This window comes from Oncorhynchus gorbuscha, linkage group LG13 (genome assembly GCF_021184085.1).
Source record: "Oncorhynchus gorbuscha isolate QuinsamMale2020 ecotype Even-year linkage group LG13, OgorEven_v1.0, whole genome shotgun sequence".
In the NCBI taxonomy this organism is placed as follows: Eukaryota; Metazoa; Chordata; class Actinopteri; order Salmoniformes; family Salmonidae; genus Oncorhynchus; species Oncorhynchus gorbuscha.
The window spans coordinates 27,824,300-27,932,261 of NC_060185.1; the positions used below are offsets into that span (position 1 = coordinate 27,824,300).

A 107,962-nucleotide genomic window follows, 5' to 3' on the forward strand; every position below is an offset into this window, starting at 1 on the left:
TGGCTTAGGCCACTCCAGGACCTTGAGATGCTCCTTACGGAGCCACTCCTTAGTTGCCCTGGCTGTGTGTTTCGGGTCGTTGTCATGCTGGAAGACCCAGCCACGACCCATCTTCAATGCTCTTACTGAGGGAAGGAGGTTGTTGGCCAAGATCTCGTGATACATGGCCCCATCCATCCTCCCCTCAATACGGTGCAGTCGTCCTGTCCCCTTTGCAGAAAAGCATCCCCAAAGAATGATGTTTCCACCTCCATGCTTCACGGTTGGGATGGTGTTCTTGGGGTTGTACTCATCCTTCTTCTTCCTCCAAACACGGCGAGTGGAGTTTAGATCAAAAAGCTCTATTTTTGTCTCATCAGACCACATTAACTTCTCCCATTCATCCTCTGGATCATCCAGATGGTCATTGGCAAACTTCAGATGGGCCTGGACATGCGCTGGCTTGAGCAGGGGACCTTGCGTGCGCTGCAGGATTTTAATCCATGACGGCGCAGTGTGTTACTAATGTTTTTCTTTGAGACTGTGGTCCCAGCTCTCTTCAGGTCATTGACCAGGTCCTGCCGTGTAGTTCTGGGCTGATCCCTCACCTTCCTCATGATCATTGATGCCCCACAAGGTGAGATCTCGCATGGAGCCCCAGACCGAAGGTGATTGACCGTCATCTTGAACTTCTTCAATTTTCTAATAATTGCACCAACAGTTGTTGCCTTCTCACCAAGCTGCTTGCCTATTGTTCTGTAGCCCATCCCAGCCTTGTGCAGGTCTACAATTTTATCCCTGATGTCCTTACACAGCTCTCTGGTATTGGCCATTGTGGAGAGGTTTGAGTGTGTGGACAGGTATTTTATACAGTTAACGAGTTCAAACAGGTGCAGTTAATACAGGTAATGAGAGGAGAACAGGAGGGCTTCTTAAAGAAAAGCTAACAGGTCTGTGAGAGCTGGAATTCTTACTGGTTGGTAGGTGATCAAATACTTACATCATGCAATAAAATGCTAATTACTTAAAAATCATACAATGTGATTTTCTGGATTGTTTTAGATTCCGTCTCTCACAGTTGAAGTGTACCTATGATAAATATGACAGACCTCTACATGCTTTGTAAGTAGGAAACATTGCCGCTTTCGCAGGTTATCAAATAATTGTTCTCCCCACTTTATGTATTATATTAAGTTAAAATAAGTGTTCATTGTTCATTCAGTATTGTTGTAATTGTCACTATTACAAATATATATAAAAATTGTCCGATTTTAATCAATATCAGCTTTTTTTGGTCCTCCAATAATCTGTATTGGCGATAAAATCATAACCGGTCGACCTCCAGACCAGATGGAAGCCAATCCTCAGTAAAAGGCACATGACAGCCCGCTTGGAGTTTGCCAAAGGGCACCTAAAGGTCTCCGACCAAGAGAAACAAGATTCTTTGGTCTGATGAAACCAAGACTGAACTATTTGGCCTGAATGCCAAGCACCACGTCAGGAGGAAACCTGGCATCAGGCCATGAATCATGGTGGCAGTATCAAGCTGTGGGGATGTTTTTCAGTGGCAGGGACTGGGAGACTAGTCAGGATTGCGGGAAAGATGAATGGAGCATATAGAGATCCTTGATGAAAACCTGCTCCATAGTGCTCAGGACCTCAGACTAGAGCGAAGGTTCACCTTCCAACAGGACAGCGACCCTAAGCACACAGCCAAGTCAATGCATGAGTGGATTCGGGACAAGTTTCTGACTGTCCTTTAGTGGCCCAGCCAGAGCCCAGACTTGGACCCGATCGAACATCTCTGGAGAGACCTGGAAACAGCTGTGCAGCAACGCTTCCCATCCAACCTGACAGAGCTTGACAGGATCTGCAGAGAAGAATGGAAGAAACTCCACAAATACAGGTGTGCCAAGCTTGTAGCATCATACCCAAGAAGACTCGAGGCTGTAATTGCTGCCAAAGGTGCTTTAACAAAGTACTGAGTAAAGGGTCTGAATACTTATGTAATGTGATATTTCAGTTTTAAATTAATACATTTTCAAAAATGTCAACCTCTTTTTGCTTTGTCATTATGATGTATTGTGTGTAGATTCAGGGGGGAAATATATATTTAATCAATTTTAGAATAAGGCAGTAACCTAACAAAGTGGGAAAAAGTCAAGGGGTCTGAATACTTTCCTAATGCACTGCAGTTGATCAAGATTATCTTACAGATTAATCTACCATTATGCATTAGTCTTTACCTATGTTTAAATACGTGACTGACTTTTTAAAACATCCTATCTTGTTATTTCAGGTGGGGTTGTTCATGTGTGAACCCATAATCTGAATTAGTGTAATAACTTAACAAATATACAACTGTAATAGGTTTGTTTAGTGTCTCTTTCACAATGGTAGTCCTGGTTTATGTGGTGTTTTGCTGGATATTCACAAGGATAGACCTGGTTTATCAGGGTATTGGGACATACTATAGCCACAGGTGTAACCATGGTTTGTATGGGTATTTGGGCTGAGGTGCTGGGGTATTAGTTTGAGTTTTCAGACTTAGGCAACATTTAGACATGGCTTAGTTGACTAATTGGGTTCAAGCACAGGTGCAGACTTTGTAGGTATGTACATTGGAGGTGAATTACAGGTGTAGACCTGGTTTCTATGACAATTGGGACTGAAGTACAAGTATAGACCTGGTTTGTATAACCTGCAGTTATGAGTATACTCATAGATTTGCCTGGTTTACATTAGTGGTGTAGGGATACACAAGGTTAGTACAGGTAATAGGTCTGGATGGACGTCTATTGCCCATTCAAAACCTTTCTGACAAGTTTGTGGTATGAAAAAAGTGAATCGGTCCTGGGCACATTTGTTATACCACTGTACTATGGATTGACTTATGAAATTATTAGTGTAAACAGGTTAGAGGTCACATGACTAAGATATGCAAATAACAGTGTTGGAATTTGCAGCGAATAGCTAAATATAGGTTACTGTTGGTGACTTGGGGAATACAGGGCTAAGGAAAGTGTATGTGGGCTGAGATATGCAAGTACAGGGATGAGGTATATTGGCAAAGGAACTGGGGTCCTATAAGTAACAAATAGGTTATTTAATATAATAATAATAATAATAATATATGCCATTTAGCAGACGCTTTTATCCAAAGCGACTTACAGTCATGTATGCATACATTCTACGTATGGGTGGTCCCAGGGATCGAACCCACTACCCTGGCGTTACAAGCGCCATGCTCTACCAACTGAGCTACAGAAGGACCACTTAGATCTAGGATATGGGTGTATCGGTACTTGATTGTACAAATATTAGGGTGTGTGTGTGTGTGTGTGTGTGTGTGTGTGTGTGTGTGTGTGTGTGTGTGTGTGTGTGTGTGTGTGTGTGTGTGTGTAGTGTTAGGGCATGGGGTTAACAGAGCTGGGGTGTGTGGGTAATTGAGTTTTTAGGTGTGGGCTGAGGTTTATAGATATTTGGGCTGGGGTGTGTGGGTAATTGGGTTTAGGTGTGTGTGGGTAAGTGGGCTGAGGTATATACATAGCCTAGTGGGGCGGCAGGTGGTTAGCGCGTTGGACTAGTAATGGAAAGGTTGCAAGATTCAATCCCCGAGCCGTAAAAATCTGTTGTAACGCCCCTGAACAAGGCAGTTAACACACTGTTCCTAGGTCGTCATTGAAAATAAGAATTTGTTCTTAACTGACTTTAAATTAAGGTAAAATAAAATATTGGCGCTGGGGAGTAGGTGTACTTGTTTGTTCATTTTATTATATTATATTATACCCCAGCACACACCTAAACCCAATTACCCACACACCCCAGCCCAAATATCTATATACCCAGAGCAGACGTCAAAACATTAACATATATATTAAGCAATATGGATTACATGTTTGGGTTACTAATGTTATAAGATTTGCATAGTGGCATGACTGGGAAACAAATGGGTTAAGTGACATGTCCCATGGGGGCTTCACCAAGCCCCCTCCCTCTGGCTACCTGCAGGCCTGCTCTGCACGCCTTGCCTGACCCACAACATCCCAGACACATTTTCTGTTTACACCCTTTGCTTTTTATTTATTGTCTTATTCAGGTCAGGTGAATATCTTTTGCATCACTGTTTAGATTTAGCATAGGTTTTTGTGTAATGTGAAATAAGAACCTACGTTTAATTTGTTAGCATTTAAAGATCTGTCAATTCTGATCTCCAAATGACATTTTATGCAGCATCATGAAACGTGCACCTTATCAATGAAAATATCAGCTGGTGAGACCAGCAGAAAACACACACACTCCCTTATGTACGCTGTCCATTTATGGCATTGCATGGAGTGTAAATATATTCCTGGAAATAAGTGTGTTAAATGGTAGCATTTAACTCAATACGCAGTGTTTTTTGTGAACTCCGAGCACGTCAGAGAACATGAACAGTTCCAGACCCAGGAGTGAATCTCTTGATACAGCCTTTGACATTTGCTTAAAGAGAAGAACAGAACCTCAATGAAAATGTTGCATTGCAAAGCTAGTTGCTCTCAAACATCTATTTGTTTAAAATAATTTGGCTACCAATGGAAATACGGGGTTAGGAATATGCTTGCATAATATTGCAATGTCACTTTTTTTTCCAAAATCCCCCCAAATCATCATGCAATTCAGATGGATGATTTGAGCAAAGTAAAACTCCATGCTCTTGTCGACCAGCTCTTGATGTGGTAACACCCACCCACGCTATGAAGAGGTCAACTTCGTGTCTCTCCGTCTACCCGATACAGAAAGAGTTGAATAAGAATCCTAGAAAACAATGTAAAAATAAGTAGACTGTTTCATAACCATAAAAGCAGTGTTTTCCCTGCCCTGAGAATATTCATTCCAGCTCTTGGAGAGTAAAATAGATCCCATGGCTTTCTGAAATAATGTTGAGGACTTCTACAGTAGGTTTGTCAGTACTTGTTTACTGTATTGCTCCAAATAGTACTATGATTATTTGTCACAACTGTTGCATGCACTTCAGGCACTTAATTTCATGTGTTTGAGATTTATTTTACAACATTAAAATTGATGTATGTCTATCGATGCCACTGAAAACAGGGAGCTGATTGAAAACATGTACAGAATGCCTTCAACTCTGCAGTGTGGAACTGAATTGTATGTGATCCAAGCTTTCTTTTCAATGAGCCCTTAAGTGATATATGATGTCATTTGAATCAGTGGAGTTCAACTATGTATGGCCCCACTGACTGGCTCTCTCCCTCCCACTTAACTCCTCCCTAATGAGACGCTTGGCAGTAAATATGATTACATTAAGAGGCTTTGAGAAAAACATTTCGCCAAGCATGATTGAGGAACAGTGGTCAGCCTAAATGCACTCTGGGCTTGAAGAAGTAATACATGTTCTTCTGTGTGACTTATTCTTTCAGAATTAGACCATGTCTGACAGACCAAAATAGATTTCTCTATGTTCAATGGGGAAAAAGTGCTTCAATCAGCAAACGAGGTGGACCATGATTATCTGGCCTCATGACAAAGCTGCTCTGTAGCTGCAAAGGGCTCCCAGTGCAGACTGTCTGCTTTTATAGTGGACTGTGTGCTGCAGAGTCGGACAAGCAGGATCTATATATCTGAGCTTTATCTCCGAGCACCAAATTGAAGAATACCTTGAGCCAGCATATCTTTACATCTCAGTGTCCACAAAAAGAAACACTCCAGGCCACCAGAGTTCAAACCGGTGTCAAAGGCCGGCAAACAATAAATCCTGTTTCCTGGTGTCATCCAGTAAACACATTTTGGTTTCCACTACATGGTTAGAGGCAATACTCAGCTCAACTCATCTTGCAGTCATGATGTGAGCTTGTTTCAGGCTTATGCTTCACATGGAGCAAATAGCTGTAAGTATAAGTAACCAAATAGCTGTAAGTATAAGTAACCAAATAGCTGTAAGTATAAGTAACCAAATAGCTGTAAGTATAAGTCCATTTTCTTTTCAGTGTTCTAAGAATGTTTGTTCCAAAGGAACTGTCAAGCAACGTTCCCAGAACTCCAGGGGCCATTTCTTGATCTAATTATGACATGAATAAAAGCTTTTCCTTGGACTCTGATAATCTCTGAAAGGTTGTGCTTGACTGAGCATTTTAGGACAATCCTGGCAAACATTGCACTTTACACAAATGGGCGTCAGACAAAAGAAATTCCCTTGTATTCTAGCATCTGGTTAGCTGGACTTGCAGAGTTGCATGTGTCTACAAACAACTAACTGAAGTGCCACTTGTAGGTTTAAGCATATTGACACTAGTGATTCAAGCATTGTGTAATAACTGTATTCTGAGAAAAAGGAGCCAGAGCGATAGATTCTCAATAAGACTGTGACAGGCACCAGGCTGGTCTGTCAGGTGCTCATTTAGCCTCTTCTAACCCCAACCACTCTCCCCTTCAGCCATGTTGTGAAACTGAGAGAGCTGGATGTGTTCTGTGTGGTGACGTCCCAGAGGAGAGGGATAACCCTGGGGTACAGAGGCAGCCTGGGAGGAGCAGCTGGAGAGCAATTCTCCCGTGGCTCTTGTCCCAGTTAGCGTGGTCTCACACAGCACGCGTGCGGGAACACACAAGATTGAATAGCCTCTGGATCATATTTAGGCCTGTGGGGCCAGAATGACAGTTGCTGGAAAGAAAAGCATGAAAGCCTAGTTTGACATTTAGACAACTCTAGTAAATATCTAGCTCACAAACACATTTTTATTATCTCTGCCTTTAAAATGTTCCACCAATGAATTTATATTCTGTAGTGACATTTGATTCCTGTATCATCTTCCCCATTAGCATGCTGGTCTTTAGAAACCATTACATGATATAGCAAGGCATCAGGACAGGAGTTAAGACCAGGACACATCCCTGTGGTAGTGGACATGTTGGCACGAACCATCAAACAACCCTCCTTTCTGTGGTGACTCAGCTCCGGGTAGGTTCCATGTTCCTTGTCAATCATTGGCTTATTGGTGAAATCAGCAATCAGACAATATCTTTAAGTAAATCAATCAATCACACCTTTATTAATGCAATTGCAGACAGAAGTTGACAACGGGAACATAGCACCCATGTTTCCGAGTAAGTCCTGCAAAATAAAAAAAGGTCAAAGTTGCTTTAATATGCTTGCAGTCAACCACTAGTGATCTAACTGCCTACGTCAACACCTTCTACTCATGAGACCAAGCCCATGCATATACAGTTATGCAAACTTGCAGGAGAAAATAGTAGTCCAGTGTTTTCTAAGGGCTCAGCAGTAATTCAGCAGTAATTCTCAATTCCCGTGTGGTGTACAGTGGTATGTCTGACTTGTCTCATCTCTTTACTCCCCTGCAGGGTTCTATGTCTATGTATCTCTTTTCGCCTTGAGGCGCTTTCTCACAGACACCCTGTTTTGACTGCAATAACTCACACATCTCAGACTATTTCTTATAAGAGGAAGAGACTAGAAAAGAACTGTGGAACAATATTAAACCTTATAATGCATATATTGCTAATATGTGGTCCAGGACCCTATAAATGTAGTGGGGGAGGGTCTTATAGCCCTTCCCATTCTATTAATACAACATAAGCATAATCAATTATTATAATACATCAATCATTTGGGGCAGCCCCTATTATAACCCCATCACTTTCACTTGGCACTTCCCACTCAGACTGACAATCTGTATACAAGTGGTGTCCTAACAGTTTTTTTTTTTTACATCTCTGGCAGCAATGCAACAGTCTCTGTCCTGTGAAAAAAGCTGTACGAAGCCATAGATCAGCAGAATATTCGCCAGCCAATCTCCTTGGACCTGACCTCTTCTTGGCAGTGAAAGATGGTAAAGCAAAAACTGGGAATGAATTTTCATCTTCATTCCACACGGATTCCAACTGTGCCCGTTGCATCTCATTCACCCGCCCCTACGCCCCACTTTAATATTCCAGCTTCTCCTAGTATGCAGATTTCAAAGGAGGCTTACTGCGACTGGGAGGAACATTTAAAGGCTGCACAATTTTGAGTCCCAGTCTTGTTGTCTGAGCTTATTATACTGTCTCCACAGGTGACCGACAGCTGTTCTCTGGAGCTCTGCACCACTAAAAGGGATGATGGGAAAGTGATGCAGAGAGGGAGGCAGAAAAGGGTGGAAAGGAGGAAATGAGCAGCCATTAAAAGATGAAACATTGAAGATTAGGGATGGAAGGAAAGTGGAGACAGAGCTGTTAGACTGACTCCCTGTGGAGGGAGGAGGCCACAGAGGAGCCTCACTGCTGCAGCATGGATGAATATAGCCCAAGATTATGCTCAATTAGAACATTAACTGTAATTGTTTATGCAGTAACACTGCTAATTGTTTCCGACAACACTAACCTAATACGACTCTTGGTGGATCCATAGTACTACAGTTTATGGTAGTCAGTCAACCCCCGAACGTGAGTGTGAGCCAATAAACACTTCTAAATAAATTAGCAACTTGATATGTGTCTGGACATTGCTTTATTATTCATATTAAACATAAGGAATATTACATTAACCAATCAAAACTCCACCACAGGAACATATTAGGTGGTTTATTAGACCCTGGTCACACCCAATCAATGATAACAACCACAGGAGCAAATGAGATGGTTGCGCCAAGCGATCACAAGAGTTCAATCTAATAAAGTTTATTTATCAATCTACATATGTTGTTTATTGTCCAGAGATGGTAGGTTCGTTCAAACACTTATGGTTTCCCTTCCCTTTGTTGGAGCAAATTGAAGCTATAGTGTTGAGACATCGCCACATTTTCAAGTGTAAAACAAGGAGAGCCAATAGGCTCAGGTTCAGCTATTGATATTGTCATAGGGATTTAGCTCCCTTGATTGGCCTGTGGAAGAGAGGTGTCAGGAGGAGTGGATCTGATCGGACACTGAAGTGGTCCTGACTCCTGGGCCATGATGAGAACGGACGGGACAGAGTGGGGATCGGGGATGAGTTGACAGCACTTCTGTTTGCAAGGGGGTACTACGATGAATCTGAGCCAAGGGACCAATTGTCTGTGAAACAAGTCAGCAGTCACATAATGTGAAGGATGTGAGAGGGAATGGAATGTCTGGGAGCAGACACAGCAGACTGAGGTGGACTGTATTGAGGGCTCTTGGAATGGGACAAATGCTTTGCCACTGTGAGAGTTGCTGGTGTCAAGGCTCCTGGCCAGATGCCAGGGTACATCTTCTACAATGGCTGTGTCAGCAGTGGTTTCATACACATATCTTGGAGTGTTATCTTCTCCAGTTTATCTTCTCCAGTTTATGAAGAAACCAAATTAAATAAAAAATATGATTGGTAATTTGCAGAGTAAATAAATGTGTATTTAAGCACTACTCATCCAAAAACATAGGTGGTGCCTGTCAAATCCAGTTGATGTATGACAGTTGATGTATGTGGCACAATGTGTCCTAGTCACCAGGCTTCCACATGATCTCATACCCTGACATTAGGATTTTGTCATGCTGCAGATGGCTCGCTGTGCCTTGGCCTGGGGTAAGGTGCCCTGCATGCTTGGGAAAGAGAGCTAATATTAGTCATCAACAAGAGTTGGACTATATCAGGAAAACAACAGCATAACATGCACACATAATACATTTTATGTCTACCCCGGTGTCTTATTCTTTTGTTTCTGAAATTACATTTGTTCAAGTAAAGGCTCTATGGGACCATTCATTTTATAAAACACATATACTGCATTTCAGTTAACAGATATAAATGGCAAAAAATACTGCATACTGCGTTGAGCAGATTCAAGCAGTCATTACTGTCATCTGCGTAAATTAATCCAAATAGCTACAGTTCCAATTATTAAGATTTAAAAGAAAGCCACTGAAAACGATCCTGTCAAACATGAATGGACCGTAACAATGCAATGCTAAGCCCCTCTGCATATGGTTGCATAACTGAATACACACTCTCCATACATACTAGGTTAGGTCAGGACAGCACAGTACCAAAACATCCCAAGAGGGTCTGCCTCTGTCTTCCTCATGGAGCACAATTATACAAGTGCCTTGCTATATGTCTTGAGAGGCCTGGGTTTCAATTAGATGAGGCTACAGCACTATGTGTTAACAGAGCTTACCTTTCAAACCCAAGTCCATGTTAATCAGGCATCCAGTTTTGTCTGATCCTAGAGCATGTAGGCTAAACAATAGGATCACGACACAAGGGGAAGCTAAAGGTGAGTGGATGTGGGTGTTGTGTTGGAAGAATAAGACTTTAACAATGACAAAAGTTTATTAGCTATCACGCTTACATGCCCACTTCCCTGAGCTCACATATCAACGTTTTGCCAAAGTATGGTGGCCCTTCAGGATAACAATATGATGAGTCAAAGACCCACACAACAAACTCACAGGAGCTAAATAACAAACATAACATTTGGAAATATCTCCCAAGGATGAAACAGACTTGTGGAGGTCTACTTTTCTTTCTGAGGTCTTGGCTGGTTTCTTTTGATTTTCCTATGATGTCAAGCAAAGAGGCACTGAGTTTGAAGGTAGGCCTTGAAATACATCCACAGGCAGACCTCCAATTGATTCAAATGATGTCAATTGGCCTATCAGAAGCTTCTAAAGCCTTGACATCATTTTCTGGTATTTTCCAAGTTGTTTAAAAGCACAGTAAACTTAGTCTATGTAAACTTCTGACCCACTGGAATTGTGATACAGTGAATTGTAAGATAAATAATCTGTCTGTAAAAATTGTTAGAAAAATGCACAAATTAGATGTCCTAACCAACTTGCCAAATTTATAGTTTGTTAACGAGACATTTGTGGAGTGGTTGAAAAACAAGTTTTAATGACTCCAACATAAGTGTATGTTAACTTCTGACTTCAACTGTAGTATCAAAATCCTGAAAATGCCCAAGGGGTGCATGAATCCTGACATGTCTGGGCTCAGGAGAAGACAGAGCTGGCTGTTCAGGAGGCTGAGCAGGTTGCATGGCAACGGGAATGTCCTGCCTGACCACTGGAGCAGTGGCCACGTTTACTGTGTTCATGGGAGCAGGAACCCTGAGTAGACAGCTGGCACGCCAACGAGATCCATCTGCCAGTTGAAATGTCACTGGGACCAGTTGACGACTGACCTGACTTGGAGAGGACCAGAATGTGCTCAGTTTGTTGGCACGGTGTGGTTGACATGCTCGGACTCAGATACCTCGATGATTGGCGGCTGATCACTGGGCTTCTTGTCGAACCTGTGCTTCATGTCATGCTGATCCTTCCGCACTGAAGACCCAACTGGTGTGCGAGGTCTGGTGAGGGGTAGCACAAGCTCACACCCCAACATGAGTGAGGCGGGGGAGACTCCCGTAGTGGAATGACAATCTGCGCGGTAGTGGAGAAGGGTCTGGGAGAGTGCAGTCCCCAGAGAGCAACCTCTGGCCATGTGCATGTTCAGTCCATTTGTTAGGCACTGATTAAATCTATCCACCCCCTCTGTTTGCCTGTGGGTGATAGAAAGAAGTGTGGATGTGTGTGACACTTTGTTTGCTAGGTAAGAGGTGAAGTGGTTTCAACAAGAACATGGGTCCCTTGTCTGTGGTACTTGCCCGTGGCAGGCCCCACTGAGCGAAGAGCTGATCCAGAAATTTGACTATGGTCTCCACTGTGACTGTGCCCATTGGGGTGACTTTGGGCCATTTAGAGTGAAGGTCATACAGCACAATGTGGAACCTTTGATGGTGTGAGACATTGTGTAGCTCCCCACAGACGTTGAGCTGTAGGTGCCCAGACGGGTTGTCCGGGGCCTGTGGAGGGGAAGGAGCAGGGTGGCCAGTCTTCCCCCTGATGAGGCATGACGTGTAGAACCTGACGAGCTCTTCAAGGTCACAATCTATGCCAGGCCACCACACCATGTCACGACACCGATGTTTGAGTTTGACAATGCCGAGATGACCTTCGTGTGCCATTGTTATTTCGAGACCCCTGAGGACAGAAAGGATCACTGCACAGTAACCGCGTGCAATGCAGGCATCATCTCAGCATGACAGTTAATTTTCACATGTGAGAATACCTTCAGTTCTGATGGGTCATTGAAAGACCATCCATTTCCCGATGTTCTCAATTAGTGTGCCAAATGATGCTTCTGCAGTCGACGCGTCCTTAAGTTCCTGCAGGGACACCATGTTCTGTAGAGGAGAGTAGGCAAGATGCACCAACTCCTCTTTACCATCTGTCACCATCTGAGTAGATGAGCTCTGTGTGCTGATGGGGCGGGACAGGGAGTCTGCTACAATATTATTTTCCTGGAGTGAACTGTACTTGGAAAATGTACTGTTGTAGGCGATCTGACCACCTATGGAGACAGAGGGGCCTGTGTCCCCAGCCAGTGGTGGACATCAGGGCTGTGAGGCATGATGATCTGTTCGGCAGGTGAAGGAGCAACCATAAAGGTGGCAATGCCACCGTTCACAAGCCCAGATGCAAGCGAGAACCTCTATTGAGTACCTTTGCCCTGTCGGACTGAGAGTGCTGCTGAGGCGTCACAGGTCACCAGCATGGGGCAGATCAAGTGCAAATGAGCCAGGGTCGGAGATGTGGTGAGAAGGTGTTTTAGCTCCTTGATTGCTGCCTGACAGGCCAGAGTCCAGTTCCAAGGAGCGTCCTGCTTAAGAAGCTGTCACAGCAGTGATGTGATGGGGTATTCTGGTAGAAACCACAATAGTAGTTGGTGGTTATACCTAGGAATGACACCAAATGTGAAGCTGATGTGGGGGCGGCCACTTCGAAGATTGAATACACATTTGACTGCAGCGGAGAGATACCCTTGGATGACACCCGGAACCCCACAATGTCTATGGCTGATGCTGAGAACTCACACTTGTCAGTGTGAGGTATGAGGTGATGGCGGTTCAGGCTGGTGAACACCTGCCATAGGTGCTCATCATGAGTGGCAATGTGTGACCCATGCACCACAATGTCATCTAGGTAGACCACAACACCAGGGCAGCTGGCGAGGACAGTGGTCATGATCTTCTGAAAGCAACTTGGTGCTGAGCTCAGGCCAAAAGCCATGCACTTGTAGCGATACAGTCTGGTGTGAGTGATAAAGCCCGTTAAGTTCCTGCTCTCCAGATGAAGAGAAACCTGCATTTAGCCCTGTCGAAGGTTGAGCTTGGAGGAGACGTGGGAGCCATGGAAGTGTTTTGTGAGCTTCTCCGTTGTGGGTAGTGGATATCTGTCAGGCACTATTTCTTTGTTGGCTGCTCGCATGTTAACACAGGTTCTGATGCCCCCTGTTTTCTTCTGAACAATCACCAGGTTCAAAACCCAGGGAGAGGCGTCGATGGGTTCGATTAGATCCTCATCCATGATTTGAGATCCTCGTTGTTATCTTTGTGGAGGGCCAGGGGAATCCGACACAGCAGCGGTTGAATTACAGGAGGAACCCTGTGGGCCAAGAGTGTTTTCTGTGTGAATGCAGTCAGACATCCCAAACCACTAAACAGCTCTGGATACCATTGATGCCACGGAGAAGACACATGAAGTATCTTGACCCCACTGTTGTCCTGTAGAGAAAATCCGAGACTGACAAAAAGGTCCAGGCCTATGTTTTTTGCACCCTGGTATGTGATGTGAAACTGGAAGGAGTCTAAGGCCTTGGAACCATAACATACTGGGAGGTGGAGGAGGCCGACGACATCTATCTTGCTCTGACCGTAGCCACAAAGTGTGGTGGACAGAGGCAGCAGCGGTACATGCTGGAAGAACTGGTTGCATTTAGCAAAGACACCTTGGCACCGGAGTCAAGGAGAGTGGGAACAGCTCTCTTCCAGGGCACATTGTAAAGTTCTCTGAGTGGGGCCCCACTGTATGGATCACTGCCTGTGTGTTGTGGCTGTCGTAGGCACGTTGTTGCGCTGATGCTTTCTCGGGAGTGGAGCGGCCACTTTCCAAAATGGTTCAACTTTTGACAATATCTGCATGTCTGGCCAGTAGCTGGGCAATCTGGAGACCTTGAAGTGTGACGGGTAGATCCACAAAATATTACTATTTGTAGAGCAAGTGTGTGAATTAGCAAGGGTTCAATTAGCATCTTCAAGTGACAGTCTTTCTTGTACCCAGAGGTTGGAAGTTTTTCAAATTTCCTGATCTCTTATCAATTGTCTTGTATTGCTCCGAAATTACGACTGTGTTCGAGCTTTCAAATTAGCTACAAACTGGCCAGCTGACTTACCAGCTCACTGACGTCGTTGTTTGAACAGAAGCCGTCTCAGGAGAACATTTTGAAACTTTAAAAAATGCCTGTTAAGAGCTGCTATTGTTTCTTAGTATGAGACTACTAAGAAACAATAGTGCTGAAAATGCGGTGCCCCTCTTCTCCGTGGCAGTGTAGGAGGATAGCACGTTTCCTGGCACCGGCAAAAGTATCCAGTCCTATGGCTAGAAGGTACGTTTCAAGCAAGCCTTTCCATTGCTCCCAGGGAATGACAGGATCAGAAATGGGTCCGGAGGAGGCAGAGAAATGGTGGAGATGATGGGTGCGGTATCAGCCATCCTCGTCGCCAAGGTTGTGTTGAAGAACAAGACTTTATCAATGACATACGTTTATTAGCTCTCACTCTTACATGCCCACATCCCTGAGCTCGCATAACAACAACATTTTGCCAAAGTATGCTGGCATTCAGGATAACAGTACGATGAGTCAAAATACCCACAAAACAAACTCACAGGAGCTAAATAACGAGCATAACAGTGAGGATAAGACTGTGGACTCGGCAAGGACCAGTGGAAGCTATCACTAACATAAATGCATTCCAGTAGCAAGGTGCTCATTACCATGACCGAAAGGGCTAAATATAGTCTTAATCCAATGCCGAAGGGTAGACAAACCAATCACAGTGCACAGCGCAGTTAAAGATGCACTTACACGTACAACGTTTAATTATTACTAATAAAACTATCGACATTAAATCCAAGACATTTATTTTTTTATATGAAAATATATTTTTTTTTTTGGGGGTATCCAAGGCGTTTCTTTCACTTAACATATGACTCTGTGAGAAGTGTTCAGTATGCTGCAGTGAGGCTGAGGAGAGAGCTGTCTGAGAACTATGGCTGCAGGCTGGAGGATGTCAGGGGAATCTGCGGAAAGGTCACAAGCATGTACTTTCTCTGTTTGAGAGAAACAGCAATGAGGAAGAAACTCACGTTATAGAACGATAAAGTGTGGTTGAGACTGAGGCTTGCAAACTCTTTTGTTTAGTTGTATAGAGCAGTGACAATTGTGTGAGTAATTTGTCTTTCATCTTAGCTTTGTATGTGTAAGTACAATGCACTATACTATTGCTGACGATTGAAGGGTGACTCATCCAGCGGGATCTTGCAGCATGCTTCTATACAAGAGTGTTTATGCAAAGGCATAGGCAGTACACATACAGTGTACTGTCAGTACAGTACATACGTACAGTAAATCTATAAATTGCAGAGGCTAAGGAAAATGATGGTTCTGGTTGTTATGAATTTGTTCCTTGTCATCCGGCGCTTCCCTCATAATCCAAATGCAATTTACAGCCAAAGGTTCACAGCCAGAGGGGTCAGCCAGGGTTTACTCACCGAGGATTTCAATTGGATCACATGAGTAATCACTGAATGTTCACTAGAGTTTTTCCCCCTTGGCCACACATTTTTTTTAAATCTATCTTTAATACACTTTACCGTGGCCTGACTTAACCCACCAAATGTTCCAGAAGTCAATATACCCTTCAACTACAGTATGTATGGTATGAAACTCCATTGAACATAAAGGGACAATTTTAGTCCTATAGTTGTCAGAGTCTGCGAACTTGTTCAGAATATCTGTAACCCTAAATGCTAAGAAAAATAACGCAGGAGTATGGATATGTGCCCCAATACAGCGTTGTAAGTAGACAAGATATTCCGCGTAATAAAATAACTAATGGGGTGTGTTTTGCCTTGCGCGGAATCTATCAAACTTAATGTTGCATTTTAAATTAAATATATTCTATTTATGAGGGACGATAGGTGTTGTTTTGTACAGGTGAGCAGAAAAGTGTGTAATGTTAAACTCCTGCAGTAGTGAGGAGTGTGAGTCAGTAGGAGGAAAAACTGTTTAGTCATCCAGTTATGCTGTAGTGAGAGTGAGGACAGAATACTGCTTGTGTTCTACACTGTGTTTTAGTGTGTAGGTGGATGTGGGGAACACATAGTCAAGGTGAAGAACTCTAGTAAACAAATAATAGAAGAAAGAAAATGTGGCTCAAATGTAATTTGGTCCCTACAGTTATTCAATACCAATAAGTAGCAAATTGCAAAGTAGGCAGTCCATATTATTTTATCTTTAAAACTGGCCAAGAAAATGGTACCTCAGGGCATACCAGCTGGGCAAACACTGGTTGAATCAATGTTGTTTCCACGTCTTTTCAATGAAATTACGTTGAACCAACATGGGAGATGTTGAATTGACATCTGTGCCTAGTTGGTATTTTGTCAGCCAGTTATTCAAGTGTTCTTGAATAGTTATTCACAACCATTTTGGACACAGTGGACATTATTCTACTGTAGAGGCCATACTACAGGTAGTTCTACTGGCTCAGTCGTACTGTATACGGTAGGTGGTGGTGGGGGGGGGGGGTCTGATGTTTATGAATCACATCTTAAATAGCCCAGAACCATTTGTCGGCCTTTTGAAGTCTGTATATCAGATTCGGCTGAACAAGGAGGCTGCATCCTAGTTTTAATATTGGTATAGAAAACTGTCTATGCGCAGAATCAAGCCCTGAAGAAGCTCAGAACTTTGTTACAACAAAGTATCTTTTGACGATAGAACTTCAAGACACAACTAACTGAGGCCTCCACTTGTAGCCATTGTTTGGACCTATTGATTTACCATTGATGTAGGTTTTCTCTCTTTGAACAGAACCCTCTCTCCCTCTTGAATCACCAGAGGCCTAAATGAATGCTAGAACATTGGTCGCCAGGATTAGGTACAGTATTTGTATCTACCCTCTTAATAATTGCATAATGGTGCAAGTTAGACACATGTTCATTATAGTAATACTGAGAGGTGATGTATGGCTCGCTACCTTGACTCGATCTTCCAGAGACGCACAGGGCCTGTTGCATTTATTCACATAATAATATAGTCAGATTGATGAATGTAGTTTATTATTATATTCAATATAATTCTACACAACTACAAATGTACACAAATCAAAACCGGAAAGAAAGCAGCAGCTCCTGTTTTATTTTCCATAGTTTTAATGCAAATCAAAATGGGAAAGAAAGCAGCAGCTCCTGTTTTATTTTCCATAGTTTTAATGCAAATCAAAATGGGAAAGAAAGCAGCAGCTCCTGTTTTATTTTCCATAGTTTTAATGCAAATCAAAAAGGGAAAGAAAGCAGCAGCTCCTGTTTTATTTTCCATAGTTTTAATGCAAATCAAAATGGGAAAGAAAGCAGCAGCTCCTGTTTTATTTTCCATAGTTTTAATGCAAATCAAAATGGGAAAGAAAGCAGCAGCTCCTGTTTTATTTTCCCTAGTTTTAATGCAAATCAAAACCGGAAAGTAAGCAGCAGCTCCTGTTTTATTTTCCCTAGTTTTAATGCAGATCAAAAGTGTAGCTGAACTAGTCCATTGACTACAAGAACAAACAAAAAAAGTCAACTTTTCATTTTTTTTGTTTTATCCTCATTTGAATGTTCCTTCACTAAAGATGTCCAAATCATTAGGGAGATGTAATAATTTCTCCCATAACCATCTGGATGCCCTTTTCCTTAACTGCATGTTATGAGACTGAAAAGCTCCAAGAGAGAAGGTACCATCAGACGGCTCTTTATTGTTTCCTGTCTAAGGAACACAAATAGTCAGCGAAAGGATCACTCAAACTCTGCAGACATAAACTACATACATTATGATTCAAAATGTAATTATTTGTGTTCAAGGCAGAATGGGACGCATTTCACTACCCATAAGCACCTCATATATCTTCTAGTGTAGTTAGTAATGCCTAGCTAATGTAAGTCCCAACCACATCAATAATGTTCCAGACTCAAGATTAATCTAAATAAACTCATAATCTGTCTTTCAGAGTTTGAGCTCATGCTCAGTAAAGCACTATAAAAGCCCCAGAGCCCAAGAAAAGTTTGCTGTTTATGATAAATATCCTCCATCGCCCCAAAATGTATCTAATTCTCAAGTCTGAGTCAGAAAATGAAACACCACCCGCACCAAAAAGATGTCAACCCTGTCATTAGGATTATATTCCCACCGAAACAGAACAAGAAGTCCTTCTCGCATGAAAAACATCATCTCACATCGCCTTTGACCTCAGTGGCCGATATCCCTACCTGTGGGTTGACTGTAGAGCTTGTTGTTCCAAATATAATCTTGTTCCTGGGGATGTGCAGTCATGTAGCACAGCAGGTGACCCTCACCTCTCAAAAACTCTGTAGGAGATGGTTCCCGCTGCTAGGAGAAGGGGGCTGTGTCATCCCATCAAATCCCATAGCCCTGACGCATAAAAGAGTCTCTCGCGTCTCTGGCCCCGAGGTGAAGTCAAAGGCCTGTCTGATGGAAAGATGATCACATAACACCAGTGTATGTGATCATCTCTCCATCAGATGCACCTCAACACTTGGAGGAGAACAAAGAAACCAGGGGCTCAAAGCGTCAAATCAAACACATTCACGTGACATCTACACAGCCTTTACATCAGCCAGATCTGTGAGGGCAGTTGGAGGAAGGGAATGATCTGATTGCTATGGGTGGATGCAGTGACCTAAAGTGATTCAAGCTTTGTGATGCTCTTGTCTCTGGTTTTGGTCTAAATAAAACAAGCCTCATTGTAGGAGGTTATGTGGATGACTGTAGATATTTATACTGAACAAAAAAATAATTGCAACATGTAAAGTGTTGGTCCCATGTTTCATGAGCTAAAATAAAAGATTCCAGAAATGTTCCCTACGCACAGGCTTTATTTCTCCCAAATCTTTTGCACAAATTTGTTTACATACCTGCTAGTAAGCATTTCTCCTTTGCCAAGATAATCAATGCACCTGACAGGTGTGGCATACCAAGTAGCTGATTAAACAGCACGATCATTACACAGGTGCACCTTGTGCTGGGGACAATAAAAGGCCACTCTAAAATACCCAATTTTGTCACACAACACAATGCCACAGATGTCTCAAGTTTTGAGGCAAATGGCATGCTGACTGCAGGAATGTTCATCAGAGCTGTTGCCAGAGAATTTAATGTTCATTTCTCTACCATAAGCCACCTCCAATGTGGTTTTAGAGAAATTGGCAGTACGTCCAACCGGCCTCACAACCGCAGACCACTTGTGCCAGCCTAGGACCTCCACACCCAGAGAAATTACTAACCTAAGGAGTATTTCTGTCTGTAAAAACAGCCCTTTTGTGGGGAAAAACTTATTCTGATTGGCTTGGCCTGGCTCCGCAGTGGGTGGGCCTATGCCCGCCCAACCCACCCATGGCTATGCACCTGCACACTCATGTGAAATCCATTGATTAGGCCCTTATGACATTATTTAAATTGACTGATTTCTTTATATGAACTGTAACTCAGTAAAATAATTGAAATTGTTTCATGTCGCGTTTATATTTTTGTTCAGTATAGTTCAGAGAAAAAATAACACAAGACAGTATGTCTACTAATTCAAAATAAATACATTTACAGGTACATGCTATCTCTAAAAGTGGAGTGTGTGTGTGTTCAGTAGTGCGTGGGTGTTGTTCAGTAGGGTCAGAGATAGAGTGGGCTCAGTTCATTGTTTTGGAACAAATGCCAAGTGAATTCCTCCCACTTGCTTTTCCCTAAGTTAAAATATCTTGCTTAAACAGGATGTTCTGTTCTGGTTACTTTTATTTATTTTCTTATTTTTTGGGGCGGGGCTTACACATGATTTCTAAAACTATTGCTCCTTTTCTCTAGACTCTACACACAAAACCCCAAAACACGTGCACAACATGCAAAACGTCGCACATCTCTTGCAAAACCAAACACTTCATTCAAACCTATTTTAACTCTTCTCAAAATTGTGTTTTTACATCAAAACTCTGCACACAAACAAACACCAACTACACACAGATGTGACAAATCTAAAACACTAACACTATCTAAAATACTATCTTGTGTCTTTTGCATGTGCAGTGTGTAGTGGAGTCCATGGCAGTTGCCATAGCACTCACACGTATAGCCCTGGCATGCCCCCTCGTCTATGTCACCACAGACTTCCTCCTTGTCCTTGTCCCCCTCTTGCTCACTCCTCTTCCTCTAACTCTCTCTCCAAAATTGGCCTCCATTGTTGTCCAAACCAAGAAAGCCAACCTGAAGCCTATTTATAGTGCTCAAGCTCTGATTTCTAAGTGAAGAAATGAGCTATAAGTGTTTTGACACGTGAGCACTGGGTGTAGGTAATCACTGGGTGTAGGTACTCACTGGGTGTAGGTAATCACTGGGTGTAGGTAATCACTGGGTGTAGGTAATCAGTAAATGAGAGTGGCATTTGGTATGGCAGTGTTTTCCAAACGAAAAACAAGACCTGTTAGTTTTGAAAAATGTATCTAATGTAGAGAACTGTGTTTAGTGTTTTGCAAAAAGTGTGTTTTACAATTGCAAACTGAGTGTAAAGCAGATAATGTGCTTGCAGTTTTGCAGACTTGGTCTGAAGATGAGGTACATGAGTTAATGGGTATGAGTATGCCTCAAGTACCACTTTTATTGTGTAAGCGATTGTAAAAAAAAACTATAATACTGCAGATAGATTGTAGCTTACATCAATGTACAGTGCCTTGCGAAAGTATTCGGCCCCCTTGAAATTTGCGACCTTTTGCCACATTTCAGGCTTCAAACATAAAGATATAAAACTGTATTTTTTTGTGAAGAATCAACAACAAGTGGGACACAATTATAAAGTGGAACGACATTTATTGGATATTTCAAACTTTTTTAACAAATCAAAAACTGAAAAATTGGCAAAATTATTCAGCCCCCTTAAGTTAATACTTTGTAGTGACACCTTTTGCTGTGATTACAGCTGTAAGTCGCTTGGGGTATGTCTCTATCAGTTTTGCACATCGAGAGACTGAAATATTTTCCCATTCCTCCTTGCAAAACAGGTCACTGAGGTTGGATGGAGAGCATTTGTGAACGCAGTTTTCAGTTCTTTCCACAGATTCTCGATTGGATTCAGGTCTGGACTTTGACTTGGCCATTCTAACACCTGGATGTGTTTCTTTTTTAACCATTCCATTGTAGATTTTGCTTTATGTTTTGGATCATTGTCTTGTTGGAAGACAAATCTCCATCCCAGTCTCAGGTCTTTTGCAGATTCCATCAGGTTTTCTTCCAGAATGGTCCTGTATTTGGCTCCATCCATCTTCCCATCAATTTGAACCATCTTCCCTGTCCCTGCTGAAGAAAAGCAGGCCCAAACCATGATGCTGCCACCACAATGTTTGACAGTGGGGATGGTGTGTTCAGGGTGATGAGCTGTGTTGCTTTTACGCCAAACATAACGTTTTGCATTGTTGCCAAAAAGTTCAATTTTGGTTTCATCTGACCAGAGCACCTTCTTCCACATGTTTGGTGTGTCTCCCAGGTGGCTTGTGGCAAACTTTAAACAACACTTTTTATGGATATCTTTAAGAAATGGCTTTTGTCTTGCCACTCTTCCATAAAGGCCAGATTTGTGCAATATACGACTGATTGTTGTCCTATGGACAGAGTCTCCCACCTCAGCTGTAGATCTCTGCATTTCATCCAGAGTGATCATTATTATTATTTGACCATGCTGGTCATTTATGAACATTTGAACATCTTGGTCATGTTCTGTTATAATCTCTACCCGGCACAGCCAGAAGAGGACTGGCCACCCCACATAGCCCGGTTCCTCTCTAGGTTTCTTCCTAGGTTTTGGCCTTTCTAGGGAGTTTTTCCTAGCCACCGTGCTTTTACACCTGCATTGTTTGCTGTTTGGGGTTTTAGGCTGGGTTTCTGTACAGCACTTTGAGATATCAGCTGATGTACGAAGGGCTATATAAATAAATTTGATTTGATTTGATTTGATCATGGGCCTCTTGGCTGCATCTCTGATCAGTCTTCTCCTTGTATGAGCTGAAAGTTTAGAGGGACGGCCAGGTCTTGGTAGATTTGCAGTGGTCTGATACTCCATCCATTTCAATATTATCGCTTGCACAGTGCTCCTTGGGATGTTTAAAGCTTGGGAAATCTTTTTGTATCCAAATCCGGCTTTAAACTTCTTCACAACAGTATCTCGGACCTGCCTGGTGTGTTCCTTGATCTTCATGATGCTCTCTGCGCTTTTAACGGACCTCTGAGACTATCACAGTGCAGGTGCATTTATACGGAGACTTGATTACACACAGGTGGATTGTATTTATCATCATTAGTCATTTAGGTCAACATTGGATCATTCAGAGATCCTCACTGAACTTCTGGAGAGAGTTTGCTGCACTGAAAGTAAAGGGGCTGAATAATTTTGCACGCCCAATTTTTCAGTTTTTGATTTGTTAAAAAAGTTTGAAATATCCAATAAATGTCGTTCCACTTCATGATTATGTCCCACTTGTTGTTGATTCTTCACAAAAAAATACAGTTTTATATCTTTATGTTTGAAGCCTGAAATGTGGCAAAAGGTCACAAAGTTCAAGGGGGCCGAATACTTTCGCAAGGCACTGTAATTGTCGGCATAATTTCCAATACACCATATATATTTTTGTAAATATATACGTATTTATATGTGTATATATATATATATACACACATATCTTTAAAAAATATATTTTCCTTCATTACTTTGGCTACATGTTTGTTAATGGACATTGCACTTATATTCTTAATGAGCATGCGTCATTGAAAGGTAAGAGATTCTCCATTGCCATGGATGGCCCTGGTAAGAACAGTAGCCCTTTAGTCCACGTAATGTATACTAACTGTACTGTATAGGCACATTCATCAGTCCTAGAGAGTTTTGCCTTTTTTCTACAGTGAGTGTGTCCACAAGCACACACACGCAGGCACACATGCTCGCATGCATGCATGCACATATGCAGACCATCTGGCTGGTGGTTTTACAGACATATTCAATCAATCCCTATCCCAAATTGCTGTCCCCACACACTTCAAGAAGGCCACCATTGTTTCTGTTCCCAAGAAAGCTAAGGTAACTGAACTAAATGACTATCGCCCCTTGTCACTCACTTCTATCATCATGAAGTGCTTTGAGAGACTAGTCAAGGATCATATCACCTCCACCCTGCCGGTTACCCTACACCCACTCCAATTTACTTACTGCCCCAATAGGTCCACAGATGATGCAATCTACATCACACTACACACTTCCCTATCCCATCTGGACAAGAGGAATACCTATGTAAGAATGCTGTTCAAATCAAATCAAATCAATCAAATCAAATCAAATTTTATTTGTCACATACACATGGTTAGCAGATGTTAATGCGAGTGTAGCGAAATGCTTGTGCTTCTAGTTCCGACAATGCAGTGATAACCAACAAGTAATCTAACTAACAATTCCAAAAAAAACTACTGTCTTATACACAGTGTAAGGGGATAAGGAACATGTACATAAGGATATATGAATGAGTGATGGTACAGAGCAGCATACAGTAGATGGTATCGAGTACAGTATATACATATGAGATGAGTGTGTAGACAAAGTAAACAAAGTGGCATAGTTAAAGTGGCTAGTGATACATGTGTTACATAAGGATGCAGTCGATGTTGTAGAGTACAGTATATACATATGCATATGAGATGAATAATGTAGGGTAAGTAACATTATATAAGGTAGCATTGTTTAAAGTGGCTAGTGATATATTTACATCATTTCCATCAATTCCCATTATTAAAATGGCTGGAGTTGGGTCAGTGTCAATGACAGTGTGTTGGCAGCAGCCACTCAATGTTAGTGGTGGCTTTTTAACAGTCTGATGGCCTTGAGATAGAAGCTGTTTTTCAGTCTCTCGGTCCCAGCTTTGATGCACCTGTACTGACCTCGCCTTCTGGATGATAGCGGGGTGAACAGGCAGTGGTTCGGGTGGTTGATGTCCTTGATGATCTTTATGGCCTTCCTGTAACAACGGGTGGTGTAGGTGTCCTGGAGGGCAGGTAGTTTGCCCCCGGTGATGCGTTGTGCAGTCCTCACTACCCTCTGGAGTGCCTTACGGTTGAGGGCGGAGCAGTTGCCGTACCAGGCGGTGATACAGCCCGCCAGGATGCTCTCGATTGTGCATCTGTAGAAGTTTGTGAGTGCTTTTGGTGACAAGCCGAATTTTTTCAGCCTCCTGAGGTTGAATAGGCGCTGCTGCGCCTTCTTCACGACGCTGTCAGTGTGAGTGGACCAATTCAGTTTGTCTGTGATGTGTGATGTGTATGTGATTGACTACAGCTCAGCATTCAACACCATAGTAACCTCCTAACTCATCATTAAGCTTGAGACCCCGGGTCCGACCCCGCGCTGTGCAAATGGGTCCTGGACTTCCTGACGGGCCGCCCCCAGGTGGTGAAGGTAGGAAACAACATCTCCACTACGCTGATCCTCAACACAAGTGTGCGTTCTCAGCCCTCTCCTGTACTCCCTGTTCACCCACTACTGCGTAGCCATGCACGTCTCTAACTCAATCATCAAGTTTGCAGACGACACTACAGTGGTAGGCTTGATTACCAACAACAATGAGAAAGCCTTCAGGGAGGATGTGAGGGCCCTCAGAGTGTGGTGTCAGGAAAATAACCTCTCACTCAATGTCAGCAAAACAAAATAGATGATCGTGGATTTCAGGACAGCAGTGGAGAAGGTGGACATTTTTAATTCCTCTGTGTACATTTCACCGACAAACTGAAAACGGTCCATGCACACAGACAGTGTGGTGAAGAAGCCGCAACAGTGCCTCTTCAATCTCAAGAGGCTGAAAAAATGTGGCTTGTCACCGAAAACTCTCACTAACTTTTACAGGTGCACAATTGAGAGCTTCCTGTCGGGCTGGTATGGCAACTGCACCACCCACTACCACAGGACTCTCCAGAGGGTGGTGCGATCTGCACAACGCATCACCGAGGGCAAACCACCTCCCCTCCAGGACACCTACAACACCCGATGTCACAGGGAGGCAAAAAAGATAATCAAGGACAATAACCACCCGATCCACTACCTGTTCACCCTACTTCCATCTGGGAGGCGAGGTCAGCACAGGTGCATCAGAGCTGGGACAGAGAGATTGAAAACAGCTTCTAGAGGCGGCTGCCTACCTACAGACTTGATATCATTGGCCACTTTAATACAGGGAACACTAGTCACTTTAATAAGGCCACTTTAAGAATGGTTACATATCTCACATTACTCATCTCATATTTATATACTGTATCCTTCACTATCTTTTGCATTTTAACCGCTCTGTCACTGCTCATCCATATATTTTATACTTATATATTCTCATCCCATTCCTTTACTAGATTGTGTGTATTAGGGTTTTGTTGTGGAATGTATTAGATATTAGGTTTTGTTGTGGAATTGTAAGATATTGCCTGTTAGATACTGCTGCACTGTCAGATCTACAAGCACATTTAGCTACACTAGAAATAACATCTGCTAACCATGTGTATGTGACCAATAAAATTTTATTTTATTTTAATTGATGAACACTCATGAATTTTCAGGACTTTTTGGGGAGTAAAAATGATTTCCAATTCAAAATCCTATTTTCCTTAACCCCAAACCCCAAACCCCTAAACCAAACCCTAACTCCTAACCTTAACCCCAAACCCCAAACCCCTAAACCTAACCCTAACCCTAACTCCTAACCCCTAAACCTAACCCTAACTCCTAACCTTAACCCCAAACCCCTAAACCTAATTCTAACTCCTAACCTTAACCCCAAACCCCTAAACCTAATCCTAACTCCTAACCTTAACCCCAAACCCCTAAACTTAACCCCAACTCCTAACCTTAACCCCAAACCCTAAAAAAAAGTATTGTTTTCCGGCCTTGTCAGGACTCTGAAAATGGAAAACACGCACACGCACACGCACGCACGCACGCACGCACGCACACACACACACACACACACACACACACACACACACACACACACACACACACACACACACACACACACACACACACACACACACACACACACACACACACACACACACACACACACACACACACACACACACACACACACACACACACACACAGTTTCATATAAATAGTAATTCATAATTTCATGAAACCTTTATTTCTGTCATCATTTCAGGCTATTTATAGTCATATTGGAGCCAGTAGATATTTGATGTTCAGGGTTCTGATTTAAAAACCCATGAACGGCCTTGGCAATGAACTGTCACGTTTTTCTATGGCACCCAAGTCTCAACCACAACTGCATTTTTCCAAACTCAAACACACACTTTGAGGTGGCAGGTACAGTAGTCTAGAGAGGTTAGAGCGTGGGACTTGTGACTGAAAGGTTGCCCCCCCCCTTAAAAGATTTAGATGCACTATTGTAAAGTGACTGTTCCACTGGATGTCATAAGGTGAATGCACCAATTTGTAAGTCGCTCTGGATAAGAGCGTCTGCTAAATGACTTAAATGTAAATGTATGTAAATGCATAACATTCTCTATGCGGATGTTTGCTATTGCTGGAAGCTTGATCTGATTGTGCTAGCCTTTGCTTTGAACCCAAGCAGAAAGATGATTATGGCAGTGACTTTTGTGGCGGGTTATTTCTCTGTTCCCGGTTAATAGCTGCGACATCTTCATAATCGTTTGGCAGGCTGTTTCAGGGGGAACCACATCCAAATGAATCTCCTTACGAATCTCCTAATACACTGAGGAAGCTGACTCAGAGATGGTGTTTTGCTGCTGGGTGGTGAGTATAGCTATTAATGTTACCGGGGATTCTTACTCATAAATCATTTGGATAGGCAGCAGTGAAAAGCTGGAAATCATATAGCCAGGATTTGGCTCCTTTCCCTGGTAACCTATGACATTATGTTTTTGGTCAATACCGATTTGCACAGGAAAACTGAATCACCCACACAGTTCTTGGTAGTCATCCAAGGAATTGTGGTTTAATACACGCTGTATGTACAGTACAGCCTTGGATCTCTATTTCTTGTTTGTATCAGTATTCCCTACCAGCTGCCTGTGCTGAGTAGTGTGTTTGTGCCCAGAGCTTCTGTGCAAGATGAGATTGTTCCACACCAATGTGGTGTGCCAAATGGTTGCTTATGTCTGTTACTCATGATTCGATGCACCTCTAATCCAGTTGTCAGGTAGCATGTGTAAAACTGTTTTGCAGAGCCTTGGGTGAAACCAGGCCTTGCTCAAGCAGAACCTTCATTTAAACTTTTGCAAGGCACTGTAGTGTTCCTCCCCCGTGGTGTTTTACCCAATTTTGTTGCATTACAACCTGTAATTTAAATGGATTTTTATTTGTATTTCATGCAATGGATATACACAAAATAATGCAAATTGGTGAAGTGAAATGAAAAAAAGAACTTGTTTTAGAAAAAAAAAGAAGAAAAAAAATGAAAAGTGGTGTGTGCATATGTATTCACCCCCTTTTCTATGAAACCCCTAAATAACATCTGGTGCATCCAATTACCTTCAGAAGTCACATAATTAGTTAAATAAAGTCCACTTCTGTCCAATCTAAGTGTCACATGATCTCAGTATGTACACACCTGTTCTGAAAGTCCCCATTGTCTGCAACACCACTAAGCAAGGGGAACCACCAAGCAAGTGGCACCATGAAGACCAAGGAGCTCTCCAAACAGGGCAGGGACAAAGTTGTGAAGAAGTACAGATCAGGGTTGAGTTATAAAAAAAATACCCCATCAAGCACCATTAAATCCATTATTAAAAAATGGAAAGAATATGGCACCACAACAAACCTGCCAGGAGTGGGCTGCCCACCAAAACTCACGGACCAGGTAAGGAGGGAATTCATCAGAGAGGCAACAAAGAGACCAAAGATAACCCTGAAGGAACTGCAAAGCTCCACAGTGGAGATTGGAGTATCTGTCCATAGGACCACTATAAGCCGTACATTCCACAGAGTTGGGCTTTACGGAAGAGTGGCCAGAAAAAAAGCCATTGCTTAAAGAAAAAAATAAGCAAACACTTTTGGTGTTCGCCAAAAGGCATGTACGAGACTCACCAAACATATGGAAGAAGGTACTCTGGTCAGATGAGACTAGAATTGAGCTTTTTAGCCATCAAGGAAAATGCTATGTGTGGCACAAACTCAACACCTCTGATCACCCTGAGAATACCATCCCTGTGGGGATGTTTTTCATCGGCAGGGACTGGGAAATTGGTCCGAATTGAAGGAATGATGGATGGCGCTAAATACAGGGCACTTCTTGAGGGAAACCTATTTCAGTCTTCCAGAGATTTGAGACTGGGATGGAGGTTCACCTTCCAGCAGGACAATGACCCTAAGCCTACTGCTAAAGCAACACTTGAGTGGTTTAAGAGGAAACATTTAAATGTCTTGGAATGGCCTAGTCCAAGCCCAGACCTCAATCCAATTGAGAATCTGTGGTATGACTTAAAGATTGCTGTACACCAGCAGAACCCATCCAACTTGAAGGAGCTGGAGCAGTCTTGCTTTGAAGAATGGACAAAAATCCAAGTGGCTAAATGTGCCAAGCTTATAGAGACATACCCCAAGAGACTTGCAGCTGTAATTGCTGCATAAGGTGGTTCTACAAAGTATTGGCTTTGTGAATAGTTATGCACACTCAAGTTCATATTTTTTGTCTTATTTCTTGTTTGTTTCACAATAAAAAAACATGTTGCATCTTCAAAGTGGTAGGCATATTGTGTAAATCAAATGATACAACCCCCCCCACAAAAAAAATACATTTTAATTGCAGGTTGTAAGGCATCAAAATAGGAAAAATGCCAAGGTAGCTCAGTTGGTAGAGCATGGCGCTTGTAACGCCAGGGTAGTGGGTTCAATCCCCGGGACCACCCATATGTAGAATGTATGCACACATGACTGTAAGTCGCTTTGGATAAAAGCGTCTCCTAAAGCCTTACATATATTATTATTATTATATTATGAATAGTTTCACAAGCCACTGTAGCGCTCTCTCTCTGTGAGGGGAATAACTCCTAACCACACATACTTAATGAGGACTAAATTAACACACTAACAAACGCACACACACGTGTGCACGGACAGGGACACAGATACCCACATAAACATGCACACAAGCATGCAAACACACACACATGGTTCTCTAACAGAAACATACTGTAATGTGCTTTTGGCCATATTAGGTTTATTCCCATGAGAACACACAGAAAACAGATGACATTCCAGCTATGGGAGCAGTTTTTTTCTCTAATGATAAATGATCTTTATGTAAATGGCATAAATATGATGCTACAATGTCACAGTGAAATAAAATACATTGTTGGGACAAGTGTCCAGAAAAATGCAAATAAATGTTATAGAAGGGGGAGAAGGGTTAACGTTTAAGAGATTTGTCATCTTAGCTATCATCAACGTATTGGTTGTCAATATCTGTAAAAAAAAATGTTAATTGTAGTTTGCATGCCTAGAAAATACCCTGTATTATTAGCAGTGTATTAAACTTGCTATGTCGAGGGGACAGTTCATTATCATGCAAGCTCTGTCACACACATCCTCAAAATACAACTGTAAAAAATGTGACACACAGTACAAGTGACAGGGTTATACACTCTCTCAAGCCGAGACAACAGGAGCTAGCTGGGTCCAGACCAGGACTATGGGTAGGATAGTCTGGACATCTGCAAAAGTTGTGTACTCTAATAATAGTTTTATTGTTTTTGGATATAAAGAGAACTAACCAAAGGTTAAAGAAGAGGAATAGCACTAATAGCTTGTATTATGTCACAGTGCAGGGAAGAAACACTCATGAGCGTAGACATCATTATAAACCTGCTTGTATCATCAGAAGCCTATACATAACACCACGCACTAAAATATGCACCAGGAGGGGGGACAGGGATGGAGGAAAGGGGGGCATATCAGGGTCACAGGACTTGTGCTTATGTATCATGAGTATCAAAATGAGGTACTGCCCGTTCCTCTGGTTCCAATACTGAGAAAATCTCTGGGCCCTGTGTTTTGCTCTAATATATTCCTCACACGTAATGTGATTAATCATGACAGTGGAAACGCAAGGGTGATTGGACAAAATGCGAAACAGAGTTGACCGTACCCAATACAAAGAGAGAGCTTGATCTATAGCTACGAGCTGCACTGAGCTGAGCTCCACTTCCTGCCTACAGGAATGAAGGAGGGTTAAAGCGCGGCTGTGTACATATTGCCTTCAATTAAGAGTTTCCGTAGTGGAGTAATAACAAAGCGTGATGGGATTGAAGATAATGATCTGGTCGGCACATATTCTGTCATTGTGTTAGGAGCAGCAGGGAGCAACATGGGGAGATATTAGCCAAGAGATGGAATCAATACTCGATCAGCAGAATCAACAACCTCTAAAATTAGGTTATTGGATCATTTGTAAGATGTGATATTCATTCATCATGGCTACCTGTTCCACACCAGGTTACAGTATATCACTTGAGCTATTACTAGTGTAATGGAAATATATGTGGTCGCCTCAAATATATAAAGACAATACGACCAATCTGGAGTAAGTATGTGTGTGTGTGTGTCTGTGTGTATTTGTGTCTACAAAACAAATATATACTATATATACTATAGACACTAGAGAAGTATTGCATGGGGCGGGGGATCTTTGATCTCCAAGCAATGCAATGGATCAAGCTGGCCATTGACTAAATTAAGCATAGTCTTTAGTAACTTTGTCTCTGGTTTGGCTTATCTGAAGTAGTCAGTCCAGTCCGGGCTGGTCTTTCAGAGCTGCAGCTGAGCCGTTGATCTCCCCCTTCTCCCCCTCCTCCCCCTTGTCCACCTCTTTGGAGAGAGGGTTGTGGGTGGATATGGGCTCCAGGGTGTAGGGTTTGGGGAGCTCGGGCGTCAGCAGAGAGAGCGTGGGGAGCAGTTGGCCCTCTCGTAGCGTAGCGGCTAGCTCTTTAGCACTGCACGACGGTGTGTTGGTCTCGTAGATGTCGTGGAAGCTGTTGTAGTCCACCTCATAGAAGCCCTTCTCCAGAGAAAGGACTGGGGTGAAACGCCAGCCCCACAACACCTCTTTGTCCAGATAAGAGCTCCGTGCCTGGCAGGTCATCCCTGTTAACACACACACACACACACACACACACACACACACACACACACACACACACACACACACACACACACACACACACACACACACACACACACACACACACACACACACACACACACACACACACACACACACACACACACACACACACACACACACACACACACACACACACACACACACACACACACAGAGAGAGAGAGAGAAGATGAGAGCCAGAAGGAGGGAGGAATAGTAAATTATTCACAAAGAAGGCTCAACTTCAGAGTCAATAACGGTCTGAGGTCATAGAGCATCAGTGACAATAAGGTTCGAGGAGCATCAGTAGTGAGAGGTCCAAGAAGATGTACTCCATCTGGGATTCTCTGTGTGTCTACACCAATGTCCATGCCTCTGGATCCTCTGTCTCATAACCTGAATCCAAAGTGTGCTCTACAAAGTATTATAAATTAGATGTCACTAACCATACAGCCCTCGCTGTAGTGTCCAACATAATAAATGGGGAATATCTATCCACATTGAGTATTCAGTTTCAGTTCACATTTCTTGTTTTGTAGATTGTTCATTGTTCATCTTTATTAAAGATTTTTACAAGTAACCACGCTGCGTTTTGGTCCGCCTCTCTTTCCCCTGAAGAAAACTGTTACAAATGCAGGAACTGACGTTTAGGGTCAAAGGCCATGTCAGAGGTCAGGGTCAATATGAATAAAACAATTACCTGTTAGTAAGACAACAAATAACCACATTTACAGTGATCTAACTACAACTCATTTGGTTTGACAATAAAAGCCATTCTTCTCAGTTCCGGTCAATTAGTTGCTCTTTTGCTTGGTAGAGCAGAATACTGGAGGGTCCTCATTGTAATTGACAGCACCCAGCATCCTTGATACATAATCAATTGATCTGCGATGCCAACTGCTTCTTTTGGTAACTAGCATAGGATTTTTATTTATTGGTGAATCACTGAATAAACATCCTTTGGTTTGTTGGCGGAAAACAAAGACCCGCCTATCTGCTGTGATCTACAGCTAAATAACAGCATCTACAGCAGCCTGCTACTCTCCTGCTGTGATTACATCAGGGCATAGTAAATCAATTACTCTGGGTGGGAAGAAGACACAAACACTATCTATTATATGGGAAGAGAGAGAAAGATGTGGTATGATCCTTTTGACTCAGCCTGGTCTCATAGACTAGGCGTAACATAGTAAACATAAACCGGGATACCAAATGAGTACAAATCTGGGACACCAAATTAGTATGATATGTTACGCTTGGTATGGTTCCATAAGACAGATGGCTACTTAAGACAAAAATAAAAGCAGGGTGGTTGGTCGGGGGGGGATTGGTGGGCGTACTACATGAATGTCTAGCAACTCAAAGGTTGCTAACGTTAGCCACCTAGCCACCTAGCTAGAATTCTTAACATAACGTACGTTTTGCAAAATCGTAACATATTGCACGTTTAGTAAATTCATAACATACTATATGTTTAGTAAATTCGTAAGATATAATACGAATTGTGAAATATCATATGAAATGGGTGATGGACAGCCACAAATTAATACATACCATCCAAAAGTAACATATCATACTAAATGGATATCTCGGATTTACTGACAGAATAATATGAAATATTCTGAGACGTGGTTGGTTGACTGCACCCAGTGTTTGTTCATGTTTGAAATTAAGCAACAAATCCACTTTATAATGTACAATATATGTTTTCTATACAATACCAACATCTAGGTTAACATATGCATTACATGTGGGCTCAGTGTGCATTATACAAATGTATTCAGGCTACAGTATATGTGGTTAGATTATCATATAAATGTTACATTTTGTTACATAATACAAAACAGGATTCTATATTTAACACATTCATGAATCAGTTAGTCATTCTGTTTTATGTTTGACACGCTCTTCTTTGAAATCACACAGTGAGCAAGAGGGATATTGGAGAAGAATGTTCAGTAAACAGACAAAATGTATTTATCTCTCTCCCTACCATCCTTCCCTATCATTATACATAGGACTAAGTTTATTCTCTCATTTAAATAAATATTTAAAGGGAAGCATACCCAAGGACATCTTTATATAGATTTCAGCGTTTACACAACAACAAAACTGTCAGTAAATGGAATGAAACAGGAATATTTGGTCTATAAATAAGGTGAAACTGTCTCATCCCCCAACTCTTCAGAGAACATTAAAAACAACAGCAGTGCATATAGGCAACAAGAAACACTGCAGGAAGTTATTTTATGACTCGGGTCTTTGGGCGTAGTAACTCCAAAAGCTACTAATACACAAAAAGAAAACCAGTGCTTATACAGTGGCTTGCAGAAGTATTCACCCCCCATGGCAACCTGGAATTAGGCCAAACTGTTCCAGCTCCTTCAAGTTGGATGGGTTCGGCTGGTGTAAGCAATCTTTATGTCGATACCACAGATTCTCAATTGGATGGGCTTTGACTAGACTTTTTCAAGACATTTAAATGTTTCCCCTTAAACCACTCAAGTGTTGCTTTAGCAGTATGCTTATGGTCATTGTCCTGCTGGAAGGTGAACCTCCATACCAGTCTCAAAACTCTGGAAGACTGAAACAGGTTTCCCTCAAGAAGTGCCCTGTATTTAGCGCCATCAATCATTCCTTCAATTCTGACCAGTTTCCCAGTCCCTGCCGATGAAAAACATCCCCACAGCATGATGCTGCCACCACCATGCTTCACTGTGGGGAGAGTATTCTCTGGGTGATGAGAGGTGTTGGGTTTGCGCCAGACATAGAGTATCTTCTTCCATATGTTTGGGGAGTCTCGCACATGCCTTTTGGAGAACACCAAACGTGTTTGCTTATTTTTTTCTTTAAGCAATTACTTTTTTTCCGGACACTCTTCCGTAAAGCCCAGCTCTGTGGAGTGTACGGCTTAAAGTGGTCCCATGAACAGATACACAAATCTTCGCTGTGGAGCATTGCAGCGCGTTCAGGGTTATCTTTGGTCTCTTTGTTGCCTCTCTGATTAATTCCCTCCTTGCCTGAATTTTGGTGAGCGCGGCCCTCTTTGGCAGGTTTGTTCTGGTGCTATATTCTTTCCACTTTTTAATAATGGATTTAATGGTGCTCGATGGGGTGTTTTTTTATAACCCAACCCTGATCTGTACTTCTCCACATCTTTGTCCTTGACCTGTTTGGAGAGCTCATTGGTCTTCATGGTGCCACTTGCTTGGTTGTACCCCTTGCTTAGTGGTGTTGCAGAATCTGGGGCCTTTCAGAACAGGTGTATATATACTGAGATCATGTGACAGATCATGTGACACTTAGATTGCACACAGGTGGACTTTATTTAACCAAGTATGTGTCTTCTGAATGTAATTGGTTGCACCAGATATTATTTAGGGTTTTCGTAGCAAAGGGGGTGAATACATATGCACACACCACTTTTCAGTTTTAATTTTTTATTTTGTGTATGTCCATTACATTAAATCCAAATAAAAATCAATTTAAATGACAGGTTGTAATGCAACAAAATAGGAAAAACACCAAGGGGGAAGAACACTTTTGCAAGGCTCTGTCGCATGTTGTTCACCACAATTTCTCTACAGCTCTTCTCAAAGTTGGGATTGGAATAATCCATGGGCTTTTATAACACTACGCCACGGTGGTCTCTACCCACCCCTCCATCCCCATCCACAGTCACTTCTCAGGGCCGTCAAACTTGACGAGGCATGTGTGGGAGAGAGATGTCACCTCTCTGCAGCATTCATTTAGCATCCAGCAGCAGCACAACAGAGCCTATTCACTCACATACGGGACCTGGATCCCTCTTAATCCTGTGAGTCAATAGAACACCGGAACGTGTTTCTGGCCCCTTAAGAACACCAGCCAGCACCTCAACATCAGGGTTTCGCTGGCTATTTCTATCTAGAGAGCTGTGTGTGTGCTGCCTGACAGTGAGTTCAACTGACACAATGGAACGCTCGTACGCATGCCCGCACACACACCACTAGGTAATACAGTTTAGTTTCTCTGGACCCCCGCAAAGTCTAGTAATGCCAAAGAATACATTCAGTCCATCCTCAAAACCCTAGCTTAGAAGGGGTTGTTTCATTATGCAGTGTACTATCTATATCTATATATCGTAATCAGTTGCTGCTTATAAACTTTTTTTTTAAAATTACACATCAATTAGCCTAACAGTGTGGAAAAAAGTAGTCGGCTTGAGGATAAATTTAGCCACTATTTACTGTTGAACTCTGTGAGTTTCTCTGGCTTATAGCCTACACCAGTGGTTCCCAAACTTTTTATAATCCCGTACCCCTTCAAACATTCAACCTCCAGCTGCGTACCCCCTCTAGCACCAGGGTCAGCACACTCTCAAATGTTGTTTTTTGCCATCATTGTAAGCCCGCCGCACACACAATTTACGCTACATTTATTAAACATAAGAATGAGTGTGAGTTTTTGTCACAACCCGCCTCATGGGAAGTGACAAAGAGCTCTTATAGGACAAGGAAACAAATAATAAAATTAATAATAATCAATAATTTTGCAGTTTTCAGCTGTGCTAACATAACTGCAAAAGGGTTTTCTAATGATCAATTAGCCTTTAAAGGGATAAACTTGGATTAGCTAACACAACGTGCCATTGGAACACAGGAGTGACGGTTGCTGATGATGGGCCTCTGTATTCCTATGTAGATATTCCATTAAAAATCAGCCATTTCCAGCTACAATAGTCATTTACAACATTAACAATGAAACAATTACCATTCCACTATGTCTCCCTGTCATGGCTTTTGCGCCATCAGTACAGATACCAACACATCTTGACCACCAAAGTCCATTTGATGTCACAAAGCAGTTCAGTACTTTAAAATGATCCTCTCCTGTTGTCCTGGTTTCCAGTGGTTTGCAGAAGAGGATGTCTTCCTTATTTGACCCCCCATGAACGTAACGGACATATACCAGGAGCTGTGCCAGGCCCGCCACGTCTATTGACTCATCCAGCTTTAACGCATAGAATTCACTGGCTTGTATGCATAGCAGTAATTGTTTCAAAACATCTCTTGCCATGTCACTGATGCATTGTGAAACAATGTTGTTTAATTAAGTCATTATAAGTCTGTATAGTTTTATGGGACTTTTCCTCCAGCATTGTCCCAGCCATATCCGCGCCAGCAGGAAGAATTAAGTTCTCCACAATAGTATGGGGTTGCCTGTCCTAGCCACTCGGTAGCTCACCATATAAGACACTTCTAGTCCCTTCTTATTAATGGTATCTGCTGCTTTTATACATGTCTTACTACTCAAAAGTCATTTTAATTCTCGCTCAAAAATCTCCTGTGGCTTATTTTCAAATTGGCATGTTTTCTTTCTAAATGTCTGCGCAATGGTGAAGGTTTCATTGATATGTGAGATAGTACTTTTGCACATATAACACACTGGGGTTGAGGAATGGCACTACTCCCAATATAAGTGAACCCCAAATCAATGTAGTTCTCATCATATTTGCGCCTCTTCGATGGTCCAACATCCCTGTCTGTTGTTCGGTGCTTTCCCGGGTAAGGGGGCAGTAGCTCATCGGCTGCATCAGATTCACTAATGTCAGTGTCCATGCTTGCTGGGCTAACAACAAATGTAGAGTTACTGATGCTAGCATTGGATGTGCTCTTGGAAGCAGTACAACTTGTGTCATCGACAGGTGCAGGTGTAGTACTACCAGTAGTAGCAATACTACCAGTAGAGCTGGTATGTGTCTCTACGGACGCGGGCCTTACTTTTTTTGAACAATTAATACATTTTTTAGCAAACGGAATAACCAACAGCTACGTTTGTCCGCATACGGACCGTTAGTGGAATTCGCGCGAGGGAGTAACAGTGAATGTGATTGGATGTTAATTATTTGACTAGGTTACCTGTATTTGACATTGTGTTGTTATCTCACAGAACACTAGATGGTTGATTTTGTGGGGGGCAGGGAAACGAGGCTAGTCAGGCGAGAAATAAACCTCACCCAAATGTAGAGCCCCATAGATAAATATAAATGGACTGTTTGAAAATGTGAAGATTAAAAATAAAATAAACATTTATCACATTTTTATTTGGCGTACCCCCGACGGCACTGGGGTACGCATACCCCAGTTTGGGAATACCTAGCCTACACAAATGGACTGCAATATTCAAGGCATTCAAGGCATTAAATTAAATTGAATCCCACTTGAGAGACTCCCTTGGTCTCCCTATGTCCTGCTTTTTTTATGTGAAAATGTTTTGAATTCACAAACCGCTTTTTTGTGTTCAAGTCCTAAATAACTGTTGTCTGCTAAATATGATAATCTGTTTTCATCTGCTAATTTATCAGCTGTCAAGTCCAGACAACCTGTCCCAGGAGCTTCCTATACAGTTAATCTCTTTCCGGAACATATTGAGACCAGCAATTAAGGCGAATGTGAGACTCAATTAAAGATGTTGTAGAACTGCTGTATTTGAAGCTCTCTTCTGCCCAGTTTCCCTGATGTTGCTACGGCAGTCAAGCTGTTTTTATCATCCCTGTAACTTCTGTGGAGAGATTGTTATCTAAACTAAAACTTGTAAAGAACTACCTAAGAATCATTAGGCTCTTGGTCTGATATGCACTTTTGAACACCTGAGTAAGCTCCACTCATTGCACTGGAGCTGTGCTAGCCTTAGCCAATGGCATTTGTTCACCGACAGAGCTTGCTGGGGTGTCCGGAACACCAGTGGCACACACACACACGCAATCACGCACACACACGCACGCACACACACACACACACACACACACACACACACACACACACACACACACACACACACACACACACACACACACACACACACACACACACACACACACACACACACACACACACACACACACACACACACACACACACACACACACACACACACACACACACACACACACACACACACACAGGATGACAGCTGGTAACACAATGCAGACTGTATGGGGACACAGAACACCTTGTTTTCTCTTGTGCATTGCAAAACTTGCTGACGTGTGTTTTCTGTTCAGTTTGTCAGGGAGGATTAAAATGGTTATTAGCTTAGTTTGGCTTGAATTTTAAATGTAGAGGGTCTCATAAGATGTTCATTTGTGATATTGCATTTGAAGCAGGTTCTAATAAATAGTGTATGGACATTTTAATAATACATGTGCTTTGAGAATGATAATCAGAGTATCGTACAAGACTATTTGATGTATTCACTTTATATCTGTTACTGTTGCAATGACAAAGACATTGACATAATATTCTTTGACATTGATTAATGTTTTCTAATTATCTGAAATGCTCAAGGTGAGCGAGAAATTAAAGTTGCCAGTGATATAAGCTGCTGACTCGGTGTTTATGTCCAATCTACAGGGTGGTAAGGTCATTAGCATGAAATTGAAGCTGCTCCAATCCCTCATCTCCTCTTAATATGTTGTCTCTGTCAGAATTCAGAATGCTGTACCATTCTATCTGCAGGCGGCTCATACCTTATAGATTATGTGTATGAGTGTTTATATGATAGGCTCTGTTGACAGCAGCAGCAAACGTCAGATTTTATTTTTGTCAATGAGATTATGTTTATGCAATCAGATGCTTGTTGAAGGGCTATAAATGTCCACACGGCAAAAAATGTACACAAAAAGTGCAGTTTACTGTACTTCAAGAGATTGAGATGTGTTTTGCATTGGTGGCTGTTTAGCAAATCATCTGCTTGGCTATATCAAATCAAATTCAAATCAAATGTATTTATATAGCCCTTCGTACATCAGCTGATATCTCAAAGTGCTGTACAGACACCCAGCATAAAACCCCAAACAGCAAGCAATGCAGGTGTAGAAGCACTATAGGAATGGATCCCACTAACCATCCAGATGATTCCACTATTAGTCTGAAAATCCTTACTGTCTGTCAACAGCACGTTAACTACCGTACAAGCCTCGTAATTTATCACTACAGCAGATGATGTACCCCATATAAAATATGTCTAGCCATAACAAAGTAGGCTAACAAACCTTTGTAATGACATCAATTCAAAAGTTGCTGCACCAATGAGGTTACTGTAATGGTGTCTTTGACCTTATAATAAATCCACTGGTTGTTAACTCTGAGTAATGCAAAAAAAAGTGAGCCATCAATACCCAATTTAGGTACTGTGGGCTTCGATCCAACAGTAAGAGTTGTAGACCTATGCTTTCTCTGGTGTTAGCCAATACCAAGATGACTGATCACTTGGGCCGTTTGTCAGATGCAGTACAGATGCAATTTACACAAAGTCCACAAAATCAATGTCATTAGCAAGAGCCGACCATATCCCCCCGTAGCTTTGATTTCCTCTCCTGCAGATTAACAACATGTAATGCAAAATGGTTGAAGGCCACAATTCCCAGGTCAGGAGATGTCCTTCTGTTAATTCCTGTGAGAAAAGCGTGTGATTGCTAAAAAAAACTTTAGTATCATGACGTCACCCAGTTATTTATAGAGCCATGCTATCGTGTAATGCTCTGTCACCAGAGGTTACTCAGGCAAAAAGCAAGCTTATCTTAAAAAAAACAGATTAAAAAGACATCTTGTATCACAGATCCTCTCCTCTTTCTAAAGATTGAATTTAACTGTACTACATATAGGAATATTAATATGTGTATATATGAATAGTGTCTAAATAGTATTTTGGTTTTCTCTTGGTCTCTTATAAATAACTGGGTGACGCATTAAATCTGGTCAAAATCATTTTAGAAAGGGTAGTTGCTGCATGTGCAGTAGTCCCAGTCGGTATTTGATAGAACGTCGTGGACCCGTTCGCCTGTGGGGAAAACAACCTGTGGTTACCTAGGTTACCCAATTGCCTCACAGCTAAAACATTCAATTTTTCAAACAAAATTTTCTTGGTGTCTACTTGTTTTAGAATATTATAAAAATCCATTAAAGAAAAGTAAAACAGGTCTAAATATTACTTTTCAGGGTTGCCTGCTCTCAAGTGTTCTCTGGACTTAGAAAAACCTAATATTATAGAGCTTCTCTCATGTCCCTTTCCATGACGGCGCTAGCAGCCACGTGGGTGAGTGCTAGTTAGCTACCGACTGGAACAATAAGCTTGCCAAAACCAACAACTCAAACAAACAGACTATACCGCTACAAGTAGTAAGTGGAGTTACAAACAGACTATTCTAAACAATTTCCCACCAATATGCTAGGGTTGCTAATGCTACTTCCTGACATTGCGTACAGTATTCAGGGCAATCAACAGACTGCTGCAACCTGATTGGCTGAGCCACTCCAGTATGGTGGTGAAAAAAGGTGATGAAGTATGCATATTTTCTCCGTTTTTTTCCCACCTTCTCGCCATTAAATCGAGTTAAGGAGGAAATTGACGTATTTGCTGCCTGAATGGAGAATGTTTTATGTACGAACCGGTCCACGGGGATACGAGTGTATAGCAGGCTGCATACATTCCCTTTGGACTGTAAGATGAAGCGCCTCAATATCGCCATCTGCCTGCCTTTGGGCTAGGCCTTCATCAAGGAGCACAAAGAAATAATTGCATCATTGTATCTTTGTACTCCCTGATGAAGGCCATGCAGCCGAAATGCATCACTTAAATTCGTTTTTCATTATTTGTTCCATTGAACATGCCATACAAATAAAGGCATTGTAATTACATGAAGAGTGCCTTGTTTCTCCTTTCTTTTTAAAAACATTAATATTCACTAGGAAGAAGAAAAATCATGACCCTACCGAATGAAGTATGTAAGTGACATGTATAATGCATTGTATTTAGATTAGTGCATTATAATCTGTCCTTGAACAAAGGCCGATACACAATGTGTAAGGCTTGCACATACAGTGTTTACCTGAGTGGACTAATTCACCACAGGAACATATTAGGAGCAAATAAGGAATTAGCAGTGGAGTGTGGCCAGGGCTGTACAAGTGTCGTCATTCCCTCTGTTACTGTGATAAATAAGTAGATTTCCTCATTCAATAATCAATACAAAGTCTTCCAAGGCTACCAGGAAACTAGCTGGGGATCTCTTGAGTGCAAATAGTTCAAGTCTCTGGGATGCAACTCACTAGGCATGGGACAGTTTTTTTATAGTTTGAATTTAAATGTTTAAAAAAAGTTGAATCTCCCTTTCCTTCCCTGGCTATTTTACAGATGTGTATAAAAAGGTGCTTCTGTGTTTTTGGTGGTAACATCCCAGAGAAGAGTATATGTTAGCCAGGCCAGTACTGTCTTCAACAACCTGTTTCTTTCATTACCGCAACACCGCTCCCTATACACAGACCAGCGTGGGAGGCTAACACTCCTTCCTTTAACAAACAAACATCTCAAAGAGGCCTCCCTGATGCACCAACATAGGGGAGATGCGGGCCTCAGTATGGATGTGGAAACATTTGCCTACCTGCAACAGCCTTCCAAATAAAGACCCTGCCCACTGTTCATTTTTTGGGTCATTTGTCTTTGTGGAAAATGACAGTTGGTCATGGTAACAGGAAATAACCTATGCTCTCAAAAAGCTATATTTTTAATTTTTAAATGGTCTCTTATGAAACTAGAACAGCCATATTTACCTGAGTTGGTAAATATATTTATTACTGTATATGCAGATCCAAACCATATGGTACCTTTAGAAATTGTGTTTGTCTGGGTTGGAAATTGTCTGGTTTGTTGAATGAAAGACATGACATTATCAATGAATATGAAGAACCACAATGGATTTACTGAACAGACAAGAGTTGAAATGGGACTGACCAAGGCCCTATTCAGAAACAACACTTATCTGTCCCCTACCCCCAATGCACTAGTGTAGATACAAAATTATTGGTCAATTCCACCAACCCTATCAGAAGACAACGTGGCGCTACTACCATATTGCTACCATATTATATAACTATCTAATTGTTTCAGGTCTTCGTGAGGGGTCTATGGGCTAGGGGTCCAATACACTAGTGAACTTCACTCAGGTGACCACTAACCTGGTGCCCTATACTCTGGTGACCTATTAGCCTTGGTTCAAGAGGACGTACCCGTAGCTTCGACCATGCCCTCCAGGATGACCACGATCTCAAACTCCTCCTTATCCATCTGTGCCTGGGACAGCTCCCAGAAGGGGCTCTTCTCGTTGATCTCGTGGGAGATTATGAGTGGGGAGACCAGGAAGAGCCGGTCGTCTCCTGTGTCGAAGCCAATGTTGATGTCCGTCTGGTTGAGAGGGATGAACTCCCCCTCCTTGGTCTGCTGTGAGCGGATAAGCTTGGCCCGGATGGAGGCCTCCACGATGTGAGAGTTGCGCAGGTCCCCGACTCTGAACATGAGACACAGCTTGTTGTCCCGCACAGAAATCACTGCCTTGTGGGAGAACATGAGCGTCTCAGCGCGGTTTTTGGGCTGGGAGATCTTCACGAACATGCAGCCCACCATCATGGCATTGACGATGGAGCCCAGGATGGCCTGGATCAGCAGCAGGATGATGCCCTCAGGGCACTTCTCTGTGATGACGCGGTAGCCGTAGCCAATGGTGGTCTCCGTCTCGATGGAGAAGAGGAAGGCCGAAACGAAGCTGTTGAGGTTCTCAACGCAAGGGGTCCAGCCCTCCTCGTCGCTGTGCCACAGGTCCCCTCGGATCAGGGCGATGATGTACCACAGCAGGCCGAAGAACAGCCAGTTGACCACGTACACCAGAGTGAAGATGAAGAGGCTGAAGCGCCAGCGCAGGTCGACCAGGGTGGTGAACAGGTCGCTAAGGTAACGGTAGGTCTCCTGCACGTTACCGTGGTGAACGTTGCACTTGCCGTCTTTCTGCACATAGCGTTGCCGGGGCTTCTTGACTGGGTCGGCGATGAGGTGGGTGTGCTCGGTGGAGATCTGGGCCTCCCGCATGTGTTTGGGAAGCTTTTGCACCTGGAGAGACAGAGAGGAAGAGAGACAGTTCTGCTGAGACATTGGTCACAATATCATTGTTTTCAGTATTTAATGTGTGGAGCCAGGAGTGACCTGTTCAGGAAAAACACTGGGCTCTCGTTACAGTCTATCGCTTGAGACCATTGTTTTTCCTGGTCAGGTCAAAAGGTCAGCAAAAAAGTCTGCCTCTATTCATGTGAAACATCCTCATCCCTTTTTGCTACAATGTGTGAAACATCCTCATATTACCATTCTTGCTACAATGTGTGAAATGTCCTATTACCCTTGTTTCTAAAATGTGTGAAATGTCTTCATATGTCTGTGTGAAATGTCTGTGTGGAATTTCCTCATATTGCTCTTGTTGCTACAATGTGTGAATTGCAGTGCTGTCACACTGTCATGTTATATGAGAAAATACACATTCTCAACCTTTGAAGTAATTGCTTTGACTTCATCCTCAACCACCTTCAACTGCCACCCTCATTGGGGTACGTGATTCACATTTAATGGTGCTATACATTTGGGTAAGGTTTTTTTCTTGCCTGAGTAGCCTTGTTTCACTGGAAAAAATTTAATTAAACCATCTAGTGTTCAGCGAGATAACAACACAATGTCAAATACAGGTAGCCAAGTCAAATAATTAACATCCAATCACATTAACCGGAATTCCACTAACGGTCCGTATGTAGCCAAACATAGCTTCTGCTCAAGTTGGTATCTGTACTGATGGAGCAAAAGCCATGACAGGTAGACATAGTGGAGTGGTAACGTGCATGCAAGCAGTTGCTCCCGACGCCACTTTGGTACACTGAGGCTCTTGCTACCAAGGGAATGCTTGACAGCTTGAAAGACGTTTTGGACACTACAGTGAAAATAGTTTACTTTGATAAAGCAAGGCTCCTGAACTCTTGTGTATTTTCTGCACTATGCAATGATATGGGCAGCGACCATGTAACGCTTTTACAACATGCTGCACTGGTTATCAAGGGACAAAGTATTGACACGTTTCTTTGAATTGAGAGACCATCATTTTCACTTGTCTGACCGCTTGCATGATGACGAGTTTCTCACATGACTGGCCTCTCTGGGTGATGTTTTTCCTCGCCTGAATGATCTGAATCTAGGATGTGCGGGAAAAAATGAAGGCTATGATTAAGAAGTCTGAATGCTTCTCTGTCTACATTAACAAGGACAACACACAGGTCTTTCCATCATTGTATGATCTTTTTGTGCAAATGAACTTAAGCTTACGGACAATGTCAGATGTGATATAGCGAAGCACCTGAGTGAGTTGGGTGTGCAATTACGCAGGTACTTTCCCGAAACGGATGACACAAACAACTGGATTCGTTATCCCTTTCATGCCCTGTCTCCAGTCCACTTACAGATATCTGAACAAGAGAGCCTCATCGAAATTGCAACAAGCGGTTCTGTGAAAATGTAACTTAATCAGAAGCCACTGCCAGATTTCTGGATTGGGCTGCACTCAGAGTATCCTGCCTTGGCATATTGAGCTGTTAAGACACTGATGCCCTTTTCAACCACGTACCTATGTGAGAGTGGATTCTTGGCCCTCACTAGCATGAAAAGTAAATACAGGCAGAGACTATGTGTGGAAAATGATTTAAGACTGAGATTCTCTCCAATACAACTCAACATTGAGTTATGTGCATCCTTTCAAGCACACCCTTCTCATTCATCTGTGTTGATTTATTCACAATTTTCGATTAACAAATAAGGTTTTCGATATAAGATGGTTAAATAAAGCAAAATTATTGATTATTATCATATTATTATTTGTGCTCTGGTCTTATAAGAACTCTTTGTCACTTACCATGAGCAGGGTTGTGACAAAAACTCACACTCATTCTTATGTTTAATAAATGTATCCTATAGTGTGTGTGTGGCAGGCTTACAATGATGGCAAAAAAACAACTTTTGAGAGTGCGCAGACCATGGTGTTAGAGGGGTACACAGCTGGAGGTTGAATGTTTGAAGGGGTATGGGACTATAAAAGGTTTGGGAACCGCTGCCCTGGCTAATTGAAGTGAAGGCTCCTGATACTGTAGCTGCACTGCTCCCATAACATTGTGTGAGAGAATGTCTCTCCAAGCACATGGTGCGTCATGACTGTGGGAGGGAGAAGAGAGAGAGACCACAAGGGTATGGGGCCTTCATTCCTCACTGTTGGCCCAGCTCCAGACAGGCGATCTGTTTCCACAGCTGCACCTCTCCTGTACCTCACTCCCTATGGGACACTGGCAGGCCTGGATAGGAACATAGGAGGCTGCTAATCTAGTCTTTTTTTATAATTCAGATCCAGCTCCAAAACTGAAATAATGGCTCCCGATGTTCAATTGAAGGAATTTAAATGAAAGACATGCCCTTGAAAATACATGCAATAGTACTGCAAATTATTTAAATATAGATCTGAATACTGTAAGCAGGTTCCCATTGACCCAGGTTTATTTGACAAAAGCCCAAAATAAATCAATTGTGATACTTAATGGAAATAGCAGCGATAGGAGGAACATTTTTATCTATTCGACAGGGGTCGAGCAATAAACTTTATATATTGCGACAAATTATGATGGAAAAAGGGGTTTTCGAATAAATGCTTGCCGAATAATTTTGAAAGTACACAGGGCATGTGATGTCAACAGGTAACGATGAAGCACCACTCCACATTTAATCCGAAATGCCTACTGCCTATTAAATCTATCTTTGCAGGATCCTTGTCCTGACTTTCAAATATGGCTTATTTGCTTTGACTTTTGTGGTTGGTTGAATGCATGTTTCACCATTGAATTATTTCAGATCTACAGGTGTGCAAGTTTCACCATGGCACAGACCGCGGCGATTCATTGACACAAGAATTATTAGAATATGGTAAATATGATTAAATTCTTGCGTTTCCATGCTGGCTTTTGTGGGCTACCTGGGACATGAAACCGATAAGTGGGAGGGCATACAGCCTGTCACCAATTTATTCATCGGCAATTTGCCTAAATAGGTCATGGAAATACATCAAGCACTTCATTTGTAATCAACACTGTAGATTATTTTTAGCTGTGACGTCATTTTGGCCAGCTGTTTTTATTGACACAAGACAGTTAAATGGAAACGCACCATAGCAGACAATTGTCAAATCTATTTTCTATGAACAATTGATAAATGTCGACAAAAATAATCACTGGACAAGTTAATGGAAACATAGCTACTGTTTGAAATTCTAGCTAGGGACTCTTCATTGTAGTTCTATAAAGACACACACATTTGGAGAGTATTCCATGTATCAGATGTTGCTTTATTGATATATTATACAGTAATGAAAGGTTTGACAGTGAAGTGAAAGACAACACCTATTGATCAATACAGCAATTAGTCACTCAATGACATTGGGATCCTGTGACATGTGTTTGGGAGAAAATAGGGGTTACTTGAAAATGTAATGTCTTTAATTTGAGCCATTTTTTCTACAGCAGGAATTTAATCATATAGCAACAGGAAATGTGAATTATTATGTGGATTAGAATGGACATTTTTGTGGGGGTTGCTATATTTTTAAAAAATTTCAAAGTGGAAATTACAAACTTCAGAATCCTTTTTAAACCTTGACTACACTACACTACACAGTTTACATTTCCTGCATTGCAATTTATCCTCCAACAGGGTGAACAAATTAAGATCCTACATCTGTACCTGTTCAGTCCTAAATCAAAGACAATGGACCTATTTGTTTCCATTTGAGAGTGTTAAAGAAATTCCTAATTGAGTGATTGATGAAGCCATCACAGACAGTCCTACAGTAGTGCAGCCAGCCCAGAGTCAATGACGTCCCCAGGGCAGATACTCCATATACAAATGAATTAGCAGTTGCTGTGTGCTGGTGTTTTTCCACAGTTGGTTTGCCTCACTACAATCAGGAAGAATAAATTAAATCGCCTCTGGAATAAAGACAAATAACCTGGACTATTTCACCATCCATTATCAGGACATGCGAGTCGTTTTCTCACAATCATCCTCTCTTTCCCTCTCCATGGTAGTGAGCTGAACCATCCATCATCTTCCGCAGACAGTCAGGCACACACACATGATCACCCTTCTTATAGGAAACTCATGATCCACAATGTTTCCCCCTCGTCCCCTTATATGTTTCCCCCTCTTCCCCAGACACTTCCATCTTTCACCACCCCCTCTTTCTTTCCCTCTTCCTCGCTCTCTCTCTACCTCCCAGCAGTGTCACACAGGACAATTGGGGGAGGTAACATGTATCCAAAATGGCGTAACAGTGGCGTAACAGTGCAGATGTGTTTTGTTCGTCTCTTCTCCATTTTAGTTCAATTATACCTTCCGGTAACCTGCCTCACCCAATGTGATACGGAACCGCTATTATTTGTCATTTATAGACCTGATAGCAAGAACCCCAGACATCACAAGCTAACCAGATAATTAACTACAAGCTATTTAGTAATTGTTAGCCACTGCTAGCGACCTTTACCTTCTGCACAGGTACCAGCCCTTTTTTAAAAATATATATATTTTTTAGCCTGGATAATACTCGCCAGCCTACCAGTAACGGACTGTTTCTCAACTACAACACAGGATTCCTGCAGTAATCCCTGGTCCATTCTCCTCATCTTCACAGCTATGTAGCACCCACCAAGTTACCCAGTACCGAAGCTATCCCTGAGGCCCACCTCCCGGCCTTCTCAGTTGTTCACCCGGACTCCACCCAAACACGGCTAGAACACTCTACTCCACCCGATCCTTGCCGTAAGCTCTGGACCTTGGCACCGGATCACCGCTGATAGCGAGTGGCTAAAGTGGCTAACGCCTCTGCCCCGAAGCTAGCACCAGTTAGCCGTGAGCCAGGCGCATCTGCCGGATAGAAGACTAAATTACTACAACTACAATACCTCTTTTGCCACATGGCTTGAATTCTTAGTCGACACGGCGCCCGCCGCACCACCACGACAGGTCTGCTGACGAATACTCCATCCGCTGTGCCTTCAACCGGCCTCCATCGGAGCAGACGCTTCTACTAGCCCCGGGCTACTAACTTTAAACGCAGCGTCACCTGCGTGCTAGCGTAGTAACGACTACTCTGCGGCCTCCCTGTTCATCTATTGCTGCCAACTGGACCCTATGATCACTTGGCTACATAGCTGATGCCTGCTGGACTGCCCATTAATCATGGTACTCCATTCTGTTTATATATTTATTTTGTTTGTTTGTTTATCTCCGGCCCCAGCCGGAGAGGCTCTGTGTGTAGTTAACCGACTCTCAGCACATTCATCGCCATTTTACCTGTTGTTGTCTTAGCTAGCTCTCCAAATCCACACCTGTGATTACTTTACGCCTCGCTGTATGTCTCTCTCATATGTCAATATGCCTTGTATACTGTTGTTTAGGTTAGTTATCATTGTTTTAGTTTACAATGGAGCCCCTAGTTCCACTCATTATACCTCTGATACCTCCTTTGTCCCACCTCCCACACATGTGATGATCTCACCCATTATAACCAGCTTATCCAGAGATACAAGCTCTCTTATCATCACAAAACATTTTCCGTCAAGATAGACAGCCAAAGGGGGAGGAGTTGCAATCTACTGCAGAGAGAGCCTGCAAAGTTCTGTCATACTTTCCAGGTCTATACCCAAACAGTTTGAACTTCCAATTAAAAAAATTAACCTCTCCAGAGATGTCTCTCACTGTTGCCGCTTGCTATCAACCCCCCTCCGCTCCCAGCTGTGCCATGGACACCATTTGTGAATTGATCTCCCCCATCTAGTTTCAGTGTTCAGTCGGTTAGGTGACCTAAACTGGGATATGCTTAACACCCCGGCAGTCCTACAATCTAAGCTAGATGCCCTCAATCTCACACAAATCATCAAGGAACCTACCAGGTACAACCCTAAATCTGTAAACATGGGCACCCTCATAGACATTATCCTGACCAACTTGCCCTCCAAATACACCTCCGCTGTTTTTTCAATCAGGATCTCAGCGATCATTGCCTCATTGCCTGTATCCGCTATGAGTCCGCGGTCAAACGACCCCTGCTCATCACTGTCAAACGCTCCCTAAAACACTTCTGCGAGCAGGTCTTTCTAATAGACAGGGTATCCTGGAAGGATATTGACCTCATTCCGTCAGTCGAGGATGCCTGGTCATTCTTTAAAAGTAATTTCCTCACCATCTTAAGATAAGCACGCCCCGTTCAAAAAATTCAGAACTAAGAACAGATATAGCCCTTGGTTCACTCCAGACCTGACTGCCCTTGACCAGCACAAAAACATCCTGTGGCGGACTGCCATAGCATCAAATAGTCCCCACGATATGCAACTGTTCAGGGAAGTCAGGAACCAATACACGCAGTCAGTCAGGAAAGCAAAGGCTAGCTTTTTCAAGCAGATATTTGCATCCTGTAGCTCTAACTCCAAAACGTTTTGGGACACTGTAAAGTCCAAGGAGAACAAGAGCATCTCCTCCCAGCTGCCCACTGCACTGAGGCTAGGTAACATAGTCACCACTGAGAAGTCCATGATAATCGAAAATTTCAATAAGCATTTCTCAACGGCTGGCCATGTCTTCCTCCTGGCTACTCCATCCCCGGCCAACAGCTCCGCCCCCCCACAGCTACTCGCCCAAGCCTCACCAGCTTCTCCTTCACCCATATCCAGACAGCAGATGTTCTGAAAGAACTGCAAAACCTGGACCAGTGCAAATCAGCTGGGCTAGACAATCTGGATCCTCTCTTTCTAAAACTATCCGCCGCCATTGTTGCAACCCCTATTACCAACCTGTTCAACCTCTCTTTCGTATCCCTAAAGATTGGAAATCTGCCGCAGTCATCACCCCTCTTCAAAGGGTATGACACCCTAGACCCAAACTGTTACAGACCTATGTCCATCCTGCCCTGCCTATCTAAAGTCTTCGAAAGCCAAGTTAACAAACAGATCACTGACCATTTCGAATCCCACCGTAGCTTCTCCGCTGTGCAATCCGGCTTCCGAGCCGGTCACGGGTGTACCTCAGCCACGCTCAAGGTACTAAATGATGTCATAACCGCCATCGATAAAAGACAGTACTGTGCAGCCGTCTTCATCGACCTGGCCAAGGCTTTCGACTCTGTCAATCACTGTATTCTTATCGGCAGACTCAATAGCCTTGGTTTTTCTGACGACTGCCTCGCCTGGTTCACCAACTACTTTTCAGACAGAGTTTAGTGTATCAAATCTGAGGCCATGTTGTCCGGACCTCTGGCAGTCTCTATGGGGGTACCACAGGGTTCAATTCTCGGGCCGACTCTTTTCTCTGTATATATCAATGATGTCGCTCTTGCTGCGGGCGATTCCCTGATCCACCTCTACGCAGACGATACCATTCTGTATACTCCTGGCCCTTCCTTGGACACTGTGCACTGTAGCGTCCAACTGCTCTTAAACGATAGTAAAACCAAATGCATGCTTTTCAACCGTTCGCTGCCCGCACCCGCCCGACTAGCATCACCACCCTGGACGGTTACGACCTAGAATATGTGGACAACTATAAATACCTAGGTGTCTGGCTAGACAGTAAACTCTCCTTCCAGACTCATATTAAACATCTCCAATCCAAAATCAAATCTAAACTAGTCTTTCTATTTCGCAACAAAGCATCCTTCTCTCACGCCGCCAAACTTACCCTAGTAAAACTGACTATTCTACTGATCCTCGACTTCGGCGAAGTCATCTACAAAATAGCTTCCAACACTCTACTCAGCAAACTGGATGCAGTCTATCACAGTGCCATCCGTTTTGTTACCAAATCACCTTATTCCACCCACCACTGCGACCTGTATGCTCTAGTCGGCTGGCCTTCGCTACATATTCGTCGCCAGACCCACTGGCTCCAGGACATCTATATGTCTATGCTAGGTAAAGCTCCACCTTATCTCAGTTCACTGGTCATGATAACAACACCCACCCGGAGCACACGTTCCAGCAGGTATATCTCACTGATCATCCCCAAAGCCAACACCTCATTTGGCTGCCTTTCCTTCCGGTTCTTTGCTGCCAGTGACTGGAACGAATTGCAAAAATCGCTGAAGTTGGAGACTTTCATTTCCCTCACCAACTTTAAACATCAACTATCTGAGCAGTTAACCGATCACTGCAGCTGTACATAGTCCATCTGTAAATAGCACACCCAATCTACCTACCTCATCCCCGTACTATTTTTATTTTATTTACCTTTCTGCTCTTTTGCACACCAGTATCTCTACTTGCACATCATCATCTGCTCATTTATCACTCCAGTGTTAATTAGCTAAATTGTAATTATTCTCTCCTATGGCCTATTTATTGCCTACCTCCTCATGCCTTTTGCACACACTGTATATAGACTTTATTTTCTCTGCTGTGTCATTGACTTGTTTGTGTTATTGGCTTGTTTATTGTTTACTCCATGTGTAACTCTGTGTTGTTGTCTGAGTCACACTACTTTGCTTTATCTTGGACAGGTTGCAGTTGCAAATGAGAACTTGTTCTCAACTAGCCTACCTGGTTAAATAAAGGTGAAATAAAAAAAATGTTCTTACTGCTGTGGGTGTGACTCCTATCTCCATGTCGTGGACTCGAGAATCTCCTGCCATCCTCAGGTGGAGCTCAACACCTGTGGGGAGAGAGGGAGATGGAGATTCAACTAGCTTTGAATATCCAATGAATTCAGCATTACACTTTCATTAATACACAGAATTATGCATCAATCAAATCTCAACAATAGATTGTTTTTCACAACATATCCCCTAAAATCAATCAGGAAAAATCAAGGATTAGGAAAAATTCTGCATAGTCAATACTGCATTGACTGATAACCCTGAAAAAAAGTTTTCTACACATATCATGTCAATCACTTGAACGAAATCAATACTAATATGCCAGCCATCTGTTTGAATAGGAGCCACTACTAACAGCGAGCCTGAATCTTAACAATGCATGCTCAGGTCTTCATTTTCATGTCAAATCTAGGCCACTGTTATGCTCCAACAACCATACTAGCATTCCATTAAGAATGCAAATCCAGTACATTATTTCATTCATTAGTTAATGCTACAGTTGGTGGCATGTGAGGACAGTGAAGTCAGTGGTGAGGACATTAGAACAGAGCCTCAGTTCATCATAATAAGACAGACCCTTTTCACCAACACAGAATGCTAATGTGTGGATTAACTCTGGACTCACATGAGAAATTGGACTCACTCTGTTAGCTCATTTGTAATCTCTGAATGAAGCAGTCTCAGCTGTCTGTAACTACCGTGTTCAACCTTTGTTATCCCCCTGAGGAGGAGAGGAGAACACATCACTGCCAGTACGCTGCCTGGGCTGAACACCAACCCAACTGTTAAAAGCCCTGATGCTGCACGGACAAGCTGACCACTACTTGAATCACAATAATCACCAGCCTGGACCCTTCACAATCTGTCCACAGCAGATTTCTTTGTTTAAACTTCCCATGTGCCTACAATAACAGCTCTTTCGCTGTTATCAAATGTGATTTGATGTAGTTTCGAAGACTTCTTTTCAAACAGTAAATGTGGTTTCTTTGTTTTTGTTTTAGGTCTATTGGTGTAATACATTGATCTAATGACAGACTGCAGTGTCTGTGCTCTGATTTTAATGTGCTAGAAATTGTATTTTTAAACATCAATTGCATACTCAAACCGACAGAGGGAAAAAAATTAATGAATAATATTTTTTGGCAATGGGATTAAATTACATACGGGAAGTCAGCACTACAGATATGAGATGGGGAGAGGGCAAATCTATAGGGACTAATATTAGCTGCAATTTCACAACACCATTTCAGTTATATAAAAGTGGAACAACTGATAGGGTCACTGGTGTTTAAAAATAATCCAATATAGTGACAGAGTATGAACTATGTGTTCCATAATCACCAATCAGCAGAGGTGTGGACTCAAGGCACATGACTTGGACTCGAGTGAGACTCGAGTCACAAATTTGATGACTTGAGACTCGACTTGATAGAAAATCAAATTTGAAACTTGACATGGACTTGGAGCCTCAAGACTTGGGACTCGTCTTTAACTGCCTAGAAGGCCAGCATCCTGGAATCGCCTCTTCACTGTTGACGTTGAGACTGGTGTTTTGCGGGTACTATTTAATGAAGCTGCCAGTTGAGGACTTGTGAGGCATCTAGGGTCACATGTGTAGACTTTACAGTGAAAGGCTTACTTACAGGCCCTTAACCAACAGTGCAGTTCAAGAAGAAGAAAATATTTACCAAGTAGGCTAAAATAAAAAGTAATAATAAAAAGTAACACAATAAGAATAACAATAATGAGGCTATATACAGGGGGTACCAGTACCGAGTCAGTGTGCAGCGGTACGAGTAGCAGCAGTGTACAAGAGGGGGGGGTCAATGTAAATTGTCCGGTGGCAATTTTTATGAACTGTTCAGCAGTCTGATGGCTTGGGGGTAGAAGCTGTCGAAGAGTCTTTTGATCCTAGACTTGGTGCTCCGGTACCGCTTGCTGGGCGGCAGCAGAGAAAACAGTCTATAACTGGAGTCTCTGACAATTTTATGGGCTTTCCTCTGACACTGCCTCTTATATAGGTCATGGATAGCAGGAAGCATGGCCCCAGTGATGTACTGCACTACAGCCCCGTCAATGTTATTGAGGGCCTGTTTGGCCTGCCTTTTCCTGTAGTCCACGATCCGCTCCTTTGTCTTGCTCACATTGAGGGAGAGGTTGCTGTCCTGGCATCACACTGCCAGTTCTCTGACATCCTCCCTATAGGCTGTCTCATCGTTGTCGGTGATCAGGCCTAACACTGTTGTGTCGTCAGCAAACTTAATGATGGTGTTGGAGTTGTGTTTGGCCACGCAGTCGTGGGTGAACAGGGAATACAGGAGGGGACTAAGTACACACCCCTGACGTGTTAAGGATCAGCGTGGCAGATGTATTGTTGCCTACTCTTACCACCTGGGGTGGCCCATCAGGAAGTCCAGGATCCAGTTGCATAGGGAGGTGTTTAGTCCCAGAGTCCTTAGCTTAGTGATGAGCTTCATGGGCACTATGGTGTTGAACAATGAGCTGTAGTTGATGAAAAGCATTCTCACATAGGTGTTCCTTTTGTCTAGGTGAGAAAGGGCAGTGTGGAGTGTGATTGAGATCGCGTAATCTGTGGATCTGTTGGGGCGGTATTCGAATTGGAGTGGGTCTAGTGTGTCCAGGAGGATGCTGTTGATGTGAGCCATGAACAGCCATTCAAACCACTTCATGGCTACCGACATGAGTGCCATGGGTCTGTAATCAAATAGGAATGTTACCTTCGCTTCCTTGGGCACAGGGACTATGGCGGTCTGATTGAAACATGTAGGTATTACAGACTCTGTCAGGGAGAGATTGAAAATGTCAGTGAAGACACTTGACAATTGGTAATCTGTCTGGCCCAGCAGCTTCGTGAATGTTGACCTGTTAAAGGTTTTGTCCACATAGGCTACTGGGAGCGTTATCACACAGTCATCCAGAACAGCTGGCGCTCTCGTGCATGCTTCAGTGTTGCTTGCCTTTAATAGAGCATAAAAGGCATTTAGCTCGTCTGGTAGACTCGTGTCACTGGGCAGCTCACGTCTGGGTTTCACTTTGTATTCCGTAATAGTTTTCAAGCCCTGCCACATCCGACGAGAGTCGGTGTAGTAGGATTCAATCTTAATTATGTATTGACGCTTTGCTTGTTTGATGGTTCGTCTGAGGGCGTAGCTGGATTTCCTATAAGCGTCCAGATTAGTCTCCCACTCCTTGAAAGTGGCAGCTCTAGCCTTTAGCTTGATGCGGATTCTGATTGGGATATTTACGTACAGTCACTGTGAAGACGACGTCCTCGATGCACTTATTGATGAAGCCAATGACTGAGGTGGTGTATTCCTCAATGCCATTGAATGAATCCCCAAACATATTCCAGTCTGTGCTAGCAAAACAGTCCTGTAGTGTAGCTTCCACGTCATCTGACCAGCTCCGTATTGAGCGAGTCACTTGTACTTCCTGCTTGAGCTTCTTCTTGAAGTCAGGAATCAGGAGGATATGATTGTGGTCAGATTTACCAAATTGAGGACGGGGGAGAGCTTTTTATGCATCTCTGTGTGTGGAGTAAATGTGTTCTAGGATTCTTTCCCACCTGGTTGCACATGTGACATGCTGGTAAAAATTTGGTAAAACTGATTTAAGTTTGCCTGCTCCCCGGCCACTAGGTGTGCCACGTCTGGGTAAGCATTTTCTTATGGCCTTATAGAGTTGGTTGAGAGCAGTCTTGGTGACAGCTTCACTTTGTGGTGGTAAATAGATGGCTACGAATAATACAGATGAGAACTCTCTTGGTAGATAGTGTGGTCGACAACTTTTCTTAAGGTACTCTACCTCAGGCGAGCAATACCTCGAGACTTCTTTAATATTAGACATCGCGCACCAGCTGTTATTGACAAAAAGACACACACCCCCCACACCTCGTCTTACCAGACGTAGCGTCTCTGTTCTGCCGGTACATGGAAAATCCTGCCAGCTCTATATTATCCTTTTCTTCGTTCAGCCACATCTCAGTGAATCATAGGATGTTACAGTTTTTAATGTGCCTTTGGTAGGATAATCTTAATAATAGGTAATCAATTTTATTTTCTAACGATTTCACGTTAGCAAGGAGGATGGAGTTGGGAGTTTACTCGCTCGCCTCCGGCTTCTCAGAAGGATTCCCAATCTGCGTCCCCTTTTCCAGCGTCTTTTCTTTACGCAAAAGGCGTGGATCTGTGCCTGTTCCTGTGAAAGCAGGATATACTTCGTCGGACTCGTTAAAGGAAAACATTTCTTCCAGTCCGTGTTGAGTGATAGCTTTTTTGATGTCCAGAAGTTATTTTCGGTCATAAGAGACGATAGCAGTAACATTATGCACACAATAAGTTAAAACATTCTGAAAGTTTGGGTGGTTACTGGCTATATGTCTAAAGACAGATGTAACATCTCACTGCCTTCTGTATTGTGGGATGAAGATATATTCTGGTGAATTAATAACAGTATTTGTGAAGAAGAAACGAGCTACCTAGTTGACAAGCATTCTGCGGGCAGGCAGCCCTCCAAAGTGATAGTGTTTTGTGCAGACAGACCATGCTTTCCATCTGATCCTGCAACCTCCTGTGTACAGGTAGTTAGGCCGTATGATTCTTCTTGCTTAGAGAAGTGACGGCATGATATCCCTACTTTGCAAACATGAATCACTTTCAGCTCAAAATGCAGGTGTAAAAAATAGTTTATTTCTGTATCTTAAGTTTAGAAAATGCATTGCCATTTCTGGCTGTATTGACAGGCTACATTTGCGCAGCCATTGTGTGCGCATTCATGTGTGTGCGCGGGGCTCGCAAGCGTTGAGCCACTACTTTTTGGGGAATGGGGGTAAAAAACATTGAGAATCACTCAGCTAGCCAACAGATTTCTGATTTGCTATACACCTATAGGATCGGGTGCAACACAAACATCAGATTGTAAGGAGAGCATCGCCATACATAAATATGCAGCTCCAAAAAATGTGTGATCAGGAATATCAACTGTTTACTTTGCAAACTCACCAGCAATGGACCCTCAACCAACAATTACTAGCATAGGTCTACTGGTCTTTAGGTACAGTATTTCAAAATTGCTTGAAATGCATAATTTACTTATGAAGCTTGCATTTATAATTTGTTGTTAAAATGAATTATTACATAATTAAAATATGTTGTAGACAAAATAATGAAAAGTGCTGTCTGGTAATTTCAATAAATAGACAACTCATTGCATGTATAGCTTATTTCTTATACTTGAGACTTGCCTTGAAAAAACATATGATTTGACTCGACTTGCTCTTAGAATGCACAACTTGGACCTGACTCGAGATTCGACCCATTCTACTTGGGACTCGACTTGAGACTCAAACCTTGTGACTCGAATAATAGTGTATTGATTCCACCTCCGCATCAGAAAGCAATCACCAGATTGCTTCTACCTGAGAATAACAACACCATCTGATTTATCTCTGTCGTCATGCTCTGACATTGCTCCATTTTGATCAGTGATAGATGCAAGACAAGGCATCATGGAGAGGAAATGCAAAGTGGGGTGGAGGAGCGAGGGCCCACGTCACACATGAGATCCACACAGGAATACAGTGTTGACATAGACGGGTCTAAAGTAAAGGGAAGAGCGACGTGACAGACAGACAGACAGACAGACAGACAGACAGACAGACAGACAGACAGACAGACAGACAGACAGACAGACAGACAGACAGACAGACAGACAGACAGACAGACAGACAGACAGACAGACAGACAGACAGACAGACAGACAGACAGACAGACAGACAGACATGAATACAAGACACACAAGGCCCAGAATAGTGAATGCGTTATAGTGTCGCCAGGTCCTGCTTTCCAAGTCAGTTCAGGATCATGTCGTGTCTTTGGCTATGCCGGATTAAGTGATATGACATGCTATTCTATAAAATGATTTATCCGTAATTAATATTACCTGATTGAGCTAATCATGTAAATGTAATTAACTAGAGAGTCGGGGCACCATGGAATAATATTTATAGAGCTGTTATCTTCCGAATAAACTCTTTAAGACCTAGTAGAAGTCAATATTAATCGTCACCTTAATTCAGTCTCATCTGAAAGTTTTTAATTCTTGGTTATCTGCACGAACCCTGGCTAACAAGTTGAATCAGCAATACAAAATTGGGTTTAATTATTTATTTACTAAATACCTAACTAATCACACATACACATAATTAATGATAACTTGATTACAAATTACGTCATAAAGGAAAACGTCCCTGGCGGGTGGAACAGCTATGACAGCTTGTTACACAAAAGGGTCTGGGTTTGAGTGAAAGAGCGGGAAGACTGAGGAACAATGGGCGAAGCTGTGCTATCGTAAATACAGCATCTTATGCATTCTAAATTACAGCCAATTTGGAAAAGAAAAATGCAATAAATATTTACTCTGAGCTGCGCTTCAGTAGGTTGGTGGTAGAGGGAAGGCCATGTTGCCAAACCGAGTCCTTTGTCCTTTGAAGAATGTCTCTGGTTGTCAATTGGATACGTTGTAGTAACGTCTTTGTGTGGTAGACGGGATACTCTGTCTGTTCCTGCCTAACCTGCGTTTGCAGCTGCTGTTGCTAACTCAACGGCTAGGAGGTATCACTTCTGTAGTGAATAAGAGTTCAAAGTTCATACCATTCGCAACCAAAGCTCACGCTGATGTTGGCTTCGTTCTGTAGTTATTATCTGAAACATTCTGACATCGGACCGTCGTCCTCACATCCTCGGAACAGGAGTTTACATTGTTGTCAAGGCTTTATATAGGAAGGGAGAGGAGGGCGTGTTTGAAAGTTTTATAGCCCATGTCCCTTCACAGGGGCAGGCCACTGATTGAGCAGAGACCTACCTTATGAAAACCCAAATCTCACATTTTAGAAACTAAAATCACATTTCATCCCATCACAAATAATTTCATATTCAAACATTTATATTGATTAACAATTCCATGTGAATCCGATAACTCTGATGTGTAGACTTTCCACTGTAGAGTTTATGTCATCTTATCATTGATGAGAATGTCTCAGATGACAACCGAGCTGACATCATATTCATTAAATACCACCACATATGTTCAATTCTTCGGATTACCAGAATATAGTTCATTTCCCCCACCTTCTGATGTTCCTAGAATGTCTATGTTAACCAAGGGTTTTGCAAATGTAACAGAGAGGAAAAAGGGGGGGAAGAGGTATTTATGACTGTCATAAACCTACGCCCAGGCCAACGTCATGACACGTTCATGCATTAAACATCTCCCCAGTGACTGGTGAACCCAGGACCTGTGTGCATACTCTGCCTGTGTTTGATTGCTGCTCTGCTCTCGCTGCAGACTCACCAGCAGTTGTGCAAACACAGATTCCAGCTCAGCATTTTATCTTTAAGAGGGTAACAAGCATTCATCTTGTTACTTGGAGAGCGACAGGATGCTTTGGGTGAATTGGGTTTAGGCTCTGATAGAGTGAGCGGTCATCTGTTGGTGGCGGAGAAGTAAACCTGCAGTTGTGCTCTCTCTCTCTCTCTCTCTCTCTCTCTCTCTCTCTCTCTCTCTCTCTCTCTCTCTCTCTCTCTCTCTCTCTCTCTCTCTCAGCTGTTTCAGGCTGCTGTAATGTTTCCACCTGTACACTTTCACATTATGTTTGTTGAGGACAGTCCAAGTCTTTGTTTGAGTTACACAAACAGCTATTGTAAGGTTTAATTATCTTCATTAGAGGCTCTTTAAAATGTTGTCGATGTCAGCCCTCTGTGCAGTTAGGAAATGTGAGGGCTAGTTGTGAGGAGTTAGGTGGCCAGGACAAGGCTTGTATCAATATTAAATACTGCTCCAATAACACGGCGTCGGCCAACAGAGTTAACTGGCCTCTGGAGGACCGTAATAAAGAGGACTTAGACTAGCCCCTAGTCATTACTCTGCCTGAGAAGACAAAAAACTTGATCAACAAGATAACTGGGTTTGGAGCACTTCATTTTCTCGATTAGCATACATAATTTGTAGGTAATCAAAGCTCTTTAAAAGAGCAAATTTGGGGACTCAATCAAACACATTTCCTGTCTGAAAATATCCAAGACGTGCATGTTTTGCAAATGGTTAAAAGCTAGATATCTGAACAAGCTACAGTATACCACGCTACTGTCCATTCCTCAGAGAATGATGAGTGCAGTGAGAAACTGCTAATTCTGCAGTAACCCTTTGGTTTACAATACAAATTCTGCTATTTGGGGGCACTGATCCATATATTCTGAGGTCATACAGAAGCTTTCTATTTTCCACAGGAAATTCAATTCTGAGGAGTCATCAAAACAAAGCATAGGTCTGACAGAGGTGAGGAAAGAGAGAGAGAGAGCTGAGTCTTCAATAATATCTGCAATGGGAGGATCTGCACAATTAGTGCAGAAGATATATATCTTCTCTAGTGGAATAAGATGCTCCAATGTCTCTGTCATTTCTGTAGCCCAGCATTGGGAGCCTACTGGAACTTCCCCTCCCCTCCCCTCCCCTGCTCCTCTCTCCCCCTCCCCTGCTTCCCTCTTCCCAGAGCCAACTCTCAGCAGCAGCATCATGGTTACCAGGCTCTCATTCATGAGTTAGTCGCAGGCTAATGCCTCGATCACACCAAGAGTATCATTGCGCAAAATGGTATGCAGCATAATCTTGATATGTGTGCAACAAAAGTTCAACATTCCCCCTCTGCTACCATTTCTGTCAAGCCGTCTACACACACAGTTTGATGCATACGTTTGATCATTCCAACGTATGCACCACACAGAATGCACTGCAACTGCCTCTGCAACGCAATGCTGCAAGGCAAACAAAGTGTTCCATTGGAAATTCATGTATTTCTGGTGTGCCAAAATGTAAGGACACTGTGTGATCGAGGCATAAGACAAGAGGCTCACAGTGCAGCTCTTCATCCCTATCTTTGCTCACTTATGACACTTTGAGGTCGGTCAGAGCAAATGACTAAAAATGTCTCCAAAGCCAATGGATGCCAGCCAGCTTGGCTTCAGGCCCAGACTCATTTTTCCCCTCCTCATGGCTGATAGCCGGCCTTGAGCATATACAGTATAGTACTTGTATCATCTCTCACGGATCACCTTCTCCTGAGCAATGGACACCGCCTCAGCTAGACGTCCTGCCCACACTGGAGACTATTAGTCTAATGAAATGACAACGGACCAAAAAACTAAACACCACACAGCCACAGCCAGGAATAACTGCTGCTTACTCGAATCTCATCCTCTCGCGCCCCTGTGCCAAGGGTATGTGTATTTATAAATGATGCCCCAAACTCCCCAACACTGTTGAGTGATGCTAGACGGACTGAGCACCAGGCCAAGCCAACAATACCCAGTCCACTGGACCAGAGTAGTCCTATAGGACATGAATGTGGCAGGAGCGGAGGATGGGGGTTAAGGAGAGGACAGGAGCTCCAACACCCTGCAACACCATGTCCCGTATTTATCAGGTGGCTCGTCAGCCTCCTATCGTGATTTACAGGCCAGAGCCCACATTCACAGGAGTGAGAGAGTGACTGGTGGATGGACAAGAGGAGGTAGAAAGCAGGAGAGGAAGAGAGGAGGGGGGTGCTGAGCGCATGCAGAAAGAGCCAAAGGTCACACGGACCTAATTAGAATTCTTGCGGCACCTCGCTCTGTCCCTGCACCAGTCCTTTGAGGAGGCCGCTCCTTCTCGCCACCACATACCATGTCAGAACATCCATGGTGTGACCCAATAAGCCTTAAGCCCGTTATGCTGAACATAAAACTACTCACCCTGGATGATGGATGCTCACACTTGGCTCCATAGATAGATGTGTACGCAAAGGAAAATCCGTCTGGAGATGGTTAAGTAAACATGATGTTAATTTATTTCACCTAATGATAGCAAGGGATCTAATTATGATTCTCCAGGATAGACACCACTACTGCTTCAAATTATAGAACAAATAATACATGAATATTGCATATGAAAGGGTTCTACTAACCTAACATATGGAATTGTTTTAAGACGGTCATACCGTGGATCATTTAACTATTTTAATTCAAATTTTGGGATTTTAAAAAATGTATTAAAAAACATATTTATATTGGCTTTTACTACTGTAGCCCATTGAAACACATTGAATAACACATTCATTAATGGCAAAAAAAGAAATGAACATACAGATATTGAACGCATTTAATGAGAGCTTAAAAGGTGTGCAACGTGAAAATACTGTCTCATTTACATTGTGTCATTTATTGACATGACCGACCCACAGATAGAATATCCAAAGTCAAACCAATTTTGCTACTGTCACACCAGCCAGCTGAAGCCAATTGGCAAAATAATGTGGCTAACTCTTCCCACCTGCAAACACACAGGAGATACCCACATCAAACCACACCACGAAACCAACTCACTTTTGAATTCAGTCATGGCCTCTAGCATTTCTTAACGAACCAAATCTAAAACTAGGCCAAATCAGGAAGTTCAGCCGCCCTTTAACAATGGAGCTCCAGTCCGTATGACCTGCAGCATCTTAATCCCCATAATGCCCTTCATGATAAAGGACATCACTGCTTTTGCAAGGAGCTCTGTCTCTAAAACCTCAATGTCATCCCACATTGTTCTCCTGTTGGTGACACTGGACAGATTAGAGCACGGGCAAGTATCACTCTCCTCCCACTTCCACCTCCACCTCGGTAATGGCCAATTAACCTGGACAAGAAATGCTCTCCCATTCTGCCTAGCTGAGTGGCTTTACAGGGCTGCAGTAGCCTTCTTTTCAAATCATACAGACACACAGTTTCCATAGCACTTAATACAAAGAATTGTTCACGCTTGGCTAAGCTCCTGACACAGATGCATTGCTGCAATACAAGCGGGGATGGGCTGATTTTTATCACAGCCATGCCTACCACCTTACCCAGAGACCCGGTTTTCACAAAATAAATTCACACAATTAATTATTCAAACACACAGTAATCTCATCTCAATGTCTCATTAGATTTGGGCTAGCGTTCTGGGCTGAATCAAACCTCAGTCCACAACATGAGAGAGACTGAGTTGGTTTCACATAGCATGAGACCTATCGGCTGCCTTCGATACTGTGAACCATCAGATCCTCCTCTCCACCCTCTCCGAGTTGGGCATCTCCGGCGCGGCCCACGCTTGGATTGCGTCCTACCTGACAGGTCGCTCCTACCAGGTGGCGTGGCGAGAATCTGTCTCATCACCACGCGCTCTCACCACTGGTGTCCCCCAGGGCTCTGTTCTAGGCCCTCTCCTATTCTCGCTATACACCAAGTCACTTGGCTCTGTCATAACCTCACATGGTCTCTCCTATCATTGCTATGCAGACGACACACAATTAATCTTCTCCTTTCCCCCTTCTGATGACCAGGTGGCGAATCGCATCTCTGCATGTCTGGCAGACATATCAGTGTGGATGACGGATCACCACCTCAAGCTGAACTTCGGCAAGACGGAGCTGCTCTTCCTCCCGGGAAGGACTGCCCGTTCCATGATCTCGCCATCACGGTTGACAACTCCATTGTGTCCTCCTCCCAGAGCGCTAAGAACCTTGGCGTGATCCTGGACAACAAACTGTCGTTCTCAACTAACATCAAGGCGGTGGCCCGTTCCTGTAGGTTCATGCTCTACAACATCCGCAGAGTACGACCCTGCCTCACACAGGAAGCGGCGCAGGTCCTAATCCAGGCACTTGTCATCTCCCGTCTGGATTACTGCAACTCGCTGTTGGCTGGGCTCCCTGCCTGTGCCATTAAACCCCTACAACTCATCCAGAACGCCGCAGCCCGTCTAGTGTTCAACCTTCCCAAGTTCTCTCACGTCACCCCGCTCCTCCGCTCTCTCCACTGGCTTCCAGTTGAAGCTCGCATCCGCTACAAGACCATGGTGCTTGCCTACGGAGCTGTGAGGGGAACGGCACCTCAGTACCTCCAGGCTCTGATCAGGCCCTACACCCAAATAAGGGCACTGCGTTCATCCACCTCTGGCCTGCTCGCCTCCCTACCACTGAGGAAGTACAGTTCCCGCTCAGCTCAGTCAAAACTGTTCGCTGCTCTGGCTCCCCAATGGTGGAACAAACTCCCTCACGACGCCAGGACAGCGGAGTCAATCACCACCTTCCGGAGACACTTGAAACCCCACCTCTTTAAGGAATACCTAGGATAGGATAAAGTAATCCTTCTCACCCCCCCTCACCCCCCTTAAAATATTTAGATGCACTATTGTAAAGTGGTTGTTCCACTGGATGTCATAAGGTGAATGCACCAATTTGTAAGTCGCTCTGGATAAGAGCGTCTGCTAAATGACTTAAATGTAAATGTTTCAGTGGTTGACTGAGGTGATGCACAGAGGCTGGCTGATAATTATGGCTTTACAAAAGGAGTTACAGCATAACTCTAATGCAGTTTACAAGGTCAAAGGGTCAAAATCACTTACGGTGCTACAACTTTCACCCCGCGCAACAATCAAAATGGCTGCACCATTTCATCAATGGTTCATGTCAGATGGAAGTGATACCTATACCAATGGACTGGTTACACACACACACACATATACACAAACTTAATCAAAAGGTTAAAAAGGTGAGCATAGAATAAAATATGTGCTGTATACTACTGTTCTGCACCATCCTTCTCCTATAGCATTTCCCTGTTAGCATTACCTTTACACTGCTCAATGGGAAATGTTTGAAAAAATAATGATCACATACTGAACACTTTTAAACCACCTCTGCATTCCCTGCTGAGGACATTCCCAGGAACATTGCGTCGGAAAAACATGCCCATTGGACATGGCCACAGACCCCATTGTCATGAAAGTTTTACAGGGAAAACTCAAGATATTTTGTGCAGAGTGCACTCAACCAGGACAGCCTATAAGAGCAGACAATAGCACATCACAGCCCTGAAACTAGCCTCTCTAATCCTCGGCTCAGAGAGGACTGAGTGCTCCAACGGAATCAATGCAAATGATTTGCTCTAAATTCTTTACTAGTCTCCGATATTCCAGTGAAAAGCTACTGCAGACCGATAATGGCCTCTCTCTCTCTCTCTCTCTCTCTCTCTCTCTCTCTCTCTCTCTCTCTCTCTCTCTCTCTCTCTCTCTCTCTCTCTCTCTCTCTCTCACCACCTTCTTTCATTGAATGTGTGGAATCGAAAACACAACACAACACACAGTGCTGTGTGTAAAACCCCCACACTGTTGGCTGCTGCACTCGTAAAACTCCTGCATTCCACTATAGGAGAATTTAAGCATCCTCTAGCATCAGTCAACTAGGCAGTAGCCTCAGCAGCATCTCACAGTGGTCTGACAGGGCTGGAAACCCATTGTGTTTTGATTACCTAGCCCTCAGAATGAGAGCAAACAAATGCACTGCAGTGACATTAGTGATATAGAACACAAGCAGGCTGTGATGGAAAAGAGGTCGCAGGCAGTGCAGGCTGGAGGTATATGAGGTATCTCTCTCTTAGGGAGCATAGCAACCATACTATATGGTTTTAATTCACGTACACACTTTGATCTGACACGCGGCTAAATGGATGATGACGAGGTGATGAATTACGGAATGTAATGACAGCATGGCATCGCATTCAAAGGCAGATCGAACAGCTCAGCTGCAGCCCAAGTGTACCCTATAACCACAGCGTTATGCTTGCATCAGAGCTATACTTTCTCTCCCTCCTTCTCTTTGCTCCGGTCGTGTCTCCCTACTTTTTCTCAGTCTAGCATGAGTCTTACCTTCAGGTGGCCACAGGAGCAGCTGGCAGGCTCCCGATGAGGCATTTCACGGCTCGAGGCATTTCACGGCTGCTACTCTCCCATGGACTCCCCTCTCCTTCCCTTGCTTTGTTCAGCAGCCCTCCTGCCTCCCAGCTCTTCTCTTCTCCTTTTCACCGCTCTAGTCCTATATGCTTGAGTGTGTGAGTGTTTCCTCCCCCGATCACCCCCTCACCCTCTTGCTCTTCTCTTACTTCCTCACCCTCCTCTTACTTCCACGCAGAGCTCTTGTCTCTTAGGATTTATCCTTTACGAGTGTGTGTGTGTGTCTGTGCCACATGGCACGTTTCACTCTGCAGTCAAAGAGGAATGAGCTGGGAAGAGAAGAACACTGTGAGAGGCAGAGAATAGGGAGGTACCTAGTCAGTTGTCCAACTGAATGTATTCAACTGAAATGTGTCTTGCACATTTAACCCAACTCCTCTGAATCAGAGAGGTGTGGGGGGCTGCCTTAATCAAAATCCATGGCGCCCAGAGAACAGTTGGTTAACTGCATTGCTCAGGGGCAGAACAACAGATTTTTACCATGTCAGCTTCAGGGATTGGATCCAGCAATCTTCTGACTACTGGTCCAATGCTCTAGCCACTTGCCGCCCAGTGAGTATAGAGAGAGAGAGTATAGGGAGAGAAAGAGAGAGAGTGAGTGAGGTAGAGAGAGAGTATAGGGAGAGAGAGAGCGAGTGAGGTAGAGAGAGAGCGAGTGAGGTAGAAAGAGAGAGTGAGGTAGAGAGAGAGTGGGGTAGAGAGAGAGTATAGGGAGCTAGAGAGAGATGATAGGGAGAGAGAGCGAGAGAGAGAGAAGAGAGAGAGAGAGAGAGAGAGAGAGAGAGAGAGAGACGTTTCTGGCTGCTTGTCTACTTCGCGGGGTAACTCCCTCCTGCCTATCCCAGACCGAGAGAGAGAGAGAGAGAGAGAGAGAGAGAGAGAGAGGTAGAAAGAGAGGTAGAGAGAGATTATAGGGAGAGAGAGTAACATGGAGAGAGAGTGATGGAAAGAGAGAGTGAGGAAGAGAGAGAGAGGTAGAGAGAACGTAATGACCACTGAATGAAATTAAAAAGGTACTAACCACATTTGGCTAAAACTTAACGAAGGTACAATCTATTGTGACAATGATGTTTACGTATGTGCAGCTTATGCTCCTCCTTCAGATTCATCATACTTTGATGATCAGTTTTTTGACAATCTCCATACAGAAATCATTCAATTTCAGGCAGAGGGTAAAGTGCTTCTTTGTGGAGATTTCAATGCAAGAACAGGTTCTGAGCCTGACTACACTGATGCGGGAGGTAACCACCACATATTTGGACACCCCTCCTTGTACTGTAGCCCTATTATAAATAATAGAAACAGTCCTGACCAAATACTGAACAAAAAATGGGAAGGAGTTAGTGCATCTCTGTCGAGCCTTAGATGCTTAATATTATAATCAGAGGGGACTCTTTAGGTCGCTTTACTTACTGCTCAGCTCTTGGGACAAGTGTAGTCGATTATGCCATCACTGATATTGACCCCTCCGCCATTAGTGCATTCACTGTCAGACCACAGACACCATTGTCAGATCAACGTGTTTCTGAAGAAATTAACCAGCAATATTCAATTTAAAAAACTGCCCAATAAACTCTAAAACATAAACCAATCGTACAGATGGGCTAAAAACAGTGCAGAAAGATTAATTGAAACACTAAACTCAAATGAAATGATGAACTCTATACAGCTCTTCAATAACTCACAATACCAAGACAATAAAAAAAGGTGTCAATTCGGCTACTCAACACATCAATTGCATATTCCAAAAAAATTGCATCAAAAGCACATTTCAGAAAACCAAAGAAATGCAACATCAGAAACAAAAACCAAAATGTTTCTGAAAAATGGTTTGATAACAAATGTAAAACCATTAGAAAGCACCTAAGACAAATATCAAATGAAAAATATAAGCAGCAAAACAACCTAGAGCTACGATATGAATACTTTGAAACACTGAAACAGTATAAACAAACACTGAAACGCAAGAAATTGAATTATACCAACAAGACACTTGATGAAATTTAAAACACAATTGACCAAAATCCGTTCTGGGACATGTGGAACAATTCAAGCACGACAAAGCCACAAGAATTAACCATACCAGATGAAGGAATTTGGAAAACATATTTTGATCATCTATACAAAAACATCCCACATACAGACTTGGAACAGAAATGTAAAAAAAATTGAGCATCCTTGAATCAGTCATCAAAAACAACCAAAATCCATTAGATGACCCAATAATCCAACACGAACTAAATGAAAAGCTCAAATCCATCAAATCAAAGAAGGCTTGTGGTCTAGATAACATCAGAAATGAAATGCTGAAATACAGTGCACCTGAGTAGCAAAATGCTGTAATTAAATTGTTCAACATGGATATAACTTATGGCTGCTGCCCTGATGTCTGGAACCAGGGGCTCATTTCCCCTATCCACAAAAGTGGAGACAAATCAGACCCCAAAAATTACAGGGGAATTTGTGTAAACAGCAACTTGGGAAAGGTTTTCTGTAGCATTTTGAATTCAGGAATTCAAACCATTCTTCAAGAAGAAAATGTAAAAAGAAAATGTCAAATGTACTTTCTCTCCAACAACCAACCACCACTGACCATACAGTGGGGCAAAAAAGTATTTAGTCAGCTACCAATTGTGAAAGTTCTCCCACTTAAAAAGATGAGATAGGCCTGTCATTTTCATCATAGGTACACTTCAACTATGACAGACAAAATGATAAAAAAAATCCAGAAAATCACATTGTAGGATTTTTAATGAATTTATTTGCAAATTATGGTGGAAAATGATGTAATGGTGAAGATGACAGTGATGTAATTATAAGTTAGTTATAGTTTCATTTTCCATGTATAGCTTTTTATATTTATTACATTTGTTACCATATTATTATTGATATTTGTATTTAATATTGTATTATTATTTAATACAATTTTATGTTATTATTTGTTATTCTTAATAATTGTATTACAATGTATATTGTATACATTGTTGTTTTGGCAATATTGACACAATGGTTTTCATGCCAATAAAGCGGTTGAATTTTAATTTGAGTATAGGGAGAGAGAGAGTGGGAGAGAGAGGATAGGGAGAGAGAGAGGATAGGGAGAGAGAGAGGATAGGGAGAGAGTGGGTGAGGTAGAGAGAGAGTGAGGTAGAGAGTGAGTGAGGTAGAGAGTGAGTGAGGTAGAGAGTGAGTGAGGTAGAGAGTGAGTGGGGTAGAGTGAGTGAGGTAGAGAGAGAGCAAGGGGGAGAGAGAGGATAGGGAGAGAGAGAATAGATAGATAGAGAGAGTGAGGTAGAGATAGAGTGAGGTAGAGAGAGGTAGAGAGAGAGTAGAGAGAGAGAGAGAGAGAGAGAGAGAGAGAGAGAGAGAGAGAGAGAGAGAGAGAGAGAGAGAGAGAGAGAGAAGTAGACGTAGAGAGAGAGGTAGAGATAGAGGTAGAGATAGGTAGAGAGAGAGTGAGATAGAGAGAGAGTGGTAGAGGGAGAGTGGTAGAGGGAGGGTGGTAGAGCGAGAGAGGTAGAGAGCGGTAGAGGTAGAGAGAGAGGTAGAGGTAGATAGAGAGGTAGAGGGAGAGGTAGAGAGAGGTAGAGGTAGAGAGATAGAGAGAGGTAGAGAGGTAGAGAGAGGTAGAGAGTGGTAGAGAGAGGTAGAGAGAGGTAGAGAGAGGGAGATAGAGGTAGAGAGAGGGAGATAGAGGTAGAGGTAGAGAGAGGTAGAGGTAGAGGTAGAGGTAGAGAGAGGTAGAGGTAGAGAGAGGTGGAGGTAGAGAGAGAGGTAGAGAGAGGTAGAGGTAGAGAGAGGTGGAGGTAGAGAGAGAGGTAGAGAGAGGTAGAGGTAGAGAGAGGTGGAGGTAGAGAGAGAGGTAGAGAGAGGTGGAGGTAGAGAGAGAGGTAGAGGTAGAGAGAGGTAGAGGTAGAGAGAGGTAGAGGAAGAGAGAGAGAGGTAGAGAGAGAGAGGTAGAGAGAGAGAGGGAGAGAGAGAGAGGTAGAGAGAGAGAGGTAGAGAGAGAGAGAGAGAGGTAGAGAGAGAGAGAGGTAGAGAGAGGTGGAGGTAGAGAGAGAGGTAGAGAGAGGTAGAGGTAGAGAGAGGTGGAGGTAGAGATAGAGTGAGGTAGAGAGAGGTAGAGAGAGAGTAGAGAGAGAGAGAGAGAGAGAGAGAGAGAGAGAGAGAGAGAGAGAGAGAGAGAGAGAGAGAGAGAGAGAGAGAGAGAGAGAGAGAAGTAGACGAGAGAGAGAGGTAGAGAGAGAGGTAGAGATAGAGGTAGAGATAGGTAGAGAGAGAGAGTGAGATAGAGAGAGAGTGGTAGAGGGAGAGTGGTAGAGGGAGAGTGGTAGAGCGAGAGAGGTAGAGAGCGGTAGAGGTAGAGAGAGAGGTAGAGGTAGATAGAGAGGTAGAGGGAGAGGTAGAGAGAGGTAGAGGTAGAGAGATAGAGAGAGGTAGAGAGGTAGAGAGAGGTAGAGAGTGGTAGAGAGAGGTAGAGAGAGGTAGAGAGAGGTAGAGGTAGAGAGAGGGAGAGGTAGAGGTAGAGAGAGGTGGAGGTAGAGAGAGAGGTAGAGAGAGGTAGAGGTAGAGAGAGGTGGAGGTAGAGAGAGAGGTAGAGAGAGGTGGAGGGGTAGAGAGAGAGAGGTAGAGAGAGAGGTAGAGAGAGAGTGGTAGAGAGAGAGAGGGAGAGAGAGAGAGGTAGAGAGAGGTAGAGAGAGAGGTAGAGAGAGAGAGGTAGAGAGAGAGAAATATATCTAATATATCTCATCAAAAACACAGAGAACCAGACAACAAAAGTATACGCCTTCAATATGGGGAAACACTGAAGCAATACAAACACACCCTAAGAACATAAAAGGAACAGCACATTAGAAATCAGCTCGATGGAATTGAGGAATCCATATAATCAAACCACTTCTGGGAGAATTTGAATAAATTAAACAAACTCATCATGAGGAATTGGCTATCCAAAATGGGGATATGTGGAGAAATCATTTTGCAAACCTCTACAGCAATATAACAAAGAGCCCAGAACAAAAAGATATACAAGAAAAATTACAAATCCTTGAATTAGCAGTCAAAGACTGTGGATACCCCAATTACAGAAGAAGAATTATTGGAAAAACTATGCACTCTCCAACCCAAAAAGTCCTGTGGTGCTGATGGTATTTTAAATGAAATGATCAAATATACAGACCACAAATTCAAATTGGCTATACTCAAACTCTTCAACATTATCCTCACTGCAGGTATTCTCCCTGATATTTGGAACCAGGGATTGATCACACCAATCTATAAAAATGGAGACAAATTTGACCCAAATAATTACAGAGGAATTTGCGTTAACAGCAACTTGGTGAAAATTCTTTGCAGTATTATAAATAGCAGACTCCACCATTTCCTTGATGAACACAACGTCCTGAGCAGAAGCCAGATTGGATTTCTAAAAAAGTATCGTACAACAGACCACATTTACACCCTCCACACTCTAATTGATAAACAAGTAAAACAAAAATAAAGGCAAAATCTACTTGTGTTTTGTAGATTTCAAGAAAGCATTTGATTCAATTTGGCACAAATGTGTTTTTTATAAACTAATAGAAAGTGGTATTGGAGGGAAAACATATGATTTTACTAAATCAATGTACACTAAAAACAAATGTGCGGTTAAAATTGGCAACAACCAAACAGACTTCTTCTCTCAGGGAAGGGGAGTGAAACAGGGCTGCCCGATAAGTCCAACACTATTTAATATCTACATTAATAAATTGGCAAAAACATTAGAATAATCGGCAGCACCTGGTATCACCCTACACAACACTGAAATCAAATGTCTGCTGTACGCAGATGACCTGGTGCTGCTGTCTCCCACTAAAGAGGGGTTGCAGCAGCACCTAGATCATCTTCACAGGTTCTGTCAGACCTGGGCTCTGACCGTTAACCTAAAAAAACAAATATAATGATATTCCAAAAAGGTCCGGATATAAGGATGACAAATATAAATTCAATTTGGACACAGTTCTATTAGAACACACCAAAAACTACACATATCTAGGACTAAATATCAGCAACACAGGTAGCTTTCACATGGCTTTGAATGAGCTGAGAGACATTAAAATTAACATCAAAATCGAAATTCCAATTAGAATCTGGCTCAAAAACGTTCAATCAGTTACAGAACCATTTGCTCTATATGGCAGTGAAGTATGGGGTCCAATCTCTAATAATGAATTTACCAAATGGGACGAACATCCAATTGAAATACTGCATGCAGAGTTTTGCAAGACTGTATTGCAAGTGCAAAGAAAAACTCCCAATAACGCATATAGAGCAGAATTGGGCCAATACCCCCTCCTCATTCGAGTAGAAAAAAGAGCCATCAAATTTTACAACCATCTAAAAACAAGTGACCCCAAAACATTCCATCACACAGCTCTACAATGTCAAGAGATGAAACAAGAGAAGAGTCCCCTCAGCCAACACCACATAAAAATAAAAATAAACTTCAATGCTATTTGGCTCTAAACAGACAGTTCATGATGGCAGACTATCTGACCACTGTGACTGATAGAAAACTGAGGAAAACATTGACTAGGTATAGACTCAGTGAGCACAGTCTGGCTATAGAGACCGGTCGTCAAAGACAAACCTGGCTGCCCAGAGAGGAAAGGCTGTGCTCACTCTGATCCAGGGGAGAGGTAGAGACAGAGCTGCATTTCCTATTACACTGTGACAAATACTCAGACCTAAGAGAATATTTCTTTCCCAAAATTATAATTCAATGTTTTGTTTTGTCTTTACCTTCTCTTCTCAGTCATGTCGACACTGGTCTACTACCATTGCTTAAATGTATTGTTGTTCTTATTAATATTGTTGTTGTAGTTGTTGTTAATGGTAATCCCATGTCCACTACTACTATTATTATTGTTATTATATATAAATATATATATATTTTTTTGGTATGTATACTTTGACAATGTAATTAATACTGAACTTGCCATGTCAATAAAGTCAATTGAATTTAATTGAATTGAGAGAGAGAAGTAGAGAGAGAAGTAAAGAGAGAGGGAGGTAGAGAGAGAGAGGGAGAGAGAGAGGTCGAGAGAGAGGGAGAGGGAGATAGAAGGTGATGTGGAGAGAGTGAGGGAGAGAGAGAGAGAGATTATGTGAGGAGAGATAGGTAGAGAGAGAGAGATTATGTGGAGAGAGAGAGATTATGTGGAGAGAGGTAGAGAGAGAGGTAGAGAGAGAGGTAGAGAGAGAGGTAGAGAGAGAGGTAGAGAGAGAGAGAGAGAGAGAGAGAGAGAGAGAGAGAGAGAGAGAGGTAGAGAGAGAGAGAGAGAGAGAGAGAGAGAGAGAGAGAGAGAGAGAGAGAGAAGAGAGAGAGAGAGAGAGAGAGAGAGTGACTTGGAGAGAGAAAGGTAGAGAGAGAGTGAGGGAGAGAAAGAGTAGGAGAGAAAGAGAGGTAGAGAGTGAGGTAGAGAGATGGAGAGGGGGAGAGAGAGAAGTGTGTAGGGAGAGAGTGAGGTAGAGAGAAGTAGAGAGAGAGAGTTTATATGGAGAGAAATAATATAGGGAGAGAGAGAGTGAGGGAGAGAAAGAGTGGGAGGGAGAGATACAGAGAGAGGTAGAGAGTGAGGTAGAGAGATGGAGAGAGAAGTATAGGGAGAGATAGAGGTAGAGAGAGAGTGAAGTAGAGAGAGTGTGAGGTAGAGAGAGTGAGTGTGTGGTAGAGAGAGAAAGAGTATAGAAAGAGAGAAAGAGTATAGGGAGCGAGAGAGAGAGAGAGAGAGAGAGAGATTATGTGGAGAGAGAGAGAGGGGGAGAGATTTCGTGGAGAGAGAGATTATGTGGAGAGAGAGATAGGTAGAGAGATTGATTATGTGGAGAGAGAGAGAGATTGTGAGAGAGAGAGAGAGAGAGAGAGAGAGAGAGAGAGAGAGAGAGAGAGAGAGAGAGAGAGAGAGAGAGATTATGTGGAAAGAGAGATAGGTAGAGAGAGAGAGATTATGTGGAGAGAGAGATAGGTAGAGATTATTTGGAGAGAGAGATTACAGGGAGATAAAGGATAGGGAGAGAGAGAGAGAGAGAGAGAGAGAGAGAGAGAGAGAGAGAGAGAGAGAGAGAGAGAGAGAGAGAGAGAGAGAGAGAGAGAGAGAGAGAGATAATAGGGAGAGAGTAGGCAGAGAGAGAGATTATATGGAGATAGAGGATAGGTAGAGAGAGAGGTAACGAGAACGAGAGAGTATAGGGAGATAGAGTATAGGGAGAGAGATATAGTGGAGAGAGAGGATAGGGAGAGAGATATAGTGGAGAGAGAGGATAGGGAGAGAGATATAGTGGAGAGAGAGGATAGGGAGAGAGATATAGTGGAGAGAGAGGATAGGGATAGGGAGAGAGATATAGTGGAGAGAGAGGATAGGGAGAGAGATATAGTGGAGAGAGAGGATAGGGAGAGAGATATAGTGGAGAGAGAGGATAGGGAGAGAGATATAGTGGAGAGAGAGGATAGGGAGAGAGATATAGTGGAGAGAGAGGATAGGGAGAGAGATATAGTGGAGAGAGAGGATAGGGAGAGAGATATAGTGGAGAGAGAGGATAGGGAGAGAGATATAGTGGAGAGAGAGGATAGGGAGAGAGATATAGTGGAGAGAGAGGATAGGGAGAGAGATATAGTGGAGAGAGAGGATAGGGAGAGAGATATAGTGGAGAGAGAGGATAGGGAGAGAGATATAGTGGAGAGAGAGGATAGGGAGAGAGATATAGTGGAGAGAGAGGATAGGGAGAGAGATATAGTGGAGAGAGAGGATAGGGAGAGAGATATAGTGGAGAGAGAGGATAGGGAGAGAGATATAGTGGAGAGAGAGGATAGGGAGAGAGATATAGTGGAGAGAGAGGATATATAGTGGAGAGAGAGGATAGGGAGAGAGATATAGTGGAGAGAGAGGATAGGGAGAGAGATATAGTGGAGAGAGAGGATAGGGAGAGAGATATAGTGGAGAGAGAGGATAGGAGAGAGATATAGTGAGAGAGAGAGGATAGGGGAGAGAGATATAGTGGAGAGAGAGGATAGGAGAGAGATATAGTGGAGAGAGAGGATAGGGAGAGAGATATAGTGGAGAGAGAGGATAGGGAGAGAGATATAGTGGAGAGAGAGGATAGGGAGAGAGATATAGTGGAGAGAGAGGATAGGGAGAGAGATATAGTGGAGAGAGAGGATAGGGAGAGAGATATAGTGGAGAGAGAGAGAGGATAGGGAGAGAGATATAGTGGAGATAGAGGATAGGGAGAGAGATATAGTGGAGAGAGAGGATAGGGAGAGAGATATAGTGGAGAGAGAGGATAGGGAGAGAGATATAGTGGAGAGAGAGGATAGGGAGAGAGATATAGTGGAGAGAGAGGATAGGGAGAGAGATATAGTGGAGAGAGAGGATAGGGAGAGAGATATAGTGGAGAGAGAGGATAGGGAGAGAGAGGATAGGGAGAGAGATATAGTGGAGAGAGAGGATAGGGAGAGAGATATAGTGGAGAGAGAGGATAGGGAGAGAGATATAGTGGAGAGAGAGGATAGGGAGAGAGATATAGTGGAGAGAGAGGATAGGGAGAGAGATATAGTGGAGAGAGAGGATAGGGAGAGAGATATAGTGGAGAGAGAGGATAGGGAGAGAGATATAGTGGAGAGAGAGGATAGGGAGAGAGATATAGTGGAGAGAGAGAGAGGATAGTGGAGAGAGATATAGTGAGAGAGAGAGGATAGGGAGAGAGATATAGTGGAGAGAGAGGATAGGGAGAGAGATATAGTGGAGATAGAGGATAGGGAGAGAGATATAGTGGAGAGAGAGGATAGGGAGAGAGATATAGTGGAGAGAGAGGATAGGGAGAGAGATATAGTGGAGAGAGAGGATAGGGAGAGAGATATAGTGGAGAGAGAGGATAGGGAGAGAGATATAGTGGAGAGAGAGGATAGGGAGAGAGATATAGTGGAGAGAGAGGATAGGGAGAGAGAGGATAGGGAGAGAGAGGATAGGGAGAGAGATATAGTGGAGAGAGAGGATAGGGAGAGAGGATAGGGAGAGAGATATAGTGGAGAGAGAGGATAGTGAGAGAGAGGATAGGGAGAGAGATATAGTGGAGAGAGAGGATAGGGAGAGAGATATAGGGAGAGAGAGGATAGGGAGAGAGATATAGTGGAGAGAGAGGATAGGGGAGAGAGATATAGGGAGAGAGAGGATAGGGAGAGAGATATAGTGGAGAGAGAGGATAGGGAGAGAGAGTGGAGAGAGAGGGAGAGAGATATAGTGGAGAGAGAGGATAGGAGAGAGAGGATAGTGGAGAGAGAGGATAGGGAGAGAGATATAGTGGAGAGAGAGGATAGGGAGAGAGAGGATAGGGAGAGAGAGGATAGGGAGAGAGATATAGTGGAGAGAGAGGATAGAGAGATATAGTGGAGAGAGAGGATAGGGAGAGAGATATAGTGGAGAGAGAGGATAGGGAGAGAGAGGATAGGGAGAGAGATATAGTGGAGAGAGAGGATAGGGAGAGAGATATAGTGGAGAGAGAGGATAGGGAGAGAGATATAGTGGAGAGAGAGGATAGGGAGAGAGATATAGTGGAGAGAGAGGATAGGGAGAGAGATATAGTGGAGAGAGAGGATAGGGAGAGAGATATAGTGGAGAGAGAGGATAGGGAGAGAGATATAGTGGAGAGAGAGGATAGGGAGAGAGATATAGTGGAGAGAGAGGATAGGGAGAGAGATATAGTGGAGAGAGAGGATAGGGAGAGAGATATAGTGGAGAGAGAGGATAGGGAGAGAGATATAGTGGAGAGAGAGGATAGGGAGAGAGATATAGTGGAGAGAGAGGATAGGGAGAGAGATATAGTGGAGAGAGAGGATAGGGAGAGAGATATAGTGGAGAGAGAGGATAGGGAGAGAGATATAGTGGAGAGAGAGGATAGGGAGAGAGATATAGTGGAGATAGAGGATAGGGAGAGAGATATAGTGGAGAGAGAGGATAGGGAGAGAGATATAGTGGAGAGAGAGGATAGGGAGAGAGATATAGTGGAGAGAGAGGATAGGGAGAGAGATATAGTGGAGAGAGAGGATAGGGAGAGAGATATAGTGGAGAGAGAGGATAGGGAGAGAGATATAGTGGAGAGAGAGGATAGGGAGAGAGATATAGTGGAGAGAGAGGATAGGGAGAGAGATATAGTGGAGAGAGAGGATAGGGAGAGAGATATAGTGGAGAGAGAGGATAGGGAGAGAGATATAGTGGAGAGAGAGGATAGGGAGAGAGATATAGTGGAGAGAGAGGATAGGGAGAGAGATATAGTGGAGAGAGAGGATAGGGAGAGAGATATAGTGGAGAGAGAGGATAGGGAGAGAGATATAGTGGAGAGAGAGGATAGGGAGAGAGATATAGTGGAGAGAGAGGATAGGGAGAGAGATATAGTGGAGAGAGAGGATAGGGAGAGAGATATAGTGAGAGAGAGGATAGGGAGAGAGAGGATAGGGAGAGAGATATAGTGGAGAGAGAGGATAGGGAGAGAGAGGATAGGGAGAGAGATATAGTGGAGAGAGAGGATAGGGAGAGAGAGGATAGGGAGAGAGAGGATAGGGAGAGAGATATAGTGGAGAGAGAGGATAGGGAGAGAGAGGATAGGGAGAGAGAGGATAGGGAGAGAGATATAGTGGAGAGAGAGGATAGGGAGAGAGGATAGGGAGAGAGATATAGTGGAGAGAGAGGATAGGGAGAGAGGATAGGGAGAGAGATATAGTGGAGAGAGAGGATAGGGAGAGAGAGGATAGGAGAGAGAGGATAGGGAGAGAGATATAGTGGAGAGAGAGGATAGGGAGAGAGAGGATAGTGGAGAGAGAGGATAGGGAGAGAGATATAGTGGAGAGAGAGGATAGGAGAGAGGATAGAGAGGATAGGGAGAGAGATATAGTGGAGAGAGAGGATAGGGAGAGAGAGGATAGTGGAGAGAGAGGATAGGGAGAGAGATATAGTGGAGAGAGAGGATAGGGAGAGAGAGGATAGGGAGAGAGAGGATAGGGAGAGAGATATAGTGGAGAGAGAGGATAGGGAGAGAGGATAGGGAGAGAGATATAGTGGAGAGAGAGGATAGGGAGAGAGAGGATAGGGAGAGAGATATAGTGGAGAGAGAGGATAGGGAGAGAGAGAGAAGTAGAGAGAAAGGTAGAGAGAGATCACAGTATACTTGAACAGAGCAATACTCAATCATGAGGCATCAAAGCAAAGGATCTAGGTAATATTAAGAAATGCTATAGATGGAAGGAATGTAGTTTGGAAACCTACTAAATAACAATTAGGCAACAACAAATTCAATCCCTTTCAGACAACTTCCTGGACAAAAAGTTCCACTGTAATCGGGAAGGTGTAAACTTGGAAGTAGAAAATCTTGAGTATATTTGACCTCTCAGCTTCCCTATCAAATCTAAAAATCTCAAATAGAAAACCGAAGAAAATGGACAACAATGACAAATGGTTTGATGAAGAATGCAAAAATCTAAGAAAGAAATTGAGAAACCTGTCCAACCAAAAACATAGAGACCTGGAAAGTCTACACCTTCACTATTGTGAATCAATAAAACAACACAGAAATACACAACACAGAAATACACTATGTAAAAAGAAGGAACAGCGTGTCAGAAAACAGCTCAATGTAATGGAAGAATCCAGAGACTCTAACCACTTCTGGGAAAATGGGAAAATACTAAACAAACAACAACACAAAGAGTTATCTATCCAAAATGGAGATGTATGGGTAAACCACTTCTCCAATCGTTTTGGCTTTATAACAAAGAACAACGAACAAAAACATATACATGATCTTCATACAAATCTTAGAATGAACTATTAAAGACTACCAGAACCCACTGGATTCTCTAATGACCTTGAATGAACTACAGGACAAATAAAAACCCTCCAACCCAGAAAGGCCTGTGGTGTTGATGGTATCCTCAATGAAATGATCAAATATACAGACAACAAATTCCAATTGGCTATACTAAAACTCTTTTACATCATCCTTAGCTCTGGCATCTTCCCCAATATTTGGAACCAAGGACTGATCACCCCAATCCACAAAAGTGGAGACAAATTTGACCCCAATAACTACTGTGGGATATGCGTCAACAGCAACTATGGGAAAATCCTCTGCATTATCATTAACAGCAGTCTCTTACATTCCCTCAGTGAAAACAATGTACTGAGGAAATGTCAAATTGGCTATTACCAAATTATCTTATGACAGACCACATATTCACCCTGCACAGCCTAATTGACAAACAAACAAACAAAAACAAAGGCAAAGTCTTCTTATGCTTTGTTGATTTAAAAAAAAGCCCTCGACTCAATTTGGCATGAGTGTCTACTATACAAATTGATGGAAAGTGGTGTTGGGGGATAAACATTATAAAATCCATGCACACAAACAACAAGTGTGCGGTTAAAATAGGCAAAAAACACACACATTTCTTCCGACTGGGCCGTGGGCTGAGACCGGGATCTAGTTTAAGTCCCACCCTCTTCATCATATATATCGATGAATTGGCGAGGTCACGAGAATAGTCTGCAGCACCTGGCCTCACCCTACTAGAATCTGAAGTCAAATGTCTTCTGTTTGCTGATGTCCTGGTTCTTCTGTCCCCAACCAAGGAGGGCCTACAGCAGCACCTAGATCTTTTGCACAGATTCTGTCAGACCGGGGCCCTGACAGTAAACCTCAGCAAGACAAAAATAAAGGTGTTGCAAGAAGGTCCAGTCGCCAGGACCACAAATACAAATTCCATCTAGACACCATTGCCCTAGAGCACACAAAAAACGATACATACCTCGACCTAAACATCAGCGCCACAGGTAGCTTCCACAAAGCTGTGAATGATAGAAATCAAAGCAAGAAGGTCCTTCTATGCCATCAAAAGGAACATAAAATTCAACATACCAATTAGGATCTGGATAAAAATACTTCAATAAGTTATAGAAATCATTGCCCTTCATGGTTGTGAGTTCTGGGGTCCACTCATCAACCAATAATTCACAACAAGGGACAAACACCAAATTAAAACTCTGCATTCAGAATTCTGCAAAAATATCCTCAGTGTACAATGTTGAACACCAAATAATGCATGCAGAGCAGATTTAGACCGATACCCCCCTAATTATCAAAATCCAAGAAAAGAGCTGTTAAATTCTACAATTTCTACAAAAGGAAGCGATTCCCACATGTTCCATAATAAAGCCATCATTTACAGAGCAATTAACTTAAAGAAGTTCCCCCTAAGCAAGCTGGTCCTGGGGCTCTGTTCACTAACACAAACAGACCCCACAGAGCCCCAGGTCATCAACACAATCAAATCATGAGATTACTTGACACATTGGAAATATATGTTTTTTAAAACCGAGCACACTAGAGTACTATTTGGCCCTAACAGAGACTACACAGTGGCAGAATACCTGACCACTGTGACTGACCCAAAATTAAATATTTGGCTATGTAAAGACTCGATGAGCCTAGCCTGCTATTGAGAGAGGCCACCGAAGGCAGACCTGGTGCAGTGCACACGGGCCGGGCACAGTGCACGCTAACCAAGGTTGCCAGGTGCACGGTGTTTCCTCCGACACATTGGTGCGGCTGGCTTCTGGGTTGGATGCACGCTGTGTTAAGAAGCAGTTCGGCTTGGTTGGGTTGTGTTTCGGAGGACGCATGACTTTCAACCCTCGTCTCTCCCGAGCCCGTACGGGAGTTGTAGTGTAATGTTTGCTGTTAATTTTGAATTGTTTATTTCACTGTTGTTTATTATCTATTTCACTTGCTTTGAAAATAAAGTCAATAAAATAAAATGTTATTGAATTTAAGGGCTTTATGTCAAGGTCATTAGAGCCATCAGCGCATCTCTCCTGTAAAGCTCCCATTGGGGGAGAGGGAGAGGAGAGAGGGAGAGTGGATGGGATCTGGGTGCATGGGGAGTTTATATTAGCATGGTGTCAAGGGAGAAACATGTTGTACAGCATTTTTAAGTTTCAAGCTTGAAGACAATAGTTTATTTCCAGAACCATAGTATTATGTAAATGTGTTCTGGGAGACTTTTTATTCATTAATTCAGCCATTTCCATACCCATGAGTAGACATGTGATAAACTGTATTTACAATGGAGTTGCGCTATTTTTGTGAGCTACATTGGATCCCAATAGTAAATAGGAAAACTGTGTTTACTGTGCACACAACCCTAACCCTAACCCACTCTATAAGTGCATGATGGGATACTGTGAATGGAATGAAAATACATGACATATTCTAACTAATTAATTTAGCCATGTACACTGAACAAAAATATAAGCACCACATGTAAAAGTGTTGGTCCAATGTTTCATGAGCTGAAATAAAAGATCACAGAAACGTTCCATATGCACAAAAAATGTATTTCTCCAAAATGTTGTGCTCAAATTTGTTTACATCCCAGTTAGTGAGCACTTGTTCTTTGCCAAGATAATCCATCCATGTGACAGGTGTGGCATATCAAGAAGATGATTAAACAGCATGATCATTACACAGGTGCACCTTGTGCTGGGGACAAGAAAAGGCCACTCTAAAATGTGCAGTTTTGTCACACAACACAATGCCACAGATATCTAAAGTTTTGAGGGAGCATGCAATTGGCATGCTGACTGTAGGAATGTCCACCAGAGCTGTTGCCAGAGAATGTAATGTTAATTTCTCTACCATAAGCCGACCGACCTCATAACCGCAGACCACATGTAACCAAGCCAGCCCAGGACCTCCACATCCAGCTTCTTCACCTGTGGGATCGTGTAAGACCAGCCACCTGGACAGCTGATGAAACTGTGGGTTTGCACAACCAAATAATTTCTGCACAAATTGTCAGAAGCAGTCTCACGGAAGCTCATCTGCATGCTCGTCATCCTCATCAGGGTCTTGACCTGATTACAGTTTGGTGTCGTAACCAACTTCAGTGAGCAAATGCTCACCTTCGATGGCCATTGGCACGCTGGTGAAGTGTGCTCTTCTAAGATTAATTGCCGTTTCATGTAAATTATATTCCATAATCACGCTGCTCTGCTGGCTGACTAAACAGTGCAGACAGCTTGTATGGCGTTGTGTGAGCGAGTGGTTTGCTGATGTCAACGTTGTGAAGAGAGTGCCCCCATGATGGCGGTGAGGTCATGGTATGGGCAGACATAAGCTACGGACAATGAACGCAATTGCATTTTATCGATGTTAATTTTAATGCACAGAGATACTGTGACGAGATCCTGAGGCCCATTGTTGTGCCATTCATCCGCCACCATTACCTCATGTTTCAGCATGATAATGCATGGCCCCATGTTGCAAGGATTTGTATACAATTCCTGGAAGCTGAACATGTCCCAGTTCTTCCATGGCCTGTATACCCACCAATTGAACACATTTGGGATGCTCTGGATCGACATGTAGCACAGTGTGTTCCATTTCCCGAGAATATCCAGCAACTTCGCATAGCCATTGAAGAGATGTGTCGCACTGCATGAGGCAAATGGTGGTCACACCAGATGCTGACTGGTTCTCTAATCCACACCCCTTCCATTTATTTAGGTATCTGTGACCAACAGATTCATATCTGTATTCCCAGTCATGTGACATCCATATATTAGGTCTTAATGAATTTATTTCAATTGACTGATTTTCTTATATGAACTGTAGCTCAGTAAAATTGTTGAACTTGTTACATGTGTTTATATTTTTGTTCAATGTAGTAAAAACAGGTCAGGCAGGACAGCTATACAGTATTGCTGTAATTGATGGACCTGGAGGTTGACTGCACATCTCCTTCACATCCAGGGACCATCTGACCCTTTACTCAAGCCCTGTCCTCATTTACCGTGGACTGATGGGAGGTCAGGCCACAGGGTTGTTGGATGTGACCCTTGAAAATGGGTCAGACACCTCCCTCCCTCCCATTCCACTGCATTTTCACAGGGTTCATTAGTTGTGATTGATCCTCTTGTCAGAGCGCATGGCACCCCAATGAACTGAAATGTTACCAGCTCCCAGGAACAAGAAGGACCCTGCACGAGGACCAGGCGGAAGCAGAGCAGGGAAATCAGAGCACGCCAATGACTCACACCACATATAAACTCCTCATCATGGAATAAACAGGACTATGGAGGAATGGAGGAAGGGAGGGAGAGATTGATGAAAAAATGTAAATGATATTCCATAATCACGCTGCTCTGCTGGCTGACTAAACAGTGCAACAGAAATGTATAGGTTTTAACTGCTTTTAAGGTCAGTCCCTGCATTAATGTCTACAATATTTCTCCTCTTCACTAAATGATCCTTTTGCATTTGGTATTAAGCAGAGGGCCACCATTATTAATAGCATGGCAATGATACATTCATAATGAAGCATATCTGTTGGCACCAGAAAATGGTTCAATTATTCATTTATCGTCTGTGATAGGACTGACTCCAATAAACACAAACATCTTGAGCATACAGCTCTTGTAGATCATTGCCTTGGATTGAGCTGCTCGTCAAAGAGTGAAAGGATATTTCAAGAACAACCCCAGATGAGACCATCCATTTACCAGCCAAACATCAATATCCGTACACATGTTTGTTACAAGAGCTAAACCTATGAGAAAGAGAACATCTATTGGTGTTTAAATGAGGAATCATCTCATCACGCATGGACCTACTTCTTTTATGTGGATACATTATTCATCCAGGTCTACTCAATCTCATGGAGTATGTTTTTATCCCGTTGTTCGGACACTTTCATTTCCTCTTTGGGGATCTTAACATAAATCACATCGGGAGATAAAAGTTAACATTCCAGGACCACTGAACAATTGATCTGCGACACCTCAGTTAAAAAGATTGTCAATGTTTTTGAAGTACTGGTTCTCCAGCTTTCTACCTCCAATCAGAGACACTATTTAAATAGAGAACTGCAAACATTTCTCGAGAATATGGTTGGGATTTCAACTTCAAAACAGAAAGCAAGGATGCATTCGACTGGAAGACTAGACCACTTCCACACGATTGTGTGTTGTGCGTGTGAAGGATAGTCCTGACACTGACACCGTGGAGAGAATAAGTACAGCAGTAAATAATTGAAGAATTTCACTGACAGCTGCTGTGCTCTGTGTGCATGTACAGTTGCAAGTATCGCTGCAGGTTTGTTATTGAGGTGAATAACGAGTACCGGCTGTGGCTGTTGGCTGGGCTGGAGAAAGAGGCTTGTTGTAAGTCATCTCTTGTAACGGTGTTTTCTACCACCCAAACAAACAACAGCTTAATGTGAAGAACTGTACCTGTAATTGTAAATGAAAGGGGATCTAGTTATGGTGTGGTGGTATCTACAACAGCAGACGTGGAGAAACTAAACCAGTCAGAGGGAACAATAGGAAGAGCTTGTTGGGCTTTAACTTAATGTTCTGTCTTACAAATGGTGCTCTTTCCACCTCTTAGTGGCTCATAACATTCTACAGATGTAGGATCTTGTATTTGAGCCTGTTTGCAACAGCAAGAAAGCAAGAAAACAAAACAGGAAATGTCAATTATAATGTGGATTATAATGACTGGACATTTTTGTATGGGTTGATACATATTTCGTAAGGGAAATTCACGTCTGAAAGTGGTAATGACAAATTTTAGAATACTTTTTAAACCTCAAAAACAACACAAGTTTTAAATGTCCTGCATCAGGGCGATCAAATTAAGATCCTACATTTGTAAGAAATTACATTGGCACTCATATCATAACACACGCCACTGCACCTTCACAGAACAGAACAGGGTGAGAAAGGCCGCTGGAGAAAGGAATTGATTTTCAGCTTTTCAGAGGCTCAGATTTAATTTAGGCCTTTTCTTCCACTTCGGTGTAATTACTTTCTTCAAGCTAGACGGCTTCTTAATCGTCATGAAGTCTTGGGAGGGGAGGACGTGCCATGGAGCTAGGTAATGCAACCTGTTCTAGCAAGGCAGGGGAGGAAGGGAAGCATGCACACACGCACACGCACGCACGGGCGCACACACACACACGCACACACACACACACTCTCTATGTGACTCTGAGAGTATATACCTGCACTTGTAAGATGCCAGCATGGGACTCCCGGGTGGCGCAGTGGTCTAGAGCACTGCATCGCAGTGTTAGCTGTGCCACCAGAGACCTTGGGTTTGAGCCCAGGCTCTGTCGCAGCCGGGCGTGACCGGGAGGTCCATGGGGTGACGCACAATTGTCCTAGCGTCGTCCGAATTAGGGAGGGTTTGGCCGGTAGGGATATCCTTGTCTCATCGCGCACTAGCGACTCCTGTGGGGGGCCGGGCGCAGTGCACGCTAACCAGGTCGCCAGGTGCACAGTGTTTCCTCCGACACATTGGTGCGGCTGGCTTCCAGGTTGGATGCGCGCTGTGTTAAGAAGCAGTGCGGCTTTTGCAGTATTTCCTACTTACAAAGCATGTAGAGGTTTGTGATTTTTATCATAGGTACACTTCAACTGTGAGAATCCAGAAAATCACATTGTATGATTTTTAAGTAATTAATTTGCATTTTATTGCATAACATAAGTATTTGATACATCAGAAAAGCAGAACTTAATATGTAGTACAGAAACCTTTATTTGCAATTTCAGAGATCATACATTTCCTGTAGTTCTTGACCAGGTTTACACACACTGCAGCAGGGATTTTGGCCCACTCCTCCATACAGACCTTCTCCAGATCCTCCAGATCCTCCTGCCATCCAGGACCTCTATACCAGGCGGTGTCAGAGGAAGGCCCTAAAAATTGTCAAAGACTCCAGCCACCCAAGTGATAGACTGTTCTCTCTGTTACCGCACAGCAAGCGGTACCGGATAGCCTCACAATTGTTATTTTACTGCTGCACTTTAATTATTTGTTACTTTTATTTCTTACTTTTTAAGGTATTTTCTTCAAACTGCATTGTTGGTTAAGGGTTAAGCATTTCACTGTAAGGTCTACCTACACCTGTTATATTCGGTGCATGTGACAAATACCATTTTATTTTATTTTATTTGAAATGCAGTAACACTGCAAGCACGTGTGTGTGATTGTGCATCTGTGTGTACTGTAAACAGCTTCCTCTTGTTCTAGACATTGAGAGCCCTGCCCAAGACATGGGTGGTGTAGCAGGGGGCAATCAGGCTGGACCTGGGTACTGGCGCTGTGTGGGGTAAACACGTGCCCACGCAACAGTCCTGCTGGAGGGCTGTACTGGTAGCCGACTTTATGTTTGTGTGTGTGTGTGTGTGTAAACATCACCTGATGTGATTCCAATCCCAAGTTTGATAAAAGCACACACATCTGTAGCACTGAGAGAGCTGTCAGAACACTAACGACAGTTCAAAGGGCACACCCTCAGAGACTGGCTGAGAGAGAGACGGAGACAGAGGGGATCCCGTGTGCAACACAACTTTCTATTTCCACAGTTTCCACACTGACAGGATCTCATCTTCTGTAGTTGGACCAGTATCATCCAGTGAGTACTTGGTATTCTCCTGTTATAACAACAGTGTAATGATGATATCTATCATGTTTAAATGCACCGACTTTGAGCCTAGGGTGAGCTTGCCGTGTTACAGCTACTCTCTTCTACAAATATGTTTTGCAAATATTTTTAATTGACATTCCGCTAATGTTCTTCTTGCTTCCAAGAAACACTACTTCCCAAAACATTATCATTGAAAAGTGACATGCCTGCCAGTAAACATATTGTATGTCATTTTATTTTATTTAACCTTTATTTAACTAGGCAAGTCAGTTAAGAACAAATTCTTAATGGGATTGATCTGACTCCACACCAAGCGTTCTATGCAGGTGCATGTATTGGCTAGTTTGTGGTCTTGTAAATTGTTGAGGATCTTAACATTACAAGGAAATGGTCCTGGGAGAAATATTTGTTTTGTTGTTATTGTTATTTGAGATATTTACAGTAACCACAGTCTCTCTCTCAAAAGGGGAACATAATTTGCAAACTTTCTGACCTCTCACTGTGGAAGCAAATTATACAACATCTGCATACATTTATCGGTGTAGATATTGAGTGAAGTATTTAATTGGTTCAAACAATAAAATGTGAATAAATGTAGTCATGACATTGCACTTAATCACAAACTGATGATTACAAGGGTGGAAATGGTCCCTATTACCTTGTCATTGGTTGCAGAACAGTGTGTATTATGCCGAAATAAATGATTATATCATTTTCCAGAGGAAATCATTAATTGTCGAAGAGTTATTACTGGAATAACAACTGAACCATACAATACTAATAAAAGTATCACTATTTTAAAAGTATATTATTGCAATGCATCAGCCAAGGATCGTATCAAAGTAAACCTGAAATGATCTCAGAATTTGTTTCATAGTGTTACAGTAAGAATGCAGAAGAAATAATGATTAGGTGAGAAAGGGTTGTGAGGTCCAGAGAGAAAAGCTTCACAACAAAACAGTGGTTATTGGATTTTTGTTTGTGAAAGGCAGGACGTTTCCAAGCTTGGAGCGTAGAAACAAACGCACCAGCTCATGGCACTGGTCATTTTGTGCACAACACTCCATAACAAGCACACCACCATCCAACTCAGTGTTTGGCCTAACAAGCGCACCACCATCCAACTCAGTGTTTGGCCTATCAAGCGCACCACCATCCAACTCAGTGTTTGGCCTATCAAGCGCACCACCACCCTGACCCTGTAAATAGCCCATCCAACCAACCAACCACCTACCTCATCCCCAAATTTGTTTTTGTTTTTCTGCCCTTTTGCACACTAGTATTTCTACTTGCACATCCTCATCTGCACATCTGTCACTCCAGTGTATATTGCTAAATTGTAATTACTTCGCCACTATTGGCCGATGTATTGCCTTACCTCCTTACTTCATTTGCACACACTGTATACAGATTTTTCTATTGTGTTATTGACAGTACGATTGTTTGTCTCGTGTAACTTGGTGTTGTTTTTGTCACACTGCTTTGCTTTATCTTGGCCAGGTCGCAGTTGTAAATGAGAACTTGTTCTCAACTGGCCACCAGGTTAAATAAAGGTGAAATAAAAATGTTTTAAAAAATCCAACTCAGTATTTGGCATAGCTTATCAGCAACACAGGTCAGATTTATTCAGAAAACTCCAATGCCTTTAATCTTGTGTCACACCCTGATCTGTTTCACATGTCCTTGTGCTTGTCTCCACCTCTCCAGGTGTCGCCCATCTTCCTCACTTATCCTCTGTCTGTGCCAGTTCGCCTTGTTTGTCAGCATGCAAATCAAATCAAATCAAAGTTTATTTGTTAGGTGCGCAGAATACAACAGGTGTAAACCTTACAGTGAAATGGTTACTTACAGGCTCTAACCAATAGTGCAAAAAAAGGTATGAGGTGAACAATAAGTAAGTAAAGAAATAAAAACAACAGTTAAAACACAGTGAAAAATAACAGTAGTGAGGCTACTGCGGTAGTAGAGAGAACAGTCTATGACTGGGGTGGCTGGGGTCGTTGACAATGTTTAGGGCCTTCCTCTGACAGCGCCTGGTGCCAAGGTCCTGGAAGGCAGGCAGCTTTGCCCCCGTGATGTACTGGGCCGTATGTACTACCCTCTGTAGTGCCTTTTGGTCGGAGGCCGAGCAATTGCCGTACCAGGCAGTGATGCAACCCGTAAGGATACTCTCGATGTTGCAGCTGTAGAACCTTTTGAGGATCTGAGGACCCATGCCAAATCTTTTTAGTTTCCTAAGGGGGAATAGGCTTTGTCGTGCCCTCTTCACTACTCTCTTGGTGTGTTCAGACCATTCTAGTTTGTTGGTGATGTGGACACAGAGGAACTTGAAGCTCTCAACCTGCTCCACTACAGCCCCATCGATGAGAATGGGGGAGTGCTCGGCCCTCCTTTTCCTGTCGTCCACAATCATCTCCTTAGTCTTGGTTAAGTTGAGGGATAGGTTATTATTCTGGCACCCGGCCAGGTCATTGACCTCCTCCCTATAGGCTGTCTCGTCGATGATCAGGCTGTTGTGTCGTCTGCAAACTTGATGGTGTTGGAGTTGTTGGAGTTGTGCCTGGTCATGCAGTTGTGGGTGAACAGGGAGTACAGGAGGGGACTGAGCACGCACCCCTGGGGGTGCTCCAGTGTTGAGGATCAGCGTGGCAGATGTGTTGCTACCTACCCTCACCACCTGGGGCAGCCCATCAGGAAGTCCAGGATTCAGTTGCAGAGGGAGGTGTTTGGTCCCAGGATCCTTAGCTTAGTGATGAGCTTTGAGGGCACTTTGGTGTTGAACGCTGAGCTGTAGTTTATGAATAGCATTCTCACATAGGTGTTCCTTTTGTCCAGGTGGGAAAGGGCGGTGTGGAGTGCAATAGAGAATAGCATCATCTGTGGTTCTGTTTGGGCGGTATGCAAATTGGAGTGGGTCTAGGGTTTACGGGATAATGGTGTTGATGTGAGCCATTACCAGCCTTTCAAAGCACTTCATGGCTACGGACGTGAATGCTACGGGTCTGTAGTAATTTAGGCAGGTTGCCTTTGTGTTCTTGGGCACAGGGACTATGGTGGTCTGCTTGAAACATGTTGGTATTACAGACTCAGACAGGGAGAGGTTGAAAATGTCAGTGAAGACACTTGCCAGTTGGTCGGCGCATGCTCGGCGTACATGTCCTAATTATCCACTTGGCTTTGAGGCCTTGTGAATGTTGACCAGTTTGACTACATAGGCTGCAGAGAGTGTGATCACACAGTCGTCCGGAACAGCTGATGCTCTCATGCATGTTTCAATGTTGCTTGCCTCAAAGCAAGCATATAAGTTATTTAGCTGGTCTGGTAGGTTCGTGTCACTGGGCAGCTCTTGGCTGTGCTTCCCTTCGTAGTCTGTAATTGTTTGCAAGCCCTGCCACATCCGACGAGCGTCGGAGACAGTGTAGTACGATTCAATCTTTGTCCTGTATTCACACCTTGCTTGTTTGATGCTTCGTCGCAGGGCATAGAAGGATTTCTTATAAGCTTCCGGGTTAGAGTCCTGCACCTTGAAAGCCTCAGCTCTACCCTTTAGCTCAGTGCGAATGTTGCCTGTAATCCATGGCTTCTGGTTGGGGTATGTACTGTACATACAGTCACTGTGGGGACGACGTCCACGATGCACATATTGATAAAGCCAATGACCGATGTGGTGTACTCCTCAATGCCATCGGAAGAATCCCGAAACATGTTCCAGTCGGTGATAGGTAAACAGTCCTGTAGTTTAGCCTCTGCTTCATCTGACCACTTTTTTATAGACCGAGTCACTAGTACTTCCTGCTTTCATTTTTATGTACAAAATAAGTTACAAATAATGCAAAACCCCCACATAATAGCACAAAAGACAGGAGCCCTGTCAGCTCCTGTTTTTTCCCTGAGTTTCTTTTTTTCACCCACCGGGCTTTTGACCCTTGCCTGTCCTGACCCTGTACCCGTCCGCCTGACCACTCTGCCTGTCATCTGAGCCTCTGCCTGTCACTGAGCCTGCCTGCCATGCTGTACCTTTGCTCCACCTCTGGATAACTGATTTCAGCCTGCCCCTGTCCCTGAGCCTGCCTGCCGTCCTGCACCTTTGCTACTACTCTGGATAATCAACCCCTGCCTGCCTTGACTTGTCGTTTGCCTGCCCAGTCTGCACTTGGGTCTTCCCTTGATTCCTGATATCTTGCCAGGGACCATCAATCAAATAATTCTGTGCTATCTACTGTTGATGATGGAAGTTTATATACACTTAGGTTGCAGTCATTAAATCTTGTTTGTCAACCACTCCACAAATTGCTTGTTAACAAACTATAGTTTTGGCAAGTCGGTTAATACATCTACTTTGTGCATGACACAAGTAATTTTTCCAACAATTGTTTACAGACATATTATTTCACTTATAATTCACTGTATCACAATTTCAGTGGGTAAGAAGTTTACATACATTATGTTGACAGTTCCTTTAAACAGCTTGGAAAATTCTAGAAAATTATGTCATGGCTTTTGTAACGGTTTTCTTCTGCTGAAAGAGAGGCGGACCAAAATGCAGCGTGGTGGTTATTCATGTTTTTAAGAAAGACGAAAGTACATGAGCAGACTAAACAAAACAAGAAAAGTGACAATCTAAACAGTCCTATCTGGTGCAAACTCAGAGACCGGAACAATCACCCACAAAACCCAACACAAAACAGGCTACCTAAATATGGTTCCCAATCAGAGACAATGATGAACACCTGCCTCTGATTGAGAACCATATCAGGCCAAACATAGAAATATACAAACCAGACACACAACATAGAATGCCCACCCAGCTCACGTCCTGACCAACACTACATTTACATTTAAGTCATTTAGCAGAAGCTCTTATCCAGAGCGACTTACAAATTGGTGCATTCACCTTATGACATCCACTAAAACAAGGAAAACACATACGAACGATGGACAGAACCCCCCCAAGGTGCGGACTCCGAACACACAACCTAAACCTATAGGGGAGGGTCTGGGTGGGCATCTGTCCGCGGTGGCGTCTCTGGCGCTGGATGTGGACCCCACTCCATAATTGTCTTAGTCCACCTCCTTAGCGTTCCTTGAGTGGCGACCCTCGCCGCTAACCTTGGCCTAGGAAACCTAACAACGGGCCCCACTGGACTGAGGTAGCTCGGGACTGAGGGGAAGCTCGGGACTGAGGGGAAGCTCGAGAGTGAGGGGAAGCTCGAGAGTGAGGGGAAGCTCGAGAGTGAGGGGAAGCTCGGGAGTGAGAGGAAGCTCGGGAGTGAGAGGAAGCTCGGGAGTGAGAGGAAGCTCAGGAGTGAGAGGAAGCTCAGGAATGAGAGGAAGCTCAGGCAGGTTGATGGATCTACCAGATCCTGGCTGGCTGGTGGTTCCGGCAGATCCTGGCTGACTGGCAGATCCTGGCTGACTGGCGGATCTGGCAGATCCTGGCTGACTGGCGGATCCTGGCTGACTGGCGGATCCTGGCTGACTGGCAGATCCTGGCCGACTTGCAGTTCTGGCGGATCCTGGCTGACTGGCGGATCCTGGCTGACTGGTGGATCCTGGCAGACTGGCAGATCCTGGCAGACTGGCAGATCCTGGCAGACTGGCAGATCCTGGCCGACTGGCAGATCCTGGCCGACTGGCAGATCCTGGCCGACTGGAAGTTCTGGTGGATCCTGGCAGACTGGCGGATCCTGGCTGACTGGCGGATCCTGGCCGACTGGCGGATCCTGGCCGACTGGCAGTTCTGGCAGATCCTGGCTGACTGGCACTTCTGGCGGATCCTGGCTGACTGGTGGATCCTGGCAGACTGGCGGATCCTGGCTGAATGGCGGATCTAACTGATCCTGGCTGACTGGCAGATCCTGGCCGACTGGCAGATCCTGGCTGACTGGCAGATCCTGGCTGACTGGCGGATCCTGGCTGACTGGCAGATCCTGGCTGACTGGCAGATCCTGGCCGAATGGCAGATCCTGGCTGACTGGCAGATCCTGGCTGACCGGCAGATCCTGGCCGACCGGCGGATCCTGGCTGACCGGCAGATCCTGGCCGACTGGCAGATCCTGGCCGACTGGCAGATCCTGGCCGACTGGCAGTTCTGGCGGATCCTGGCCGACTGGCGGATTCTGGCCGACTGGCAGATCCTGGCCGACTGGCAGATCCTGGCCGACTGGCAGTTCTGGCGGATCCTGGCAGTTCTGGCGGATCCTGGCCGACTGGCAGATCCTGGCCGACTGGCAGATCCTGACCGACTGGCAGATCCTGACCGACTGGCAGTTCTGGCGGATCCTGGCTGACTGGCGGATCCTGGCAGACTGGCGGATCCTGGCTGACTGGCAGATCCTGGCTGACTGGCAGTTCTGGCGGATCCTGGCTGACTGGTAGTTCTGGCAGATCCTGGCTGACTGGCGAATCCTGGCTGAATGGCGGATCCTGGCCGACTGGCAGATCCTGGCTGACTGGCGGATCCTGGCCGACTGGCAGATCCTGGCTGACTGGCAGATCCTGGCCGAATGGCAGATCCTGGCCGAATGGCAGATCCTGGCTGACTGGCAGATCCTGGCCGACTGGCGGGCCGACTGGCAGTTCTGGCGGATCCTGGCCGACTGGCGGATCCTGGCCGACTGGCGGATACTGGCCGACTGGCAGATCCTGGCCGACTGGCAGATCCTGGGCCGACTGGCGGATCCTGGCCGACTGGCGGATCCTGGCCGACTGGCGGATCCTGGCAGTTCTGGCGGATCCTGGCAGACTGGCGGATCCTGGCAGACTGGCGGATCCTGGCAGACTGGCGGATCCTGGCTGACTGGCAGTTCTGGCGGATCCTGGCTGACTGGTAGTTCTGGCAGATCCTGGATGACTGGCGAATCCTGGCAGACTGGCGGATCCTGGCTGACTGGTGGATCCTGGCACACTGGCGGATCCTGGCTGAATGGCGGATCAAACTGATCCTGACAGACTGGCGGATCCTGGCTGACTCGCAGATCCTGGCCGACTGGCAGATCCTGGCCGACGGGCAGATCCTGGCCGACTGGCAGATCCTGGCCGACTGGCAGATCCTGGCAGATCCTGGCAGACTGGCGGATCCTGGCAGACTGGCGGATCCTGGCTCACTGGCAGTTCTGGCGGATCCTGGCTGACTGGCAGATCCTGGCTAACTGGCAGATCCTGGCTGACTGGTGGCTCTGGCGGATCCTGGCTGACTGGCGACGCTGGGCAGACTGGCGGCACTGGCGGCGCTGGGCAGACGGGTAGCTCAGACGGTGCTGGGCAGACTGGCGGCGCTGGGCAGACTGGCGGCACTGGCGGCGCTGGGCAGACTGGCGGCACTGGCGGCGCTGGACAGACTGGTAGCTCAGACGGCGCAGGGCAGACGGGTAGCTCAGACGGCGCTGGGCAGACTGGCGACACTGGCGGCGCTGGGCAGACTGGCGGCGCTGGGCAGACTGGTAGCTCAGACGGCGCTGGGCAGACTGGTAGCTCAGACGACGCTGGGCAGACTGGCGGCACTGGCGGCGCTGGACAGACTGGTAGCTCAGACGGCGCTGGGCAGACGGGTAACTCTGGCAGCGCCGGACAGGCGGGAGTCTCTGGCTGCATTGGAGAGGAGGAAGGCTCCGGCAGCGCTGAGTAGACTAGCGGCGCTGGGCAGACTGGCGGCACTTGCGGCGCTGGACAGACTGGTGGCGCTGGGCAGACTGGCGGCACTAGCGGCGCTGAACAGGCGGGACGCACTGTAGGCCTGATGCGTGGTGCTGGCACTGGTGGCACTGGACCGAGGACACGCACAGGAAGTCTGGTGCGGGGAGCTGGCACTAGTGGTACCGGGCCACGCACCTCCGGGTGAGTGCAAGGAACAGGACACACCAGGTTGTGAAGGTGTACTGGAGACCTGGTGTGTATAGCCGGCATCAAATCCCCCGGAACTCCAACACACATTTCAGGCTGAGTACGAGGAACTGACACGGGTGACATCGGACAGCTAACACGCTCCTCAGGGCAAATGCCGTACATACTATGCCAAACCAACAGCTTTCTCTCTACTCTGTCCAATACATCCTCAACACTCTCAGACTCAGCACTCAGCTTCGCCGACAGCTCCAATTCCATCCATGGCTCCTTACAGTAAACAGGGGGAGTTGGCTCAAGTCTGACTCCTGACTCTGCCACACTCTCCCTGTGCCACCCCCCCAATACATTTTTGGGGGTGCCTCTCGGGATTCCAGCCGCTCTGCCGTGCTAGCTCCTCATAATGCCGCCTCTCTGCTTTCGCTGCCTCCAGCTCGGCTTTGGGGCGGCAATATTCCTCTGGCTCTGCCCGTGTCCTTTCCTGTCAAGGATCTCCTCCCAAGTCCATTTATCCAAATAGTGCAGCCTCTCCCACTGCTGCTGCTGCTGCTGTTGCTGCCTCTGTTGCTTCTCCTGCTGCTGCCTTTGCTGCTGCTGCTGTTGCTGCTGCCTCTGTTTACCACGCCGCTTGGTCCTTGGTTGGTGTGTGATTCTGTAACGGTTTTCTTCTGGTGAAAGAGAGGCGGACCAAAATGCAGCGTAGTGGTTATTCATGTTTTTAATAAAGATGACTATACATGAACAGACTAAACAAAACAAGAAAAGTGAAAACCTAAACAGTCCTATCTGGTGCAAACACAGAGACAGGAACAATCACCCACAAAACCCAACACAAAACAGGCTACCTAAATATGGTTCCCAATCAGAGCCAATGACTAACACCTGCCTCTGATTGAGAACCATATCAGGCCAAACATAGAAATAGACAAACCAGACACACAACATAGAATGCCCACCCAGCTCACGTCCTGACCAACACTAAAACAAGGAAAACACATACGAACGATGGACAGAACGTAACAGCTTTAGAAGCTTCTGATAGGCTAATTGCCATAATTTGAGTCAATTGGAGGTGTACCTGTTGATGTATTTCAAGGCCTACCTTCAAAATCAGTGCCTCTTTGCTTGACATCATGGGAAAATCAAAAGAAATCAGCCAAGACCTCAGAAAATAAATTGTAGACCTCCACAAGTCTGGTTCATCCTTGGGAGCAATTTCCAAATGCCTGAAGGTATCACATTCATCTGTACAAACAATAGTACGCAAGTATATACACCATGAGACCACGCAACCGTCATACAGCTCATGAAGGAGACGCATTCTGTCTCCTAGAGATGAACGTACTTTGGTGCGAAAAGTGCAAATCAATCTCAGAACAACAGCAAAGGACCTTGTGAAGATGCTGGAGGAAACAGGTACAAAAGTATCTATATCCACAGTAAAAAAGTCTTATATCAACAAAACCTGAAAGGCCGCTCAGCAAGGAAGAAGCCACTGCTCCAAAACGGCCATAAAAAAGCCAGACTACAGTTTGCAACTGCACATGGGGACAAAGATTGTACATTTTGGAGAAATGTCCTCTGGTCTGATGAAACAAAAATATAACTGTTTGGCCATATTGCCCATTGTTATGTTTGGAGGAAAAAGGGGGAGGCTTGCAAGTCGAAGAATGCCAAAGCCCTGACATCAATCCTATAGAACATTTGTGGGCAGAACTGAAAAAGTTTGTGTGAGCAAGGAGGCCAACAAACCTGACTCAGTTACACCAGCTCTGTCAGGAGGAATGGGCCAAAGTCAACTTATTGTGGGAAGCTCGTGGAAGGCTACCCAAAATGTTTGACCCAAGATAAACAATTTAAAGGCAATGCTACCAAATACTAATTGAGTGTATGTAAACTTCTGACCCACTGGGAATGTGATGAAAGAAATAAAAGCTGAAATAAATCATTCTCTCAACTATTATTCTGATATTTCACATTCTTAAAATAAAGTGGTGATCCTAACTGACCTAAGACAGGGAATCTTTACTAGGATGAAATGTCAGGAATTGTGGAAATCTGAGTATAAATGTATTTGGCTAAGGTGTATGGAAACGTCCGACTTCAACTGTATATAGTTGTAGTAGGCTAGATGATTATGTTTTTAGGAAGGTTATGGTTATCTGACTGATTTGGGCCAGTGGAGTGAAATATTTCAACAATAACTTTTCTGTAATGACTTGGGGTCTTAACTATGGCATGTGCCCAGGATTGCAGGATTTACGTGTAGATTCATATGTGCAAGTGATGCAGTGAGGTCTGCACAACGCATCACCGGGGGCAAACTACCTGCCCTCCAGGACACCTACACCACCCGATGTTACAGGAAGGCCATAAAGATCATCAAGGACAACAACCACCCGAGCCACTGCCTGTTCACCTCGCTATCATCCAGAAGGCGAGGTCAGTACAGGTGCATCAAAGCTGGGACCGAGAGACTGAAAAACAACTTCTATCTCAAGGCCATCAGACTGTTAAACAGCCAACACTAACATTGAGTGGCTGCTGCCAACACACTGACACTGACTCAACTCCAGCCACTTTAATAATGGGAATTGATGGGAAATGATGTAAAATATATCACTAGCCACTTTAAACAATGCTACCTAATATAATGTTTACATACCCTACATTATTCATCTCATATGCATACGTATATACTGTACTCTATATCATCTACTGCATCCTTATGTAATACATGTATCACTAGCCACTTTAAACTATGCCACTTTGTTTACATACTCATCTCGTATGTATATACTGTACTCTATATCATCTACTGCATCTTTATGTAATACATGTATCACTAGCCACTTTAACTATGCCAGTCGCTCTGGATAAGAGCGTCTGCTAAATGACTTAAATGTAAATGTAAATGTAATGCCACTTTGTTTACATACTCATCTCATATGTATATACTGTACTTTATACCATCTACTGTAGAGCCTATGCTGCTCTGTACCATCACTCATTCATATATCTTTATGTACATATTCTTTATCCCCTTACACTGTGTATAAGACAGTAGTTTTGGAATTGTTAGTTAGATTACTTGTTGGTTATTACTGCATTGTCGGAACTAGAAGCACAAGCATTTCGCTACACTCGCATTAACATCTGCTAACCATGTGTATGTGACATATACAATTTGATTTGATTTGATTCGATTTGATTTGATTAGTAACTAGAGCAACACTTTAAGTAAGTAATAAGACTGATTTAATTGATCATAGATTGACAGGGGCGTTTGTGCTACTAAGTTGTTTCACATATTTATATTTTGATGAGAATTAAGGTCAGTGGGAATTTTACCTTGTGTTTTACCTAATTAGTTCACTAACGATGTGTGAAATTAAGAATTAAAGGAGGTAAAACATGAACTATTTCACAAGTCTGGATCCAAGAGTGAATGTTACACAACTCCATTATCTCTTACATCCTCTTATAGACCAATGCTTGGTTTGTCATTATTGCTTTAAGAAAGTTGTGAAGGGCTGCAATTTCATTTGAAGAACAATGATATTGACGGAAAATGACATTATTTATCATTGAATTCTAGTTTGTAATTTGTTCCATTCAATTCAAAGCATCCAAGAGCCTTGAACAAAATATGAATATTTAGTCTGCAGTTTTAAGACACCTTGAATTTCATGACTGGCGTACAGGGAGGTATAGGTTACAGGGTCGGATGAAGGTTTATCTTGAAGATTAAACATATTAATGAAAACCTCCACTGTTCTGTACTAATAGTATCCAGTCTGTATATATCTAACAGTTTTTGGATGACAAGGATATTGATTTATTTGTCTGGGTGTGTTAAACAACAAATTGTCCTCTCTAACAGACGACAGGACCTAGAAAATGGTGTTTGGCATCCGGAAGCGCATCCAGGACCACCTGGTGGAGCGAAGAATCCGCAGAAGCCGGCTGGTGACCAAAGATGGCCACTGCAACATTGAATTCGGCAACGTGAAGTACGGCAACCACTTTGCCTTCCTCGTGGACTTCTGGACGACCTTCGTAGAGTTCCGCTGGCGCTTTGTCCTCTTCTTCTTCATCGCCTCATTCACCCTGAGCTGGTTCATCTTCAGCCTGCTGTGGTTCTGGGTCGCCCGGAACAACGGGGACCTAACATGGCAGAACCCCCCAAGCAACCACATCCCCTGTATGTGGAATGTCTACGGTCTGACTACGGCCTTCCTCTTCTCCCTGGAGACCCAGACCACCATCGGGTATGGTGTACGCGCTGTCACCCCCCAATGTCCTGGTGCTGTAGCCCTCATCATTATCCAGACTCTCATAGGGGCCCTCATACATTGCTTCATGTGTGGAATCATCGTGTCCAAGATATCCCTTCCCAAGAAAAGGGCCAAGACCATCTCATTTAGTGAGGTGGCTGTCATCTGTCCTAAGAAGGACTTCCTTTGCCTTATGATAAGAGTGGCCAACTTACGCAAGACCCTGATGATCGGGAGCCAGATCTACGGCAAGCTGTTGAGGACAACAGTCAAACCCGATGGGGAGACAATCATCATGGACCAGGTGAACATTGAGTTCATGATGGACGCTGGGAAGGACAACCTCTTCTTTGTGTGCCCTCTCACACTCTACCATGTGATTGATAAGGCTAGCCCTTTTTTTGAGATGGCAGTGGACACTCTCCGTAAGCAGGAGTTTGAGCTGGTGGTCTTTCTGGAGGGTACAGCCGAGACCACTAGCTCAGCCTGCCAGGTCAGGACTTCCTTCATTCCTCAGGAGATCATGTGGGGTTACAACTTCCTACCCATCATCTCCCGCAGCAAAGAGGGCAAGTACAGAGTGGACTTCTCCAACTTCTCCAAGGTAGCGTCCGTTGCCACTGCACACTGTGCCTACTGCTTCCACAACATAATGGGACATCACCTCCCCTCCATTAATGTTATTGACAATGTTGGATTTGAAGTTATTGATATCCTAGAATAATTTAATATAACCAAGACATGAACTGTTGGATGGCAATATGTGAAGATATTTTTTTATCTTGTAATATTTATATATACAGTAGGGTTTGAAATGATTGACACCCTTTATAAAGATGACCAATATTGACTTTAAAATAATTCATTCAAATACTGAGCTATAATTTATGCAATTATATTATTTTATACTAAGGAAATTGCTCAGAGAAAGAGATTTTGTTTAACAAGTAATATATTGGGGTCAAAACTATTGACTTCCCTAAGATTCTTATTTATAAAGTAGTCAAAAGTTTAGTATTTGTTTCCATATTCCTAGCATGCAATGACTACATCAAGCTTGTGACTCTACAAACTTGTTGGATGTATTTGCGGTTTGTCTTGGTTGTGTTTCAGATTATTTTGAGCCCAATAGAAATTATTGCAAATAAGAATATAATATGCTTCTAAACACTTCCACATTATTGTGAATGGTACCATGTTTAGAAATAATCATGAATATATCATGAATGAGAAAGTTACCCAGGGTCAAAGATTATACCCCTAGACATGGTAACCTCTCACCATTACCATCTTGACCCTCTGACCCTCTACTTTGTTCAATATTATATGCTTTGCAGAGACGTGGCTGTATGACTATGTTCGTAGGACTCTGCTGTTTCTCCTTTCAGCAGCAAAAGTAGGATGAACGCAGCCGCTGGCAAGTTCAAAGGGAGAGGTGTGTCTCTCTTCAAAAACAACAACTGGTCCTCTGCTTCCAGTGTGAAAGAAATCTTTAGCATTTGCTCAACTGATATCGAATACCTCATAGTAAGCTGCAGACCCTTTTATCTATCAAGTAGTTCTCATCCGTAATCATTACGGCCATATATATTCCTCCACAAGCCACTCTGAAACTCAACAAACTGTATGAGACCATAAACAAACAAGAAACCTCTGGTACTGGAGCATCGGCTCTCGGACCAACAAGCTCGGAGACAGCTTCTACCCCCAAGCCATAAAACCCCGTTTGCCCTCAGAACAGCCAGTACAGCCTCAATTCAGTTGTGTCAAGTTGTGATACACACAGGAAACTGTTGAGCGTGAAAAACCCAGCAGCGTTGCAGTACTTCGTACACTCAAACCGATGCGCCTGGCACCTAATAACCATACCCCATTCAAAGGCACTTAAATATGTTGTCTTGTCCATTCACTGTCTGAATTGCACACATACAAAATCCATGTCTTATTTTTTGTCATTTAGCAGATGCTCTTACCCAGAGTGACTTACAGTTGTTATGCGGGTGAATGAGGACCCAAAAGCGACTTTAACGAAAACAGAGTCTTTATTCCAGTTATAGACAAAGGTGATAATCCTGGATATTATCTAGGTGAAAGCAAAACAGGAAAACTGAAATCCACTCGTCAGTAGAGAGGAAAGACTGGAGACTCGACCACAGACTGCAGGTCGCTTCGGGAAGGCACCGGCCGTAGCTGACACTGACACCTGCTCACGCGCAGCATCTGAAGAAGGTAAATCACGACAGGGCGAAACAAGGACACAGAACAGCGAACATCATAGAAGGATCCGACAAGGACAGAAGCGGAAAACAGAGGGAGAAATAGGGGCTCTATTCAGAGGGCAAAATAGGGGACAGGTGTGAAAAGAGTAAATGAGGTAGTTAGGAGAATGAGGAACAGCTGGGAGCAGGAACGGAACGATAGAGAGAGAGAGCGAGAGAGGGAGAAAGGGAGGGGGAGAGAGGGATAGAAAGAGGGAAAGAACCTAATAAGACCAGCAGAGGGAAACGAATAGAAGGGAAGCACAGAGACAAGACATGATAAACAATGACAAAACATGACAACAGTAGTGCATACATTTTTCATGCTGGTCCCCTGTGGGTATCGAACCGAGTTCTACCAACTGAGCCACACTGGACTATCTTTAACCTGTCTCCCCTTCATCTACACTGATTGAAGTGGATTTCAGAAGTGTCATCAACAAGGGATGATCATATCTTTCCCCTGGATTCACCTGGTCCGTCTATGTCATGAAAAGAGCTGGTGGTCCTATTGTTTTGTACATTCAGTGTATACACACGAAAATTACACACACTACACTGACATTGACACTCTCACACGAAACCCACACACATGCACATACACTACATACATATGCACATAACACACCCACGCATACCGACCACACAAACACACATATACACACACACGCACACACACACACACACACACACACACACACACACACACACACACACACACACACACACACACACACACACACACACACACACACACACACACACACACACACACACACACACACACACACACACACACACACACACACACACACACACACACACACACACACACACACACACACACACACACACACACACACACACACACACACACACACACACACACACACACTTATATGTTCTGTTCTTTATTTTACTATTATTATTATATATCCTAATACTTATCCTTCCTTTATATACATATATACCTCAAATACCTTGTTATTATCTATTCTGATACTTATCCTTCCTTTATGTACTTATCTACCTCAAATACCTTGTTATTATCTATTCTGATACTTATCCTTCCTTTATGTACACACCTACCTCAAATACCTCATACCCCTGCACGTTGATCTGGTACTGGTAATACCTGTATATACTGTAGCTCCATTCTTGTGTATTTTACTCCTCTTGGGTTACTATTTTATGTTGTATTATTATTTTTTACTTCTGCATTGTTGGGAACGGTTAAGGCTACACCCGTTGTTTTCGGTGCATGTGACAAATATAATTTCATTTGATTTACTCTAACTTGATTGATAGCTTGAAATGGCTTATTGGTAGCTAGTTATCAAGTTGGGGGATTGGGAACTATAATACATTGCTAGGTGGCTAGTAGTATTACAGAGAAACAACAACAAAAATACTCTTATTTTAATCGGACAAATCTGAGGTGACACGTGCACCTATGGGCATGACGTCTAGGATTATTATTATAGTTATTTCTTTTTTTACTGTTATTGTTGTTGTAATTATCTCACTTCCCTTTAGCAACATTGGATTTGTCATTCATGCTAATAAAGCTTATCTGAATCTCAATCTCATGTGTCCTTAAGAATATACTCAATCAATCAATCAACCAATCAATCAAATGTATTTATAAAGCCTTTACATCAGCTGAAACCCAGCCTAAAACCCTCAGAAACCCAGCCTAAAACCCCAAACAGCAAGCAATGCAGGTGTAGAAGCACGGTGGCTCGGATAAACTCCCTAGAAAGGCCAGAACCTAGGAAGAAACCTAGAGAGGAACCAGGCTATGAGGGGTGGCCAGTCCTCTTCTGGCTGCGCCGGGTGTAGATTATAACAGAACATGGCTAAAATGTTCAAATGTTCATAGATGACCAGCAGGGTCAAATAATGATAATCACAGTGGTTGTGGAGGGAGCAACAGGTCAGCACCTCAGAAGTAAATGTCAGTTGGCTTTTCATAGCCTATCATTCCGAGTATCTCTACCTCTCCTGCTGTCTCTAGAGAGTTGAAAACAGCAGGTCTGGGACAGGTAGCAAGTCCGATGAACAGGTCAGGGTTTCATAGCCGTAGGCAGAACAGTTGAAACTGGAGCAGCAGCACAACCAGGTGGACTTGGGACAGCAAGGAGTCATCAGGCCAGGAAGTCCTGAGGCATGGTCCTAGGGCTCAGGTCCTCCGAGAGAAAGAAAGAAAGAAAGAAAGAAAGAAAGAAAGAAAGAAAGAAAGAAAGAAAGAAAGAAAGAAAGAAAGAAAGAGAGAGAGAGAGAGAGAGAGAGAGAGAAAAAGAGAGAGAATTAGAGAGAGCATACTTAAATTCACACAGGACACCGGATAAGACAGGAGAAATACTCCAGATATAACAGACTGACCCTAGCCCCCCGACACAAACTATTATTATTATTATATTATTATTGTAGCATAAATACTGGAGGCTGAGACAGGAGGGGTCGGAAAACACTGTGGCCCCATCCGACGATACCCCCGGACTGGGCCAAATAGGCAGGATATAACTCCACCCACTTTTCCAAAGCACAGCCCCCACACCACTAGAGGGATATCTTCAACCACCAACTTACCATCCTGAGACAAGGCCCGAGTATAGCCCACGAAGATCTCCCCCACGGCACAACCCAAGGCGGGGCGCCAACCCAGACAGGAAGTTCACATCAGTGACTCAAGTGACGCACCCCTCCTAGGGATGGCATGGAAGAACATCAGTAAGCCAGTGACTCAGCCCCTGTAATAACGATAAGTGCCATGGGATCTTTAGTGATCACAGAGAGTCAGGACACCCGTTTAATTTCCCAACCGAAAGACAGCACCCTACAAAGTGCAATGTCATCATTGCCCTGGGTCCTTGAGATATTTTTTTAGACCAGAGGAAAGGGTGCCTCCTACTGGCCCTAAAACACCCCTTCCAGCAGCATCTGGTCTCCCATCCAGGAACCAACCAGGAGTAACCCTGCTTAGCTTCAGATGCAAGCCAGCATCAACATGATTTTAAATAGAACCATAAGGAAACTTTTAACTTCATGCTGCAGTACTGAAATTCCCACAGAGGAACGTTGTTAACATTCTCAAAATAATTTCAGAACATTACTTGAAATAGAACGATGAGGAAGCGTTATGGGAAGGTTGTATGCAAAACCACACTCTGACCAATCTCTAAGAAACATATGGTTCTCAGAACGTTATGTGCTAGCTGGGTAGTGAGTGTAGACCTATGCATGCACGTTATCCTACTGTATGTGGGGTTTTAAATATATCTGTTGCAAAGGGCATCGTATAATTGTGGCAATTTGTGGGCTCAGAATCCCACCCTCACCGAAGCTACATTGTTGTTATGCCCTTTTTAAAATATCCTATTTTCAATGGAAGGGTCTTTAATAGTTTTAGGACAAATGACAGCATCTCAAGATGTAGGCTTAGGCCTGTTCATAAACCGCATGACCAATGAGAAATTATTATATTTTCTTAGAAGTCTTGCATTAACGTAGCAGACTAAACTCAACTTCATGATGAAAGAAGTTTCTTATGAAACTGATACCAGGCTTTGGGGAATTCAGCTCTGAATACATTGATTTGCCTAAGGTCAATACCAACACCTAAGCCAATACATACACCTTAGCCAAAAACATTTAAACTCAGTTTTTCACAATTCCTGACATTTAATCCTAGTAAAAGTTTCCAGACTTAGGTCAGTTAGGATCACCACTTTATTTTAAGTGAATGTGAAATGTCAGAATAATAGTTGAAATAATTATTTATTTCAGCTTTTATTTCTTTCATCACATTCCCAGTGGGTCAGAAGTTCGCATACACTCAATTTGTATTTGGTAGCATAGCATTAAATTGTTTTAAACTTGGGTCAAACGTTTTGGCTAGTCTTCCACAAGCTTCCATGAAGTTGGGTGAATTTTCACCCATTCCTCTTGACAGAGCTGGTGTAACTGAGTCGGGCTTGTAGGCCTCCTTGCTCGCACATGCTTTTTCAGTTCTGCCCACAAATGTTCTATAGGTTTGAGGTCAGTGCTTTGTGATGGTCACTCCAATGCCTTGTCTTTGTTGTCCTTAAGCCATTTTGCCACAACTTTGGAAGTATGCATTGGGTCATTGTCCATTTGGAAGACCCATTTGCGACCAAGCTTCAACTTCCTGACTGATGTCTTGAGATGTTGCTTAAATATATACACATTATTTTCTTTCCTATGATGCCATCTATTTTGTGAAGTGCACTAGTCCCTCCTGCAGCAAAGCACCCCCACAACATGATGCTGCCACCCCCGTGCTTCACGGTTAGGATGATGTTCTTCGGCTTGCAAGCCTCCCCTTTTCCCTCCAAACATAACGATTGTCATTACGGCCAAACAGTTATATTTTTGTTTCATCCGACCAGAGGACATTTCTCCAAAAAGTACGATCTTTGTCCCCATGTGCAGCTGCAAACCGGTATCTGCCTTTTTTATGGCTGTTTTGGAGCAGTGGCATCTTCCTTGCTGAGCGGCCTTTCAGGTTTTGTTGATATAGGACATGTTTAACTGTGAATGTAGATACTTTTGTACCTGTTTCCTCCAGCGTCTTCACAAGGTCCTTTGCTGTTGTTCTGGGATTGATTTGCACTTTTCGCACCAGACTACATTCATCGCTAGGAGACAGAATGCATCTCCTTCATGAGCTGTATATACTTGCATACTATTGTTTGTACAGATGAACGTGGTACGTTCAGGCATTTGGAAATTGCTCCCAAGGATGAACCATACTTTTGGAGGTCTACAATTTCCTTTCTGAGGTCTTGGCTGATTTCTTTTGATTTTCCCATGATGTCAAGCAAAGAGGCACTGAGTTTGAAGGTAGGCCTTGAAATACATCCACAGGTACACCTCCAATTGATTCAAATTATGTCAATTAGCCTATCAGAAGCTTCTAAAGCCTTGACATAATTTTCTGGAATGTTCTAAGCTGTTTAAAAGGCACAGTCAACTTAGTGTATGTAAACTTCTGACCCACTGGAATTGTGATACAGTGAATTATAAGTGAAATAATCTGTCTGTAAACAATTGTTGGAAAAATGACTTGTGTCTTTCACAAAGTAGATGTCCTAACCAACTTCCCAAAACTATAGTTTGTTAACAATAAATTTGTGGAGTGGTTGAAAAACAAGTTTTAATGACTGAAACCTAAGTGTATGTAAACCTCTGACTTCAACTGTATGTTTGTCCTCTCTAGGTTGGGCCCTTTCTTTAATTGCTGAAATCCATTCTTCTTTTTATAAACGTTAAATCAAATACAACCACCGACTGTTTCCTTGTTGAGATTCAATTGGCACATGTGCTGACTTTGCATCTTAGAGCAATAGCAATGAGAAAACAGTATGTGTATTTGATTAACGTTTATTGAAAAAGTATTGATTTCAGCAAACAAAGGCACAAACATCAGTACAAGGTAAGCGTTAGGGTTAGAGCTTGGGCGAGTTCCACAAAACCTGGTTTCTGCTCCACTCCGTTGGTGTTCATCAGAAACTTCCTTCACCATGGAATGTAGTTTAGTCAGCTACCATTAGTATTGTCTTTACATTATGAAGGAAAATAAATGAAACACATCTCTTTTAAACAATACCACGCTGTTGCATAGGCTACTGAATAGCAAACTGTGCCTTCATTTAAAAACAACAAAATTAGTGTTATTTCTCAACCAACCTGAAATGTCATCACAGTGACAGCATTTTGAGACACAAGACTTGAATATGCTTTCCCACCAAATTGGCTACTGAACTTGAAGACAATTCTGTCCATTACTAAATGGTCCTTGCTATCCGGGATCCTTGAGACGTGCCTACCTCATTGAAGTTGAAATGTAAAATTGTAAGGGTTAAGGTTAAGTTCAGGTAAGGGTTATGGTTCAGGTTAGGGTTAGGGTAATAGTTACGGTTAGAGTTAAGAGTTTAGGATAGGGTCGTCCCAAGGATCCACCCTAGCACTGACAAAACAAAATAAGATTTTTGTATGTTTATATGAATATTGCTAGCAATAAAATAATAAGCTAATTTGAAATGACCTACAGCAGAAAATAGAATATCTTCTTTCTAATGATGTCAACTTTAGTTCTCAACTCCTAATATTGATCAGATTACACTCATTGGCGCTCATTACACTCCCTGGCGCTCATTACACTCACTGGAGTTCCTTGAAAAAGCATCCGCACGGACGGGTCACACAAGTGCCACTGGCTGCTGCTAAACTTTCTTGGCTTGGACATATATTTTTTGCCAACACATGGCTCACCTTTGTTTAACCAGCTAAACAGCTGCTTTTAACTAAATGTGTTTAGAGTTACTTTTTGTTCTATGAAATATATACATTTTAAAATGTTGGTTACTTCTAACGGCCAATATAATTCACTTGATGATCAGACAGGACATGTGGAACAACTGACATTTCTTAACATATGATGTGGGTCCCTGGGTCACCGGTTTGTCACGGCACAGGTCCCTGGGTCACCGGTTTGTCACGGCACAGGTCCCTGGGTCACCGGTTTGTCACGGCACAGGTCCCTGGGTCACCGGTTTGTCACGGCACAGGTCCCTGGGTCACCGGTTTGTCACGGCACAGGTCCCTGGGTCACCGGTTTGTCACGGCACAGGTCCCTGGGCAAGACAAGGTTGAAGACCTCTGATCTAGGGTGGTTTACATGGTGAAGTAGTCCCCCGCGTTGGCCAATACTAGCCACATGGTGGCGACAGTGAATCGCTTTTCCCCCTGTGGTGATGTGCATGACTGCCATTGTTGATTTTAAAGGTGGTATGGGATGGATGTGATATATGTGACCTTCTCTGTTTAATGGCATACAATCACTTTTTTTTATCACGCCCAGGCTATTTCACAACCTTTTAAATCCATGCAGAAAATCAAAGCTTTTAAATCCACGCAGAAAATCAAAGCTTTCAATGGACATCAGATTAAACATTTCATATGAAACGTATTGCCTGATGAGACCTGTGTTACTTAACCGACCCTACATGATAAATCGATAAATTAAATTGATAGTATAGGATAGGAAAGTGTCTTTCTCCCCTCTCTCCCTCTCTCTCTCACACACACGCACACACACCGACAACCCATGCTGTTATTTTGTACGACTCCATTGTGCGTAGGCTAATGACAGTATACTGAATACATTACTGTAAATAATGCAGTTACCATTAACAGAGACCTGGCATCATCTATGATAACAAGAGGACAAAGGCCCCACCTCTCATCCTTGTACCTCTCAAGTTGGGAAGGAATCTCAATATACCCTTCTGAGGCTTACATAACACTTCTAACAACCCCCCCCCTCCCAGCTAACAGGTACTGTAGGAAACTGGGTTGA

At 43.5% G+C, this 107,962-nt stretch overlaps 2 protein-coding genes and 1 long non-coding RNA gene across 4 annotated transcripts; 2 read left to right on the top strand and 1 right to left on the bottom strand.

The window, feature by feature from the left end:
• Positions 1-6,840: 6,840 nt before the first annotated feature.
• Positions 6,841-8,407, top strand: LOC123992665. Its single transcript, XR_006831287.1, has 3 exons — positions 6,841-6,937; positions 7,718-7,826; positions 8,049-8,407. It is a non-coding gene; the product is annotated as an uncharacterized LOC123992665 (long non-coding RNA).
• A 20,919-nt stretch (positions 8,408-29,326) lies between these two features.
• On the bottom strand, positions 29,327-65,971 carry LOC123992653 (G protein-activated inward rectifier potassium channel 4-like). 2 transcript variants are annotated; one of them, XM_046293984.1, is made up of 4 exons: positions 65,597-65,964; positions 51,794-51,867; positions 42,336-43,209; positions 29,327-31,268 (listed from the first exon to the last, which is right to left on the bottom strand). In XM_046293984.1, exons 2-4 carry the CDS (start codon positions 51,845-51,847, stop codon positions 30,910-30,912), a joined length of 1,287 nt encoding a protein of 428 aa, XP_046149940.1. In that variant the 5' UTR covers positions 51,848-51,867; positions 65,597-65,964; the 3' UTR covers positions 29,327-30,909. The 2 variants fall into 2 exon arrangements, with proteins under 2 accessions (XP_046149940.1, XP_046149941.1); XM_046293985.1 differs by lacking the exon at positions 29,327-31,268 and adding an exon at positions 39,966-40,110 and having other exon boundaries at positions 65,597-65,971.
• A 31,972-nt stretch (positions 65,972-97,943) lies between these two features.
• kcnj1a.1 (potassium inwardly rectifying channel subfamily J member 1a, tandem duplicate 1) lies at positions 97,944-99,044 on the top strand. The gene has a single exon (XM_046293564.1). It carries the CDS (start codon positions 97,944-97,946, stop codon positions 99,042-99,044), a length of 1,101 nt encoding a protein of 366 aa, XP_046149520.1.
• The last annotated feature ends 8,918 nt before the right edge of the window (positions 99,045-107,962 follow it).

Bases quoted from the DNA above. Each gene is read 5' to 3' on its own strand.
- kcnj1a.1 (XM_046293564.1), top strand. From the start codon at position 97,944: ATGGTGTTTGGCATCCGGAAGCGCATCCAGGACCACCTGGTGGAGCGA.
- LOC123992653 (XM_046293984.1), bottom strand. From the start codon at position 51,847: ATGGCAGGAGATTCTCGAGTCCACGACATGGAGATAGGAGTCACACCC. The intron at 43,210-51,793 runs GTAAGAACATTT...CTGTCTCTCCAG, and splicing joins TAGGAGTCACACCCACAGCA to GTGCAAAAGCTTCCCAAACA. The intron at 31,269-42,335 runs GTACGTCCTCTT...GTGTGTTAACAG, and splicing joins GGGCATGGTCGAAGCTACGG to GGATGACCTGCCAGGCACGG.